This window comes from Amblyraja radiata, chromosome 33 (genome assembly GCF_010909765.2).
Source record: "Amblyraja radiata isolate CabotCenter1 chromosome 33, sAmbRad1.1.pri, whole genome shotgun sequence".
NCBI classification, from domain to species: Eukaryota; Metazoa; Chordata; class Chondrichthyes; order Rajiformes; family Rajidae; genus Amblyraja; species Amblyraja radiata.
This window is the reverse complement of record NC_045988.1, coordinates 5,563,001-5,693,758: the sequence shown is the minus strand read 5'-3', so window position 1 is coordinate 5,693,758 and position 130,758 is coordinate 5,563,001. Positions and strand designations below refer to the sequence as shown.

The 130,758-nt window shown below is 44.8% G+C and overlaps 1 protein-coding gene across 38 annotated transcripts; it reads left to right on the top strand.

The window, feature by feature from the left end:
- Positions 1–47,349: 47,349 nt before the first annotated feature.
- Positions 47,350–122,518, top strand: LOC116991281 (integumentary mucin A.1-like). 38 transcript variants are annotated; one of them, XM_033049763.1, is made up of 13 exons: positions 71,911–72,038; positions 78,118–78,142; positions 83,915–83,928; positions 84,339–84,378; positions 87,094–87,135; positions 88,860–88,901; positions 91,625–91,666; positions 92,944–92,985; positions 93,534–93,575; positions 96,388–96,429; positions 97,396–97,434; positions 98,862–98,903; positions 121,783–122,518. In XM_033049763.1, the coding sequence occupies exons 1-13, from the start codon at positions 71,970–71,972 to the stop codon at positions 121,953–121,955; spliced, it is 654 nt and encodes a 217-aa protein (XP_032905654.1). In that variant the 5' UTR covers positions 71,911–71,969; the 3' UTR covers positions 121,956–122,518. The 38 variants fall into 38 exon arrangements, with proteins under 38 accessions (XP_032905666.1, XP_032905667.1, XP_032905668.1 ...); XM_033049774.1 differs by lacking the exon at positions 93,534–93,575 and adding an exon at positions 113,112–113,117 and having other exon boundaries at positions 71,912–72,038; positions 121,792–122,518; XM_033049771.1 differs by lacking the exon at positions 97,396–97,434 and adding an exon at positions 113,112–113,117 and having other exon boundaries at positions 71,912–72,038; positions 121,792–122,518.
- The last annotated feature ends 8,240 nt before the right edge of the window (positions 122,519–130,758 follow it).

Genomic DNA, 130,758 nt, shown 5'->3' with positions numbered 1-130,758 from the left:
TTGTTCCAAAAACCCACCACCCTTTGTGTGAAAATTTTATCCCTCAGATTCTTAGTATAATGGCAGTTTTAGTAATGTTCTGAAGGTCCAACCTTGACAGCCATAACTTCTCGTATATGAAACAGCCACAACTAAATATTTTCCCCTTCACCTTAAATCAATGTTGTCTGGATGCTGCCTGACCTGCTGAGTTTCTCCTGAAGAAGAAGTCTGAAGAAGGGTTTCGGCCCGAAACGTCGCCTATTTCCTTCGCTCCATAGATGCTGCTGCACCCGCTGAGTTTCTCCAGCATTTTTGTGTACCTTCGATCTTCCAGCATCTGCAGTTCCTTCTTGAACACCGAGTTTCTCCTGCAGTTTGTGTCTCTTTTTGTCAGAAGTGAGGAGTTGGGTATGAGAGGAATCTCGAGACTTTCAGACCCTGGTGGGTCAAGTGCGGAGGCCAGACCGTGCAAAGCGTCAAGTGAGTGCATAACAGAAGTTGGAACGCATCCCATCAAGTTATAACTGTGAGCGGAAGGTGGATGTGAGAGATTGAGGCGTCAGCTACTGGGAGTAGCACTGACTGAAACCACTGCGCTGTTTGGTGGAATAATACTTGAAAGGTTCAGGATTGCAGGAATCGGAACCATCTCACGGGATTAATAGCACACCACACTAGGACAAGACGGTGACGGGGTGATGCTCAGCGCAGTGACCCGCTATCTTCCCATCGAATGAAGGTGGCATTTGAAGGGAGTGATTTACTCTTGGTTCTCTGGCCCACGGGAGGAGATGTGGCCGTCAGCTCTTGGTGGTCCATCGAGGAGATACAATCACTGACACTCCAGTCAAACTGAGGGCATCGGGAGGATAGCAGTGGACCTGACCTTATCTAACTCGAATAAATAAATTGTCAAGAAACTGCATCTTTATTCCTCGATGTGTTCAAAGATTGAGTCGAACAGCTTCCTAAAATTATTCTGCACAGTTGGGGCTTTCATTAACTGCTGGCATGGGCTGGTTTCAACAAAGAGTTCTCCAGTTAATGATGATGAAGCTACCTACTCCAATTGATCCGTAACTCTGAACTGAACACTCAGGCAATCCCAGTTCTCTTTGTTCTAAGTTGTGTTCTTTGATATCCTACAAAGAGGAGCCTGTGGTAATTAGTTTCATCTTTGCAGATGCTGCAGAGCTGTGCAGTTGTTGACTGGTAGATAAAAATCCACCTAACTAGGTTTAGGTAAATGCTTTGTTTTACATTGAACCTGGGCAGTCCACAAGTGTCGCCATGTGTTGGCACTGACAACCTTACAAAAGTACCGGACATTCCTATCTACTGCCTGTCCCACATGTGGCAGCAAGCTACTCCCCCCCCCCCCTTCTCTTTGATGTCCTCATTTAGCTAAAAGATACGAGGAATAAATATATTACCTTCATTCTCGGCGGCTCCCCTACACCAGTCCCCGCTTTGTTCTCGGTGAATTCTGTGCCGATTGAGCACAAGGGAGCAGTGGACCAGACAGGAAGAGCGGACGGAATTACCACTAGACAGCCAAACCAGTAGGTAATTTACGGCTGGGGTGAGTACTTTCCCATTTATAGGAGGTAGGATTATATAAATAAGGGGTGTATCAATACAGTAGGGGATTCTTAAATAGGACCAGTTAATTATTTATATAAGATGGGCGGTCAGGAGATGTGCCAATACTGCGAGATGTGGGAATTTGTCAACACCATTGATGTAGAAGATCCCTACAGCTGCAGTAAGTGTTTGAGGCTAGAGGAACTCCAGCTCCGCATTGATGAGCTGGAGACCCAACTTCATACGCTGCGGTACATCAGGGAGGGGGAGTATTACCTGGATGTTTTGTGCCAGGGGATGGTCACACCGACCAGTTTAACTAATTCAGTAGGCAGTGAGCAAGGAAAGGAAGGTGTGGCCATAAGCGAGGCAGGTAGGGGGAACCAGGAGGAGATGCGGCAGGAGCCACAGCCCTTGTCCCTGACGAGCATGACCGAGGCTCTTACTCAATGTAAGGACGGGATCAGGGGCTGTGGGAGGGATGAGCAACCTGGCTGCAGCACCGTGGATCAGGGGGCCATTCAAGAGGGGGGAGTTAGAAGAAATGCCGTAGTGATAGGGGATAGTATTATTCGGGGGGTAGATAAGGTTCTCTGCGGCCAGCAGAACATGTCCCGAAGGCTGTGTTGCCTACCCGGTGCTAGGGTTACGGATATCTCTGCGATGCTGGAGAGAAATTTGCAGTGGGAGGGGGAGGATCCAGTGGTCGTGGTCCATGTGGGGACCAATGACATAGGAAGGACGAGGAAGGAGGATCTGCTGAAGGAGTTTGAGCAGTTAGGGAATAAATTAAAAAGCAGAACCTCGAGGGTACTGATCTCCGGATTGCTACCTGAGCCACGGGCCAAATCGGCGAGGGTACGTAAAATTAAAAAGCTGAATGCGTGGCTCAAAGACTGGTGTGGGAATAATGGGTTTGGTTTCTTGGGCCACTGGCACCAGTACTGGGACAGGGGGGATCTGTTCTGTAAGGACGGACTTCACCTGAACGGTGCTGGGACTGGGGTCCTGGCAAATCATATAACTAGGGCAGTAGAGAGGTCTTTAAACTAAGTAGCGGGGGGGAGGTATCAAGGGGGGTAATAACGGCAGGGGTAGAGGATATAGAGCAGGGTATCAGTGGGGAAGCGGAAAGTCAAAATGTGACAGGAGACATAATGGGTGAAGATAAAGCTCTAGATGTAAAAGGGGCAAAAACGGAAAGGAAGGGTAGTAAAAATCATCTGAAAGTGCTTTATCTAAATGCACGGAGTATTCGTAATAAGATAAATGAATTAACGGTGCAATTAAGTATATATAGTTATGATATCGTGGCCATTACGGAGACATGGCTGCAAGGGGATCAGGACTGGGAGTTAAATATAGAGGGGTACTCGACAATTAGGAAAGATAGACAGGAAAGAAAGGGAGGAGGGGTGGCCCTTTTAATAAGGGAGGGAATAACGGCAATAGAGAGGAAGGATATTGCGTTGAAGGATCAGGATAGTGAAACAGCTTGGGTACAGATAGAGAATAACAAGGGGAAAAAAACACTAGTGGGTGTAATTTATAGACCTCCAAATAGCTGTGACGCTGTTAGTCAGAACATAAATCTGCAAATAGTTGACGCATGTAAAAAGGGAACTGCTGTAATCATGGGGGACTTCAATTTTCATATTAATTGGGCAAACCAAACTGGGCAGGGTAGACTAGAGGAAGAGTTTATAGAATGTATTAGAGACGGGTTCCTAGAACAGTATGTCACAGAACCGACAAGGGGGGAGGCAATCTTGGATCTGGTCCTGTGTAATGAAGCAGGATTAATTAAAAATGTCATAGTTAGGGACTCGTTGGGAACAAGTGACCACAATATGGTCGAATTCCATATTCAAATAGAAGGGGAGCAGGTTGAAACTCAGGCTAGGGTGCTTAGTCTAAATAAGGGGGATTATGAAGGTATGAGGACTGAGCTGATCAAAGTTGACTGGGATAGCAGACTCAAGAATAAGACGGTACATGAGCAGTGGTGTACGTTTAAGGGTCTACTGTATAACCTTCAAGAAAAATTTATTCCTATGAAGAAAAAAAGGGGTAAGGGTAAGAACAGTCAGCCATGGCTCAGTAAAACTATAAAGGATAGTATTCGGCTGAAGGCAAGGGCATATAAGGTAGCCAGAGATAGTGGGAGGGTAGAGGATTGGGAAGCATTTAAAGGTCAGCAAAAAATAACTAAGAGATTAATTAAGACGGGGAAAATAGACTATGAAAGGAATTTAGCAAACAACATAAAAACTAATAGTAAGAGTTTTTATAGCTATATAAAAAGAAAAAGGGTGGCTAAGGTGAACGTTGGTCCATTGGAGGGTGAGACTGGAGAGTTGTTGGTGGGGAACATGGAAATGGCAAAGGCATTAAACGAGTATTTTGTATCAGTCTTCACCATAGAAGACACAAAAAATATTCCAACGTTGGATAAACAGGGGGCGGTAGGAATGGAGGAGCTAAATACTATTAAGATCACCAAGGAGGTGGTATTAGGGAAATTAATGAGACTGAAGGAGGATAAATCCCCTGGGCCTGATGGATTACATCCAAGGGTCTTGAGGGAGATAGCGGTGGGGATTGTGGATGCATTGGTGATAATTTTCCAAAACTCCCTGGAGGCAGGAACGGTCCCAGTGGATTGGAAAATGGCCAATGTAACACCTATATTTAAAAAAGGAAGTAAACAGAAAGCGGGTAACTATAGACCGGTTAGTCTAACATCGGTGGTGGGTAAAATGTTAGAGACAATTATTAAAGAAACACTAACGGGGCACTTGGATAAACATGACTTCATCGGACAGAACCAGCATGGTTTTGTGAAGGGGAAGTCCTGTTTAACGAATTTGCTCGAATTCTTTGAGGAAGTAACAACCCGGGTGGATAAAGGGGAACCGGTGGATGTGGTATACTTGGACTTCCAAAAGGCTTTTGACAAGGTGCCACATAAGAGACTATTGCTAAAAATAAAAAATTATGGAATTGGGGGTAATATATTAGCATGGGTAGAGGATTGGCTAACAAATAGGAAGCAGAGAGTGGGGATAAATGGTTCATACTCGGGATGGCAACCGGTAACTAGCGGGGTTCCGCAAGGGTCGGTGCTGGGACCCCAGTTGTTCACAATTTATATAAATGATTTGGAGGAGGGAACCAAGTGTAATATATCAAAATTTGCGGACGATACAAAAATGGGAGGAAAAGTAGGGGATGAGGAGGATAGGAAGAGTCTGCAAAAGGATATAGATAAGCTAGGTGAGTGGGCAACAACTTGGCAGATGAAATTTAATACTAATAAATGTGAAGTCATTCACTTTGGGAAAAAAAATGATAGGGCAAGTTATTTTCTAAATGAGGAGGAGCTGCGTTGTAATGCAACGCAAAGGGATCTAGGGGTATTAGTACATGAATCACTAAAAGTTAGTATGCAGGTGCAGCAAGCAATCAGGAAGGCCAATGGAGTTTTGGCCTTTATTGCTAGGGGGATTGAGTATAAAAACACGGAGGTCTTGCTGCAGCTGTACACAGTATTAGTGAGACCACATTTGGAATACTGTGTACAGTTCTGGGGTCCATACTTAAGAAAGGATGTACTAGCCCTGGAGGCAGTGCAGCGAAGGTTTACAAGATTAATTCCTGCAATGAGGGGATTGACATATGAGGAAAGGTTAAGTAGGCTGGAACTCTACTCTTTGGAGTTTAGAAGAATGAGAGGCGATCTCATTGAAACATATAAGATCGTGAGGGGCCTTGATCGGGTGGATGCACCGAGGATGTTCCCAATGATCGGGGAAACTAGAACTAGGGGACATAGTTGCAGAATAAGGGGGGGCTCTTTTAAAACTGAGATGAGGAAGAACTTCTTCACCCAGAGGGTGGTTAATTTATGGAATTCACTGCCCCAGGGAGCAGTGGAAGCAGAAACTTTAAATATATTTAAGACTAAAATAGATGGATTTTTAGCTGCCAAGGGGATAAGGGGCTACGGGGAGAGGGCAGGGATATGGACCTAGGTATGGTTAGTATAGTAAGACCTGAGTGATCTCCTGGACAAGTGTCGATCGCCTAGATTGGGGTCGGAGAGGAATTTCCCGGATTTTTTTCCCGAATTGGACCTGGGTTTTTATCCGGTTTTTTGCCTCCCCCAGGAGATCACGAGGTTTTTGGGGTGGAGAGGGGTGATAGCGGTATAAAGGGGAGGGTAGTGTCTTGTGTTCTGTGTCTTGTGTCTACTGTTTGTGGGTAAGTGTGTCTGTTTAGTGTTCAGCCATGAGCGAATGGCGGTGCGGGCTCGACGGACCTGGTGGTCTACTCTCGCACCTACTTTCTATGTTTCTATGTTTCTATTAAAGGCATGGTGTGAACATCGAGAGATCAAAGGGGAGTGAAAGCAAGCAGTCAAGGGTGATCTCTCATTTTCACACCTCACCCTTCCATATCTCTATGCCTCCCTCTCCCCTGACTCTCGCTGTGAAGAAGGGTCCTGACACGAAACGTCACCCATCTTTTTTTCTCCATAGATGCTGCCTGTCCCACTGAGTTACTCCAGCATCTTGTGTCTTGTGTAAGAATTTCATTGTTCTGTCCGGGACATATGACAATAAATATCTTGACTCATGAAATGGTGCTAATTTTCGGTATGGGAGTCCGTGGGCTTGTTAGTATGTCTGGCCTATTTTTGATTGAATGATTGAAACATACAGCATGGAAATGGGCCACTCAGCCCATCGAGTCCGCACCGACCATTGATCACCTGCTCACATTAGTTCTATGTTATCCCACTTTCCCTTCACACCAGGGGGCAACTTACAGAGGCCAACTAACCTACAAACCCACACGTCTTTGGGATGTATAAAATATATATAAAAATATATATAAAATAAATATAAAAATATATATAATGATATATATACATATAAAATATGCAAATATATAAATTAAAAGTTATACGTTTAGCCTTTTTTTTACTTCAAAGATTGTAAACATTAAAGATACAGTGGAGAAACAGGCTTTTTGGTCCACCGAATCTGTGCTGACCAGCGATCACTCTGTACATAACACTGTCCAATGCACTAGGGACAATTTTACAACTTACTGTAGCCAATTAAACTACAAACCTACAATCTTTGGAGTGTGGGAGGATACCAGAGCACCCAGTGAAAACCCACGCAGTCACAGGGAGAACGTGCAAACTCCGCACAGACAGCACCCGCGGTCCGGATCTAACCCTGTGATAATAAAGTATCTATCGATCAATCAATCATGAATTCAAGAGCGTATCAATTAATTCAGATGCTTAATTTCAGATGGTGCATTCTCAATTGTATTGTACCCATGCATCAGTGAAACATCACTCCCCCCCCCCCCCCCCCCCCCACTAACTAACTCTAACTCTTTGCTATTAACTAGTTTTGGTGATGAACATTGTTCTTTTTGTTACTGTTAATGAAAGCACATTTACTGACAATACCTTTCACACATCATTGCGGTTCCACCAGCCTGTTAATTTGCAAGGAAATCAGTATTTATCCAACAGGAAAATCCCAGAGGAACTCTTCCCTGTCCTAGCTCCTGCACAGCAGAACTGTGAATACGATAAACAAGTATCGGTTCACTACACTAAAGTGACTGCTAATTCTTTCCCTGATTGTTTCCAGAACCAGGGCAACATTGGGGTTTATAAGTGAAAGGAGCAGAATTAGGCCATTCGGCCCTTCAAGTCTACTCCGCCATTCAATCATGGCTGATGTATCTTTCCTTCTTAACCCCATTCTCCTGCCTTCTCCCCGTTACTCCTCACACTCTTCTTTTCATGTTTATCTTCTTACAAATGTTGACCCCGCTGTCATCGTCTGTCCTGAAAAGGACGCAAGCTTCAGATTCAGATTCAGATTCAAACTTTATTGTCATTGTGCAGTGTACAGTACAGAGACAACAAAATGCAGTTAGCATCAAAGATTATAGAGGAGCTAGATAGACCACTCCTCGAAAAACGCGTAGTATGACGTGTGTGATTGTCGACGCCATTTTATTGAGCATTTTATTGGGCTGTCATGGCGTCCTTATCTAAATCTTCACCTCACTGCTCCGCTATCAATTGTTCTAATCGTAAATCTAAACGACCAGACCTGTCATTCTTTAGGTTCCCCGATAAAAAAGAAAGGAAAGAAAATATTATTATTATTTTTTGTCGATATTCTGTCGTGAAAATGTTATTTACTGTTCTCCCATCAACGGCCATTGTGAAACTAGGTTTGTCGGTACATTAGAAAGTTAGTAGACTTATTTTTAATAGATCTTTACTTACCACCAAAGATCTTATAGCAGAGCAAGATAGACCACTCCTCCGAAATCCAATGGACTGACGTGTAGTACGTGACGGAACGTCACGGCCGCCATTTCTTTAAGCGTAAGGGAGGGTGAGAGAGAGATCGAGAGAAGAGAGGGAGAGAGAGATCGAGAGAAGGGAGAGGGATCGAGAGGGGAGAGGGAGAAGGGGGAAGAGGGAGAAGGGGGAAGAGGGAGAAGGGGGAGAGGGAGGGTGGAACGATAGCTTGTTATAATGTTCAGCCGTCCCATTCCGACGAAAGATTATAGAGCAGAGCTCCTCTAGTATCTTTGATTGCAACCGCCGCCGCCGCCGCCGCCGAACGCCACGGCCCACCATTGCACCCAAAGATGATAGAGCAGAGTTGTATAATCTTTGATTGCACCCTTCTTCACGGCGGGCTTGTGATCTTTGCTTGTGATGTCTCGACAAATCGAGGGCTATAACGGGTAACAGCCGCCGTGTTCTCGGACTTGAATCTGAGCTCGAAAAATCCCGTGGTGACTGGGCCCAATGTGTCCCGCGGGCCATATTTTGGAGACCAATCCCTTACAAAACCAAAAATGTACAGAAGTGTTAAAATTGTCTTTATTATAGTGGTAAGCAAAGATTATAGAGGAGCAATAAGATCTTTGGTTAGCATCTCCCTAGAAGAGCGACATAGAATATGAGCAATAATAAATATATTTACGTGCATACAGTCATAGTAGTGCAATTATTATTTTTTTTTCTGGTGGAAGGAATGTCCGGGGGGGTGATTGGCAGTCACCGGGGTACAGTGTTGAGTAATGTAACAGCCGCAGGGAAGAAGCTGTTCCTGGACCTGCTGGTCCGGCAACGGAGAGACCTGTAGCGCCTCCCGGATGGTAGGAGGGTAAACAGTCTGTGGTTGGGGTGAGAGCAGTCCTTGATGATGCTGAGCGCCCTTCGCAGACATCGCTTGCTTTGGACAGACTCAATGTAGGGGAGTGAGGAACCGGTGATCTGGCGACAATCAGTGGAAGCCAACACTTGCCGCAATAGATGATGGTGGTAGCAGAATTAGCTCAGGATACTTCCAGTTTCCAGCCCTGCGATGTGGACACTTCTGCTATGGGGCCACACCCGTATTAATCCAGTATCTACCTATCTCTGCCTTAAAAATATCCATTGACAGCCTCCACAGCCTTCTGTGGCAATGAATATCTTCAGCTTCCTCCCACACTCCAATTACATAAAAGTTTGCAGGTTAATTAGCTTTGGTAAAATTATAAATTCTCCCTGGTGTGTAGGATAGTGCTGGTGTACGGGGATCGCTGGTCGGCGCGGACTCGAGTCAAAGGGCATGATTCCGCACTGTTTCTCTAAAGCAGTGGTTCCCAACTTTTTTTGGCCATGCCCCACTTAATCACCTCTAAAATCCTGATGCCCCCCCCCCCATATTTTAGCATGAGCAGACAAAGAAATAATTCTCAGAAAATGGAATTTACTCAAAATAACATCTGAAACATAAACTACATATGTTTACCTGATGCCCCCCTTAAAAATCAAATTGCCCCCCTGTGGGGCGTACGCCCCACGTTGGGAACCACTGCTCTAAAGTCTAAAGTGATTTGTGCTTTTTGCTGTTACAATTCAAAACACATCAGCTTAGTTTTAGTCAGGAGAATTGGAAGCACATTGTTTATCTATTTGTTTATTCTGCAGACGAGTTGTTATCAGATATTCAAAGTCACAATTTGCCTCTGGTGGGGATTAGGAGACAATGAACAGATTGTACAAGGGCGTTTCTCTTTATTTCATCAGAATGAAGAATTTTACTGATAAGTAAGAGGGGTGGGGGGGGGGACTACTTTCAATCTGAAGAAGGGTCCCGACCCGAAACGTCACCCATTCCTTTTTCTTCAGAGATGCTGTCTGACCCGCTGAGTTACTCCAGCATTTATCTTACTATCTGAAGGCTGTTTAAAACAGCAAGTGAAAGATAGAATATTTATTTAAATGGAAAATCTAGTGCACTAAATGTGGTAGAGGGAAAGAGAGATGAATTTAAGAGAGAAAAGACACAGAAACTGAAAGTAAGCATGAAAAATAATGATTTTTTTTAACCAGCCAATATTGAGAAGTTAAGGCACTTTACAAAAAAAATTTGCAATCAAACTTTGAACTGAATTAGCGCCGACATTCTCAGGCAGGTTTAATGCTTATCTTACAAGTAGAATAGACACAAAATGCTGGAGTACCTCAGTGGGACAGGCAGCATCTCTGGAGAGAAGGAATTCCTTCTATGTGCCTATCGAAAGGTCTCATAAATGTCACTATCGTATCTGCCTCCACCACCACCCCTGGCAGCTCGTTCCAGGCACCCACCGCACTCTTTGTGAAAAAATTGTCCCGCACATCTCCTTTAAATTTTGCCCCTCACCTTAATTTACCCATAAACTTATGCCGATATCAATCAATAAGGTGCATTATATTATCCATAAACTCATTTGTGTTCCTACCTCAAAATATGGTGGATAACTGGAAATAACAAAACAAAACTGGTGGCAAAGAAAGGAGGTGAAACTGACTGACCTTCATGTCAAGGCAGTATTTGATTTAAGTGGAGAAACAAGAAACTGCAGATGCTGGTTAACACACGAAAGGACACAAAGTGCTGGAGTAACCCAGCAGGCCAAGCAGCATCTCTGGAGATCCGTGCCTGACCTGCTGAGTTACTCCAGCACTCTATGTCCTTTTCAGCATTCGATGAAGGCGGCACGGTGGCGCAGCGGTAGAGTTGCTGCCTTACAGAGCCAGAGACCTGGGTTTGATCCTGACTACGGTGCCTGTCTGTACAGAGTTTGTACGTTCTCCCCGTGGCCTGTGTGGGTTTTCTCCGGGTGCTCTGGTTTCCTCCCACACTCAAACGACGTACAGGTTTGTAGGTTAATTAGCTTTGGTAAAAATTATAACTTGTTCCTATTGTGCAGGATAGTTTTGGTGTGCGGGGTGATCGCTGGTCAGCACGGACTCAGTGGGCTGAGTGGTCTGTTTCCGTTCTGTATCTCCAAAGTAAACTAAACTATTGTAACCTGATTGTGGATGATCAGCCATGATCACATTGAATGGAGGTGCTGGCTCGAAGGGCCGAATGGCCTACTCCTGCACCTACTGTCTATTGTCTGTCCCTAGTGTGTACAGGATAGTGCTAGTGTGCGGGGATTGCCAGTCGACGTGGACTCGGAGGGCCAAGGGGCCTGTTTCAGTGCTGTATCTCTAGACTAAACTAAATTAAGTGAGGCATCGACGACATTGGTAAAGTGAGACACAATGGAGATGGAGAACCAGCTGGGAACAGACTTCACAACCTCCGCAATTCACTGTTGTACCAAACACAGCCCCAACCGGCTCGGACCTGCCCCGCAACGAGCGGGTCGCCCTGAACCGGCTCCATACAGGAGTCGGCCGGTTCAACGCCGACATGCACCGCTGGGGGCTGCGTTCATCGGCAGCCTGCGTGTGTGGAGCAGACCAGCAAACAGCGCAGCAGCACGGCATTTTCAACTGCGCTGCCCTCCGCCCCCCTGGTGGAAGGGTAGACCTCACGGCCTTTGACAACAGGACAATGAACTGGCTACAGCACCTGGAGGGCGTCACATAACCTCTGCTGCCTCAAACACAAGAAGAAGAAGCAGAGTATGGAGATTAAGGGAAATACTCTCCACTAGGTGGAGCCAAGACTCACACTATGCACAATAAATGTGAACCAGGGGATTAGTCATACCAGCCCCCAGGGCATCATTCCAGAACTTTCTCACTGCAGGGTCTTTAAGGCAAGACTCCTTAAAGACTCTGGGGCTGTGATTCATGATTCAAGACTATGATTCATCTCCAGGTTCACATTTATTGTGTCAAATATGGCAAGGTTAGAAGTTGGGATTTTCATAGATTGCACAATGTTTAACGTCAGAGTCATTGAGTCATACATTGTGAGAACAGGCCTTCACTCCAACTTGTCCACGCTGACCAAGATGCTTCATCCACACTAACTGCACGGCCAACATCCCTCTAAACCAGTGGTTCCCAACATTTTTTTGGCCATGCCCCACCTAATCACCTCTAAAATCCTGATGCCCCCCCCCCCCCATGTGGTGATATATAATTCTTATCATTTAAAAAGTGAACTCCGTTTCAGCTGAAGAAGCTTAAAACGCCAATACCTTGGTTTAAACAAGCTTGAAAAGAACATGGCATCCATGAAAAAGAAAAATGAAATAAACAAAAGACAGTTAAAGTTCTGAGCAAGAAATTACTAAAAAAGTGTTAAAAAAAAGAAAAATCAAATTGCCCCCCTGTGGGAACCACTGCTCTAAACCTTTCCTATCAATGTATCCAAACGTGAGGAGCAACTTTTTCACAAACTGCCAGAGGATGTAGTTGAGGCAGCTGTTGTAACAACAGAGTCATAGAGCCATACAGAGTGGAAATGGGCCCTTCGGCCAAACTCGCCCCCGCGACCAACATTTAAAAGACATTTGGCCAGGAACATGGATCAGAAAGGTATATGTGCCGATAACTGGTAAAGGGGATTAGCTAAGATGTGGACAAAATGCTGGAGTAACTCAGCGGATCTGGAAGCATCTCTGGAGAGAAGGAATGGGTGACGTTTCCGGTCGAGACCCTTCTTCAGACATCTTAAGATATGGATCTCGGTTGGTATCTTGGCCTAAGGGCTTGAGCTGTACAACTCTCTGACTTAATTTCATGAATAGCTGAGGTAGACAGTGTGAAATTAAAATGTTGTCGGGTTGTTAAGTAGCTGATATTCTAAGGTCACATCTCCTATTCTCTGTCAAATTATTGTAATGGTGTTTTAATACAGCCAAGCAAAATCACCATGTTATTCACACTCATGCATGTGATCTCACATTTGACCTTTTCACAAAGGAATTAAAAATGCACAGCTGTCACAGGGACCATCAAATAATTTACAGCCGGCTTGTTAAGCCTTGCTTTACATCTCCTCTGAAGGAAAATATAATGTGCTTTGCACAAACAGAACCATCCCTACTTTAGTGAACCAGTAACCATGGGAACCAGTAACCATAGCAAACCTGTGTTTAGTTTAGTTATAGTTTAGTTTAGAGACACAGGCCCTTTGGTCCACCGTGTCCGCGTCGACCAGCGATCCCCGCACACTAGCACTATCCTACGCACACTAGGGACAATTTACATTTACACCAAGCCAATTAATCTACAATTAATCTACAAACCTCTATGTCTTTGGAGTGAGGGAGGAAATCGGAGCACCCGGAGAAAAACCCACGCGGTCACGGGGAGAACGTACCAAATCCATACAGACAGCACCCGTAGTCAGGATGGAACCCGGGTCTCTGGCGCTGTGGGGCAGTAACTTTACCGCAGGTAGGCGTTCGTGGGTAGTCCCGCTTGTGCAGGAGAGACACGGTGGAATGAACGAGAGATGGACTTCCTCGGCCTCTCCGAAGCCTCCGAAGCACAGAGGAATCAGTGAAGCCGACAGATGGCACAATGGGCTAAGTGCTCGGCTGGCAACCGGAAGGTAGCCGGTTCGAATCCCGCTTGGAGTGCATACTGTCGTTGTGTCCTTGGGCAAGACACTTCACCCACCTTTGCCTGTGTGTGAATGTGTGTGAATGTGTGTGAGTGATTGGTGGTGGTCGGAGGGGCCGTAGGCGCAGATTGGCAGCCACGCTTCCGTCAGTCTGCCCCAGGGCAGCTGTGGCTACAGAAGTAGCTTACCACCACCGAGTGTGACTGAGGAGTGAATGAATAATGCGATGTAAAGCGCCTTGAGTATTAGAAAGGCGCTATATAAATCCCATCCATTATTATTATTATTAAGTCATTTGATGCATAATTTCTTCATGATAATATTATTATAATATATAATATTAAATTGTTCGGCGCGGACTTGTAGGGCCGAGATGGCCTGTTTCCGTGCTGTAATTGTTATATGGTTATATGGTTATATAATGCATAATAAAAAATCAGTTACTATCGCAACATTTAAGTCGGCACTATCGCAACGTTTAAGAAACATTAGGATAGTGTTGATAGAAGTTGGGAGGTCATGTTGCAGTTATATAAGACATTGGTGCGGGCTGCATTTAGTGCATTGTGTTCAGTTCTGGGCAGGGTGTTATAGGACATATGTTGTCAAGCTGAAAAGGGTGCAGAGAAGATTTACAAGGATGTTGCCAGTACTCGAGGGTGTGAGCTATAGGGAGAGGTTGGGTAGGCTGGGACTCTATTCCCTGGAGCGCAGAAGAGTGAGGGGTGATCTTATAGAGGTGTACAAAATCATGAGAGAAATAGACCAGATAGACTCACAGAGTTTCTTGCCCAGGGTGGAGGTGAACCAGAGGGCATAGGCTTAAGGTGAAGGGTGAAAAATGTTACAGCAATCTGAGGGGTAACTTTTTTCACACAAAGCGTGGTGGGTGTATGGAACGAGCTGCTGGAGGAGGTAGTAGAGGCAGGGACTATCGCAATGGTTAAGAAGTAATTAGATAGGTCCATGCTGTATGACTCTATGACTAATAATTTCTTTGCAAAGTAGAAAAACTACTATTTGCTGAGTCAGAGTTTACAAAGAGCAACTTGCCAATGGTTGAAAAAACCCAATTCTTGTGTTGTTTCACAATGTCCAGGATTGCGGGGTTCCAAAATTGTTACTTCATGCATTAACAATAATGTTATAATAATTTAATTTTCTTTACATATAATTTTGTGAATAATAAGTTACAAAGCCATAGTAAAGTGAATTGAAAACTTGAATCATTTTGACACAATTATCTATTCAGTTATCATGCTATCTTAAAATATGATAATTAGGTCCAATGTTGTTATATAGTTATAGAGTCTTAGACTGGAAATTGGAGCTTCGGCTCAACATGCCAAGCTGACTAACATTCCCCTTCTATACGGGTCCCACTTGCCTGTGTTTGGCTCATATTCCTGGGTGAGTGGTGGATTATTGCGTCAGGGGGAACGGGGCCCAACGGGTCCCACTTGGTCTAGTATCCCTCTAGTAGCCCCCCCCCCCCCCCCCTCGGTCATGACAGACCATGGGTGATGCATCCTGGTCGGATGCAAGCCTGGGCGATCGATGTCATATGGAGGACAGGCTGTTGCCCATGCAGCACATCCCCCCTCTCCACGTCGCTGATCGATCCAAAGGAACAGCAGGGCCGTTACAGTTTGGCACCAGCGCCGTCGCAGGAGCTGCCAGAGCGAGGTTGTAGACAACGACAAACTGCCTTAGGGGCTCCGACTCCAGATTTTCTTGAGGTTTACTCCTGGAGCCTTTCCCATGACTGGATATGGCCACAAGGCAGTGGAGGTTTTAAATCAGAGTTTTCCCTCTCCTAGCTGGACTGCCTTCCCAGGCTGACGAGCCCCATCTGCCCGAGACTCGTGGTGGTGGGAGCGTCTACCTTCCCGTGCAGGTCTATAGCACCTGCCCACTGCCCAGAGTCCCTCTAAACCTATCCTATCCATGTACCTGACTAAATGCTTCTTAAATGTTGCAACAATACCTGCCTCAACTACCTCCCCCAGCAGCTCGTTCTATTCTCCCACCACCGTTTGTGTAAAATTGTTACCCCTCATATTCCAATTACATTTCCCTCCAACTCCCCCCCCCCCCACCCCCCTTACCTTAAACACACAAGACTGTGCGTTTACCCGATCTATTCCTCTCATGATTTTGTACACCGCAATAAGATCACCCCTGATTCTCCTGCGCTCCAAGGAATAAGGCCCTAGCTGGTTCAACCTCTCCCTATAGCGCAGGCCCTCTGGTCTTGGCAACGTCCTTGTAAATCTTCTCTGCACCCTTTCCAGCTAGACAACATTTTCCCCCTAACATGGTGCCAAAAACAATATTCTAAATAGACAAAACCAAAAGCTGGAGTAATTCAGCAAGATAGGCAGCATTTCTGAAGAAGGGCCTCGACCCAAAACGTCACCCATTCCTTCTCTCCAGAGATGCTTACTCCAGCTATAAATTCTTCTGCCCAGCACCTCCAAAGTCCTCAACATGTTGTAGAATCATTAGGTTTATGGCATGCGAGGAAATCCAATATTTCACAATGAGGCCTTCACAAGTTCACGTTATAGGAGTAGTATTAGGCCATTGGGCCCATCGAGTCTACGCCGCCATTCAATCATGGCTGATCTCTGCCTCCTAATCCAATTTTCCTGCCTTTTCCTCATAACCCTTGACACCCATTCTAATCAAGAATTTGTCTATCTCTGCCTTAGACCCAATTAAAAATTCACATTTAATATATCAGTTCTGTCTGTGGGAAATTAAACCTGATTGCAAATCAATCTAAGGATGATATCATAATGTATAGTGACAAGTAGTTGATGCACTTAACTATTGAAGAGATATCATTAAACTTGAACACGTTATAAGCATTGCATTTTCGTGGTGACAGGGGACCTTAATGTTGAATAGTTTATGAGGTCATTCTGCTGCACTATCTTTTTATTCAGATTAAACTAACATAAGAATTAATAGCTAATTTAACAAAACTGAAGATAAATTTGTCAGAGAAGATTAGGAGATGATGTTTCCATGGGATAATATTGATCTAGAGATTCAAAGCTACCACAAAGCAACTCCCTATAGTGGTTCCATCAAAACCTATCTTGCCATGTTCCGCAGAAGTTCTTCCTTTGATTTTGATTCAATTTATTGTCATTGCACTTTTCAGTGCAACGAAATGGTTTAGCCTGCAGTCATAACATACAATAAATAACAAACACTCAACACAGTTTAAAGTCCCAAAGTCATTGTCTCTTCCCTCCTTGCTCTCCCTCTGTGCTGAGGCAATCCAAGCCTCCGATGTTGTGACCCCGCGGGGTGATAGTAAGTCAGTCCTGCGGCTGAATCCGTGCTCCGCAAACGGGCCGGTTCAAACTCCGCGGCCCGGGGCGGTCGAAGCTGCCGAAGCTGCCGTCCTCCAGTCCAGCGGTCGCAGCTGTAGTTGCGGGAGCTCCGGAAAACAGAACTCGAGCTCCCGATGATGTCGTCCACTGGCCCGCGGCCGAGCCTCCGAGGCTCCAATGTCGGGTCGGAAGTTGGGTCGCCCCGCAACCACAGCCCCGGTCGGCCAGCCTCGCGTTGGTAAGTCCTGGCTCTGCCTCCGGAGCCTCAAGGTCGGTCGCAGTTGGAGGCCGCCAGCTCCGCGATAGGCCTCAGTGCAGACGGACACGGAGACGGGGGATACGGCAAGAAAGGTCGCATCCCCCCCGAAGGAAGAGTCATAAAACATGTTACACCCCCCCCTCCACACATACACAACTAAATAAACCAAAATAAACTGTAAAAACGGGACAAGAGAAAACAAAAAACAGAAAAGACAAACGGACTGCAGGCGAGCCGCAGCTGCAAGGCAGCGCCGCCACTTCCGGAACTTTGTAGTCTAGTTTAGTTTATTTTCGAGATACAGCGTGGAAACAGGTACTTTGGCCCACCGAGTCCACACGGACCAGCGATCCCCGCACACTAACGCCACCCGACACACACTGGGGACAATTTACAATTTTACCAAGCCAATTGATCTGCAAACCTATACGTCTTTGGAGTGTGGGAGGAAACCGGAGCACCCGGAGAAAAATTCACCACGGGGCCACGGGGAGAACGTACAAACTCCGTACAGACAGCGCCCACAGTCAGGATCGAACCCGTGCCTCTAACGCTGTGAGGCAGCGACTCTACTGATGCGCCACCGTGTCGCCCAGTGTAAGACTTTTCATCAGAAAAAAAAATGTGATTTGTGATTTTCAATGAAACTTGAGACCTTTTACTGCATTATACAGAGGTCCCTTGGAGTGTGAAGAGCTAAGATTTTTTTCATATTGCTGGGGGTGGGGGCAATTTAATAAATGGAAGCACGATTATCATAATTAATTATCGCTGTTCTTTAGCTTGGGTGACAGCCCGTTTTGAATTCAATTCCTCTCTAGCTGTAGGGAAGGTTTGTGCAGACATCTTCAATGACCTTCGACACTCACGCCTTAATTAAATGCACTGCTCCGTCAGATTTATTGCCGATGTCAAATTGCTTCTTCCCATATCGGGAGTCATTTGTCCCCATAAATTACCGAATATGTGATTGGAACTTTACTCAGCACTACACATGGTATACTATTAATGGGTGAATCTTCCAACATCATTGAGGTAAAAACATTGTAGCACCACCTTGTATCTGCGGGAAATATTCATTCCTAAATGACAAATTGGTCAATTTCCTGATTGCCCTAAGTGTTCCCAGTTCAACCAGTACTTTCATTCAGTCTCAGATTCTGACCTCTGTGGAACTATGGAGGAGCGCTACACAGATATCATCGCTAGACCAGGCCCTCTGCAGCAACTCTGACACAGTGCAGCCGCCAGGACAACAGCTCTTTAAGACCAAGAGAACACTCTACGTTTTTAAGAACTTTCAACTTGAAGTATACAAAATGGAGGCAGAAACATGGCCACTCATGTGCAGTGCCTCAGTGTAATCTATTATTCGTACACTTCTGTATTTAGGTATGATTGTGCTTATGTATAGTAGAATTGTTACTGAATTTCATGAGAAAGAATCTAATAAGGCTGCGGAAAGGCCTAATGAACCACCGTGGCTTAAAAATTCATCAGGCGAGAATGAAATGCTCGGAGAAGGAGAAGGAGGAGCAGTGGGCGGGCCTTGAACCTGGTGAGATGCAGGAGGAGCCCGGCCAGGACTCACCCCACAGAGCCCAGTCCCTCCACGCACTAGAGTCTCCCAACCCCTGCAGAGTAGTTATTACGATGGCTGATCCGTGGGTGGTTGCTGCTGGGACGCAAGTCGGGGCCTGATCAACCCCGGCTGGGTCGCCTGGGAGAGGGTGTCTGATGTGGTGAGACCCGAAACACCCGATGACCCATGTCACATCACTGAGGATGCGTCCCGGCGCATCTAGAAGATGTATCTTTTTCGCACTAGTTTAGTTTATTATGTTTAAGAAGGAACTGCAGATGCGGGAAAATCGAAGGTAGACAAAAATGCTGGAGAAACTCAGCGGGTGCAGCAGCACCTATGGAGCGAAGGAATAGGCAACGTTTCAGGCTGAAAGCCTTATTATTATCTTGTGCTCCGAGGTGCAGTGAAAAGCCTTTATGTTGCGTGCTAATGGGTGGCACAGTGGTGCTGCAGTAGAGTTCCTCACTTACAACGCCAGAGACCCGGGTTCTGACTACGGTCGATCCTGACTTCAGGTGCTGTCTGTATGGAGTTTGTACGTTCTCCCCATGACCATGTGGGTTTTCTCCGGGTGCTCCGGTTTCCTCCCACACTCAAAAACGTACTGGTTTGTACGTTGATTGGCTTCAGTAAAATAATATAAAAGTCCTGGTGAGTTTCATTCTCTGTAACTCGTTTTCATCTATCTCACGGCTAACAATTTCCCTTTATCATCATAATTTTTTTTGTTGCATATCTTCCATTCATTTGTTCAATATCTCCCTACATCACCGTCTATATCTCACGTTTCCCTTTCCCCTGACTCTCAGTCTGAAGAAGGTTCTCGACGGGAAACGTCACCTATCCCTTTTCTCCAGAGATGCTGCCTGACCCGCCTAGTTACTCTGGCGTTTTGTGTCTATCTTGGGTTTAAACCAGCATCTGCAGTTCCTTCCTGCACATTTCGTCTGCATTTACAACTCTTTGTTTCTACCTTCTGAAGAAGTGTCGCTCTCCGGGACAGAGAGTTCTCAGATGATCACCAATTTAGCCTTCCACATGGGTCCCTATCAAAGACTCTCAACAATGCCTATGGGGTCAAGGAAAGAGCGTTCACGTCGCGGCCCTGTTTCAACCAATCTTTCCACCACCACGCACAAGAAGCACAAGAAGCACAAGACAGACACCATTGTGCAGATGCCGAGAAGTGTGTTCAGCTCTGGCTGAACAACTTCTAATCTTGTGTGTGGACTCGATAAGAAGAATAAACAATGCCTATCAATTATGGAGAGTATAATTGTGCTGGATTGTACGTTAAACAAAGCATTTCACCTTCTAGCTACACGTGACAGTAAGTAACTTTCTATGTTATATAATCCTGTGTAGGAAGGAACTGCAGATGCTGGTTTAAATAGAAGATAGACACAATGTGCTGGAGGAACTCAGCGGGACAGGCAGCATCTCTATCCTCCTCACTATCAACAATACCACCGGAACCAGAGCACCCGGAGAAAACCCAGGTGGCCATAGGGAGAAGGCACAAGCCCCTTACAGACATCCTTCCCTCAGCTCGGGCAAATATATCTATAATATAGAAACATAGAAAATAGGTGCACGAGCCTGCACCGCCATTCAATATGATCATGGCTGATCATCCAACTCAGTATCCTGTACCTGCCTTCTCTCCATACCCCCTGATCCCTTTAGCCACAAGGGCCACATCTAACTCCCTCTTAAATATAGCCAATGAACTGTGGCCTCAACTACCTTCTGCGGCAGAGAATTCTACAGATTCACCACTCTCTGTGTAAAAAATGATTTCCTCATTTCGGTCCTAAAAGATTTCCCTATCTACAATAACAACAACTATCTTCCCCCAACAACAAGCGATGACCACTGACCTATTTCCAAATCAGGAAGTAAGTAAGTAAATTTTATTTATATAACACGTTTAAATCAACTCGTGTTGAAACCAAAGTGCTTTACATAAAATAAATAATTAAGTTTCCGTACATCCATAGAAAAAAAATTAAAATAAAATAAGGGCCTGTTGGGGAGGAAGCCGTGTCTACTGCCTTTTGTGCTTCTCGCCAATAAAGGTTGTGGATTTGGGAGCGGTTGTCAGGGGAGAGGGGGAGGGGTGAGAAACTGTGCTGCATTTGGTTGGAAAATGTACACTGCGGTTACGGTGCATCTGTGAAGGAAGGGGTTAACCCTGAGGGTGGTGCGTGGGGTGAGGTGGGTAGAGTGGATGTGGAGAAGATGTCTCCACTGGTGGGGGAGTCGAGGACCAGAGGCCACAGCCTCAGAATTAAAGGACTTACCTTTAGGAAGGAGATGAGGAGGAATTTCTTTAGTCAGAGGGTGGTGAGTCTGTGGAATTCATTGCCACAGAAGTCTGTGGAGGCCAAGTCAATGGATAATTTTAGGCAAAGATTACTTGATTAGTCTGGGTATCAGGGGTTATGGGGAGAAGGCAGGTAAATGGGGTTAGGAGGGAGAAATAGATTAGCCATGATTGGCGGAGTAGACTTGGCAGGCCAAATGGCCGATTTCATCTCCTATCACATTATGAACTTGTTAGGAATTTATTATTTGCCTGGATGGTGTTTGGTTTCTTAAAACTTGCTGCTGAAGTCCTCCCTCCAAGTAGAGAGGGTAAGGAGCGAGATGGTGAAATTGATCAAGAAGGAACTGCAGATGCTGGAAAATCGAAGGTACACAAAATTGTTTAGTCTTTAGACTTTAGAGGTACAGCGCGGAAACAGGCCCTATGGCTCACCGAGTCCGCGCCGACCAACGATCACCCCGTACACTAACACTATCCTACACACTAGGGACAATTTACAATTTCCAGAAGCCAATTAACCTATAGACCCGCATGTCTTTGGAGTGCGGGAGGGAACCGGAACACCCGGAGAAAACCCACGCGGTCACAGGGAGAATACAAACACTGTACAGACAGCATCCGTAGTCAGGATCGAACCCGGGTCTCTGGCGCTGTAAGGCAGTAACTCTACCACTGCGCCACTGTTCTAAAACATGTTATCGTTAAAAAGGAGATAATAGATGTCTTCACGGACATAAAGGTGGATAAATCCCCAGGGCCTGATGAGACGTGTCACAGGACGCACTAATCAAGGACCAGTCTCACCCCAGTCATTCCCTCTTCTCCCCCTCTCCCGTCAGGCAAGAGGTACAGAAGTGTAAATACGCACACCTCCAGATTCAGGGACAGTTTCTTCCCAGCTGTTATTAGGCAACTGAACCATCCTATCAACAACTAGAGAGCGGTCCTGAACTACTAGCTACCTCATTGGAGATCCTCGGACTATCTTTCATCCGACTTTACCTTGCACTTAACGTTATTCAAAGGTAGGCCCGGCGGGGCGGGGCGGGGGGAGAATAGAGGAGGTCCTGGTGCGGGATAATTTGTAACTTTGACCGTGCCCTTTATGTGGCGACTATTTGCACACCTTGGATAGAGACAAAGCGCAGAGACAAAGGGACAGCACCGTGCGGAGAGAGAGAAGGGAGCTCGATGACTACCAACCACCGCCAGTCTCCACTGCCCACGTTGCACCAAGGTGTGTGGCTCACGGATCAGCCTTTACAGACATCCACAGACCCACAAGTAGACGACCCTATGGAGAGGAGAGGATGGTCATACTAATTTCGAGTGACTGCCGATGATGATGACCTTTGGTATGCAAGCAAGGAATGTCACTGTGACTTGTCACTTGTGACTTGTGGCAATAAGGTACATTCAATTCAATTCAATTCAATTCCCTTTATGATGTATCCAGGGGCGGAAAACCCGGGGGGGGGGGGGGGGCAGAGGGGACACGTCCCCCCCCCCATGTTTTGAGAGGTGGGCGACATCCCCGCCAGGTTAACCTGCCTGGGCTTGCGGGAAATATGGGCAGCGCGGAGAAGCAGCGCTGGTGTCCCGTCAGTCCAGACAGGGCTGTTAGTTAACCCGGTGAGACAGGCAGAGTTGAGCTGCATTTAGTGCTGGATTGAGCCTCCGAAGCCTCGCGCGCGTGTGTGAGTGTGTGCATGCGCGCGCGGCCACCAGAAAATTGTGTCCCCTGTCCCCTCCATGTTTTGATAGTGAGTTCCGTTCTTGGATGTATCTGTACACTCTGGATGTCTTGTTTGTAATCATTTCCGCTTTCCGCTGACTGGTTAGCATGCAAGGAAACCTTTTCACTGTACCTCGGTACACATGGCAATAAATAAAACTGAACTAGACAGAAATATCGCACGCTCTTAGGAAAGCAGTAGCTAACTAAAGGAAATAAGAAATGATTCTGTGAGGTTTTCCATTCCTTTCTACTACTGGGTGTGTTAATTCGTATTATGCTAAGACTCAGCCTTAATTAAACAGGTTTCCAGTTTGGCAACATTGTCAGAAGACTATGTTATTATCAGCTTTGCATTCTTTCCGATGGAGCAATTGTCGTAAGCATTCTTGCAAATGTATGTGTGCTTCTAAAGGCCAGACGTCACTTTAGAAACATTGGTAACACAGCACCCAAGTAACAGACAACACATAACCAAATGCTGTGACTACAATCTTTGGCCAACAAAGTCAGTATTATCAAGGTAGACAAAAGTGCTGGAGAAACTCAGCGGGTGAGGCAGCATCTATGGAGCGAAGGAAATAGGCAACGTTTCGGGCCGAAAGGTAGCCTATTTCCTTCGCTCCATAGATGCTGCCTCACCCGCTGAGTTTCTCCAGCATTTTTGTCGACCTTCAACTTTCCAGCATCTGCAGTTCCTTCTTCAGCATAATCAAGGATCAGTCTCACCCCGGTCACTCCCTCTTCTCCCCTCTCCCATCAGGTACAGAAGTAATTTAGTTTAGTTTAGAGATACAGCGTAGAAACAGGCCATTCTGCCCACCGAGTCCGCACCGACCAGCGATCCTTGCACACCAGCACCATCCTACACACTAGGGACAATTTACAGGAGCCAATTGGCCTACAAACCTGCGCGTCTTTGGAATGTGCGGGGAAAGCGGACTTCCCAGAGAAATCCCACAAGGGCCGCATGGTGGCGCAGCGGTAGAGTTGCTGCCTTACAGCGCCTGAGACCTAGGTTTGATCCCGACTACGGGAGCTGCCTGTACAGAGTTTGTATGTCTCCCCCTGACCTGCATGGGTTTTCTCCGAGATCTTCAGTTTCCTCCCACACTCCAAAGACGTATAGGTTTGTAGGTTAATTGACAAGAGTCATTGAAACATAGAAAATAGGTGCAGGAGGAGGCCATTCGGCCCTTTGAGCCAGCACCGCCATTCATTGTGATCATGGCTGATCGTCCCCAATCAATAACCCATGCCTGCCTTCTCCCCATATCCCTTGATTCCACTAGCCCCTAGAGCTCTATCTAACTATCTTATAAATCCATCCAGTGATTTGGCCTCCACTGCCCTCTGTGGCAGGGAATTCCACAATTTCACAACTCTCTGGGTGAAAAAATATTTTCTTATCTCAGTCTTAAATGGCCTCCCCTTTATTCTAAGAATAAATAAGAATAAGTCATAAGGTGATACTGTGTGGAAACAGGCCCTTCGGTCCAACTTGCCCACACCAGCCAACATGTCCCAGTGACACTGGTTCCACCTGCCAATCATTTGGTCCATATCCCTCCAAACCTGTCCTATCCATGACTTGGTATGAATGTAAATTGCCCCTAGTGTGTGTGGGATAGTGTTAGTGTGCGGGGATCGCTGGTCGGTGCAGACTCGGTGGGACGAAGGGCCTTTTTCCAGACCGTATCTTTAAACTAAACTAAACTAAATCTACACCAGCCGCATCGCTCTCTGCACTCCCTCGATGTTCTTTCCCGAGGAATCCCTGAAATCCGTGGCGCATTCAGACGGTTTCTTTGGTGAGATGGTGATGGGCTGGTTCCCTGGAGAAAAGACGGCATTAGGCCACCCCTATGTTTGTGAGTCTGGGCTTAGAGTCTTACAACATGGAAACAGGAAAATTGTCCAAGCTGACCAACATGCCCCATCTACACTAGTCCCACCTGCCTGCTTTTGGCCCATAATCTTCTCAACCTACCCTACCAACATACCTGTCTAAATGTTTCATAAACGTTGCAATAGTCCCTGCCTCAACCACCTCCTCCGGCAGCTCATTCCATACACCCACTATCCTTTGTGTAAAAAAAATTGCTCCTCAGGTTCCCATTAAGTTTTTCCCCCCACCCCGCCTCACTGTAAACCTATGTCATCTGGTTCTCAATTCCCCTACTCTGATCAAAAGTGCGTTAATCCTCTCATGATTTTGTACACCTCTATAAAATCACCCCTCATCCTCTTGCGCTCCAAAGAGTACAGTCCCAGCCTGCTCACCCTCTCCCTGAAGTTTAGGCCCTCGAGTCCAGGCAACATCCTGGCAAATCTTTTCTGAGCCCTTTGAAGCTTGACAACATCTTTCAGAAACTTGACACCATACTCTAAATGGGGCCTCACAAACGTCTTATATATCTGTAACATGACCTCCCAACATCTATACTAGACTTACCCAGACAGAACACACTGGGGGGCAGACAATAGCAGGCACACAAACCAACCTCCCTTCCATTCACTCCATCTACACTTCACGCTGCCTCGGCAAGGTCAGCAGCACCATCAAGGACCAGTCGTGCCCTTCCCACTCCCTCTTCTCCCCTCTCCCACCGGTCAAAATTCTACAAAAGTGTGAAAATGCACACTTCCAGATTCAGGGACAGTTTCTTCCCAGCTGTTATCAGGCAACTGAATCATCCTGCCACAAGCAGAGAGCGGTGTGGAGCTATCATCTACCTCATTGGTGACCCTCGGACTATCTTTAAGAAAGAACTGCAGATGCTGGAAAAATCAAATGTAGACAAAAATGCTGGAGAAACTCAGTGGGCGAGGCAGCATCTATGGAGCGAAGGAATAGGTGACGTTTCGGGTCGTGACCCTTCTTCAGACTGATGTGGGGGTGGAGGGTGGGGGGGTGGGGGGGAAGAAGAATGGAAGAGGTGGAGATTTAAACCAGCATCTGCAGTTCTTTTCTACACACTAAGACAAGAGAAGTTCTATTTGGGAATACGGAAATGACAGTAAAATTGTACAAATATGCCTTGACTGCATTTATGGACACAGAAAGCCTACAGGAGGAATGCAGGTCTGCAGTTAATGAGGAAGTGAAAGGAATTAGTCAGTAAAAACTGGTATTTGATGGAGAAAGCCAAGCCCAGGATAGATCACGCCCTTTACAAAGTATATTCCAGTGTACTCAATGCCATTAATTCGTCTACCTTCCTAGCCTTAGTCTGTGTAATTAGCCTTGTGTTTCTCTTGCGTGCCTTACCGCACCCACATTTGTTCTGCCAACTGGAATGACTTGGGCTTTCTTCTATCTATGACTGCACCTCCCTTTCTCTAACCGTACATCCCCTGTGTCTCCCTTACCGCTGCCCAAGTGGTTTCAACTCTCCACACCGATGGCGCAGCTAGTAGAGCTGCTGCCTCACAGCGCCAGAGACCCGGGTGTACAATCCTGACCACCAACGCTGTCCGTGTGGAGTTTGCACGTTCCCCCTGTGAGCGCGTGGGTTTCCTCCGGCTGCTCAGGTTTGCAGGTTAATTTTGCTTCTGTAAATTGACCCCAAAACATAGGGAATTACCGGTAATGCGAAAGAGGGGTAACGAAGAAATCGTGTGAATAGATGATCGGTGGCCGGCGTGGACCCGGGTTTCCATTCTGCATCTCCAAACAAAACTAAGTTAAGCTAAATAACATCAGCATGGACGGTTAACGCACAATATGCCGGGGTAGCTGACTCAGCGGGTCAGGCAGCATCTCTGGAGGGAAAGCATGCTGACCGGTTGCATCGTGGCTTGGTTCGGCAACTTGAGCGCCCTGGAGAGGAAGAGACTACAAAAAGTAGTAAACACTGCCCAGTCCATCATCGGCTCTGACCTTCCTTCCGTCGAGGGGATTTATCGAAGTCGCTGCCTCAAAAAGGCTGGCAGTATCATCAAAGACCCACACCATCCTGGCCACACACTCATCTCCCTGATACCTTCAGGTAGAAGGTACAGGAGCCTGAAGACTGCAACGACCAGGTTCAGGAATAGCTACTTCCCCTCAGCCATTAGGCTATTAAACCTGGCTCGGACAAAACTCTGAACATTAATAACCCATTATTTGTTATTTGCACTTTATCAGTTTATTTATTCATGTGTTTTATAGTCAATGCCTACTATGTTCTGTGTGCTGAAGCAAAGCAAGAATTTAATTGTCCTATCAGGGACACATGACAATAAACTTGAACTTGAGCTTGAACTTGAACTTCACGAGGATGAGCCATGGAGGGAGGTTGGGCAGGTTAGGACATTATTCCTTGGAGCACAGAAGGCTGAGGGGTGATCTTATAGGGGTGTACAAATGAAGGGTAACGTCAAGAGGGGAATAGATAGGGTGCACGCAAACAGTCGGCCCGAAACGTTGCCTATTTCCTTCGCTCCATAGATGCTGCTGCACCCGCTGAGTTTCTCCAGCATTTATGTGTACCTTCGATTTTCCAGCATCTGCAGTTCCTTCTTAAACAAAGATATAATAGGAACCTGAGAGGCAACTACCATACAGACGATGGTAGGTGTATGGAACAAACTGCTGGAGGTAGTTGAGGCAGGTACTATAACAACATTTGGACAGGTACATGGATAGGAAAGGTTTAGAAGGATATAGGCCAAACGTGGGCAAATGGGGCTAGGTTAGATAGGGCACCTTGGTCAGCATGGACAAGTTGGGCCGAAGGGCCTGTATCCATGCTGTGTGCCTCTATGGCTCTACATTCAGAATGGTATCACACCAGTTGCCCAGAACAAGTCATATCTATAATAGATGTGAAATCATCACGGAATGAACAAAGTGGTCTCAGTCAAATCCAACTCATCATTTTGTTTCTCACCTATGAGTCTGTGGAATTCTCTGCCTCAGAGGGTGGTGGAGGCGGGTTCTCTGGATGCTTTCAAGAGAGAGCTAGATAGGACTTAAAAATAGCGGAGTCAGGGGATATGGAAAGAAGGCAGGAACGGGGTACTGATTGGGGATGATCAGCCATGATCACATTGAATGGCGGTGCTGGCTCGAAGGGCCAAATGACCTACTCCTGCACCTATTGTCTATTGTCTATTGTCTATAACATGAGAGGGTCGGCGAAGTAAATAAGCCAGATAGCAGGGAAACTAATTTTAACAAAGTTACCCGAGTCATGCACTCCAAGAGGATGCGGTCATACAGGAGGAATACCAGCTGCAGTATACAGCAGTAACACAGGGCAATTTGCTAGGAGTGTGGGGGGGTGAGTGGGAGGGGCAGGTGCACCTGACTGTACTGTCCCCTCCCCTCCACCATTTCCCTCACTACCATGCCGGCCTTTTCTGTCGCTGTACAATGTCCGTGATGGGGAGAGGTCTTGGGACTTTGGACATTTCGGAGATACAGCGTGCACTTGTTTGGCGTGTGGGAGGAAACCGGAGCACCTGGAGAAAACCCACGCGGTCACGTGGAGAATGTACAAACTCCGTAAAGACAGCACCCGAGGTCGAAGATCGAACCTGGGTCATTAAGCTCCGACTCACTTTGTACATTGGCCCGCAGTCAGATGAATGCAAGCTTCATTTTCCACAGATTCAGTTATCTATAATTTCTCCATATCCCTCATCCCCCTATCAAGAACTTCCTCCCACAGCAACCATCCTTGTTATTCCCAGTCCAACCAGCACTTGTCATACATGGAGTCGTACAGCATGGAAACAGGCCCTTTGACCCAACTTGCCCAAGATGCCCCATTTACACTAGTCCCACCTGCCTGCTTTAATAATAATAATAATAATACATTTTATTTATGGGCGCCTTTCAAGAGTCTCAAGGACACCTTACAAAAATTGAGCATGTAGAGGAAAAACATGTAAGGGGAATGAAATAAATAGTAGAGACATGACTAGTACACAAAGTAAAGTCATGTGAAGTTTTTTGAGGACTGGAGTGATGTGATGCCAGGATTTGGTGTGGGTGATGAGTCGGGCATTCTGGACCAGTTGGAGTCGTTTGATGTAGGTGGAGCTGATGCCAAGGAGAAGTGAGTTGCAATAGTCCAGTCGGGAGGAGATGAAGGCATGGATGAGTCTTTCAGCAGCGGGCGGTGTGAGAGAGGGTCTGAGTTTGGCGATGTTGCGGAGATGAAAGAAGGAGGTTTTAATGACATGGCGGATGTGAGGCTCAAGGGAGAGGGTGGAATCAAAGATCACGCCAAGGTTGCGGGCCTGGGGAGATGGGGAGGCAGTGGTGCCGTCAATGGTGAGAGTGGGGTTATTGATTTTGCTGAGTGTGGCTTTGGAGCCTATGAGGAGGAATTCTGTCTTATCGCTGTTGAGTTTGAGACCCATTCTTTAGACCCATAGCCAACCAACCCTTTCCTATCCATGTACCTGTCTAAATATCTTTTAAATTATGCGATAGTACCTGTCTCAAGTAACTCCTCCGTCTGCTCGTTGCACAAACGCATCCATGGTATCACATCCATTGCTTTGATTTATAACAATGTACTTTCCACGCAAGAATTAAACACCTCTGTGAATTGTGCCCGATTAACATAAGCAATTACGAACATCGCTTTCGCACAAGGATTATTCTCTGAAAAATGGGAATTTGGGCTGAGAACAAACGTTCAAATGAACCAATCTGCAAGTTATCCGCAGCCACTGGGATTTGGAAAGTCAGAACGTGATTATTCCTGACATGAATGAAAATGATTCTGCAAATACTTTGCTTCCCTCTTCATTCTTTGTGTTGCATGGAAGTACATTGTGTGCAGGAAGGAACTGCAGATGCTGGTTTAAACCGAAGATAGACAGAAAAAGCCCGGAGTAACTCAGCGGGTCTGGAGAAAAGGAATAGGTGACGTTTCGGGTTGTGACTCTTCTTTAGACCAGTACAGCACAGGAAGAGGCCATTCAGCCCATAATGTCCGTGCCGAACATGTTGTAAAGTTAAGCTCGTCACCTCTTGCCTGCACATGGCCCACATCCCTTCACTTCCCGTACGGCAGACAGTGTGGTTTGGTTCCACCGAGTTCAGGGAGTGTTCAGGAACCTGTTGCAAGAGTTGAAGAATATTAGATTACTCCTAGATACAAGAGTCGCCACGTTTCCACCGCCATCTTGAGCCCTTCATTGTCCAGAGTGGTTACACACTGTCTATTGAAGCCAGTCGTCGGGGGTTAGGGCTTTCCAATTGGGATCATTGAGGTCAATGGAAGACTGTGAATGTGAATTGGCCCTCGTTGAAACCTCTAAGATGAGATCAAGAAAGGCATTAAGAGGTCTATCTCTGTGTGAATGTGTAGTTCAAAGCATATCGCTGCTACTCAAAGCAGGGTTTATCTACGCCAGCCACGGTGGCGCAGCAGTAGAGTTGCTGCCTTACAGCGAATGCAGCACCGGAGACCCGGGTTCGATCCCGACTGCGGGCGCTGTCTGTACGGAGTTTGTGCGTTCTCCCCGTGACCTGCGTGGGTTTTCTCCGAGATCTTCGGTTTCCTCCCACACTCCAAAGACGTACAAGTTTGTTGGTAAATAGGCTTGGTAAATGTAAAGATTGATCCTAGTGGGCTTAGGATAGTGTTAATATCCATGATCGCTGGTCGGCGCGGACCCGGTGGACCGTAGGGCCTGTTTCCGTGCTGTATCTCTAAACTAAAAATAATATTCTGCTGTTTGTGTATCCAGGGAGACTTCCCTCAACACAGTAACAAAGGAGGCATAGTTTGGATGAGTTTGAAGCATCTCGACTGTCCCGGTGAACTAGTTTGTCCTAGCAATCATTCGGCAGTGTCCTGGCAACTACTGTGTACTCCCATTGTAAATGTGTAATTCTGAAGTTATCTGTCAACTTAAAGCTTAGTAGAAAATTATAGCAATCAAAACTTGTTGAATATTTTTATTGTTGACTTTACGTTTAAAAACGTAGGTAAAAACTGGGCGGACAGTGACGCAGCTGATAGAGTTGCAGAGATCCAGGTTTAATTGTGACCTTGAATACTGGCTGTGTGGAGTTTGCACGTACTCCCGATGACCGCATGGATTTCTTCCGTTTGCTCCGAATTTCCTCCCACATCCCAAAGACGTGCGGGTTTGTAAAGTCATAGTCATACAGCGTGGAAACAGGCCCTTCGGCCCAACGCCCACACCGACCAACATGTCCCATCTACACTAGTCCCACCTGGCTCATATCCCTAGAAACCTGTCCTATCCATGTACCCGTCCAAATGTTTCTTAAACATTGCGATAGTACCTGCCTCAACTACCTCCTCCGGCAGCTCATTCCATGCACCCACCACCCTCTGTGTGAAAAGTTACCCCTCATGTTCCTATTAAATCTTTCCCCCCTCACCTTAAACGTATGTCCTCTGGTTCTTGATTCCCCTAATCGGAGTAAGAGACTCTGTGGGTCTACCCGATCCATTGCAGATTAATTGGCCTCTGAAAATTGCCCCTAGTGTGCCTGGAGTGGATGGGAAGTTGAGATAACATAGAACCAGCGTGAATGAGCGATCAATGGTCAGCGTGGAATCAGTGGGCTGAAGGGCCTGTTTCTATGCTGTATCACTAAACATGTTGTATCTCGGTTTGTACTCGCTAGAATTTAGAAGATTGAGGGGGGATCTTATAGAAACTTACAAAATTCTTAAGGGGTTGGACAGGCTAGATGCACAAAGATTGTTCCCGATGTTGGGGAAGTCCAGAACAAGGGGTCACAGTTTAAGGATGAAGGGGTAAGCTTTTAGGACTGAGATGAGAAAAACATTTTTTACACAGAGAGTGGTGAATCTCTGGAATTCTCTGCCACAGAATGTAGTTGAGGCCAGTTCATTGGCTATATTTAAGAGGGAGTTAGATGTGGCCCTTGTGGCTAAAGGGATCAGGGGGTATGGAGAGAAAGCAGGTACAGGATACTGAGTTGGATGATCAGCCATGATCATATTGAATGGCGGTGCAGGCTCGAAGGGCCGATGGCCTACTCCTGCACCTATTTTTCTATGTTTCTATGAGTGGCAAGATTCAAGTGGGGTCAAATTCCGATTTGGGAAAACTGTATACGTATGTGATATACGTATACGTAAGGGCCAAATGGCCTATTCCTGCACCTATTTTCTAAGTTTCTATGTTTCTAAAACTAAATTTGATGTACTTTGAGTTTGGAGATTCTACTGTGAGATCTCCAAGAGTGTATTTTTTTTCTTGTTTTATTACAAGAAGCCCTGAAGAATGGTTTCGGCCCGAAACGTTGCCTATTTCCTTCGCTCCATAGATGCTGCTGCACCCGCTGAGTTTCTCCAGCATTTTTTGTGTACCTTCGATTTTCCAGCATCTGCAGTTCCTTCTTAAACAATTAACCTACAAACCTGCATGTATTTGTAGTGTGGGAAGATCTCAGAAAGCCCACGCTGGTCTTCGTACAGACAGCACTCGTGGTCAGCATCGGCCCCGGGTCTCTGGCGCTGTAAGGCAGCAACTCTACCGCTGCGCCACCGTGCCCTTTCATCAGATTCCCTCTCACCTTTGGTACTGGAATGGACTTCGGTTTATTATCGTCAGGTGTACAATACGGAGTAACAAAGTGCATTTGTCTGCTATCTAGTCATGTCATACTATACATGAGTACAACCAAGACTGTGCACAGTGGTGCAAGTGTGACACAGTGGCTGCTGCCTCACAGCACCAGAGACCCAGGTTCGAGCCTGACTACGGTTGCTGTCTGTGTGCAGAGTTCCCACATTCTCCACGTGACATAGAACGAGTGTATTAGTGATCGATGGTCAGCATGGACTCAGTGGGCCAAATGGCCTGTTGCCATGCTGTATCTCTAAAACTAAAATAGACCAGGTGGGCAAAAGAGATGGGTACCAGCGAGCAGAATATAATGTTTACAGCATTATAGTGTTAAAGATACAAAGAAAGGCCAGATTTAAAAAAAAGTGCAAGATCCACAATGATCAGGATTGCACCTTACTTCATGGGAGCACCGTTCAGTAGTTTGATAACCGTGGGGAAGAAGCTCTGTTGAACCCTAGCCAATCACCCCCACCCCCCGGACACTCCACCCACCAGGAAAAAATAAATAAATAAATACTATGACTGTATGCATGTAAATAGGTTTATTTATTGCTCATATTTATGTCGCTCTTCTAGGGAGATACTAACTGCATTTCGTTGTCTCTGTACTGTATACTGCACAATGACAATAACATTGAATCGGAATCGGAATCGGAATCGGATACAGACCTAAATGATTCATCTCCGGGGTCAGTCTGGTGAATATTCCCTCCACTGAGTCCTTGGACAATTGTAATAAGACATCCAATCGCTGAAAGATAAAGGGACAAAGTGTTGCGATTTGTGTCGATTTTTTGACCAGAATGATGTCTGGATTAACGAGTATTAGCTACAAGGAGAGGTTAGACAGACTTGCATTGTTTTCTCTGGAATGCTGAAGGTTGGGGGAGAATCCATCTCTCCAGAGATGCTGCCTGTCCCGTTGAGTTACTCCAGCTCTTTGTGTCTTTCTTAAACCAGCATTTGCAGTTCTTTCTTATACAGAGTGTAGGCTAGGCTTGTTTCCCCTGGAGGCTGAGGGTGAACTCTTATAGATAAATAAATATGTAAGGCATAGATAATAGATGGTCAGGGGATAAATAATTGTAGGGGTCAGGTTTAACGTGAGAGCAAGGAGCTTTAAAATACATTTTATTTTACACACAGGTGTGTAAGGTTAAGGTGAAGGGGAAGAGATTTAATAGGAATCTGAGGGGTAACTTTTTCACGCAAAGGGTGGTGGGTGTATGGAACGAGCTGCCAGAGGAGGTAGTTGAGGCAGGGACTATCCCAACATTTAAGAAACAGTTAGACTGGCTCTTAGATAGGACAGGTTTGGAGGGCGGGCCGGTGGGACTAGTGTAGCTGGGATATGATGGCCATTGTGGGCAAGTTGGGCAGAAGGACCTGTTTCCACACTGTATCACTCTATCTATGACTCCATAACAGGATGTAGCTAACTTCTGGAGCGTGCTGCCAGAGATGATGGTGGAACAGAGATAACCCGCTCGTGACTGATGTGGAATTGATTGTTAGTTGATAATTTATAACAACAAATTCGGCTTTGGAAAAACAAATGTTGCAACCAAGTGGAAAGTATGAAAAACTATGCTCCAACCTGCTTAGTCATTGTGGTGGTGTAACTAGTGTGGAGAATGTCATTTCCTCCAATGCCCTAACAGCTTTGTTTATTAATCCTCCGCACAACATCCGCAAATGTGGTAAAAATATCAGACAAAGGTTCAACCAGGAGGAAGCTCAAGTTGTCTTAGCTAAATGTGAATACGTAGAGATACAACGTAAAACAGGCACTTCAGCCCACTGAGTCCGCACCGACCAGCGATCATCCCGTATACTTGTTCTATCCTACACACTAGCGATAATTTACAGAAGCCAATTACCCTATGAACCTGTTCAAGAAGGAACTGCAGATGCTGGAGAATTGAAGGTAGACAAAAGTGCTGGAGAAACTCAGCAGGTGCGGCAGCATCTATGGAGCGAAGGAAACAGGCAACGTTTCGGGCCGAAACCCTTCTTGATCAGTCTGAAGAAGGGTTTTGGCCCGAAACGTTGCCTATTTCCTTCGCTCCATAGATGCTGCCGCACCCGCTGAGTTTCTCCAGCAATTTTGTCTAACCTGCACGTCTTTGGAGGTGGGAAGGAGGAAACTGGAGCAGCTGGTTTCAAAGGTCCGGTTAATGTCGCGTGTATCAATTGAGGAACAGTGAAATATAGGGAGAACTGTGTACAGACAGCACTCGTATTCTGGCATGAACCCGGGTCACTGGTGCTTCAAGGCAGCAACTCTACCTCTGCATCATAGTACTGCCCCTGTGCCACTGTAATGACCATTTAGATGAAGGGATTCAAAGTAACATTAGCACATTTGCAGATGACACAAAGCTGGGTGGCAGTGTGAACTGTGAGGAGGATGTTATGAGAATGCAGGGTGACTTAGACAGGTTGACTGAGTGGGCAGATGCATGGCAGGTGCAGTTGAATGTGGATAAATGTGAGGTTATCATCTTTGGTGGCAAAAACAGGAAGGCAGATGACTATCTAAATGGTGTCAAGTTGGGGAAGGGGAAGAGGAAGTATAACGGGATCTGGGGGTCCTTGTTCATCAGTGAATGGAAAGTTTCGGGCCGAAACCCTTATTCAGACAGAATGAAAGTAAGCATGCAGGTACAGCAGGCAGTGAAGAAAGCGAATGGCATGTTGGCCTTTATAACAAGAGGAGTTGAGTATAGGAGCAAAGAGGACCTTCTGTAGTTGTACAGAGCCCTAGTGAGACCACACAAAAACGCTGGAGAAACTCAGCGAGTGCAGCAGCATCTATGGAGCGAAGGAAATAGGCAACGTTTTGGGCCGAAACCCTGAAGGGTTTCGGCCCGAAACGTTGCCTATTTCCTTCGCTCCATAGATGCTGCTGCACTCGCTGAGTTTCTCCAGCGTTTTTGTGTACCTTCGATTTTCCAGCATCTGCAGTTCCTTCTTAAACACCTAGTGAGACTACACCTGGAGTATTGTGTGCAGTTTTGGTCCCCTAATTGGAGGAAGGACATTCTTGCTATTGAGGGAGTACAGCATAGGTTTACAAGGTTAATTCCCGGGATGGCGGGACTGTCATATGCTGAGGGAATGGAGCGGCTGGGCTTGTATACTCTGGAATTTAGAAGGATGAGAGGGCATCTCATTGAAACATATAAGATTATTAAGGGTTTGGACACGCTGGAGGCAGGAAACATGTTCCCGATGTTGGGGGAGTCCAGAACCAGGGGCCACAGTTTAAGAATAAGGGGTAAGCCATTTAGAACGGAGACGAGGAAACACATTTTCTCACAGAGAGTTGTGAATCTGTGGAATTCTCTGCCTCAGAGGGCGGTGGAGGCCGGTTCTCTGGATACTTTCATGAGAGAGCTAGCTAGGGCTCTGAAAGATAGTGGTCAAGAGATATGGGTAGAAGGCAGGAACGGGGTACTGTTTGGGGATGATCAGCCATGATCACATGCTGGCTCGAATGGCCGAATGGCCTACTCCCGCACCTATTGTCTATTGTCAAAGTAAAATAGTCCTGTGAAAACAAAAAAAGCAAAAAGCAAATAAAGGAGCAGTCCTCAGACATCTGCATATATCTCCGAAGATAGACACAAAAAGCTTGTGTAACCCAGCGGGTCAGACAGTATCTCTGGAGAACATGGATACGTGCCGTTTTGGGGGAAGACACGAAGTTAGACAGTGCAAGTTTGCGGGCAGTGGGAAACAAAGACTGGGTACAAGGTGCCATTTTATGTTCCCTAAAGGACACAAGTAACAAACTTAAAGAACCAGAGCTTTCTTGAAATGAAACTAAGGTTAGTGACTGACATCATCATCACACTAACTGGGCGGCATGTTGGCGCAGTGGAAGAGCTGCTGCCTTACAGCGCCAGAGACCCGGGTTTGATGCTGATTACGGGTGTTGTCTGTATGGAGTTTCTACGTTCTCCCCGTGACCCGTGTGGGTTTCCTCCCGCACTCCAAAGACATAGAGGGTTTTTAGGTTAATTGGCTTGGTGTAAATGTAAAATTGTCCCTAATGTGTGTCGTGTAGTGGTATCGTGCGGGGATCGCTGGTCGGTGCGGACTCGCTGGGCCGATGGACCTGTCTCCACTCCGTATCTCTAAAAAAAACTAAATAATGGTCTATACGGAACCCACCTTAACCTTGAAGAAAAGCACACTGTGGCATAAGTGCCTGATGTACTTATTGTAATGAAATCCAAAGATTGTCCTGACTTTCCTGGATCAGATCAACTGAATCCTCCCTTCATTAGAAGCCTTTCATGGGCCAGATCAACAGTGAGCAGTGCACTGGGTGTGAGTCTCACTTAAGATGGCATTGCCCTGAGGGTTATAAACATAGAACACATTTTCATGTTGCTAACTGCCTTAGTTACCAGCTGAACCTCCTTTTTAATATTACTATTGCTCTGCACTGGGTTACCCATTCCTGACACTCTGCTGCATGTGGCATGTTTCCTTGACTGGTTCCCATCTCACCTGCCATATGTCTGAATTTGGGATCTATAACCTCAGTTTCCCCCGTCCCCTGCGACATGGAGGAGCAGCGGTAGAGTTGCTGCCTCACAGCACCAGAGTCCCAGGTTCGATCCTGACCACCTACGAACTCCCAACTAGTCTGTACGGAGTTTGTACGTTCTCCCTGTGACCGCGTGGGTTTACTCCGGGTGCTCCGGTTTCCTCCCACACTCCAAAATCCACAAGTTTGTAGGTTAATTGGCTTCAGTAAAGATTGTAAATTGTCCCTAGTGTGTAGGATAGTGTGCGGGATGATCGCTGAATCAGTCGACGGACAGTCTGAAGAAGGGTTCCAATCCAAAACGCTACCCAGAGATGCTACCTAACCCGATGAGTTATTCCAGCACTTTGTATCTTTTCTTTTGTAAACCAGCATCTGCAGTTCCTTGTTCCATTTACTGAAATAGTTTGGTTTTAGGGTTCATGCCTGTTTTTCTGACCAGACTGAAACACATGCGGGTTGGTAGGTTAGGTGGCCACTGAAAATGACTCCTGTTGGTAAAATTAGTTGAGAATGTGGAGGGGATGGGCTGGAAGGAAAATTAGTGGGCTGTAGGATTGTCACAAAAATCTGGAGTAACTCAGCGGGACAGGAGGCATCTCTGGAGAGAAGGAATGGGTGACGTTTCGGGTCGAGACCCTTCTTCAGGCTGAGAGTCAGGGGAGGGGGAGATATAGTGTGAGGTGTGAGAACGAGACATCAAATGAGGTGGAGATGAAGGAAAATGTAGAATAGATCGTTGTTAACTAGGAGAGGTAACAACAAGGCAGAGATAACAGAGGTCAGGGACAGAGTGACTGGTGGGAGAACTGGGGAAGAGGGAGAGATGGAGAGAGAGGGAAAGCAAGGGTTTCTTCAAGTTGGAGAAGTCAATGTTCATACCACTGGGTTGTAAGCTGCCCAAAGGAAATATGAGATACTGTTCCTCCAATTTGCGCTGGGCCTCAACTCTGACAATGGAGGAGTCCCAGGTCAGTGTGTGAATGGGAAGTGTTTGGCATAGAAACAGCCCTTTCAGCCCATCAAGTCCATGCTAACCCAGCCTGGACTTACATTGTTCACCTTAGTTCTGTGTTATCCCACTTTATCGTCCATTCCCCACACACAAGGAGCAAGATACAGAGGGCAAACTAACCTGCAAACCCACACGTCCTTGGGATGTGGGAGGAAACCGGAGCACTCGGGGAAAATCCGGATGGTCACAAGGGATATAGAAACCAAGTGCAGGAGTAACTCTGTGGATTGGGCAGCAACTCTGGAGAGAAAAAAGGATAGGATGATGTTTCGGGTCGGGACCCTTCTTCAGACGAGTTTTGAGGCTCTCAGGGAGAACGTGCAAACTCCACACAGACAGCACCCGAGGACAGGATTCGAACCTGGGTCACTAACGTGGTGAGGCAGCGGCTCTACCCGCTGTGCCACTGTGCCAATCAGCCCAGAATCTCAGTTGACCTTCATAAGTGGTAGGAGAATAATTAGGCCGTTCGGCCCATCGAGTCTACTCCGCCATTCAATCATGGCTGATCTATCACCCCCCTCCTAACCCTATTCCCCAGCCTTCTCCCTATAACCCCTGACACCCGTACTAATCAAGACCTCCTCCGCTGGGCACTCTTCCGAAATGGAATTAATTGCCTACTTCTAAGAACGCATTTTAATCAACGACGGATGGTGATAATGAATGCTTCATCTGTTTACTCCCTGACCATTTTTGCAGGATTGGGAAGTCCTGAGCATGAAGACTAGAGTCGTTGGGTTCAACCTTTCAGCAGCCGTTGACCTTGTTATTCAAGCACTGAAGACGGTTCTGTGCTGAACAGCGCAAACTGTGGACACGTGATACCCGCATGATCAACACATGACGTGACAGGACGTTTGGTTTCTGGAAACAGGACACCCGGACAACATCCCATTGATGCTCTTACCAAAGAGCTGATGGGTTAAAATGGGAGGCAAAAGCCAGTGAGTTGATGATAGTGGTTACTAATTATACCCATAACCAGACTAACTGCTCTGTCCAGTCTGACAGAGGAAAGAATGAGTTCCATGATCCTTTGAATCCTTGTGATGGCGAGGGATGGGGGCGGGGCGGGTGGGGGGGGGGGGGGGGGGGGGGGGGAGATAACAAACAGGAATGTTAAACATTCACTTTTGTTCAGTCTGTTAAGCTCCACACCAGAGATTCCAGTTTTTTCAGATTCTAGTTTCAGTCACGGAAGGTTTGATTCTGAAACCAATTATAGAAAGGTTAAGGAAATTGGCACAGGTGGGGCATAACATCACAGGTACGAGTCTTCCATCAATGTGTTACGTGACAATTCTGTGAAGATGTTCTCAGTGGTGGATAATGCTGTAGGAGACAGTAAATCTAGTTCTTTGGGGGAGATTTTCTATTCCCATAAACGCACATGCACACGAGTCCATTTACTGAATTAGTGTTGGACCCTCATGCTATATACCCTCAAGGTATATCTCCATCTTTTCTTATTACTCTTTCTCTCTGTTGCACTGCTTTACATAGAAACATAGAAAATAGGTGCAGGAGTAGGCCATTCAGCCCTTCGAGCCTGCACCGCCATTCGATATGATCATGGCTGATCATCCAACTCAGTATCCCATCCCTGCCTTCTCTCCATACCCCCTGATCCCTTTAGCCACAAGGGCCACATCTAACTCCCTCTTAAATATAGCCAATGAACTGGCCTCAACTACCTTCTGTGGCAGAGAGTTCCACAGATTCACCACTCTCTGTGTAAAAAATGATTTTCTCATCTCGGTCCTAAAAGACTTCCCTCTTATCCTTAAACTGTGACCCCTAGTTCTGGACTTCCCCAACATCGGGAATAATCTTCCTGCATCTAGCCTGTCGAACCCTTTAAGAATTTTGTAAGTTTCTATAAGATCCCCCCATCAATCTTCTAAATTCTAGCGTGTACAAGCCGAGTCTATCCAGTCTTTCTTCATATGAAAGTCCTGACATCCCAGGAATCAGTCTGGTGAACCTTCTCTGTACTCCCTCTATGGTAAGAATGTCTTTCCTCAGATTAGGAGACCAAAACTGTACGCAATACTCCAGGTGTGGTCTCACCAAGACCCTGTACAACTGCAGTAGAACCTCCCTGCTCTTGTACTCAAATCCTTTTGCTATGAATGCTAACATACCATTTGCTTTCTTCACTGCCTGCTGCACCTGCATTCCTACTTTCAATGACTGGTGTACCATGACACCCAGGTCTCGTTGCATCTCCCCTTTTCCTAATCAGCCAGCTTGGGTAGCTTGGGGGACTTATCCTTTACCATTATATCCTATCATTTTTTTTCCTTTCTTCTTTCCCTGCTTACCCTTTGTTTCCTTATTTCCATTTTGTCAATTTAGGTTATAAGGTTAAAAATGAAGCTGTACAATAATTGTATAAATCTAGATGCCGAACGTTTTATCCTTGTACAATTGCTTCTAATAAAAACATTTTCAAGCCAGCACCGCCATTCAATATGATCATGGCTGATCATCCAAAAATCAGTCCTCCGTTCCTGCTTTCTCCCCATATCCCCTGATTCCGTTAGCCCAAAGAGCTCTATCTAACTCTCTCTTGAACACATGCTTCAAGAACCATTGAACCATTGAGGTTTTCAGTGAGGTCTCACGTTGGAGAATGGTGAACATTGTGAGAGGATGTGGAAATAAAGATAATACAGGTAGTTCCGCTCTAAGGTGATAGTCATTGTTCAGAAGAAACCAGGCATGATGGAAAATGTAAAACTATCGTGTAAATGCGAAAAGGGAAGTAGAGATAAGAGGGTTTCAGACTATCAATAAAAACAAAACATTTCCTGAACCATTTTCAAAACTAACATATTTTATTAACAGCCATAAGTTTATTTTTTTATTTACAGTGCCCTCCATAATGTTTGGGACAAAGACCCATCATTTATTTATTTGCTTCTGTACTCCACAATTTGAGATTTGTAAAATAAAAAAATCACATGTCAGATTGTGGCCATTTTTATACATTTTGGTTTCACCATGCAGAAATTACAGCGGTGTTTATACATCGTCCCCCCTTTTCAGGGCACCATAATGTTTGGGACACAGCAATGTCATGCAATGACTGCTTGAAGTCTGCGATTCATGGACATCACCAGTTGCTGAGTGTCTTATAGAAACATAGAAAATAGGTGCAGGAGTAGGCCATTCGGCCCTTCGAGCCTGCACCGCCATTCAATATGATCATGGCTGATCATCCAACTCAGTATCCTGTACCTGCCTTCTCTCCATACCCCCTGATCCCTTTAGCCACAAGGGCCACATCTAACTCCCTCTTAAATATAGCCAATGAACTGGCCTCAACTACCTTCTGCAGGAGAGAATTCTACAGATTCACCACTCTCTGTGTGAAAAAAGTTTTCCTCATCTCGGTCCTAATTTTCCTCATCTCGGTCTTCTCTAGTAATGCTCTGCCAGGCCTGTATTGCAGCTATCTTTAGCTTATGCTTGTTTTGGGGGCTAGTCCCCTTCAATTTTCTCTTCAACATATAAAAGGCATGCTCAATTGGATTCAGATCGAGCGATTGACTTGGCCACTCAAGAATTTACCATTTTTTTAGCTTTGAAAAACTCCTTTGTTGCTTTAGCAGTATGTTTGGGATCATTGTCTTGCTGCAGAACTGCATTTGTTTGAACCTGAGCAGATAGGATGTGTCTATACACTTCAGAATTCATTATGTTACTACCATCAGCAGTTGTATCATCAATGAAGATAAGTGAGCCAGTATCTTCAGCAGCCATACATGCCCAGGCCATAACACCCCCACCACTGTGTTTCACAGATGAGGTGGTATGCTTTGTATCTTGGGCAGTTCCTTCTCTCCTCCATACTTTGCTCTTGCCATCACTCTGATATGTTACTCTTCGTCTGAAGAAGGGTTTCGGCCCGAAACGTCGCCTATTTCCTTCGCTCCATAGATGCTGCTGCACCCGCTGAGATTCTCCAGCAATTTTGTGTACCTTCGTCTCATCTGTCCACAAGTTCTTTTTCCAGATCTGTGGTCGCTCTTTTAAGTACTTCTTGGCAAACTGTAACCCGGCCATCCTATTGTTGCGGCTGACCAGTGGTTTGCATCTTGCAGTGTAGCCTCTGTATTTCTGTTCATGAAGTCTTCTGCGGACAGTGGTCATTGACAAATCCACACCTGACTCCTGAACAGTGTTTCTGATCTGTCAGACAGGTGTTTGGGGATTTTTCTTTATTATAGAGAGAATTCTTCTGTCATCAGCTGTGGAGGTCTTCCTTGGCCTGCCAGTCCCTTTGCTGTGGTTTATGTCTAGTTCTCGAGCAACCTGTAGACGGCAAGCAAGAGTACGAGATTTAGTTGTTGGGCAAAGTTTGATTCTGGATCGGAGTGTAGTTGCTGGACTTGTATTAATCCCAGCTCCCGTTGTTGCACCGATGGCCAATCCACATTATCAAGATTATACTGGCCGTTTGGAGATTTGTGAAATGGCGAGTTGGTATTCTGTGTTAAGTCTAATGCGAGCTTTAAGACAGATTCTGGCGCAACACAAATTTAAATCCAACTATGGGTTGGGTGAGGTGGGTGGGGGGGGGACAAGGGGCAGGTATATCTCCACTAGTTCCTTTTTTCTCTTATATCTTTACACACTCTTTGGCCACACTACTTTGGTTGGCTCGGGGTCCTATCTTTTCACTTTTTCCTTCTTGTGTTCTTTCATTTTCAGGTTAAAAGGTCAAAATTGAAGCTGTACAATAATTGTAAAATTTTACATGCCGAATGTTTTATTCTTGTACGATTGCTTCTAATAAATATATATATATAATTTAAAAAAAGACAGATTTCGACAGATTAATTGGACAATAAAGGACATTAGACAACAGGCTTTGGAATTTATAAAGTTATAAAGTTATAAATGGTTGGAAGATAAGGTGTCCTGATCGGGAAGATCAAAGATTTCCGGAGCATGGATATTTTGTTTGTGAAGTTTTGGGTGACTGGCTTTATCTTTTGCTGATCATAGCAAGGATGGAAAACTGCGGGATTTGTCCGCAGGCGTGTTTGCGGATACAAACAATGCGCAGAATAGTTTTAACAACATAACTACGGAGATGTTGGATCTGCTCATTCGTATGAATGAGGTGGACAACCGTAGAATTTTTGAAGCTGTGTTTCGCTTGCGTTGGCAGTAGAATCTGTCGACTCTGTGATTTAGCTTGAGAGTTTCAGATTTATGGAAATATTTTATAAGGTTTTCTAATTTGAATTTCATATTAATGTTAATTAGATGTGGTTTAAGTTGGGTTTGTTTAGTTTAGAAGATTTTATTAAAATCTTGTGTGAAATTTTTCACATAAGGTTATTGTTTTGTGTGGTATTATTCCATAAATATATTATGGGGTGATATAGAAGGGTTATAAGGTTTTCCCTTTACAAGGTATGTGAGATACTTTGGGGTATTTGTGTTTTTATAAAGGTTTTTCTCCAAAAAAAATTTAAATTTAATTAAAAAAATAAAAAATATAACAAAAGTATTAAATAAATAAATAAATAAATAGATAGATTTTTAAAAAGCTTTCAAGAGAGAGCTAGATAGGGCGCTTAAAAATAGCAAAGTCATGGGATATGGGGAGAAGGCAGGAACGGGGTACTGATTGGGGATGATCAGCCATGATCACATTGAATGGCGGTGCTAACTCGAAGGGCTAAATGGCCTACTGCACCTATTGTCTATTGTCTATTGTCTATTAGTAAGCTCACTGGTGCTCTCTTTCTTATTAATGATGTTGTGTAAATGAAAGTAGTCATGCTTAGTATTTTGTTGCATATCCTTTGCATGTAATGACTGCTTGAAGTCTGCGATTCATGGACATCACCAGTTGCTGGGTGTCTTCTCTGGTGATGCCCAGTTGATTTTGGTAAGCCTAAGGTTTGACTGATGTCTCTAACAGTTTTATTCTCGTTTCTCAGTCTCATAATGGCTTCTTTGACATTCATTGGCACAACTTTGGTCCTCATGTTGATAAACAGCAATAAAAGTTTCCAAAGGTGATGGAAAGACTGGAGGAAAGACTAGGTGCGGAGAGCTCTCTTATACCTGCATTAAGGAGGCAATTAAACACACCTGAGCAATTGCAAACACCTGTGAAGCCATGTGTCCCAAACATTATGGTGCCCTGAAATGGGGGGACTATGTATAAACACAGTTGCAATTTCTACATGGTGAAACCAAAATGTATAAAAATGGCCTCTAATAAAATCTGACAATGTGCACTTTAACTATGTGTGATTTTTTCTATTACAAATCTCAAATTGTGAAGTACAGAGGCAAATAAATAAATGATGGGTCTTTGTCCCAAACATTACGGAGGGCGCTGTAGTTTAGTTTACTTTGGAGATACAGAACGGAAACAGACCACTCAGCCCACTGAGTCCGTGCTGACCAGCGATCCCCCCGTACACCAAAACTATCCTGCACACCAGGAACAAGTTATAATTTTTACCAAAGCCAATTAACCTACAAACCTGCAGGTCTTTGGAGCGCGGGAGGAAACTAAAGCACCCGGAGAAAACCCACGCAGGTCACGGGGAGAATGCGCAAACTCCAAACAGTCAGGATCAAACCTGGGTCTATGGGGCTGTGAGGTAACAACTCTACCGCTGCGCCACCGTGCCCCCCGATGACATGGGAACATGAGCCCTAAGGGGGTGTTACGTGGCTTCAAACTGACATCGACAGTCAGAGTGACTTTGCAATAAGACTGACAGGCGTAGATGAGTGGAAAATGTGAGGATTGCTATGTTCAGTGGCGATAACAAATGCCTTGAATACCTTTTAAAGAAAAAGACTTATTGAGAAATGCTGACATTCAAAGAAGGTCCTTGTATACTGTCCATTGCTGCAAGCTAACACGCACCTTTGAACAATGGAGGGTGGGCAGTGAAATACTTTACTAATGGTCGCATTATGCTCAGAGATTCAGTGATAACATAATCACTTTGCTTTGCATCATCAGAATCGTTTGCTACAGTTGAAAAAGGGTCCCAACCTGAAATGCCTCTCTCCATACCCCTGACAGATGCTGCCTGACCTGTAGAGTTCCTCCAGGATTTTGGGTCATGCTGGGCAAAGATCCTATAGCAGCTATAAGATCTTTGATGCTGGGAACTGTTGTCCATTTTAATCAATGCAACCCAATTTTGATATGTGTAGGAAGGAACTGCAGATACAGGTTTAAACCGAAGATAGACACAAAAAGTTGGAGTAACTCAGCGGGACAGGCAGCATCTCTGGAGACAAGGAATGCATGACGTTTCGGGTCGAGACTGAGTCTGAAGAAGGGTCTTGACCCAAAATGTTCCATTCCTTTTCTCCAGAGATGCTGCCTGTCCTGCTGAGTAATGCCCCTGTCCCACTTAGGAAACCTGAATGGAAACCTCTGGAGACTTTGCGCCCCACCCAAGGTTTCCGTGCGGTTCCTGGAGGTTTTTTGTCAGGCTCCCTACCTGCTTCCATTACCTGCAACCTCCGGCAACCACCTGCAACCTCCGGGAACCGCACGGAAACCTTGGGTGGGGCGCAAAGTCTCCAGAGGTTTCCGATCAGGTTTCCTAAGTGGGACAGGGGCATTACTCCAGCTTTTTGTGTTCAATCTCCAATTTTGATATTGTCATCGACCATCAGTTTATCGGATATATGCAGTTTCTCCAATTTCTCTGTCACCACTGCATCTGCTCCCAAACATCACTGATCCTTTGCCTCCATAGTTGCTGCCTGACCTGTTGAGTTCCTCCAGCACTTTGCATGTTGCTCAAGATTCCTGCATCTGCAGTTCCTTGTGAATCCATTTGGATCCTTCCCCACCCTGTTATACAATATTATATTCCTTTTATTCTCATCGTCCCTCCTCCACCTTCTCTGCCACTGAAAACAAACTTGTTTAATCCAATTGTTTACTATTTATTTTAATGGCCTAAAGAAGGGGACAAAATGTAAGGTTTCCAAGTTTGCTAACGATACCAAAGTAAATGGAAACACTGGTTGTGATGAGGACATTGAGATTCTGCAAGAGATTAGGTGTCTGAATGAAAACCAGGCAAATGGAGTTTAATGCGGGGAAATATGATAAAACTTCAATAAGAGGAATGAAAGGGTGGCTGATTATCGAAATGCAGGGAGCCTGCAAATGAGGCGTCTAGGAGTTCTAGTCTATGAGTCCCAAACGGAATTAGCAGTCCTGGAGGAACCTAATGGGTCGGGCAGCATCTGTGGAGGGAAATGGACCTTCGACCTCCTGGCAACCCACTAGGACCTCCTGGCGACCCACCTACGGCACGAGAATTCTCGCTACTCTCCATGGCAGCTCATTCAAGTCGCCGCTAATTTTTCAACATGTTGAAAAATTCATGGCAACCATAATGAGACTAGTTCCCAGAATGCGGGAACTCCTCGCGACCATTAAGGCGTCTGCATAGTCTCCTGCAGTCACCTAAACAGTCGCCTAAGTGGGACAGGCCCATTAGGGCAAAGGGATATGGGGAAAAAGTTGGAACGAGGTACTGATTGTGGATGATCAGCCATGATCATGTTGAATGGCTCGAAGGGCCGAATGGCCTACTCCTCCACCTATTTTCTATGTTTCTATGAACTCGATGGGTCAGGCAGTGTTTGTGGAGGGATATTTACAGAAAATAGCTTGTTCGGAATACTCACCACCCTCTGTGTGAAAGAGTTGCCCCTCAGGTTCCTATTAAATCTTTCCCCCTCACCTAAACCCTATGCCCTTGAGTTCGTGATTCCCAGCCTTTGGAAAAGTCTGTGCATTCATCGTATCAATGCCATTCGCGATTTTACACCTCTTTAAGGTCACAAGAAATTACAGATGCTGGGTCCTGAGCAAAGAACAAAATGCTGGAGGAACTCAGCGGGTCAGGCAGAATCAATGGTGGATAATGGTACGCATGTGTGCACGCGTGTGTTAAATATATATGATCCGTATATATGTGTAATGTGAGTATATACACCCACACTGAACTTTTTTCTCTCCTTCATTATATTTTTTAGTGTACTATGTTTACATATTCTGGTGCTGCTGCAAGTAAGAGTTTCATTGTTCTATCTGGGACATATGACAATAAAACACTCACATTTCCAATGAGTCCAAACTGGAGAACCCACTGACTTTTATTGACTTCAGCTCATGGTCACCTGGAACACAGGGGAATTGACCAGGAGTCTGAAGAAGGGTTTCGTGCCGAAACGTTGCCTATTTCCTTCGCTCCATAGATGCTGCTGCACCCGCTGAGCTTCTCCAGCATTTCTGTGTACCTTCGATCTTCCAGCATCTGCAGTTCCTTCTTGAACACGAATTGACCAGGAAACAGGGGGAGGGGAAACAAGCAGGTGTCATATTCAAATTTTCTCAAATTGTTCTTGGGGGTGGTACCTGGAATCCCTTTAAATTGCACAGGACTCTCAGAACTAAAGCTACTACCAATAGGTCGTGTCTTCTTGCTACCTGAGAGCTTCCCAGCACAGAGAAATGGCTTCAGTTCTACCTGCGCTCCTCCTGGGCTTATTTATTCAATATGCACCAACCTACTCCCAGATGTCACCCTGCAAGATTGCTAATGCAACAATGGGAGGTGACTTCAATTTGACTATCTATCCAATGTACTACAAGATATACACGCATTACAATGGTGAGTCAATGTTTAATCTTATCATGGGCGCAGCCTGATCTTTTATACAGTCTTTAGCTTTAAGTTTGCAGAATTGCTTTAAAATGATTTTAGTCAGCAGAGTTTCCATTTAAAATCGCAAAATGTTGTTGGCAGTGTTTTGGGTTTAGTTGCAAATCCACGTTGCTTTTGCATGAAGCTTTATTAATGTTTGGGGACTGAGGCGCAGCAGGTTTGGCAACACAGCGTGTACATATGGGGATGGATAAATGGAGATCCCTCTCGGTTCTCCCTCCCCTGACTCTCAGTCTGAAGAAGGTGCCTCGAGGCGAACCATCACCTCTTCCTTTTCTCCAGAGTTGCTGCCTGACCCGCTGGGTTACTCCAGCTTTTTGTGTCTGTCTTCTGGAGGTGGATACATCTCTGCGAACTCCAAAATTTGGTTCAGCCACAAACCTGTTACGTTAAATAGGGAATCTTCCCGATATTTCAAAAGTTGTGAGAATCGGAATTCAAACGATGCTTGGTCACTGACCTCTTAGCGAGATCCAACGGCGTACCTGTCCTGGAGTGTAATTACACCAGTTAATTGCCACCCCCTTCCTTTGTACAGAGAGAGAGCACACGAGGCTTTAGATATTTCATAGATATTCAAATGTCCTGCAGTTTTTGGTCACCTTTCCCTTTGTTCCTTCTGATCTGTGCATTTAACAGCACATGAATTGGGAGCAGTTCAGTCTCCAGTAGAGGGAAGGAAGTATAACTATTTATACTGTTCCGTCAGGGACTGGATTGTTTTTAGTGTTATTATGTGTGTAATGTTTTAAATTTCATGTGCGATGCTCCGCTATTCCCTGGGAAACGTCTTTTCATTTTGCACTGTACAACTGTTGCTTGCAAGATGACAATAAAGGTTGATTGATTGATTGATTGATTGATTGAAGGGGCTTTACTGATAAACATATCTGTACATGAAAGGACACAGGCAGCATCTCTGGAGAAAATACTTAGGCGACAGAGCCCTTCTTCAGGCCCGAAACATCGCCTATCCTTGTTCTCCAGAGGTGCTGCCTGACCCGCTGAGTTACTCCAGCACTTTGTATCCTTTTATTTTTGCAAACCAGCACCTGGCAGTTCCTTGAATTCTTCCAGGGGTAGAAATGTCGCAAACTAATGATTTTGTGATAAATGTAGAAGCAAAAAAAAGTCTTAAAAGGCTGCGTGTTTGGTGTGACATTCCCACACCTCAGGGACCTGGTTCGATCCTGACCAGGCAGGGTGTGTCCATGTGGAATTTGAACAATTCCCCTGTGAATGCTCAGGTTTCACACAGGTGGTTTATTCCCACGTCCCAAAGGTGGCCTTGCAGGTTAACTGTCCACGGTGAAACACCCCTTAATGGCGGAAAGATTCGACGGGGAAGGAGGATAAACATGTGGCAGAGGTGCAGAAAGGAAAGGAGGCGGGGTCTCGGACTGATAGTATTGCTCTTCCGTGAGGCGACATGAACATAATGAACCGAATGGCCTCGTTCCACGTCATTATAAGCAGAGGATGAAAGTGAATCCATTTAAATCCTGTGCCCAGCGAACAGTGACCACATCACTAGCTCAGCAATGTCTTAGCCCCTTCCCCAAACTCCAAACCGGCTTCTAGGAAAGGAGTGAGAGAACAATTTTGGTCTCCTCCTTTTGTTCCTTCTGATCTGTACATTTAACAGCGCAGGAATTGGGAGCGGTTTTGTCCCTAGTAGGGGGAGGGGGCTTTGCTGATAAACATATCTGTACAAGGAAGGACACAAAGTGCTGGAGTAACTCAGCAGGTCAGGCAGCATCTCTGGACAATATGGATACGTGACATTTCGGGTTAGAACACTTCTTCAAACCCGGAACGTCACCTATCCATGTTCTCCAGAGATGCTGCCTGACGTGCTGAGTTACTCCAGCACTTTGTGTCTTTCTTTTGCAAACTAGCACCTGACAGTTCCTTGTTGGGGATGTTCCTGATTGGGGATGATCAGCTATGATCACATTGAATGGCGGTGCTGGCTCGAAGGGCCGAATGGCCTACTCCTGCTCCAAATGTCTATTGTCTATTGTGTGTACATAAATGGGAGCTCCCTCGATCGGGCAGATTGGACTTTGCCGGCTTCATCTTGCACTAAACGTTATTCCCTTATCATATATCTACACTCTGTAAATGGCACGATTGTAATCATGCCATTTACAGAGTGTAGATAGCACGCAATAAAAGCTTGTGGGTTATGCAAAAACACAAAGAACTTTAGCACAGGGGACGTGTCCAAAACACAATGCTTTCAGAGTGTGGACTTTGCTATGTAAAGGAATGATTCTGGTTTCAATATTTATTTCGCTATTTTAGTATTACAATAGACAATAGGTGCAGGAATAGGCCATTCGGCCCTTTGAGCCAGCACCGCCATTCAATGTGATCATGGCTGATCATCCCCAATCAGTACCCCGTTCCTGCCTTCTCCCCATATCCCCTGACTCCGCTATCTTTAAGAGCCCTATCTAGCTCTCTCTTGAAAGCATCCAGAGAACCTGCCTCCACCGCCCTCTGAGGCAGAGAATTACTTTCCAATTTTCTTCCTCCTCTAGTTTCCACCCACAGCTAATCCCCCGATTTATGACACAGATTGGTCGCGGGAACATGTTTTGTTCAGCGCAAATTCATGAGACAAATATCCATCGCCATGGCATTGTGGTATTAAAAGGTAGTAAGCAAGCAGCAGCTGGGTTGTTGGATAACCAGGTGGGATGGATCATTGCTAGCTAGGGGAAGGTGACAACGAGGCACACAATGTAACATTTAATCAGGAGGACAGTAAGACTGGTCGGAGAACTAGGATGGGGGAGGGATGGAGAGAGAGGGAAAGCAAGGGTTACTGGACTGCACTGGTCTGGAGAGTAAAAGCCTGTGTATTGTACTGCGTGCACATACACAGTGTGTAGGTTTGGAAGATACGTTGGATGGGGCAAGTGCCACGACACACAGTTTAACGGATTACATAATCAAATTAAATTGGAGGACGTGCAGCAGGCCAGGTGATGCATCTGACGTTTGCAGGAGCTGCTGGAATCTAATGGGTCACAGCAGCCACATCAGTGGCACAAACACCATTGGCTCAGATGAGCTGAAGTCCATGTTTGGGACACTATGATACAGCAAGGATAGGGGGAGTTACCAGGAAGAGGCAGTAACGCCCATTAGATTAAGTACTGTAGAACTGGTTTTAGTTTAGTTTAGAGACACAGCACAGAAACTGGCCCTTCGGCCCACCGAGTCCGTGCCGACCAACAATCCCCACACACCGAGCACTATCGTACACACTGGGGACAATTTACAATACATGATTACAATCGATCCATTTACAGTGTAGAGATTTAAATGTGTGCAGTGAATGTAACATGTGATTGTCGATATGCTTCTGTGGGTAGCACGCGAATAGTCGCCTGGGTTGGAGGTCCAGTAATCTGAGTCCATGTGAAAACAAATGACTTTGGACAAAGAAGGTTCTGGCAAAGGATTTGATCCAAATTGAAAGGCAGAACTACTAAAGCTATGAATTATTACCTGAGCTAGGTACAAATTTCTATACAGTAAATAAGATCCGAGAGTTGATTTTGCGGTGAGGAAGGGAAAGGTTTCATTTTGTGAGCTGTACTGGAGAATGTGGAGCTGTTCTCATGGGATGCCTTGACTTGAATCAGGCTGGGATGAATGGCCGGTGAAGCAACTGAACAGGACTACAAAGATATACGCCAAAAGGCATACGGTTGCAGCTTCTAATGAGGGGGGTGGGGAGGATTTAGAAAGGTTAAAAGTAAGGACACATTAAGAAGAGTAGTGAATTGAGCAGTTTGTTTTTTGCTTACAGAATAATGAAAGGCATAGATAGAGTGGATGTGGAAAGGATGTTTCCACTGGTGGGAGAGTCTAGGACCAGAGGTCACAGCCTCAGAATTAAAGGGCGCTCTTTTAGAAAGGAGGTGAGGAGGAACTTCTTTAGTCAGAGGGCAGTTAGTCTGTGGAACTCATTGCCACAGAGGGCTGTGGAGGCCAAGTCAGTGGATATTTTTAAGGCAGAGATGGACAAATACTTGATTAGAACGGGTGTCAAGGGTTCTGGGGAGAAGGCAGGAGAACAGGATTAGGAGGCAGAGGTCAGCCATGATTGAATGGCGGAGCAGGTTCGATGGGCCGAATGGCCCTAATCCTACTCCTGTATCTTGTGAACCTGTGGGTGATGGTCACCAAAGTCCATCAGGAAAGGACAGAACACGCAAACACAGAGATTAACAATTTTACCCCAAAACATCAAAAGAGTCAAGAGTGTTTTATTGTCAAATATCCCAGAAAGCACAACAGAATATGTAAACATAGTACACTGTAAACAAAATAATAAACGAGAATAAAATTCAGTGTGTGTATGTATAAACATAAATATATGTACATATACACAACTTCATCTGCCCATTTCCCTCCACAGATTTTAGTTTAGTTTAGTTTAGGCTAGCGGAATCAAGGGGATATGGGGAGAAGGCAGGAACGGGGTACTGATTGTGGATGATCAGACATGATCACATTGAATGGCGGTGCTGGCTCGAAGGGCCGAATGGCCTACTCCTGCGTCTATCGTCTATGTATCTATGTACCTCCGAGAAAACCCACGGGGGTCACGTGAAGAACGCACAAACTCCGTACAGGCAGCACCCGTAGTCGGGATCGAACCCGGGTCTCTGGCGCTGCAAGCGCTGTTGGGCAGCAACTCTACCGCTGTGCCACCGTGCCGCCCAAAGCATTTGGAGCAAGATGAGAGAACTAATGGCAAAGAAAATAAATGACTGAAGTGATTCTTCTTACCGAGTCCACACACAAGATTAGAAGTTGTTCAGCCAGAGCATCTGCATACAATGGTGTCTGTCTTGTCGCTTCTTGTGCGTGGTGGTGGAAAGATTGGTGGAAACAGGGCCGCAAGGTGAACGCTCGTTCCTTGACCCCCACTACATTATTACATCTTATTTGTCTTTCTTGACTCAGATTTACCCAGAGAGGTCTCCCCATGTTCAACTCTGTTTTTGGCAAAGTTTTAAATATTTTCCTTTGATTATTTTTCTTTTCAAGGTTTCTTTAAACTTTTATGAGCATTGGGGAACTACCTTTAAACATATGACAGGAGACAAGAAATGGCTGATGTTTAAAGAATTCATTTATCAGTTTATAACAAATATAGATCCAGATAGGGAGCAAAAATGGTGCAGCCATTGTCAACGAGAGTTCATTGCTGGAAGTTGAGGTAAATAAGGGACACGGGGTTAGTGCAGGAAAGTGGTGTTGGGAAGGGAAGGACAGTGGGTTCAAGGGAAAAGCACAAAGTGCTGGAGTAGCTCAACGGGGCTGGCAGCATCCATGGAGGGAATGGCCAGCCAATGTTTCATTGAAACATAGACAATAGGTGCAGGAGTAGGCCATTCGGCCCTTCGAGCCAGCGCCACCATTCAATATGATCATAGATGAACATCCAAAATCAGTTTCCCCCGTTCCTGCTCTCTCCCCTTATCCCTTGATTCTGTTAGCCCTAAGAGCTAAATCTAACTCTCTCTTGAATACATCAAGAGGTCAAGTCGGGACCCTTCTTTAAATCTGATTGGAGGAGGTGGGAGAAGGCTTGGAAAAGATAGGTGAGGGTGGGACAAAGCCTGGTAAACGATAGGGGAATGCAGGTGTGTGTGTGTGTGTGTGTGGGGGGGGGGGGGGGGGGGGAGTTGATTAGCAGGTGGGTGGAATCCATGACCAAGGCTGGAGGTGAAAACTGAGACAAAAGAGTGATCAAGTGTTGGCTGTGTTGGGGATTACATGGGCAATAAAGACCTGCATCGCTATAGTAACCTTTGTGAAGCGACGATAATGTCAAAGCACCCTATACTCAAAAACGTGTGTAAATAGACGTGGCTTGTAAAGTCTAAGTGTGGATGTGAAAAGCCAGGATAATCAGTAGAAATAATTAAATTAAATGAGAGGTTTCACACTGAAGGGTTTGCCACACTGCTTGGGTGGCATTTGGATTTGAGAGAACCAACCCATTACCAACTAGTGGTCCGGACCTATCATTTACCTCATTGGAGACCCTCAAATTATCTTTAACTGGACTTTATCTTGCGCTGAGTGTCATTCCCTTGATCCTGCATCTGTACATTGTGGACAGCTTGATTGTAATCGTGTACAGTCTTTCCACTGACTGGATAGCACACAATTAAAAAGCTTTTCACTCTACCTCGGTACACGTGGCAACAATAAACTAAACTAAAATCAGAAGAAGGGTCTCGACCCGAAATGTCATCCAATCCTTCTCGCCAGAGATGCAGCCTGACCCGCTGAGTTACTCCAGCATTGTCCCAGCGCCGGGGGGTTCTTGCGGAGACGGGGTGCCCGTGACCTGCAGTGTAGCCGCCATTGGTCTCTCCCCATCTCTTCCCATCGCCTCTCCCTCTATCCTCCCCCACCCTCCCTCCTCACCTCCCCCATTTCCCCCACTCTCCCTACCCCCTCCTCTCCTTCAATCCCCCCACTCTCCCTCCTCACCTCCCCAGGACCTCGATGTAAACCACCGCCGGCCACGTTTTATCCACCATGTCGGCGATGAAGCTGTACTTGAGGCGGGGGGGATGGGACGGGCCGAGCGGCCTGGTGCCGGGGGAGGGAGAGGCCGAGGCTGCGGCATAGTCCTTGCCCCGGGTCCCGCTCCTCTACCTCCCCGCGGCCCCCCCCCCCCCCCTCCAGACCCAGCCCCAGCCTCGCCTTTACCTGCAGACAGGCATCGCTCTGTAGGAAGGAACTGCAGATGCTGGTTTACACAACGTTGGACACAACGTGCTGGAGTAACTCAGCGGGACAGGCAGCATCTTTGGAGAAAAGGAATAGGTGACGTTTCGGGTCGAGACCCTTCTCCAGAGATGTTGCCTGGCCCGCTGAGTTACTGCAGCATTTTGTGGGTATCCCCGTGGACGGCTGGTGCTCGGCTTCCGACGGCCACTGGATAAGGCGAGAGGCGCAGCTAACGGTCCCCGGCTCGTCGGGGAACAGGTTCCTCGGGAGTTGGAGCAGAGTTGAGCTGGAGTTAGCGCTGGCTGAAAGCCTGGGGCACACCCGGACAGGAGGGGACAGGAGGGTGGGGACGGGGACGGTAGTGAGATCACCCATTCGCACTTGGTCTACATTATCTACCTCCAGTAGCAATTCAACAGAGTTTGCAGCGCCGGATACCCGGGTTCGTTCCTGACTACGGATGAAACGCAGGTGCACGGGCTGAGCTGCCGAGAATGTTTATCGCGAATGACCTATGACCTGGGCATGCGCAGTCGGAATACCGAACTCGCTTATTGACATTCAATGTGCTTCTACTCCACAGCCTTGCACCCATGTGGGAAATATTAACTTTTCTTTTCACTTTCCCAGTCACGGTTATGGGATTTGGCGAGAACGCAACGATTGTACTGTCCAGTCACTTCAACGGATCGGCCGTGGGGAAGTGGATAAACAATGCAACAGATTGTGATGGATTCAAGGGGATAAGGAGCACATATGCAATGGAACAATGGGTTTCACCTTTCAACATCAGCGATTATGTTAACATCAGGTATTGTCTAATCTTCCCATGTGACGGTGGTAGTCAAATATAATAGAGGCATTTAGTTTAGCTTAGTTTTAGAGATACGGCACGGAAACAGGCCCTTCGGCCCGCCGAGTCCATGCCGACCAGTGATCCCCACCCACTAACGCTACCCTAGGCACACCAGGGACAATTTACACTTATACCAAGCCAATTAACCTACAGACCTGTACGTCTTTGGAGTGTGGGAGGAAACCAGAGATCTCGGAGAAAACCCAGGTGGTCACGGGGAGTGTGGACAAACTGTGAGAAAGGACTTTTAACATTAATGTGTTTCTATCTTTGTCCAGGGCATTCGTGTACATGATGAATGGAACTTATGTCAAGAACATAGCCCTCAAGCAAAGTAGGATTTATTTTCATTTTCAATCAAGTAATTGAGCGTTATAGCATGATCAACAATGTTTTATGGTTATTTGAACCGCACTTGCTTATGTTTATTTAAGGGATGATAATATTATAGAATTTACCAGCTTTCTCCCTCTCTCCTGCCCTGGCAGAAAAATTCAGGCAGTAAATGCATTTCCTTTCCTGTCCCACGTCACGCAGTGCAGAGGAACAACGCTTTCTCTTTAAACCTGATGAAGGGCCCCGACACCAACATTCACCTGTCCATTTCCTCCACAGATGCTACCTGACCCACCGAGTCCCTCTGCCATGTTGTGTTTTGCTGAAGGTTCCTTTATATGCAGCACGCGATGATTGATTGATTTATTGATTGATCGAAAGATACAGCATGGAAACAGGCCCTTCGGCCCAATGAGTCCATGCGACCATCGATCACCCGTTCACACTAGCTCTATGTTATCCCACTTCCACGTCCGCTCCCTGCACACTAAGGGCAATTTAAAGGGGCCAATCAACGTACAAAACCTCGCGTCTTTGGGATGTGAGGGGAGATTGGAGCACCCAAAGGAAACCCATGTGGTCACAAGGAGAACATGCAAACTCCAAACACGTTGAGAGATACAGCGCGGAAACAGGCCCCCCAAGTCCGCGCCGACCAGCGATCACCCCGTACACTCGCACTATCCTACACACTAGGGGAAATTTACAATTTTTTTTAACCAAATCCATTAACCAACAAACCTGTATAATGTCTTTGGAGTGTGGGAGGAAACCGGAGCTCCCAAAGAGAACCCATGTGGTCACAGGGAGAACGTACAAACTCCGTACAGACAGCACCAGAAGTCAGGATCGAACCCGGTCCTCTGGCGCTGTAAGGCGCCACCGTGCCGCCCGCGATAGAAATTGAGATGCCGAAAGCATGTCAGTGCTACTGCTGACAATAAAAATTGGAACCTGGTCTATTATTCCCCAACAAAGACATTGAGGATCAGTGTAACAAAGTGAGATCATTGTTTCACCTGGAAGGCGATGATGGTTCATGGATTTCTGGTTCAACAAGCAGCACAAATGTTCATTCACAAACTGAATTAAAACCTAGCGAAAAGAAAATGAACACTTTTGTCGATGGGGAATTGGGAGACACTAATGTTGGGCTGAGTATTGTGTTTATATTGTTGTGCTCCATAAAAACAAAAAGTTATGTTTCAAACGTATTCAAAGTAAAATGATTATGTAACAATTTGATGTCTTTCCACACAGTGCCTACGACCACCACTCCACCCACCACTACAGGTAAGGTCACAGATAATGCAAGCAGCTACAAGCCATGGCATGGATTTTCTTGTGTAAGAAGGAACTGCAGATGCTGGTTTACACCGAAGATAGATACAACTTAGCGGGGCAGGACAGAAGGAATGGGAGACGTTTCGGGTCATGACCCCTTCGTCAGTAGATTCTGCTCCTTGTTACTCTCCAAGAAATGCTGTTATAAACAGTACAAAACATTTTTGTTACCAAACTAGCAAACTACCACTTCCAAAAGGTTCACGTCTAAGCATAAGATATTCGTAAGTAAAACACAAAATGCTGGAGTAACTCAGTGGGTCAAGCAGCATCTCTTGAAGGTATGGAGAGGTGACGTTTCAGAATGATGGTAGTTGTGGGGGGTAGGGGAGATAGGGGGGAGAAAGCTGGAAGAGAGGTGGAGGTGGGACAAAGGCAAGCGAGTGATAGGTGGATACAAGTGGACAAAGACCAGAGATGAAATGAAGACACAGGTTGTGAGATTAGGAGAAAAGAGGAGTGAGATGTGAGGCCAGACAAAGGGATGTAGGTGGAAAGGGATGGAGGGGAAGGGGAAAGTGGGGTGGGATGGTGGGAGAGATGCGTGCACGCCTACCCATTCCCTCCACTCATACGGCTTTTCTCCAGCACTATGTGGCTATCCTCGGTGTAAACAGTTCCTTCCTACACATTGTAGTGTAGTACAAGTTCCCAAATATTCCTAAATATTCATTCAGCGATTATGGTGCATATTCGGCCAATAGTGTAATAATATAAATTCCACTAAATAGATTCACAAATGCCAGTGAATTCCAGCAATATATTATTACTGGAGTTTCTCAACAGATGAGTGGAATTTAGTAATAGCCAAGCCCTAATCAAATCAAGTTTCTAGTATAGAAGGGTCTCGACCCGAAATGTCACCCATTCCTTCTCTCCAGAGATGCCGCCTGTCCCGCTGAGTTACTCCAGCTTTTTGTGTTCCTCTTCGGTGTAAACCAGCATCTGCAGTTCCTTCCTACACAGCTTACTACCAACACCCCAGCTCCAAAAGCTCAGAGACTAACCATAAGACTAACTGCTGAACACCTCAGTTCAGTCCGCCTAGGCCTACGCAATCTCCCAGTTTCCAAACACTACAACCCCCACCCCTCCCCCCCTCCCATTCCCACACTGACTTTTCTGTCCTAAGCCTCCTCCACTGTCAGAGTGAGGCCCAATGCAAATTGGAAGAGCAGCATCTCATATTTCACTTTGGTATGAATATTGATTTCTCCAACTTCAAATAACCCTTGCCTTCTGCCCCTCTGCAATTCCTTGTGTCTCAATGCATAGTTTCCTACTATGACATTGAAGGAGACCTTTCAGCCCATCAGGACCATTCCAACTCCCAACAGAACCATCCCATCCTTGCAGAATTCAAATCTGGCTGATAACTCATTGGATGTAATCGCTTTATCAAATGGGGAACTTTAGTCTATAGACATACAGTGCGGAAACAGCCCCCCTGAGTTCTCACTGACCAGCGATCACTCATTACACAAACACTACCCTCCACACTAGGGACAATTAAATTTTTTTTTTACCAAAGCCAATTAACCTACAAACATGTAAGTCTTTGGAGTGTGAGAGGAAACTGGGGCACCCAATGAAGCTCAGCATGGTTACAGGGAGGACGTACAAACTCCGCACAGACAGCACCCAGAGTCAGGATCGAACCCGGGTCTCTGGCGCTGTGAGGCAGCAACTCTACCGCTGCGCCACCGTGCCGCCTGCTTACCATCATGCACAAATTGCGGTCAATCGGACAATGCTATATTTGAAATGTATTCAAACTCAAAAAACTCATCATGTAATGAATCATTTTGTCTTTCACAGTGTATGTCAAGATGACTCAACCCATGAACACCACCGTGTACATGAGTACGACACCAACAGTCACGGCTCGAAACTCTGCACCAGGCATTAGCTCCAAGCCACTGCTAGCGTTTGTCTGTATGCTCCTGCTCCTCGTCACTGTGCCAGGGTTATAAACGGAATAAGAAGCTGCCTCTCAACCAACCTATTCCAAAAACACTTTTCCAACAACCTCCGGGCTTTCCTCTCATGGTACAGCATCAAACTGTGTCTTATCTGAACTTGTATTTCCTCAATGATAGAAACTTCACTTTATCGTCCCACCCCCACTGTCTCGGGTCCCAAACTGAACCCAGCACAAATAAATACAGGGGACAGCATTCCTATCCTTGTTGCTCTTTGCAACTCTATTCCCATTCAGAAACCCCTTTAGAATACCAGATATATGTCATAAATGCAGCCACCTCCGGTCTTTCCTTAATATTCACTCATTCAGTGAGTTTGATCGAATTGGCGTGTTCATGCAATTCGATTGCCTCATCCATTATACTTTCTCTGTCGTTTCTATAGCAGGAGCCCCATGTTATCATAAACTGTATATTCAACCTCTTCAGCACGGAGGCAAAATCAGATAGCCTTCTGCATTGTTGATTATCTGTGGAAAATGTTGATCTTTTCCAGGTGCTGTACACGAGGTTGCATGACCAACAAACCATCCGTGGTAATAATTAATCCAAAATAATCCTCATCATCCTTATCCCTCCACTTTTAAACTAAAAACATCTCTATGGCTTATGTTACTTTGAAATATCTATTCCATTCTGAGAGGTAGAGCAAGTATCTACTGGAATAATAGGTCAATAACCTAAACTTCACTAAATAATCTGCACTTAGGTGGGAATTAATAACAGCTAACTCCGAACTATTGTTTTTCTCATATAATTAAGCTGCAAAACATATCAAAATCAAAAGTAAATGTTTTCTAAGGGAATCATATCAACCAACTGATCAACTGTCTTTTAGTTTATGGGTAAGTGTTGCTTCCCTTGATTTGGGGTGCAGCATAGTAGCAATCTGACTTAAATCAGCAGATGATATCCTGTTAATATTAATCTGTGTTCTAGTTAGTTTTATGCCTGATGTAACATAGTGTTGTAAGCATAGAAGTGATATTATCATATGAATTCCTCAGTTTGCAAATTCATATTGACAATATTAACACAGCTGAAGAAAGCTGAAGAAAGGAAAGAAATCAAGGATTTGATTCAGACTTTTGGAATAATCATTCGCTGAACCACTCTGTAATCATGTTAGTTGGTTTGCATCCAATCTAACCTCAGTGAAGTTATTCAGCACAAATATACCCTTCGCTTTGCCCTCTGTCTCGAAAGTGCACTGGTTCATATTCAGCATGGTTCATCCAAAATGGCAACTTTTATTGAATGCTATGGTTTCTTTGTTTTTCTTTTGTGTCATAATGAACTTTGTTGATGTTTGTTAATGCAGGACATTGCACAATTCTAGACAATCTTAGCATGATACCAAGGGCAAAACTCTTTTAAGACAAAGACCATGTAATGAAGATTTGCAGAAACAGATTTGCAGCCTGAAGAATATATAGGTTATATTGTCCTTTAAGATAAAGCCCTGGTGGATATCTACTATAATGCATATATTACACAGTTTACCAATGCAATGAAGTGATTTATAAATAATTGTTGAATTCTCCTTAATAATAAAAAATTGAACTTTTGAAAGTCTACAATTTTGTCAATGATATTGCTTATTGTCGGCACTTAAGTGAGTCTGAATTGGGACTATTTTCCATTTTCAGCACACAGTTTTAGCTTTGTTTGAAGAACGGTCCTGATCTGAATCATTACCTACTCATGTCCTCCAGAGATGCTGCCAGACCCCTTGAGTTACTCCAGCACTTTGTGTCTGCCTTTGTTTAGTTTAGTTTAGAGATACAGCATGGAAGCAGGTCCTTTGGCCCACCGAGTCCGCGCCGGATATCACTCACCCGTTCACAATAGATTTGTATTATTCCACTCTCTCATCCACTCCCTGCACAATAAGGGCAATTTTATAAAGGCCAATTATCCCACAAACCACCCGTTTGTAGGGATGTGGGATTAAACCAGAGCACCCGGAGGAAGCTCACCCTGTCACAGGGAGAATGTGCAAACTCCACACAGACAGCACCCAAGGTGAGAATCAAACTTAGTTCTCTGACGGCGTGAGGCAACGGTTCTACCAGCTGCGCCACGGTGCTGTCCTGTGCATTTGTTGAAGAGCAGCAGACAAATAATCGGTGAAGCAACTGAAAATGAAGAGATAGAAAATAGGAAGTAGGAGAGGCAAAGAATTCCTGTTGTTAAATATCTACCTCTTGTGAAAGAAACCGAAGAAGGGTCTCGACCCGAAACGTCACCCATTCCTTCTCTCCAGAGACGCTGCCTGTCCCGCTGAGTTACTCCAGCATTTTGTGTCTACCTTCGATTTAAACCAGCATCTGCAGTTCTTTCTGCAGTTGAGATCTTAGGAGAAACTGTCCCTGAATCTGGAAGTGTGCGTTTTCACACTTCTGTACCTTTTGCCCGATGGGAGAGGGGAGAAGAGGGAGTGGCCAGGGTCATGAAGCCCATTTTCCCAGGTCTGACTCATATCCCTCTATACCTCTCCTATCTAGCACTCTTATACTGCAGGTAGATGGTTCCTTGAAAGTGGCGTCACAGGTAGATGGGGTGGTCAAAAATACTTTTAGCACATCGGCCTTCATCATTCAGAGTACTGAGTGTAGAGATTGGGAGGTCATGTTGCAGTTGTATCAGATGTTGGTGAGGATCAAGGTCGGCATGGGCGAGTTGGGCCGAAAGGCCTTTATCTGTGCTGTATGACTCTATGAGATGATCAAAGGGTTGAGTGACCTACTTCTTCTCCTAGTTGATTGTTTATTTGCGAGAATGTGTTCCTAGATCCGGTATCGCTGCGGAACCTTTGATCATTCAACAGGAAAGTTAGCGATACATGCCGTTGTTGCAGGCGAAGCAAGTGGCTGCCACTCCTCCACCAGTGGATCTTTCAGGCCAACAAAACATACAAACTCAACAAACTGGAATCAGGTTACTTCCTTAGAAGACTGAAGTGCTTGAGTACAAGACTGAGGATATTTGGTATGTCGCCAGAATACTGTCTTGAAATTCTGTAGGCGGGGAGCGGTGCGGTGGCGCAGCGGTAGAGTTGCTGCCTTACAGCTCCAAAGACCCTGGTTCGATCCCGACTATAGGTGCTGTCTGTATTGAGTTTGCACGTTCTCCATGTGACCGTATGGGTTCTCTCCGGATTCATCCCACACTCCAAAGACATACAGGTTGGTAATTTTTGGTAAAGGTTGTAAGTTGCCCCGTGTGTGTGTGTGTGTAGGCTAGAGTTAGTGTAGGGGGATTGCAGGTCGGCATGGACTCAGTGGGCCGAACTGGATCTCTAAACTAAACTAAAAAAGGATTACACCACTGGCCGCTCAAAGCTCCCTCACCATTCAATATGATCACAGCTAATCAGCCAAAGGCCTCAACTCCACCTCTGCATCAATTCTCATAGCCCTCAATTCCCCATATCTGTCCTCCTCTTCATTAAATACCTCCAGTAACCTAGCCTCCAAAACCAGGGAGCAGAATCTGACTAATCATTTAAGCAACAGTTTCGAAATCTTCTTAAGAGAAACCTGTATCTCTGTGAATGTACAGAGTCATTTCTTAGTGTGCAGGAAGGAACTGCAGATGCTGGTTTACACCAAAGATAGACACAAAATGCTGGAGTAACTCAACGGGTCCGACAGCATCTCTGGAGATAAGGAATAGATGTCATTTTGGGTCGAGACCCTTCTTCAGACCGAGAGTCAGGGAGAGGGAAATGTTTGGTACACAAAAATGCTGGAGAAACTCAGCGGGTGCAGCAGCATCTATGGAGCGAAGGAAATAGGCAACGTTTCGGGACGAAACCCTTGGTTTGGTTTATAATTGTCACAAGCCTGATAAGGTCCAATGAAAGATTGATCAAAGGTATCTAGTGAGGTAGATGAGAGGATAGGGCCATTCTCCAGCTGATGAGAAGGTAACGGGGCAAGATTCAATGGAAAACCGAGGGACAACTTCTAAAAAAGTGCTGGTGTGAGTATATGGAACGAGCTGCCCACAGAAGTAGTTGAGACGGATACAATAACAACATTTAAAATACATTTGGACAGATACATGGATAGGGAAGGTTTAGAGGGAAATGGGCAAATGCAGGGAAATGGGATTAGTCTGGATGGGGAATGGACAAGTTGGGCCAAAGGGCTATTTCCATGCTGTGTTATTCTATGACTAACCTGATAATCAAATTTGAAAATCTGGCTATTTGAAGATGATTATTCTGCATTTTCCATTTGAGAATAAACTTGCAGTAGTTTAGATGCAAAATATCATTAAATTATGTTGAAGCAGAAAGAAAAGCAAAACTAATTCCATCTCCTCACTTTTAATACCTTCATTTTTTTCCTAAATCTCCCCTTGTGTTGTTGGTCTTATTAACAACTGTTATTCCTTGAACTATTAACAATGGTATTATTAACACCATTGGCAGCAATGGCTTCAGCTGCCTGAGCCATCAAACTCGGGAATATACTGCTCAAGAAGGAACAGCAGATGCTGGAAAATCGAAGGTAGACAAAAGTGCTGGTGAAACTCAGCGGGTGTGGCAGCATCTATGGAGCGAAGGAAATAGGCAACGTTTTGGGCCGAAACCCTTCTCCACCTCTCCATCTCTTTATCTGAGCCATTAATCAGCTACTGGTTTAGATGTTTACAGATACAGCATGAAAACAGGCCCTTCGGCCCACCAAGTCCACACTGACCACCGATGACCCATTCGCACAAGTTTTATGTTATCCCATTTCCACATTCTCACCCTGCACACTAGGGGAAATTTGCAGAGGGCCAATTAACCTACAAACCCGATAAAGCACGTATTTGAGATGTGGGCGGGAACTGAGGGACCTGGAGGAAACCTACACGGTCACAGGTAGAATGTGCAAACTCCTTACAGAGAGCCCCTAGGTCAAGATCGAACCCGAGTCTCTGGTGCTGTGAGGCAAAACAAGTCTTCAGACGTAATAAGTCTTTTTTGTGGCTTGGCGTTAAGTATTTTTCCATTGAAAGTATGTTTTGTTATATCTCTATACTTATAAAACTCTGATCTTGGGTGTGTGTGTGTGTGTGTGTGTGTGTGTGTGTGTGTGTGTGTGTGTGTGTGTGTGTGTGTGTGTGTGTGTGTGTGTGTGTGTGTTTATTTGTTTGCATGTTGTCACATCTTCGCAAAAAAATGACGCGGTAACACTAACATTTTTACATATTCCTGTAGAGATTTTTCCCTTGGAGTCCAAAATCGCCTTATCTGAAAATTTCAGGCTTTATTTCTCGAGTTATTGTTCAAATGTTCAAAACTCTGAAAAAACTTTGAATTTAAAAACCACTGCTTGGAGCCCTTCTTCCCCCCTCATACCCTCATACCCCCCTCACCCCATCCCCCCTCACCACCCCCCCTACCCCGCCCCCCTCTCCCCCGCCCCCCCCCCTCCCGCAACTGCGCACACTGGGGATGGGACCCAACGGGTCCCACTTGGTCTAGTGCACTATAGAAGTTGGTTATTCAAATAACCATTCACAAATATATTACATGATATTGCTCAACCCTGGGTCACAGTAATGTGAGAATGTCTAGTCTAATTAAACAACAATCTAATTGATATATTAATTTTCATACAAATAATCTCCTGTGTTACCTTTGGTTGCATTTAAATTTTGTTTACTGTTTTGCACGTCAGATGTGGAGTCCCAGTGCGATACAGCACAGAAACAGGCCCTTCGCCCCATTGAGTCCATGCAGGCTATCAAACACCCATTGACACCAACCCCATTTAGTTCTTCCCACATTGCCATCAACTCTCCACAGATTCTACCCCAAAACGTCACCTTTCCATGTTCTCCAGAGACGCCTCTGACCCGCTGAGATAGTGTAGCACCATGCGTGTGTGTGTGAAAAGGGGGGAGGGGGAGAGAGGGAGAGAGGGTGAGGGAGGGGGATGGAGGGGGGGGAGGGAGGGGGAAGAGGGGGGAAGAGGAGGGGGGAGGGGAGGGGGAGGGGAGGAGGAGGGGGGAGGGGGAGAGGGAGAGGGAGAGAGAGAGGGAGAGGAGGGGAAGGGGGAGGGGGAGAGGGAGAGATGTGTAGGAGGAACTGCAGGTGAGAGGTAGAGAATCAGCTAGGAGATCAGGTGATAAAATTCCTTCCTGCAATATTCAATGCATGTTCTGTTTATGCTGACATGTTTTACGTGACATGTTTTGCACAAAATATTATTTCCTGAGGATCTCACAATTACATTTTCTGGAGTTTTATTAGACAGCCTTTATTAAAACTGAGTGTAATATCTGAAGGACTGTGGGGAAACAGAGAGGTGATGGAACTAACTGGGGAGTCTACCCGATGGAACCCAGGCCATGTCTGTGTCACACAATTCCGTGACCACATCGTGACTGCCCTCAGAGATATGTGAAGGTGACAAGGAACTGGAAAGGATTGGTATTTTTACAGTGTTGACTGTGTTCACACAAAGCGTTGCATACATAACAGAGGCCAACCTGCCACAAGGTGCCTCAGAGAGACCCACCCATGAAAATTATGTGGCTGTGGAGACAATGCGGTCCTAAAGAAGAGGATGAACCGGTTCCACAGAAACCACAGCATCTCAGCAATGGCAGGAGAAGCATTTTACCCCGGGGGGGGGGGAGGAAATGTGTTCCTGGCAAAAACATAAATCGAACAGATCCCAAAAATAATTCAGTGAGTGCAAAACTCCCTGCTTGTTCGTGGGAACGTGATGTCGATTGTTTTGCTTGTTTATGTGTAATAAAAGTCCTGGAACTGTTTAAATAGAACATAGAACAGAGCAGTGGGACACACAAAATGCTGGAGTAACACAGCGGGTCAGGCAGCAACTCTGGGGAGAAGGAATGTGTTGTAGCGACTTCTGCTGGCGCACGCAGGTATCGAACCCGCGGTCACGTGACTCGGGAGGGGCTGCTATTTTCGCGCGGTTTCGCTTTCGCACCACAGTTGTGTTGCTGACCACCGTTGTGGTCAGGCGTGTTTGCGGAGACCTGTAAGCCAAGGAGCTATTGTCTGAATAAATAAGTTCGCAAACCTTGGTTGTCCTCTTTGCATCCGCCATAGGGTGACGTTTCGGGTCGAGACCCTTCTTCAGACTTAAGACTCTTGGAAAGTTTCCATACCTCTAGTTTCCCTCCCCCCTGACTCTCAAATCTGAAGAAGGGTCTCGATCCGAAATGTCACCTATTCCTTTTCTCCGGAGAAGCTGTCTGACACGATGCGTTACTCCAGTATTTTGTGTCTATCATTTTGTCTAAAGCCACGTCTGGAATTCCTTCCTACACATAGACCAGTACAGCACAGGAATGTAACATGATCCCAAGATAAACCATTGTCCACTGCCAGCTCGTGATCCTTATCCCTCCACTCCCTGCATATTCACGCGCCTATCTAAAAACCTCTTAAGTGGAGCTATTGCATCTGTCCCACCTCACCCCCCCTCCCTGTTTTTTTTTCAATTTTAAAATACATTTAATTCAAGTAATAAATATAAACAATCCATGTGCCGTGCAAAAAACTCCATCCGACATTCACATACGTATACAGTTTGCCCAAATCGGAATTTGACCCCACTTGAATCTTGCCACTCATAGAAACATAGAAAATAGGTGCAGGAGTAGGCCATCGGCCCTTCGAGCCTGCAACGCCATTCAATATGATCATGGCTGATCATCCAACTCAGTATCCTGTACCTGCTTTCTCTCCATACCCCCTGATCCCTTTAGCCACAAGGGCCACATCTAACTCCCTCTTAAATATAGCCAATGAACTGGCCTCAACTACCTTCTGTGGCAGAGAATTCCAGAGATTCACCACTCTCTGTGTAAAAAATGTTTTTCTCATCTCAGTCCTAAAAGCTTGCCCCTTCATCCTTAAACTGTGACCCCTTGTTCTGGACTTCCCCAACATCGGGAACAATCTTCCTGCATCTAGCCTGTCCAACCCCTTAAGAATTTTGTAAGTTTCTATAAGATCCCCCCTCAATCTTCTAAATTCTAGCGAGTACAAGCCGAGTCTATCCAGTTCCACTGGTCCCACCCCATGATACCTCTGTTGTGTGAGCAATGCTTGACTCATTTGACAAAAAAACAAAAATAGCCGAACGTGACGTAAGACTTCCTGTGCCACCGAAACCCAACCCACTTTCCAGTCAAAGGCAGATGCTTTGTAAGCATACTCACTACTGTGGAGAAAAATAGCAGTCAATTATTGATTAACAGCGCTCCAGCTACAACAGAAGATGCCTAAGACCCTGACTAGTAAATGCTGACCAATGTAAAAGGAAGATCAGACGTCCCGTTTCAAAGTTTTCGACCCGTTCACACCCACGGGTATTAGTTTAGTTTTGTTTAGAGATACAGCACAGTACCTGACCATTCGCCCCACTGTATTCACACCAACCATATAAAGTGCCCTCCATAATGTTAGTGACAAAGACCCATCATTTATTTATTTGCCTCTGTACTCCACAATGTGAGATTTGTAATAGAACAAAAAATCACATCAGATTTTATTAGAGGCCATTTTTATCCATTTTGGTTTCACCATGTAGAAATTACAGCTGTGTTTATACATAGTCCCCCCATTTCAGGGCACCATAATGTTTGGGACACATGGCTTCCTTATTGCAGGTATAAGAGAGCTCTCCGCACCTAGTCTTTCCTCCAGTCTTTCCATCACCTTTGGAAACTTTTATTGCTGTTTATCAACACGAGGACCAAAGTTGTGCAAATGAAAGTCAAAGAAGCCATTGTGAGACTGAGAAACAAGAATTAAAACTGTTAGAGACATCATCCAAACCTTAGGCTTACCAAAATCAACTGTTTGGAACATCATTAAGAAGAAAGAGAGCACTGGTGAGCTTCTTAATCGCAAAGGGCAGGCCAAGGAAGACCTCCACAGCTGATGACAGAAGAATTCTCTCCATAATAAAGAAAAACCCCCAAACATCTGTCTGACAGATCAGAAACACTCTTCGGGAGTCAGGTGTGGATTTGTCAATGACCACTGTCAGCAGAAGACTTCATGAACAGAAATACAGAGGCTACACTGCAAGATGCAAACCACTGGTTAGCCGCAAAAATAGGATGGCCAGGTTACGGTTTAACAAGAAGTACTTAAAAGAGCGACCACAGCTCTGGAAAAAGGTCTTGTGGACAGATGAGACGAAGATTAACTTATCAGAGTGATGGCAAGAACAAAGTATGGAGGAGAGAAGGAACTACCCAAGATCCAAAGCATACCACCTCATCTGCGAAACACAGTGGTGGGGGTATTATGGTCTGGGCATGTATGGCTGCTGAAGGTACTGGCTCACTTATCTTCATTGATGGTACAACTGTTGATGGTAGCAGCATAATGAATTCTGAAGTGTATAGACACATCCTATCTGCTCAGGTTCAAACAAATGCCTCAAAACTCATTGGCCGGCAGTTCATTCCCCCCTCTCCTGGCTACAGAACGCTCCCGGCCGGCCCCCGCCTGAAGCCATCACCCTCCCAGCTGCAGTCCCTTTCGCCCACAACACCCGTACTAGCCCAAAAACAGTCCGGAGACCAGTCCCCTCGGCACACAACACATGTACTAGCCCAATAACAGTCCACAATGTTCATACTAGCCCTCTGCGATCTAGTCCCATCAGCCCACAACACCCGTACTAGCCCCGCAGAAAGCCCCCCCCCCACCGGCCCCTGCCTGAAGCCCTCCTCCTCCCCTAGCTGCAGGATGCTTCCCCCCCCCCATCGGCCCCCACTTGAAGCCGTCCGCATCCTCTGACTGCAGGACGCTCCCCCCCCCACAACAGCCCCTCCTGATCCGGTGGGGAGCGACAGTGGCAGTCCACGGCAGCGCTCCCCCCCACAGCCCCCGCATGAAGCCGTCCCCCTCCCCCAGCTGTTACAGCACGGAAACAGGCCATCTCGGCCCTACAATTCCGTGCCGAACAACTTTTTACCCTTAGTCCCACCTGCCTGCACTCATACCATAACCCTCCATTCCCTTCTCATCCATATGCCTATCCAATTTATTTTTAAATGATACCAACGAACCTGCCTCCACCACTTCCACTGGAAGCTCATTCCACACCGCTACCACTCTCTGAGTAAAGAAGTTCCCCCTCATGTTACCTCTAAACTTCTGTCCCTTAATTCTGAAGTCATGTCCTCTTGTTTGAATTTATTCCAATCTATTCTGTATCCAGAGAAAGAACCAAATTGGTCTATAATGTTTGGAACATTTGGAATACTAACTTTTGGAGAATTCCTCAATTCACTCAAGATCTCTGGATTACCACCACACAAATTGAAGTTGAAAAAAGGATCTCCAATCATGATAATGAGAAACTTAGAATCCCCAAAGCTTTGTATTGGAACGAGGATGATTGTGAAAGAGCCACACAATAATCTGATCATTGCAAGAATCAACATGGGAGCCTTCAAAGATGACATTGTTCTCATTCCTAGGATAACGCTCAATTTGACAGAAGGCAAAGGCATTCCCCTTCAGCAGAGCCAATTCCCGATTCATAAAATGTAAGGACAAACCATGGAGAAAGTGTTGGTCTACCTCAAGAAACCAGTATTTCAGCATGGACAATTATATGTGGCTCTTTGCCGAGGAAAGGTGAAGGAAAAGGTGAATGACCACCAGGGGGCGGCAGGGAGATGGCTGCCCTGCCGGCAGTCTGTTCGTATTTTCTTTCCTTTTGTTATTTTTTAGTGCGTTAAAAGTTTGTTTTAATGTTCTTCGGTTTGTTTTATGTGGGGGGAGGGGGGAGGGGATCGGGGGAAACTTTTTTTCAAGCTCTTACCTTCCCGGAAATGTGATCAATGTTCAGATCATATTCTCCGGGCTCTGCGGCCTACCATCGATGGAGCAGGAAGCCTCCTCGGACTGTCGTGAGCCCCACTGCGGGGCACGGACTTAACATCGTAGCTGATCCCTTGCCTGGGCTTGCAGTCTCGGGTGAGGCTGAGTCGGGAGCTCCAACGTGGCGGAAGGCTCGACCAGCCCCGACGCGAGGTTCGATCGCCCAGCGCGGGGGTTGCTGACATCCCCCCCGATGCGGGAGCTTGATAGCCTCGACGCGGAGGGCCCGAACGCCGCCGGCTACGGGAGTCAAGATCATCCCGTTAACGGGGGCTCGAGGCCCATGACCGAGGAAGAACAAAGGAAGAGACTTGAACTTTATTTCGCCTTCCACCACAGTGAGGAATGTGTAGGAGTCACTGTGGTGCATGTTCATGTTAAAATGTGTTTTTGAGTGATCTGATGCTTTTATTTATATGACTGACCTGGCCAATGAAATTCCTCGTTTGTTGCAAAACATACTTGGAGAATAAAGTGTGATTCTGATTTTGATTCTGATTCTGAAAATGTCAAAGTTTTCCTGAAGGATAGAACATCGGCCAAGAATGTTGTCATTAAACACGTGATTCGTTGAACGATGACTTCTGAGGTAAATTCTCAGATTTTCTTCAAGTTAAAGTTTGACCACTCAACAATGTCTCAATATTAAAATTGTGTCTTTTTTTTTTCCGTCAACAGCAAAGAGACATCGAGACGCAGTGAGCAGCAGAACGCAACAAGAGACGCAACAAGAAAGAACTGAACTGAATAAATCTCATCTTTAACGTTTAAATTGTTGTTGTATTTTAAGTTATTCACATTTTAAGCTTTAATAAATCCCTTTTCCACTTGCCATACCCGTCAGCTGCGCCTGCGCAGTAATTCGTGCGTTTTCTACGTCACAACGGGAACCCAATGGGCAGGAATGGCTGCGCTGCCGGAGAGCAGCTAAGAGTGAATGAGGGGAGGAGGGGGGATCAGGGACGTAACAACAGGAACCCGTCAGCCCCACCTACGCAGATGGGGGCTATGGGTGAGTGGTGGAATATTGCATTGGGGGACCAGGCCTCCCGTGTGACAATGGGACCCAACGGGTCCCACTTAGTCTAGTATCCTTGTAAATCTCTGCATTCTTTCAGGCATTTTTTTTTCAATAAAAGTTCTTTGGTAATGAGGAACAGTGTGGAAAGATTGGAACCGTCCCCAGTCTATGCCTGACTGACTATCAAATGGGACTTTACTGCAAGTTTCAAGGGAATTTGATCAATTTTCATTCCACCTGCAACCACCAGTCTGCCACTAGGCTTCTGAATCAGCAATGAGAGCAGAGATATGTTGCCTCTCCACCCTCACGGTTTGCTGCAGACTGCACAAAAAACATTTTGCACATTTTGAGAGCAGTGTGCACATTCCAGCTCCTTAGATTTCAGAATTGTTATTAATCTATTATTGTTATTATTGCACTATTATAGTTTGTTTGTTTTTTATGTGTACGCATGTGTGCACGCATGTGTATAAATATATATGATCTGTATATATGCGAGTATGTGTATATACACACACACTGAACTTTTTTCTCTCCTTAATTATATTGTTAATATGTTTACATATTCTGTTGTGCTGCCGCAAGTAAGAGTTTCATTGTTCTATCTGGGACATATGACAATAAAACATTCTTGACTCCCGAATTTCCAATGAGTGGAGTGGACAGTCCAAACTGGAGAACCCACTGACTTTTACTGACATCAGCTCATCGCCACAAATTGTCCACATCACCTGGTTCACAAGGAAGTTGGCAACCTGGAAAGGGATGTGAGATTGCAACCTTCATGTGGTCCATCCTGTTTCGAAGAATGGCAACAACCGAGCTTGCACAAACAAATATCAAAAACAACAAGTTGATTTACAACTTCAGGGTGTGCATGCCATAGGCAAGACAAAGTTGGCAACCAGGACCAAAGGGAGAGGGGAAAAAAGCAGAACCATCAAGAAAGTGCCTTCAGCAAAACAAGAATTACCATCAGCAATTGACATTGATATTCAGATTTTGTCAAATTTGTGGGAGGTACATCCTAGATTCCATTTAAATAAAACAGGATCCTCAGAACTAACACCATTACCAATACCTCAGGTCTTCTTGCTACCAGAGAGCTCCCAGTGCAGAGAAATGGCTCCAATTCTATCGGCACTCCTCCTGGGCTTATTTATTCAATATGCACCAACCTATTCCCAGTCAAGTAAGTCAATGTTTAATCTCATCACGGGCGCAACCTGTTCTTTTATACAGCCTTTAGTTTTAAGTTTACAGAATTGCTTTAAAATTATTTTAGTCAGCAGGGCTTCCATTTAAGATCGTGAAATGTTATTGGGAGTGTTTTGGGTTTGGTTGCAAATCCACTTTGCTTTTGCATGAAGCTTTATTAATGTTTGGAAGCTGAGGCGCAGCAGGTTTGGCAACACAGCTTGTACATATGGGAATGGATATATGGAGATCCCTCTCGGTTCTCTCTCCCCTGACTCTCTCTCTCTGAAGAAGGGTCTCGAGCCGAACCGTCACTTGGCCATGTTCTCCAGGGATGCTGCCTGACCTTCTGAGATACTCCAGCATTTCGTGTCCTTGTGTGAAAACCAGCACCTGCAGTTCCTTGTTTCGACATCCTTTCTCTTTCTAATGAGTGTTGTTGAAAGACTTGGCATGATGGAGCACCACAGTCTTGGTGATCATGAATGATCCAGTCCCATCTTGTGAGTTACTCCAGCATTTTGTGTCTATCTTTGGGCAGAGACCCTTCTGCCATGAGCTAGAATCCAGGTGCTTTCATTGTCTACCTAATGCCCCTGTCCCACTTAGGAAACCTGAATGGAAACCTCTGGAGACTTTGCACCCCACCCAAGGTTTCCGTGCGGTTCCCAGAGGTTGCAGGTGGTTGCCGGAGGTTGCAGGTAGGGAGACTGACAAAAACCTCCGGGGACCTCCGGGAACCGCAAGGAAACCTTGGGTGGGGCGCAAAGTCTCCAGAGGTTTCCGTTCAGGTTTCCTAAGTGGGACAGGGGCATAAGTGCCATCCTTCAGGTTGGAGAGGAACTCGGAATGGGAACGGAATTTAGTTTAGTTTAGTTTATGGTCACGCGTTTATAACCATTGCATATTCTTTGTCTTCCTTGACTCAGATTTACCCGGGGAAATTTCCCAATGCTCGATATCTGTTTTTGGCAAAGTTTTAAATGTTTCCCTGATTATTTTCCCTTTAAAGATTCTTTTAAACTGTTGGGGAACTACTGTTGAAGATTGGGAAACTACTTTCAAACATGTGACAGGAGACGAGAAATGGCTGATGTTTAAAGAATTCATAGAAAAATATATCTCCCGATAGGGGGCCATTATCAACAAGAGCTCATTGCTGGGTGTTGAGGGAATTAGAGGACATAGGGCTAGTGCAGGAAAGTAGTATTGGGAAAGGAATTACAGTGAGTTCAAGGGAAAAGCACAAAGTGCGGGAGTAATTCAATGAGTCTGAAAGCATTCGAAGAGGGAATGGCCAGCCAACGTTTCATAGAAACATAGAAAATAGGTGCAGGTGTAGGCCATTTGGCCCGTCGAGCCAGCACTGCCATTCAACATGATCATGGCTGATCATCCAAATTCAGTTCCTCCGTTCCTGCTTTCTCCCCGTATCCCTTGATTCCTTTAGCCACAAGAGCTACTGTAAATCTAACACTCTCTTGAATACAGGTCAGGTCGAGACCCTTCTTCCAGACTGATTGCAGGAGGTGGGAGAAGGCTTGGGAAAGATAGGTGGGGGCGGGAGAAAGCTTGGGAAAGATAGGGGATTACAGGTGTGGGTGGGGTCGATTAGCAGGTGGGCGGAATTCATGACAAAGGCTGGTGGTGAAAACGGAGACAAAAGAGTGATCAAGTGTTGGCTGTGTTGGGGATTACATGGGCAATAAAGATAGGATAGTGATAGTGTATGGGGTGTTTACTGGTCGGCGCAGACTCGGGGGGCCGAGGGGCCTGTTTCGGCACTGTATCTCGAAAGTCTAACGTTTATAGGCCGGTGAAGTCAGACAGTATTTGGTGAATGTTTAGATTATAATAGAATCACAGAGTCCTCTGAATAAACTAATCCCTATGGCCCACCCTGGTACGGTCCCATCCCACCCCACCTTCCCCATCCACCTACATCCTTCCTCTGGCTTCACATTTCCCTCTTCTCTCCTAATCTCACTACCGTTTGCCACATTTTCATCTCCGGTGTAGAGACAAAGGTATAAAAGCTTGAAAACTGTAACATCCAGGTTCTGCAGCAGTTTTATCCCAACAACCATCAGACTAACTATCTATCTTCTATCTTCTATCTATATCTACATCTATATATTACTAAAAGTCTCGTCTTGTTTGGACGTTATCTGTCTGTGTGCGTGCGTGCGTGCGAGTGAGCTCAAGTGATAAGCATGAGATTAGTGTGTGTGTGTGTGGGGGGTTAGTGTGTGTGTGGGGGGGGTAGTGTGTGGGGGGGTTAGTGTGTGGGGGGGTTAGTGTGTGGGGGGGTTAGTGTGTGTGGGTGGGGGGGGTTAGTGTGTGTGGGGGGTTAGTGTGTGGGGGGGTTAGTGTGTGGGGGGGTTAGTGTGTGTGTGTGGGGGGGTTAGTGTGTGGGGGGGTTAGTGTGTGGGGGGTTAGTGTGTGGGGGGGTTAGTGTGTGGGGGGGTTAGTGTGTGTGGGGGGGGTAGTGTGTGGGGGGGGGGGGGTTAGTGTCCAGATACGACCTTGGTAAGGCCATCAAAAAGGCCAAAAGGCACTTCTGCTCCAAGCTGGAGGATGAGACGGATGTTCGGCAACTGTGGCGGGGCTTGAATGCATTCACGTCCTACAAGACTAAATCAGGAGGCAGCTCAAACGACAGCGAAACATCACTCCATGACGAGCTCAATGCGTTTACGCATGCTGTGATAGGGAGAACACTGATGTGCCTTCCCAAGCCCCCATTCGCCATGATGGTATTTCGGTCAGTCACAGAGGTCGACATCAGAAAATCCTTCAGGGGGGTGAACCCTCAGAAAGCGCCTGGACCTGGTATACCTGGTCGTGTCCTGAAAACCTGTGCGGACCAACTGGCTGGATTTTTTAATGGGCATTTTCAACCTCTCACTTCTGAGGTCTGAGGTTCCCACATGTTTTAAAAGGGCATCAATAATACCGGTGCCCAAGAAGAGTAAGGTGACGTGCCTCAATGGCTATCGACCAGTGGCACTAACGTCTGTGGTGATGAAGTGCTTTGAGAGGTTGATTATGGCGCATATCAACTCCAACCTCAACAAGAACCTGGACCCACTGCAGTTCGCTTACCGCCACAACAGATCAACGGTGGATGTGATCTCGCTGGCTCTCCACTCCGCTCTGGACCACTTGGACAACAGAAACTCATATGTCAGGTTGTTATTCATTGACTACAGCTTGGCATTTAATACCATCATCCCCTCCAAGCTGGTTACCAAACTCTCAGATCTGGGTCTCTGCGCATCCCTCTGCAATTGGATCCTCGACTTCCTCATTCACAGGCAAGAGGCTGTTCGAATTGGTGGAAATGTGTTATCCTCGATAACAATCAGCACGGGAGCACCTCAAGGATGCGTGCTCAGCCCCCTGCTGTACTCACTCTATACTCATGACTGCGTAGCCGGACATACTGCGAACTCCATCATCAAGTTCGCTGACGACACCACTGTTGTGGGACGTATCACTGATGGGGACGAGTCAGAGTATAGAAGTGAGATCGACCGATTGACCAAATGGTGCCAGCACAATAACCTGGCCATCAACACCAGCAAAACCAAGGAACTGATTGTGGACTTTGGAAGGGGTAGGATGGGGACACACAATCCCGTTTACATCAACGGGTCGATGATGGAAAGGGTCAAGAGCTTCAAATTCCTGGGCGTGCATATTTCCGAAGATCTCTCCTGGTCCCAGCACACTGATGCAATTATAAAAAAGCATATCAGCGCCTCTACTTCCTGAGAAGTTTATGGAGATTCGATATGTCAGGGAGGATTCTCTCGAACTTCTACAGGTGCACAGTAGAGAGCATGCTGACCGGTTGCATCGTGGCTTGGTTCGGCAACATGAGCGTCCAGGAGCGGAAAAGGCTGCAAAAAGTTGTAAACACTGCCCAGTCCATCATCGGCTCTGACCTCCCCGCCATCGAGGGGATCTATCGCAGTCACTACCTCAAAAAGGCTGCCAACATCATCAAGGACCCACACCATCCTGGCCACACACTCATCTCCCCGCTGCCTTCAGGTAGAAGGTACAGGAGCCTGAAATCTGGAGCATCCAGGTTCAGGAATAGCTACTTCCCCACAGCCATCAGACTATTAAACACAACTTCAAACAAACTCTGAACAATAACAGCCTATTGCACTTTATCTGCTTATTTATGTGTGTATTGTGGCGGGGACTGGCAGGAGTCCAGCCAAAAACTAGTCGGACACAAGTTGTGTGCTCTAGACGTGTTTATTCTTCTGCATACAGCTCGCTACTCCCCAGCTGACACGGGCGTTGCCCGGCTCAAATAACAACTCAGATACCGACCCCGTGACTGGCGCCTCCTCCACCAAGACTCCGCCCTCTAGAGCCGATGGTTCGTGGTGACCTTGGGTTGCTATCAGGTGTCGCCACAGTATATACTGTATATATATATTCTAATGTATATGGACACACTGAACTGTTCTGTATTTATGCCTACAATATCCTGTTGTGCTGCAGCAAGCAAGAATTTCATTGTCGTATCTGGGACACATGACAATAAACTCTCCTGACTTGACTAGACTTGGGGGGGGTTAGTGTGTGGGGGGGGGGGGGGTTAGTGTGTGTGGGGGGATTTAGTGTGTGGGGTGGGTGGTGTGTGTGGGGGGGTTAGTGTGTATGGGGGGTTAGTGTGTGGGGGGGGGGTTAGTGTGTGTGTGTGGGGGATTAGTGTGTGTGTGTGTGTGTGTGTGTGTGGGGGGGGGGGTTAGTGTGTGTGTGTGCGTGTGTGTGTGGGGCGGGGGGGGGTTAGTGTGTGGGGGAGTTAAGGGCCAGTCCCACTTTCCCGAGTTACTCACGAATTCTCCCGAGTTTTCCCCTTGATTCAAACTCGGAGAATCACGGGCTATTTTTACTCGTGATGTGAAGGTGGCCTAGCGGCCATTATTCCCTCTGGGAAACCTGCAATTCCTCCGTTGATCGCAGGGAATCGTCGCGTGAGAGCTGCTGAGGTTCTCCGCGCCGACTGAGGTCGGCACCCCCCTCCCCTCCCTCTCCCCCCCTCCCTCTCCCCCCCCCACTCCTCCCCCCTCTCCCCCTCCCTCTCCACCCCCCTCCCCTCCCTCTCCCCCCCTCCCTCTCCCCCCCCACTCCTCCCCCTCCCTCTCCCCCCTCTCTCCACCCCCCTCCCCTCCCTCTCCCCCCCCTCCCTCTCCCCCCCACTCCTCACCCCTCTCCCCTCCCTCTCCACCCCCCTCCCCTCCCTCTCCCCCCCTCCCTCTCCCCCCCCTCCCTCTCCCCCTCCCTCTCCACCCCCTCCCCTCCCTCTCCCCTCCCTCTCCCCCCCCTCCCTCTCCCCCCCCTCCCTCTCTCCCCCTCCCTCTCCCTCTCCCCCCCCCCTCCTCCCCCCTCTCCCCCTCCCTCTCCCTCCCCTCCCCCCCCCTCCCCCCCTCCCCCCCATCCCCCCCGCCCTCCCTCCCCCCCCTCCCTCTCCCCCCCCCTCCCTCCTCCCCTCTCCCCCCTCCCTCTCCCCCGCCCCCCCCCCTCCCCTCCCCCCCCCCCCCCCCCCCCCTCCCCCCCTCCTCCCCCCCCCCCCTCCTCCCCCCCCCTCCCTCTCCCCCCCTCCCTCTCCCCCCTCCCCCCCTCTCCCCCCCCCTCCCTCTCTCCCCCCTCCCTCTCCCCCCTCCCCCCCCCCCCCCCCTCTCCCCCCCTCCCCCCCCCCCTCTCCCTCTCCCCCCTCTCCCTCCACCTCTCCCTCCCCCTCTCTCTCTCCCCTCCCCTCCCCCCCCCCTCCCCTCCCTCTCCCCCCCTCCCTCCCCCCCTCTCCCTCTCCCGCCCCCCCCCCCCTCCCTCTCCCCCCTCTCCCTCTCCCTCTCCCCCTCCCCCTCCCCCTCACCCTCACCCTCTCCCTCTCCCTCTCCCCCCTCCCCTTCTCTCTCTGTACCAACCGCACGTTGAGGTAACAGGGTCTAGTATATATATATAACAAGGTAAAAGCAATTCTATAATTAAAATACACTCAAAGTAAAATATTTATGTGACAATGTATTGTCTTTACACAGCTACCGCTACGACCATGACCACTATTCCTGACACGACTTTGGGTAAGATCACAGCAAGTGCTGGTACTATCATGCCAATATATGTGTTTTTTTGTAGCCTCTGCTCATTGCTACACTCCAAGAATTGCTGTTACAAACAGTAAGAAATGCTTGTCTTCAGTCTGAAGAATGGTCTCAACCCGAAACGTCACGCATTCCTTCTCCCCAGAGATGTTGCCTGTCCCATTGAATTACTCCAGCTTTTTGTGGCTATCTTCGGTATAAACAGTTCATCCCTACACATTGTAGTGTAAATCACATTAAAACGTTATAAGAGTAGAATTAGGCCATTCGGCCCATCGAGTCATTCAATAATGGCAGATATATGCTTGCTAAGCCCATTTCCTGCCTTCTCCCCATAACCCTCTACACCCGTTCTAATCAAGAATTTGTCTATCTCTGCCTTAAAAACATCCTCTGACTTGGCCTCCACAGCCCTCTGTGGCAATGAGTTCCACAGACTAACTACCCTCTGACTAAAGAAGTTCCTCCTCACGTCCTTTCTCTAAGAGCGCCCATTAATTCTGAGGTTACAACCTCTGGTCCTAGACTCTCCCATCAGTGGAAACACCCTTTCCACATCCACTCTATCTATGCCTTTCATTATTCTGTAAGTTTCAATGTCCCCCTTCAACCTTCGAAACTCCAGCTACTAGAGGCCCAGTGCTGTCAAACGCTCATCATATGCGAACCCACTCATTCCTGGAATCATTCATGCAGCAGCCTGTTAGGCTGTAAATACAATACACATTGATAATATGTAATGAACATAAACATCAATAAATTAATAACCCCAATACTAGTAGAAACTCAGACCATCCGTAGTTCATTATTGAGATTAGTTTTGAGTAGCATTCAAGAACTTGAATGGTTGAAGAATAGTTTCTTCCCAATATATAAAGAACATTTCCATGATATATCTTGGAATAATTTTTTTACTACATATCTCTGTTATTTTAGAGAGAAAAATGTGACAATAAGGTCCCTGGATCCCTCCTGTTTATCCCCGGAACAGAGGCCCCAGGCAGTAATTCCTGATTAGTACAGGTGCCATGAGTTATGGTGAGAAGGCAGGAGAAAGGGGTTAGTGGGTAGAGATAGATCAGCCATGATTAAATGGCAGAGTAGACTTGATGAGCCAAATTCTGCTCCTATCATCTCACATGGGTCAGAGGAACGTTACAGCTGACTTAGACAACAAATCTCTTAAAAAGTGACACAATTGGCCTGGCCACTTGATCCTGGACAAAGGGGCCCACACAGTCACTACAATGGAGGTCAGTTTGGGCAAGATCTTCAGACTTTACTTTAGAGATACAGCACGGAATCAGACCCTTCGGCCTGCCGAGTCCTTGCCGACCAGCGATCACTCCATATACTAACACTATCCTACACACTATGGGCAATTAAGAATTTACAATTTTTACCAAAGCCAGTTATCCTACAATCCATTCATGGATCTGTGGTTCAATGAGCAGCATGTTTGCTTGTTCAATTCACACCTACACAATTCCAACCTAGCGGACAAATCACTGGATGTATGCTCATTAATAAATCCGCAAACGTGGGACTCTTCAGGTTGAATTTCTTGTCATGTGTTATATATATTTAAGGTAAAAGCAATTCTATATTTAAAATGCATTCAAAATAAAATGTTTATGTGACAATGTGTTGTCTTTACACAGAGACCACTATGACCACGGATACTACTGCCACCACTACATTGAGTAAGATCACAGCAAGTGCTAATACTTTCATTCCATTGTATATGTTTTTCTGTAGCCTCTGCTCATTGTTGCACTCCAAGAATTGCTGTTACAAACAGTAAGAAATGCTTGTCTTCAGTCTGAAGAAATGTCACGCATTCCTTCTCTCCAGAGATGCTGCCTGCCCCATTGAATTACTCCAGCTTTTTGTGGCTAAATTCTTAAGGGGTTGGACAGGCCAGATGCAGGAAGATTATTCCCGATGTTGGCAAGTCCAGAACTAGGGGGTCACAGTTTAAGGATAAGAGGGAAGTCTTTTAGGACCGAGATGAGAAAATCATTTTTTACACAGAGAGTGGTGAATCTCTGGAATTCTCTGCCGCAGAAGGTAGTTGAGGCCAGTTCATTGGCTATATTTAAGAGGGAGTTAGATGTGGCCCTTGTGGCTAAAGGGATCAGGGGGTATGGAGAGAAGGCAGGTACAGGATACTGAGTTGGATGATCAGCCATGATCATATCGAATGGCGGTGCAGGCTCGAAGGGCCGAATGGCCTACTCCTGCACCTATTTTCTATGTTTCTATCTTCGGTATAAACAGTTCCTTCCTACACATTATATTTGTTATACAGTATATACATTTATAAATTTGCAGATTTATAAATGTATATATTACAAATATAATATATATATTGTGCAAGGTAAAAGCAATTTTACATTTAAAAAGAAGAAAGGCCCGATTTTTAAAATACTCACCGGGGATGCCTGACGTCACGTAAGTGATGTCATCAGAAATCGACGCAAAATAACGGGGAATAACGGCACTTTTAAATGAGAAAAAGGAACTTACCCAAAGGACCCACTTCAAGACCTGTGACTAGACTGCTTGCTAGAGAGCTGGGAAAAACACCTCAAACAACTCCAGAAGGGTCTGAAGAAGAAACTGAAGGTCGAAGATTTATTGCTGAAATGGAAGCTAAGGTAAAAGAACAGGAACAGTCTTTAAGAGCAGCTGTGTCAAAAGACTTTGCTGATATGTTACATAAGGAGATTTCTGCACTGGCTACAAGTATGCAGCTCGGGTATAAGGAAGTTATTGAGACAGTTGGTACTCTAAAGCAACGTATTGAGGACATAGAGACCGAGCTAAAAGCAGAAATTGAACGGGTCGAAGATGATTACAATGAAAGGTTGGAGCCTGTTCTCACTACTTCTGCAGAACACAGCGCTGCTATTAAAGATCTGGAAACTGCGATGAAGGAAATGTCTGAAGAGATGAAGAGAATGAAAGAAGATCAAGACCGAGTTTCTGGGCAACTGGCTAGAATGACCGACAAATGTCTCGACCTTGAAGCCCGGTCAAGACGGCAGAATTTAAGGATAGTTGGAGTGAGAGAAGGAAAGGTGACTGGAATGGACCCTCGGGATTTCACTGCCAACTTACTTAAACAAGTACTCATGCTGTCTGAAAAACCGAAACATAGAAACATAGAAATTAGGTGCAGGAGGAGACCATTCGGCCCTTCGAGCCAGCATCGCCATTCATAGTGATCATGGCTGATCGTCCCCTATCAATAACCCGTGGCTGCCTTCTCCCCATATACCTTGACTCCACTAGCCCCTAGAGCTCTATCTACCTATCTCTTAAATTCATCCAGTGATTTGGCCTCCACTGCCCTCTGTGGCAGGGAATTCCATAAATTCACAACTCTCTGGGAGAAAAAGTTTTTTCTCACCTAGTCTTAAATGACCTCCCCTTTATTGTAAGACTGTGGCCCCTTAGGATAAAGGGGAGGTCATTTAAGACTGAGGTGAGAAAAAAACGTTTTCTCCCAGAGAGTAGTGAATTTATGGAATTATGAAAGTAGATGTTGCCCAACGAGTTCAGAGAGCCCATTCAAGGCCAGGAGCCTCACCAAGACAGATTATAGTGAAACTTCACGACACAGCGGCTCTTGAAGATATTATGAAAACAATTCCATTCGCAAAAAATCTGATGCTTGATGGTGAAACCGTTCGATTCTTTAGAGACTACCCAGCAGAAGTGGCTAAGAAATGTGCCCTTTTTACAAAGACAAAATTGATCCTTAAAGGAATCCCAAACTTAAGATATGGCATAATTTACCCTGCAAAAATGAGGATCACATATAATGATTTGGAGTGTTTCTTTATTGATCCAGAAGAAGCATTCAAATACGCACAAGAGATAACACAGGACATTAAAGGATAAGTAAAATATCACGGTATCCAGTGGTTTAACTTTTATATATATCCGGAGAGGGGAAACTGAGAAAATATGACTTTTTAAATAAATATAAGCACAATTCTTCTCGATAAGATGGCCGACGATGGCCGACATGTGCTGTCAAGTCTAGACACCATATCGACTATGGAATGTAAACTCAAGGACAAACTCTTTTTTTGAACGAAAGATTTAATAAAATGGAACCACGCAGCACAGAAAAATTAAATTAAATTGAGCTGAACGTAATAATTTACTAATAAAAAGATAATAATAATTATATACTAACACATAAATAACTGGACAAACTCATGTATACTAATCTAAAACGTACTAGCATAACCGAATAATGATTCAATTCTCTGGTTGTTTTTTTAAATATATATATATATATATTGTGCAAGGTAAAAGCAATTTTACATTTAAAATGCATTCAAAGTAAAATATTTATGTGACAATGTATTGTCTTTACACAGAGCCCACTACGACCATGACCACTGTTCCTGACACGACTTTGGGTAAGATCACAGCAAGTGCTGGTACTATCATGCCAATATATGTGTTTTTCTGTAGCCTCTGCTCATTGCTACACTCCAAGAATTGCTGTTACAAACAGTAAGAAATGCTTGTCTTCAGTCTGAAGAATGGTCTCGACCCGAAACGTCACGCATTCCTTCTCTCCAGAGATGCTGCCTGTCCCATTGAATTACTCCAGCTTTTTGTGGCTATCTTCGGTATAAACAGGTCATTCCTACACATTGTAGTGTAAATCACATTCAAAAGTTATAAGAATAGAATTAGGCCATTCTGCCCATCGAGTCATTCAATAATGGCAGATATATACTTGCTAATCCCATTTCCTGCCTTCTCCCCATAACCCTCTACACCCGTTCTAATCAAGAATTTGTCTATCTCTGCCTTAAAAACATCCTCTGACGGCCTCCACAGCCCCCTGTGGCAATGAGTTCCACAGACTAACTACCCTCTGACTAAAGAAGTTCCTCCTCACGTCCTTTCTCTAAGAGCACCCATTAATTCTGAGGTTACAACCTCTGGTCCTAGACTCTCCCATCAGTGGAAACACCCTTTCCACATCCACTCTATCTATGCCTTTCATTATTCTGTAAGTTTCAATGTCCCCCTTCAACCTTCGAAACTCCAGCTACTAGAGGCCCAGTGCTGTCAAACGCTCGTCATATGCGAACCCACTCATTCCTGGAATCATTCATGCAGCAGCCTGTTAGGCTGTAAATACAATACACATTGATAATATGTAATGAACATAAACATCAATAAATTAATAACCTCAATACTAGTAGAAACTCAGCCCATCCGTAGTTCATTATTGAGATTAGTTTTGAGTAGCATTCAAGAACTTGAATGGTTGAAGAATAGTTTCTTCCCAATATATAAAGAACATTTCCATGATATATCTTGGAATATTTTTTTTACTACATATCTCTGTTATTTTAGAGAGAAAAATGTGACAATAAGGTCCCTGGATCCCTCCTGTTTATCCCCTGAACAGAGGCCCCAGGCAGTAATTCCTGATTAGTACAGGTGCCATGAGTTATGGGGAGAAGGCAGGAGAAAGGGGTTAGTGGGGAGAGATAGATCAGCCATGATTAAATGGCAGAGTAGACTTGATGGGCCAAATTCTGCTCCTATCACTTATGAACTTATGAACGTATAATTGTCCTTCCTTTTCCATCCCATCTCACATGGGTCAGAGGAACGTTACAGCTGACTTAGACAACAAATCTCTTAAAAAGTGACACAATTGTCCTGGCCACTTGATCCTGGACAAAGGGGCCCACACAGTCACTACAATGGAGGTCAGTTTGGGCAAGATCTTCAGACTTTACTTTAGAGATACAGCACGGAATCAGACCCTTCGGCCTGCCGAGTCCTTGCCGACCAGCGATCACTCCATATACTAACACTATCCTACACACTATGGGCAATTAAGAATTTACAATTTTTACCAAAGCCAGTTATCCTACAATCCATTCATGGATCTGTGGTTCAATGAGCAGCATGTTTGCTTGTTCAATTCACACCTACACAATTCCAACCTAGCGGACAAATCACTGGATGTATGCTCATTAATAAATCTGCAAATGTGGGAATCATCAGGTTGAATTTCTTGTCATGTGTTATATATATTTAAGGTAAAAGCAATTCTATATTTAAAATGCATTCAAAGTAAAATATTTATGTGACAATGTATTGTCTTTACACAGAGGCCACTACGACCATGACCACTATTCCTGACACGACTTTGGGTAAGATCACAGCGAGTGCTGGTACTATCATGCCAATATATGTGTTTTTCTATAGCCTCTGCTCATTGCTACACTCCAAGAATTGCTGTTACAAACAGTAAGAAATGCTTGTCTTCAGTCTGAAGAATGGACTCGACCCGAAACGTCACGCATTCCTTCTCTCCAGAGATGCTGCCTGTCCCATTGATTTACTCCAGCTTTTTGTGGCTAAATTCTTAAGGGGTTGGACAGGCTAGACGCAGGTAGATTATTCCCGATGTTGGGCAAGTCCAGAACTAGGGGGGTCACAGTTTAAGGATAAGAGGGAAGTCTTTTAGGACCGAGATGAGAAAATCATTTTTTACACAGAGAGTGGTGAATCTGTGGAATTTCCTGCCACAGAAGGTAGTTGAGGCCAGTTCATTGGCTATATTTAAGAGGGAGTTAGATGTGGCCCTTGTGGCTAAAGGGATCAGGGGGTATGGAGAGAAGGCAGGTACAGGATACTGAGTTGGATGATCAGCCATGATCATATCGAATGGCGGTGCAGGCTCGAAGGGCCGAATGGCCTACTCCTGCACCTATTTTCTATGTTTCTATGTTTCTATCTTCGGTATAAACAGTTCCTTCCTACACATTATATTTGTTATATATACATTTATAAATTTGCAGATTTATAAATGTATATATTACAAATATAATATATATATTGTGCAAGGTAAAAGCAATTTTACATTTAAAAAGAAGAAAGGCCCGATTTTTAAAATACTCACCGGGGATGCCTGACGTCACGTAAGTGATGTCATCAGAAATCGCCGCAAAATAACGGGGAATAACGGCACTTTTAAATGAGAAAAAGGAACTTACCCAAAGGACCCACTTCAAGACCTGTGACTAGACTGCTTGCTAGAGAGCTGGGAAAAACACCTCAAACAACTCCAGAAGGGTCTGAAGAAGAAACTGAAGGTCGAAGATTTATTGCTGAAATGGAAGCTAAGGTAAAAGAACAGGAACAGTCTTTAAGAGCAGCTGTGTCAACAGACTTTGCTGATATGTTACATAAGGAGATTTCTGCACTGGCTACAAGTATGCAGCTCGGGTATAAGGAAGTTATTGAGACAGTTGGTACTCTAAAGCAACGTATTGAGGACATAGAGACCAAGCTAAAAGCAGAAATTGAACGGGTCGAAGATGATTACAATGAAAGGTTGGAGCCTGTTCTCACTACTTCTGCAGAACACAGCGCTGCTATTAAAGATTTGGAAACTGCGATGAAGGAAATGTCTGAAGAGATGAAGAGAATGAAAGAAGATCAAGACCGAGTTTCTGGGCAACTGGCTAGAATGACCGACAAATGTCTCGACCTTGAAGCCCGGTCAAGACGGCAGAATTTAAGGATAGTTGGAGTGAGAGAAGGAAAGGTGACTGGAATGGACCCTCGGGATTTCACTGCCAACTTACTTAAACAAGTACTCATGCTGTCTGAAAAACCGAAACATAGAAACATAGAAATTAGTTGCAGGAGGAGACCATTCGGCCCTTCGAGCCAGCATCGCCATTCATAGTGATCATGGCTGATCGTCCCCTATCAATAACCCGTGGCTGCCTTCTCCCCATATACCTTGACTCCACTAGCCCCTAGAGCTCTATCTAACTATCTCTTAAATCCATCCAGTGATTTGGCCTCCACTGCCCTCTGTGGCAGGGAATTCCATAAATTCACAACTCTCTGGGAGAAAAAGTTTTTTCTCACCTCAGTCTTAAATGACCTCCCCTTTATTGTAAGACTGTGGCCCCTTAGGATAAAGGGGAGGTCATTTAAGACTGAGGTGAGAAAAAAACGTTTTCTCCCAGAGAGTTGTGAATTGATGGAATTATGAAAGTAGATGTTGCACAACGAGTTCAGAGAGCCCATTCAAGGCCAGGAGCCTCACCAAGACAGATTATAGTGAAACTTCACGACACAGCGGCTCTTGAAGATATTATAAAAACAATTCCATTCGCAAAAAATCTGATGCTTGATGGTGAAACCGTTCGATTCTTTAGAGACTACCCAGCAGAAGTGGCTAAGAAATGTGCCCTTTTTACAAAGACAAAATTGATCCTTAAAGGAATCCCAAACTTAAGATATGGCATAATTTACCCTGCAAAAATGAGGATCACATATAATGATTTGGAGTGTTTTTTTATTGATCCAGAAGAAGCATTCAAATACGCACAAGAGATAACACAGGACATTAAAGGATAAGTAAAATATCACGGTATCCAGTGGTTTAACTTTTATATATATCCGGAGAGGGGAAACTGAGAAAATATGACTTTTTAAATAAATATAAGCACAATTCTTCTCGATAAGATGGCCGACGATGGCCGACATGTGCTGTCAAGTCTAGACACCTTATCGACTATGGAATGTAAACTCAAGGACAAACTCTTTTTTTGAACGAAAGATTTAATAAAATGGAACCACGCAGCACAGAAAAATTAAATTAAATTGAGCTGAACGTAATAATTTACTAATAAAAAGATAATAATAATTATATACTAACACATAAATAACTGGACAAACTCATGTATACTAATCTAAAACGTACTAGCATAACCGAATAATGATTCAATTCTCTGGTTGTTTTTTTTAATATATATATATATATATTGTGCAAGGTAAAAGCAATTTTACATTTAAAATGCATTCAAAGTAAAATATTTATGTGACAATGTATTGTCTTTACACAGAGCCCACTACGACCATGACCACTGTTCCTGACACGACTTTGGGTAAGATCACAGCAAGTGCTGGTACTATCATGCCAATATATGTGTTTTCTGTAGCATCTGCTCATTGCTACACTCCAAGAATTGCTGTTACAAACAGTAAGAAATGCTTGTCTTCAGTCTGAAGAATGGTCTCGACCCGAAACGTCACGCATTCCTTCTCTCCAGAGATGCTGCCTGTCCCATTGAATTACTCCAGCTTTTTGTGGCTATCTTCGGTATAAACAGGTCATCCCTACACATTGTAGTGTAAATCACATTCAAAAGTTATAAGAATAGAATTAGGCCATTCGGCCCATCGAGTCATTCAATAATGGCAGATATATACTTGCTAATCCCATTTCCTGCCTTCTCCCCATAACCCTCTACACCCGTTCTAATCAAGAATTTGTCTATATCTGCCTTAAAAACATCCTCTGACGGCCTCCACAGCCCTCTGTGGCAATGAGTTCCACAGACTAACTACCCTCTGACTAAAGAAGTTCCTCCTCACGTCCTTTCTCTAAGAGCACCCATTAATTCTGAGGTTACAACCTCTGGTCCTAGACTCTCCCATCAGTGGAAACACCCTTTCCACATCCACTCTATCTATGCCTTTCATTATTCTGTAAGTTTCAATGTCCCCCTTCAACCTTCGAAACTCCAGCTACTAGAGGCCCAGTGCTGTCAAACGCTCATCATATGCGAACCCACTCATTCCTGGAATCATTCATGCAGCAGCCTGTTAGGCTGTAAATACAATACACATTGATAATATGTAATGAACATAAACATCAATAAATTAATAACCCCAATACTAGTAGAAACTCAGTCCATCCGTAGTTCATTATTGAGATTAGTTTTGAGTAGCATTCAAGAACTTGAATGGTTGAAGAATAGTTTCTTCCCAATATATAAAGAACATTTCCATGATATATCTTGGAATAATTTTTTTACTACATATCTCTGTTATTTTAGAGAGAGAAATGTGACAATAAGGTCCCTGGATCCCTCCTGTTTATCCCCTGAACAGAGGCCCCAGGCAGTAATTCCTGATTAGTACAGGTGCCATGAGTTATGGGGAGAAGGCAGGAGAAAGGGGTTAGTGGGGAGAGATAGATCAGCCATGATTAAATGGCAGAGTAGACTTGATGGGCCAAATTCTGCTCCTATCACTTATGAACTTATGAACGTATAATTGTCCTTCCTTTTCCATCCCATCTCACATGGGTCAGAGGAACGTTACAGCTGACTTAGACAACAAATCTCTTAAAAAGTGACACAATTGGCCTGGCCACTTGATCCTGGACAAAGGGGCCCACATAGTCACTACAATGGAGGTCAGTTTGGGCAAGATCTTCAGACTTTACTTTAGAGATACAGCACGGAATCAGACCCTTCGGCCTGCCGAGTCCTTGCCGACCAGCGATCACTCCATATACTAACACTATCCTACACACTATGGGCAATTAAGAATTTACAATTTTTACCAAAGCCAGTTATCCTACAATCCATTCATGGATCTGTGGTTCAATGAGCAGCATGTTTGCTTGTTCAATTCACACCTACACAATTCCAACCTAGCGGACAAATCACTGGATGTATGCTCATTAATAAATCTGCAAACGTGGGAATCATCAGGTTGAATTTCTTGTCATGTGTTATATATATTTAAGGTAAAAGCAATTCTATATTTAAAATGCATTCAAAGTAAAATATTTATGTGACAATGTATTGTCTTTACACAGAGGCCACTACGACCATGACCACTATTCCTGACACGACTTTGGGTAAGATCACAGCGAGTGCTGGTACTATCATGTCAATATATGTGTTTTTCTGTAGCCTCTGCTCATTGCTACACTCCAAGAATTGCTGTTACAAACAGTAAGAAATGCTTGTCTTCAGTCTGAAGAATGGACTCGACCCGAAACGTCACGCATTCCTTCTCTCCAGAGATGCTGCCTGTCCCATTGAATTACTCCAGCTTTTTGTGGCTAAATTCTTAAGGGGTTGGACAGGCTAGACGCAGGTAGATTATTCCCGATGTTGGGCAAGTCCAGAACTAGGGGGTCACAGTTTAAGGATAAGAGGGAAGTCTTTTAGGACCGAGATGAGAAAATCATTTTTTACACAGAGAGTGGTGAATCTGTGGAATTTCCTGCCACAGAAGGTAGTTGAGGCCAGTTCATTGGCTATATTTAAGAGGGAGTTAGATGTGGCCCTTGTGGCTAAAGGGATCAGGGGGTATGGAGAGAAGGCAGGTACAGGATACTGAGTTGGATGATCAGCCATGATCATATCGAATGGCGGTGCAGGCTCGAAGGGCCGAATGGCCTACTCCTGCACCTATTTTCTATGTTTCTATGTTTCTATCTTCGGTATAAACAGTTCCTTCCAACACATTATATTTGTTATACAGTATATACATTTATAAATTTGCAGATTTATAAATGTATATATTACAAATATAATATATATATTGTGCAAGGTAAAAGCAATTTTACATTTAAAAAGAAGAAAGGCCCGATTTTTAAAATACTCACCGGGGATGCCTGACGTCACGTAAGTGATGTCATCAGAAATCGCCGCAAAATAACGGGGAATAACGGCACTTTTAAATGAGAAAAAGGAACTTACCCAAAGGACCCACTTCAAGACCTGTGACTAGACTGCTTGCTAGAGAGCTGGGAAAAACACCTCAAACAACTCCAGAAGGGTCTGAAGAAGAAACTGAAGGTCGAAGATTTATTGCTGAAATGGAAGCTAAGGTAAAAGAACAGGAACAGTCTGTAAGAGCAGCTGTGTCAAAAGACTTTGCTGATATGTTACATAAGGAGATTTCTGCACTGGCTACAAGTATGCAGCTCGGGTATAAGGAAGTTATTGAGACAGTTGGTACTCTAAAGCAACGTATTGAGGACATAGAGACCGAGCTAAAAGCAGAAATTGAACGGGTCGAAGATGATTACAATGAAAGGTTGGAGCCTGTTCTCACTACTTCTGCAGAACACAGCGCTGCTATTAAAGATCTGGAAACTGCGATGAAGGAAATGTCTGAAGAGATGAAGAGAATGAAAGAAGATCAAGACCGAGTTTCTGGGCAACTGGCTAGAATGACCGACAAATGTCTCGACCTTGAAGCCCGGTCAAGACGGCAGAATTTAAGGATAGTTGGAGTGAGAGAAGGAAAGGTGACTGGAATGGACCCTCGGGATTTCACTGCCAACTTACTTAAACAAGTACTCATGCTGTCTGAAAAACCGAAACATAGAAACATAGAAATTAGGTGCAGGAGGAGACCATTCGGCCCTTCGAGCCAGCATCGCCATTCATAGTGATCATGGCTGATCGTCCCCTATCAATAACCCGTGGCTGCCTTCTCCCCATATACCTTGACTCCACTAGCCCCTAGAGCTCTATCTACCTATCTCTTAAATCCATCCAGTGATTTGGCCTCCACTGCCCTCTGTGGCAGGGAATTCCATAAATTCACAACTCTCTGGGAGAAAAAGTTTTTTCTCACCTAGTGTTAAATGACCTCCCCTTTATTGTAAGACTGTGGCCCCTTAGGATAAAGGGGAGTTCATTTAAGACTGAGGTGAGAAAAAAACGTTTTCTCCCAGAGAGTTGTGAATTTATGGAATTATGAAAGTAGATGTTGCACAACGAGTTCAGAGAGCCCATTCAAGGCCAGGAGCCTCACCAAGACAGATTATAGTGAAACTTCACGACACAGCAGCTCTTGAAGATATTATGAAAACAATTCCATTCGCAAAAAATCTGATGCTTGATGGTGAAACCGTTCGATTCTTTAGAGATTACCCAGCAGAAGTGGCTAAGAAATGTGCCCTTTTTACAAAGACAAAATTGATCCTTAAAGGAATCCCAAACTTAAGATATGGCATAATTTACCCTGCAAAAATGAGGATCACATATAATGATTTGGAGTGTTTCTTTATTGATCCAGAAGAAGCATTCATATACGCACAAAAGATAACAAAGGACATTAAAGGATAAGTAAAATATCACGGTATCCGGTGGTTTAACTTTTATATATATCCGGAGAGGGGAAACTGAGAAAATATTACTTTTTAAATAAATATAAGCACAATTCTTCTTGATAAGATGGCCGATGATGGCCGACATGTGCTGTCTAGTCTAGACACCTTATCGACTATGGAATGTAAACTCAAGGACAAACTCTTTTTTTGAACGAAAGATTTAATAAAATGGAACCACGCAGCACAGAAAAATTAAATTAAATTGAGCTGAACGTAATAATTTACTAATAAAAAGATAATTATAATTATATACTAACACATAAATAACTGGACAAACTCATGTATACTAATCTAAAACATACTAGCATAACCGAATAATGATTCAATTCTCTGGTTGTTTTTTTTATATATATATATATATATATATATTGTGCAAGGTAAAAGCAATTTTACATTTAAAATGCATTCAAAGTAAAATATTTATGTGACAATGTATTGTCTTTACACAGAGCCCACTACGACCATGACCACTATTCCTGACACGACTTTGGGTAAGATCACAGCAAGTGCTGGTACTATCATGCCAATATATGTGTTTTTCTGTAGCCTCTGCTCATTGCTACACTCCAAGAATTGCTGTTACAAACAGTAAGAAATGCTTGTCTTCAGTCTGAAGAATGGTCTCGACCCGAAACGTCACGCATTCCTTCTCTCCAGAGATGTTGCCTGTCCCATTGAATTACTCCAGCTTTTTGTGGCTATCTTCGGTATAAACAGTTCATCCCTACACATTGTAGTGTAAATCACATTCAAAAGTTATAAGAGTAGAATTAGGCCATTCGGCCCATCGAGTCATTCAATAATGGCAGATATATGCTTGCTATTCCCATTTCCTGCCTTCTCCCCATAACCCTCTACACCCGTTCTAATCAAGAATTTGTCTATATCTTAAAAACATCCTTTCCAAAAACATCCTTTCTTCCCAATATATAAAGAACATTTCCATGATATATCTTGGAATAATTTTTTTACTACATATCTCTGTTATTTTAGAGAGAAAAATGTGACAATAAGGTCCCTGGATCCCTCCTGTTTATCCCCTGAACAGAGGCCCCAGGCAGTAATTCCTGATTAGTACAGGTGCCATGAGTTATGGGGAGAAGGCAGGAGAAAGGGGTTAGTGGGGAGAGATAGATCAGCCATGATTAAATGGCAGAGTAGACTTGATGGGCCAAATTCTGCTCCTATCACTTATGAACTTATGAACGTATAATTCTCCTTCCTTTTCCATCCCATGTCACATGGGTCAGAGGAACGTTACAGCTGACTTAGACAACAAATCTCTTAAAAAGTGACACAATTGGCCTGGCCACTTGATTCTGGACAAAGGGGCCCACACAGTCACTACAATGGAGGTCAGTTTGGGCAAGATCTTCAGACTTTACTTTACTTTAGAGATACAGCACGAAAACAGACCCTTCGGCCTGCCGAGTCCATGCCGACCAGCGATCACTCCATATACTAACACTATCCTACACACTATGGACAATTTACAATTTACAATTTTTACCAAAGCCAGTTATCCTACAATCCATTCATGGATCTGTGGTTCAATGAGCAGCATGTTTGCTTGTTCAATTCACACCTACACAATTCCAACCTAGCGGACAAATCACTGGATGTATGCTCATTAATAAATCTGCAAATGTGGGACTCTTCAGGTTGAATTTCTTGTCATGTGTTATATATATTTAAGGTAAAAGCAATTCTATATTTAAAATGCATTCAAAGTTAAATGTTTATGTGACAATGTGTTGTCTTTACACAGAGACCACTATGTCCATGGACACTACTGCCAACACTCCAATGGGTAAGATCACAGCAAGTGCTAGTACATTCATGTGACAAAAAACGTGACAATAAGGTCCCAGGGTATTCCGTCCAGGGTATATCCAGACCAGAGGCCACAGGCAGTAATTCCAGATTAGTACAGGTGCCATGAGTTATGGGGAGAAGGCAGGAGAAAGAGGTTAGTGGGGAGAGATAGATCAGCCATGATTAAATGGCAGAGTAGACTTGATGGGCCAAATTCTGCTCCTATTACTTATGAACTTGTGAATGTATAATTGTCCTTCCTTTTCCATCCCATCTCACGTGGGTCAGAAGAACATTGCAGCTGACTTAGACAACAAATCTCTTAAAAAGTGATAAAATTGGCCTGGCCACTTGATCCTGGACAAAGGGGCCCACATAGTCACTACAATGTAGGTCAGTTTGGGCAAGATCTTCACTTTACTTTCAAGATACAGCACAGAAGCAGACCCTTCGGCCTGCCGAGTCCATGCGGACCAGCGAACACTCCATACACTAACACTATCCTACACACTATGTACAATTTACAATTTACAATTTTTACAGAGACCACTATGACCACGGATACTACTGCCTCCACTACATTGGGTAAGATCACAGCAAGTGCTAATACTTTCATTCCATTGTATATGTTTTTCTGTAGCCTCTGCTCATTGTTACACTCCAAGAATTACTGTTACAAACAGTAAGAAATGCTTGTCTTCAGTCTGAAGAAACGTCACGCATTCCTTCTCTCCAGAGATGCTGCCTGTCCCATTGAATTACTCCAGCTTTTTGTGGCTAAATTCTTAAGGGGTTGGACAGGCTAGATGCAGGAAGATTATTCCCGATGTTGGGCAAGTCCAGAACTAGGGGTCACAGTTTAAGGATAAGAGGGAAGTCTTTTAGGACCGAGATGAGAAAATCATTTTTTACACAGAGTGGTGAATCTGTGGAATTTTCTGCCACAGAAGATAGTTGAGGCCAGTTCATTGGCTATATTTAAGAGGGAGTTAGATGTGGCCCTTGTGGCTAAAGGGATCAGGGGGTATGGAGAGAAGGCAGGGATGGGATACTGAGTTGGATGATCAGCCATGATCATATCGAATGGCGGTGCAGGCTCGAAGGGCTGAATGGCCTACTCCTGCACCTATTTTCTATGTTTCTATGTTTCTATCTTCGGTATAAACAGTTCCTTCCTACACATTATATTTGTTATATATACATTTATAAATTTGCAGATTTATAAATGTATATATTACAAATATAATATATATATTGTGCAAGGTAAAAGCAATTTTACATTTAAAAAGAAGAAAGGACCGATTTTTAAAATACTCACCGGGGATGCCTGACGTCACGTAAGTGATGTCATCAGAAATCACCGCAAAATAACGGGGAATAACGGCACTTTTAAATGAGAAAAAGGAACTTACCCAAAGGACCCACTTCAAGACCTCTGACTAGACTGCTTGCTAGAGAGCTGGGAAAAACACCTCAAACAACTCCAGAAGGGTCTGAAGAAGAAACTGAAGGTCGAAGATTTATTGCTGAAATGGAAGCTAAGGTAAAAGAACAGGAACAGTCTTTAAGAGCAGCTGTGTCAAACGACTTTGCTGATATGTTACATAGGAGATTTCTGCACTGGCTACAAGTATGAAGCTCGGGTATAAGGAAGTTATTGAGACAGTTGGTACTCTAAAGCAACGTATTGAGGACATAGAGACCGAGCTAAAAGCAGAAATTGAACGGGTCGAAGATGATTACAATGAAAGGTTGGAGCCTGTTCTCACTACTTCTGCAGAACACAGCGCTGCTATTAAAGATCTGGAAACTGCGATGAAGGAAATGTCTGAAGAGATGAAGAGAATGAAAGAAGATCAAGACCGAGTTTCTGGGCAACTGGCTAGAATGACCGACAAATGTCTCGACCTTGAAGCCCGGTCAAGACGGCAGAATTTAAGGATAGTTGGAGTGAGAGAAGAAAGGTGACTGGAATGGACCCTCGGGATTTCACTGCCAACTTCCTTTAACAAGTACTAATGCTGTCTGAAAAATCGAAACATAGAAATTAGGTGCAGGAGGAGACCATTCGGCCCTTCGAGCCAGCATCGCCATTCATAGTGATCATGGCTGATCGTCCCCTATCAATAACCCGTGCCTGCCTTCTCCCCATATACTTCACTCTCTCTTAATTCCATCCAGTGATTTGGCCTCCACTGCCCTCTGTGGCAGGGAATTCCATAAATTCACAACTCTCTGGGAGAAAAAGTTTTTTTTCGCCTAGTCTTAAATGACCTCCCCTTTATTGCAAGGCTGTGGCCCCTTAGGATAAAAGGGAGGTCATTTAAGACTGAGGTGAGAAAAAAACGTTTTTCCCAGAGAGTTGTGAATTTATGGAATTATGAAAGTAGATGTTGCACAACGAGTTCAGAGAGCCCATTCAAGGCCAGGAGCCTCACCAAGACAGATTATAGTGAAACTTCACGACACAGCAGCTCTTGAAGATATTATGAAAACAATTCCATTCGCAAAAAATCTGATGCTTGATGGTGAAACCGTTCGATTCTTTAGAGACTACCCAGCAGAAGTGGCTAAGAAATGTGCCCTTTTTACAAAGATAAAATTGATCCTTAAAGGAATCCCAAATTTAAGATATGGCATAATATACCCTGCAAAAATGAGGATCACATATAATGATTTGGAGTGTTTCTTTATTGATCCAGAAGAAGCATTCAAATACGCACAAGAGATAACAAAGGACATTAAAGGATAAGTAAAATATCACGGTATCCGTTGGTTTAACTTTTATATATATCCGGAGAGGGGAAACTGAGAAAATATGACTTTTTAAATAAATATAAGCACAATTCTTCTCGATAAGATGGCCGACGATGGCCGACATGTGCTGTCAAGTCTAGACACCTTATCGACTATGGAATGTAAACTCAAGGACAAACTCTTTTTTTGAACGAAAGATTTAATAAAATGGAACCACGCAGCACAGAAAAATTAAATTAAATTGAGCTGAACGTAATAATTTACTAATAAAAAGATAATAATTATATACTAACACATAAATAACTGGACAAACTCATGTATACTAATCTAAAACGTACTAGCATAACCAAATAATGATTCAATTCTCTGGTTGTTTAAAAAAAAATAATATATATATTTAAAAAAAACAACCAGAGTATTGAATAATTATTTGGTCATTATTTGGTTATGCTAGTATGTTTTAGATTAGTATACATGAGTTGTCCAGTTACTTATGTGTTAGTATATAATTATTATTATTATCTTTTTATTAGTAAATTATTACGTTACAATATATATATTGTGCAAGGTAAAAGCAATTTTACATTTAAAATGCATTCAAAGTAAAATGTTTATGTGACAATGTATTGTCTTTACACAGACACCACTACGACCATGACCACTATTCCTGACACGACTTTGGGTAAGATCACAGCAAGTGCTGGTACTATCATGCCAATATATGTGTTTTTCTGTAGCCTCTGCTCATTGCTACACTCCAAGAATTGCTGTTACAAACAGTAAGAAATGCTTGTCTTCAGTCTGAAGAATGGACTCGACCCGAAACGTCACGCATTCCTTCTCTCCAGAGATGCTGCCTGTCCCATTGAATTACTCCTGCTTTTTGAGGCTATCTTTGGTATAAACAGATCCTTCCTACTCATTGTAGTGTAGAACAAGTTCTCAAATATTCCTAAAAATTCATTCAGTGATTATGGTCAATTTGATGTTGTTTTTGGTTATTCAATTATTTCATCTATAATAATGTGTTTAGCATTTCTGTATGGACAGATGGACATTCTATCCACAGATGCTGCTTGTCCCCCTTAGTTTCTCTAGCACTTTGTTTTTTCAGAATCCTATTCCATTCCGAAATTAAAGCAGGTGCATATTCGACCAATAGAGTAATAATATAAATTCCACTAAATAGATTCAGAAATGCCAGTGAATTCCAGCAATATATTATTACTGGAGTTTCTCAACTATTGAGTGGAATTTAGTCATCACCAAGCCCTAATCAAATCAAGTTTCTAATATTATTATTCTAGTATTATTGAACAGCAAAACTTACCCAAACAGGTCAGATTTAAGTTAACATTCAACAGTGGATGGACAGTGTTTAATTGTCGTATATATTGACAATCGAAACAGTGAAATTCTTACTTGCAAGTTCACGTTGAAAAGTTATAAGAGTAGAATTAGGCCATTCGGCCCGTCGAGTCAGTCAATAATGGCCGATCTATGCTTCCTAATCCATAGATCCATAGATTCAATTCTCTGGTTGTTTTTTTTTTAATATATATATATATTGGGCAAGGTAAAAGCAATTCTACATTTAAAATGCATTCAAAATAAAATGTTTATGTGACAATGTGTTGTCTTTACACAGAGACCACCATGACCACTATTCTCACCAACACTCCAATGGGTAAGATCACAGCAAGTGCTAGTACCTTCATGCCATTGTATGTGTTTTTCTGTAGCCTCTGCTCATTGCTACACTCCAAGAATTGGTTACAAACAGTAAGAAATGCTTGTCTTCAGTCTGAAGAATGGTCTCGACCCGAAACGTCACGCATTCCTTCTCTCCAGAGATGCTGCCTGTCCCATTGAATTACTCCAGCTAGTGTTGTGTACTTGAAGAACTTGAATGATGTTGAAGAATAGCTTCTTCCCAATGAATAAAGAACATTTCCATGATATACATTGGAATATTTTTTATTACAAAACTCCGTTATTTATGAGAGAAAAACGTGACAGTAAGGTCCCTGGATTCCTCCTGTTTATCCTCTGACCAGTGGCCCCAAGCAGTAATTCTTGGTTAATAGGGGTGTCATTAGTTTTGGGGAGAAGGCAGGAGAATAGGGTTAGTGGGGAGAAATAGATCAGCCATGATTGAATGGCAGAGTAGACTTGATGAGCTGAAAGGCCTAATTCTGCTCCGAACACTAATGAACGTATAATTGTCCTTCCTTTTCCATCCCATCTCACATGGGTCAGAGGAACGTTACAGCTGACTTAGACAACAAATCTCTTATAAAGTGACACAAGTGCCCTGGCCACTTGATCCTGGACAAAGGGGCCCACACAGTCACTACAATGTTCAGTTTGGGCAAGATCTTCAGACTTTAGAGATACAGCAACGAAACAGACCCTTCGGCCTGCCAAGTCCATGCCGTCCAGCGATCACTCCATACACGAACACTATCCTACACAACAGGGACCATTACAATTTTTACCAAAGCCAGATATCCTACAATACTTTCATGGATATGTGGTTCAATAAACAGAATGTTTGCTTGTTCAATTCACACCTACACAATTCCAACCTAGATAGATATTGGGCAAGGTAAAAGCAATTCTATATTTAAAATGCATTCAAAGTAAAATGTTTATGTGACAATGTGTTGTCTTTGCACAGTTTTTTCAACAGTGTAAAACATTTCCAAGAGTACAAAAATACTCGTGATGAAGCACCATGTGTTTGATTTTTTTTTTTAACTCAGGAGAGCTCTTGGGTAAACTGGCATCGTGGGACAGGCCCTAAACACTATCCTACACACTATGGACATTTTACAATTTACACTTTTTACCAAAGCCAGTTATCCGATAATCCTTTCATGGATCTGTGGTTCAATAAGCAGCATGTTTGCTTGTTCAATTCACACCTACACAATTCCAATCTAGTGGACAAATCACTGGATGTATACACATGAATAAATCTGCAACTGAGGGATTCTTAAGGTTGAATTTCTTGTTATGTTTATATATATATTAGGCAAGGTAAAAGCAATTCTATATTTCAAATGCATTCAAAGTAAAATGTTTATGTGACAATATGTTGTCTTTACACAATGACCACTACGACCATGACCACTAAACCCACCACTCGAAGGGGTAAGATCACAGCAAGTGCATGTACTTTCATGCTATTGTATGTGTTTTTCTGTAGCCTCCGCTCTTTGTTACACTCCAAGAATTGCCGTGACAAACAGTACGAAATGCTGGTCTTCAGTCTGAAGAAGGGTCTCAACCCAAAACATGTCACCCATTCCTTCTCTCCAGAGATGCTGCCTGTCCTGCTGAGTTACTCCAGCATTTTGTGTCCCCCTTCGGTGCAAAGAAAGACAGCGGGGAAACAGGCCCCCCTCACTGACCAGCCATCACCCTGTACACAAACACTACCCTGCACACTAGGGACAATTTTACAATTTTTTACCGAAGCCAATTAACCTACAAACATGTATGTCTTTTCAGTGTGAGAGGGAACTGGGGCACCCAGAGAAGACCCACACGGTCACAGGGAGTTCGATACAAAATGCTGGAATAACTCAGCGGGACAGGCAGCATTTCTGGAGAGAAGGAATGGGCGACGTTTCAGGTCGAGACCCATCTTCAGACTGATATCTTCAGATAGCCCTTGCCTTCTTGCTCCATCCACTTCCCCTTGCGAGTTCTCCCACTAGTCTTAGTGTCTCCGACTACATTCTATCTTTGTCCCTCCCCCTCTCTATTTAACAGTCTGAAGAAGGGTCTCGACCCGAAACGTCGCCCATTCATTCTCTCCAGAGATGCTGCCTGTCCCGCTGAGTTGCTCCAGCATTTTGTATCTACCTTCGATTTAAACCAGCATCGGCATCAGCATCTTTCTTGCACGCACAGGGAAAACGTGCAAACTCCGCACAGACAGCACCCAGAGTCAGGATCGAACCCGCGTCTCTGGCACTGTGAGGCAGCAACTCTACCACTGTGCCACCGTGCCGCATCTACCCAAGGGACTCCAAGTTTGAATTTACCATCATGCTTGCATATATTGCGGTCAGTAGGACAATGCTATATTTGAAATGTATTCAAACTAAAAAAACTCATCATGTAATGAATCATTTTGTCTTTCACAGTGTATGCCAACACGACTCAACCCATGAACACCACCGTGTACATGAATACGACAACTGGCACCACCAGACCAACAACAGTCACGACTCTAAACTCTGCACCAGGCATTAGCTCCAAGCCACTGCTAGCGTTTGTCTGTATGCTCCTGCTCCTCGTCACTGTGCCAGGGTTATAAACGGAATAAGAAGCTGCCTCTCAACCAACCTATTCCAAAAACACTTTTCCAACAACCTCCGGGCTTTCCTCTCATGGTACAACATGAAACTGTGTCTTATCTGAACTTGTATTTCCTCAATGATAGAAACTTCACTTTATCGTCCCACCCCCACTGTCTCGGGTCCCAAACTGAACCCAGCACAAATAAATACAGGGGACAGCATTCCTATCCTTGTTGCTCTTTGCAACTCTATTCCCATTCAGAATACCAGATATATGTCATAAATGCAGCCACCTCCCGTCTTTCCTTAATATTCACTCATTCAGTGTTTCAACCTCTTCAGCACGGAGGCAAATTCAGATAGCCTTCTGCATTGTGTCGATCTTTTCCAGGTGCTGTACACGAGGTTGCGTGACCAACAAACCACCCGTGGTAATAATAAATCCAAAATAATCCTCATCATCCTTATCACTCCACTTTTAAAATAAAAACATCTCTATGGCTCATGTTACTTTAAAATATCTATTCCATTCTGAGAGGTAGAGCAAGTATCCACTGGAATAATAGGTCAATAACCTAAACTTCACTAAATAATTTCATAAATGTAAAGAAATTCTAAAATATATTTTTAATGGAGTTTACCATATGAATTCCTCTGTTTGCTAATTCATAATGACGATATTAACACAGCTGAAGAAAGGATTTGATTCAGACTTTTGGAATAATCATTTGCTGAACCACTCTGTAATCATGTTAGTTGGTTTGCATCCAATCTAACCTCAGTGAATTTATTCAGCACAAATATACCCTTCGCTTTGCCCCCTGTCTCGAAAGTGCACTGGTTCATACTCACAAACAGCATGGTTCATCCAAAATGGCAACTTTTATTGAAAGCTATGGTTTCTTTGTTTTTCTTTTGTGTCATAATGAACTTTGTTGATGTTTGTTAATGCAGGACATTGCACAATTCTAGACAATCTTAGCATGATACCAAAGGCAAAAATCTTTTAAGACAACGACCATGTAATGAATTTGCTGAAACAGGTTTGCAGCATGAAGAACATATAGGTTATATTGTCTGTTAAGATAAAGCCACGGTGGATATCTACTATAATGCATATATTACACAGTTTACCGATGCAATGAAGTAATTTATAAATAATTGTTGAATTCTTTAATAATAAAAAATTGAACTTTTGAAAGTCTACAACTTTGTCAATGATATTGCTTATTGTCGGCACGTGGCCTCTTAAGTGAGTCTGAATTGGGAATATTTTCCATTTTCAGCACACAGTTTTAGTTTTGTTTGAAGAACTGTCCTGATCTGAAACATTACCTACTCATGTCCTCCAGAGATGCTGCCAGACCCCTTGAGTTACTCCAGCACTTTGTGTCTGCTTTAGTTTAGTTTAATAATAATAATAATAATAATAATAATAATAATACATTTTATTTATGGGCACCTTTCAAGAGTCTCAAGGACACCTTACAAAAATTGAGCATGTAGAGGAAAAACATGTAAGGGGAATGAAATAAATAGTAGAGATATGACTAGTACACAAAGTAAAGACAGAATTCAATACAAAACACAGTATGAGGCAATTAATGCACAGATGAAAAGGGACGGGGACGTGGGGCTAAGGATAGGCAGAGGTGAAGAGATGGGTCTTGAGGCGGGACTGGAAGATGGTGAGGGACACGGAATTGCGGATCAGTTGGGGGAGGGAGTTCCAGAGCCTGGGAGCTGCCCTGGAGAAGGCTCTGTCCCCAAAACTGCGGAGGTTGGACTTGTGGATGGAGAGGAGACCGGCTGATGTGGATCTGAGGGACCGTGAGGGTTGGTAGGGGGAGAGGAGGTCAGTGAGATATGGGGGGGCCAGATGGTGGAGGGCTTTGTAGGTGAGGACCAGGATTTTGTAGGTGATCCGGTGGGAGATGGGAAGCCAGTGAAGTTTTTTGAGGACTGGAGTGATGTGATGCCAGGATTTGGTGTGGGTGATGAGTCGGGTGGCTGCGTTCTGGACCAGTTGGAGTCTCGGTTGATGTAGGTGGAGCTGATGCCAAGGAGAAGTGAGTTGCAATAGTCCAGTCGGGAGGAGATGAAGGCATGGATGAGTCTTTCAGCAGCAGGCGGTGTGAGAGAGGGTCTGAGTTTGGCGATGTTGCGGAGATGAAAGAAGGAGGTTTTAATGACATGGCAGATGTGAGGCTCAAGGGAGAGGATGGAATCAAAGATCACGCCAAGGTTGCGGGCCTGGGGAGATGGGGAGGCAGTGGTGCCGTCGATGGTGAGAGTGGGGTTATTGATTTTGCTGAGTGTGGCTTTGGAGCCTATGAGGAGGAATTCTGTCTTATCGCTGTTGAGTTTAGTTTAGAGATACAGCATGGAAGCAGGTCCTTTGGCCCACCGAGTCCGCGCCGGATATCACTGACCCGTTCACAATAGATTTGTATTATTCCACTCTCTCATCCACTCCCTGCACAATAAGGGCAATTTTATAAAGGCCAATTATCCTACAAACCACCCATTTTTAGGGATGTAGGAGTAAACCAGAGCACCCGGAGGAAGCTCACCCTGTCACAGGGAGAATGTGCAAACTCCACACAGACAGCACCCAAGGTGAGAATCAAACTTAGTTCTCTGACGCCGTGAGGCAACGGTTCTACCAGCTGCGCCACGGTGCTGTCCTGTGCATTTGTTGAACAGCAGCTTTTCAAATTGCAGACAAATAATCAGTGAAGCGACTAAAAATGAAGAGATAGAAATTTGGAAGTAGGAGAGACAAAGAATTCCTGTTGTTAAATATCTACCTCTTGTGAAAGAAACGGAGATTTCTTGCACTGTGAAATTTGCTGCTTTTTTCCCTGAGGACCAATTGTTCAGGTCAGTTTAGTTTATTGTCATGCGTACTGAGGTACGATGAAAAGCTTTCGTTGCGTGCTAACCAGCCTGCGGAGAAACAATACGTGATTACAATCGAGCCATTCACAGTGTACAGATACATGATAAGGGAATGACATGTAGTGCAAGGTAAAGGCAGCAAAGTCTGATCAAAGACAATCCGAATTCTTCTGCTTTCTATCTCTTCTTCTTTTCTCTCTATTTTCTTTCTCTTCTCCTTTCCTGTTTCTCACTTTTCGGTATCACACACCTCTCTATTTCTTTTCTATTCTCTTTCTGTCTCCTTTTTACTGTTAAAAATAAATAAATAAATAACTAAGAAGCTGTACATGAAATGTAACATGTCAATATATACTAGGTACCATACTAGTGTACCTAATAAAATTAAAATAAAAAATAAAAAATAATTTAAAAAAAGACAATCCGAGGGTCCCCGATGCAGTTCTGCACTGCTCTCTGGTTGTGGTAGGATGATTCAGTTGCCTGATAACAACTGGGAAGATACGGTCAACAAACTGTACAAGGTTCCGTGTTTCCTAAATTACATCCGGTTGAGGCGACATGGGACCTCCTCCTGAGAGATGCTACGTTACAAACCGTCTACCCTATCGGGGGAGATGCAAAGGATCTTACAACAAAATTACAGGGAAGAGTTGGAGAATTCTCCCCAGAATAGTGCTATCACAACATTTAGAAGATACTGTATTTGGACAAATACATGGGTAGGAAAGATCTAGAGGGATATGAGCTGGGATTAATGTGGAGGAGTCATCTTGATCAGTGTGGGCAAGTCGGGCCGAATATCCTGTTTCCGTGCTTTATGCTTCTATGACACCATGACCCTAACAAATAATTTGGTTATTATCACTTTGTTATTATATATATAAACCGGTCCTGCAAATCTCGCATGCTAAGTTGCCCTAGTCATGACAAATGTTTTTTTATTCTTTAAATAACAGCCTGGAAATTTGCCTTTGCCATTCTTCTCACTTTATGATGAAACTAGTTATCTCCCTAACTAAGGTACACAAAATTGCTGGAGAAACTCAGCGGGTGCAGCAGCATCTATGGAGCGAAGGAAATAGGCGACGTTTCGGGCCGAAACCCTTCTTCAGACTGATGGGGGGTGGGGGGGGAGAAGGAAGGAAAAGGGGAGGAGGAGGAGCCCGAGGGCGGGCGGATGGGAGGGTGGGAGGAGACAGCTAGAGGGTTGAGGAAGGGGAGGAGACAGCAAGGTCTATCTCCCTAACTACTTTGAAAGGCTAAAAGATTGCAAGGTTTATTCTCACCCATTAAAAAGGTGTTAGGCTTCAACATAATGTTACTCCATTTCAGAAACAGCCAGAATTACCAGTTGAATTTAGAGTCATAGAGGCAGCATGGTAACTGGCCCGTCGGCCCGACACCTCCATGTCAACCAAGATGCCCCATCTAAGCTTCGTTTAGTTTATTGTCACGGGTACCGAGATACAGTGAAAAGGTTTTGCTTTTGTTGCGAGCTAACCAGTCAGTGGAAAGACAATACATGATTACAACCGAGCCATTCACAGTGTACAGACACATGATAAGGGAATAACGTTTAGTGCAAGATAAAGTCATTAAAGATAGCCCAAGGGTCTCCAAATGAAGTGGATAGTAGTTCAGGACTGCTCTCTAGCTGCGGTAGGATGGTTCAGTTGTCTGATAACAGCTGGGAAGAAACTGCCCTGAATCTGGAGGTATACCTTTTGCCCAATGGGAGATGGGAGAAGAAGGAGTCTCCAGGTTTACCCAGGTTTGGCCCATATTCCTCTACACCTCTCCTATCTAGCACTCTTTGCATGATCTCAGGAAGCAGCTCTTGATGGACCACACTGTAACTCAAGCTGTAGTTATCTAGCTACTGGGAGCTATTAACAAGGGAAGAGTGCGCACCACAAACAGGGTGATGGTCTGATCCTCCCCCCCCCCCCCCCCCCCCCCCCCCCCCCCCCCCCCCCCCCCCCCACCCAAATCTTTGCACATCCACAATCCTGGACATTTCACTCATCACTTTAAGTTGTTTCATGTATCTTGATGTGTTTTATGACTGATGACAGACCAATTTCCCTCCTGGGACAAAGAACATTCTATCGAGACCAACGACACCCCGGATATTTCACCCGCTTTATTATGGGAATCTTTCAAAGCATTTATCAGAGGATCTATAATTTCATATCAAGCTTTTCAAAACAAAAAGAATAAGAATGAACAAAGGCAGTTAGAAGAACGTATTAGACAATTGGATCTAGATAACGCTAAAGAGCCAACTATAGATAAACATAATAAAATAATAATTTTGTAATTTATAGTAAATAAAATATTATCAGCAAAAGTTATATGATTATTTCAAATTACAAAACAGGAACATTTTGAATTCGGTGATAAACGCATAAACATTTGGCAAGTCAATTGAAAAAACGGGAAAAAGATCATACGAATTTAAAGATTAAATCAGATAAAGGTGAATTGGATTGGATTGGATTCAATTTTATTGTCATTACACTTTTCAGTGCAACAAAATGGTTTAGCCTGCAGTCATAACATAGAATAAATAACAAAACTCAACACAGTTTAAAGTCCCAAAGTCATTGTCTCTTCCCTCCTTGCTCACCCTCTGCGCTGAGGCAATCCAAGCCTCCGATGTTATGACCCCGCCGGGTGATGGTAGGTAAGTCCCGCAGGCTGAATCCGAGCTCCGCAAACGGGCTGGTTCAAACTCCGCGGCCCGGGGCGGTCGAAGCTGCCGAAGCCACCGCCCTCCAGTCCAGCGGACGCAGCTGTAGTTGCGGGAACTCCGGAAAAACAGGTCACCAACCTGGGAGCTCCCGACGATGTCGTCCACTGGCCCGCGGCCGAGCCTCCGAGGCTCCAAAGTCGGGTCGGAAGTTGAGTCGCACCGCAACCACAGCCCCGAAATCGGCCAGCCTCGCATTGGTAAGTCCTGGCTCTGCCTCCGGAGCCTCGAGGTCGGTCGCATTTGGAGGCCCCCAGCTCCGCGATAGGCCTCAGCGCAGACGGACACGGAGACGGGAGATACAGCAAGAAAGGTCGCATCCCCCCCCCCCGAAGGAAGCGTCAAAAAACATGTTACACCCACCCCTCCACACATACACAACTAAATAAACTGAAATAAACTGTAAAAACGGGACAAAAGAAAACAAAAAACGAAAAGACAAATGGACTGCAGGCGAGCCGCAGCTGCAAGGCAGCGCCGCCACTTCCGGTTCGTTAACACTTGTTAACACTACCTATCTCCCAGATGCGATAAATGTTTGTTTCAAAACGCTAATTTAACACATTCATTTGTAGGATGTACAAAGTTGAATACATTTTGGAGTGATATATTTGATATATTTACAAAGCTCTTCAAGTCAAGAATAGAACCCAAAATGGAATGGATTATATTTGGAATAATAGGAGAAGATACCAATTTAAATAAAGACCAAAATGTTTTTTTTAATTATGGGTTAATAATTGGAAAGAAATTGATACTTAAATTTTGGAAAAATACAACCATACCAACTGTTAAAATGTGGATTAGGAATATGATGGACATAGCACGCCTTGAAGAAATGAGACTCCGACTAATAGATAAATATGACCAATTCTTAAGGAGTTGGTCTCCTTTCATCGACTTTTTGGAATCATGTGATGCAGCGGTACCATAAGGATTGCTGATTTCAGTTCATGACGTGGATAGATCTACATCTCCGAATATAGATTTGAAAATTTCTCTTTTAAGGGGCCTTTTCTTCTATTTCTACTTTCCACCTTTTCTTTTTTATTTTATTTTTTTATTTTTATTTTTTATATCCACACTTCACATTTTTCTACTCTCTACCATCTATTTTTCCACTCTTTCCCCTTTCTATTGTTTTCTTTTTCTTGTCCTGCCTACTCATAACATAAAACTAGAGGTTGTACATAGAATGGATTACGGTATGACATAGTTGGCACCTAAAATTAGGTGCCACTGTATTGTTTTGTATTGTATTAACTTCTAATAAAATAAACAACAAAAAAACAACAAAAAAACACTACCTAATGATATTAATAAAAGATTTGCTCAATTTTATCAACATTTATATACATCCAAAACATTAGCAGATAGCACTAAAGTTATAGAGTTCTTGGATAAATGTAATCTTCCAAAACTTAACCTGATTGAACAGGAAGAATTAGGAGCACAAATCTCAAGTAAGGAAATAGAATAAACTCATTAAAGAATGGAAAAACACCAGGACCAGACGGATTTAGTAATGAATTTGATCAAGTGGTATGGGACTATCTTGTTAAAGTATTGCAAAAATTTCAAATGGGAGAGAATTTTATCTCATGGATAAAATTATTATATGACAGGCCCACTCCAAAATTTAATCAGGACGTTTAATTTATTAAGTAGGGGCATATAATTTGCATTAATTAAAGATTTATATTTTCTAGTAATTTCAATTCCGAAATATTTAAATTTTTCTGTAGCAATTTTAAAAGGGAATTTTAACAGATGTGTTGTGTCTTGGGGTTTTATCGTCATAATTTCACTTTTATTCCAATTTATTCTATATCCTGAAAAGATCCAAATTCCTCTATTAGGTTTAATATATTTGGTATACTGATTTGTGATTTTGTGATGTATAGCAGTACATCATCTGCATATAATGATATTTTATTCTTTGAGTATTTTGTATTATAACCATAGATATTCGGATGTGTTCTAATGTTTTCAGCTCGAGGTTCTATTAGAAGAGCAAATAGCAGAGGTGATAATGAACATCCCTGTCTATTGCCCCTTGATAATTGAAATTTCGGGGACAATATGTTATTAGTTAATATTCTAGCAGTGTCTTATCGCACGAGGGCATGCAGCGAGAAGTTGCCAGTAAAATGGAAGAGTAGCCCGCACAGATGTTGTATCCGCACAGATGTTGTATCTGCACAGATGTTGTACCCGCAAAGATGTTGTATTAGGAGTTCACTAGTTTTAGATTTTGTGTTACCCCTCTTTTGTTGTGTAGATGTATCCAGGTACGGATCTAAAACGCAATTAAAGTCTCCCCCAATTATCACGTTTTGATAGTTAGACTCTGAGATTATATTCAGGATTTTCTTAAAAAATTGGGGATTATCAAAATTAGGTGCATAAATATTTACCACGGTTTTTGCATTGATTTTCGGCACTTCGTGATTTGGAGCGGATCGATCATTCGCGGGCTAGGGAAAGTGTCTAATCAATATCATTAGAACAGAGTCTAGCAAGGACGGTGGAGTGGTTAGCACACCTTTGGGTTGGAGGCCCTGGTGGGGTTGGGTTAAAGGTCCAGTCCTTGGTTAGCCTAAACAGGTGGTAGTTGGGGAGACTGCAGCTGCCTTTAACGGGAGCCCAGCGCGCTTCATCAGGTGAGGAGTGGCCCAGGGTTAGACCTGGTATCCGAATTAGGTGGGAATATTAAGAGACAGGTCTCATCTTCGACCGGATCGTTGCCGGGAGCGTGAACTGAAAGGTGCACGAAGCAGCAAGGCGCTGGACCCTCGGTACTTAGCAGAGGGTGTGTCTGTGTGTAAGTATCTGAGTCTATCCCTGAAGTTTGGGACGGGGAGCTTCGAGAAGGTACTGAGCCCTGGATAAACTGGGTATAGATTGGCCGGAATACTCTAGTTTGTTCAAGAATTTAATTGGGTAATTTTAGCTGATTCGAGAGCCCGCGTAGTAAGAAAATACGCGTTACTCTTTCAATTTTCATCGATGGGAACAATCCTCGGGGCCTGAACCTCGGAGGACTCTGAATAAGATGGCCATAAAAATCACAGCCATATATGGTAGCGTTTTTTCTAATATCAAACAACATTGCAAACAGGAAGTGGTCAAGATGAGACTTTCAATTATATGGATTATAGCATCAGGACAAATCATCAAAGAAGAGAATGTAGGAAGAAATCCCTGTTGACAATGTGATGGTAGGGAATTACCAACATCAGGTGTACATGTTCCCCAGACCACAGACAATCAGACATCAAGGCAGCCTACTTCAACGGAAACACGGATGTCCAAATAAAGGAGATAAGAATGAAAGGGGATAAAGAGGAAGAAGACCTTAAGGCCAGGATAGACCTCCCATTTACAGAACCAACCTTTCCTAGGTTTGGCTGGTGAGGTTTTAGAGCAATCCGGCCCGATCAATGTTTTAGTTGTGGAGGGATGGGCACTGGAGTCGGTTGTGTCCCATGAGAGTGTACCATCGAGAGGGAAGGGCACAGAGAAGGAGGCCACGGGGTCACGGAAACCGAGGCTCCTGTGACCCTGAAGGTAGAGGACGGGGACACTGGCAGGGAACCAGGGAGACCAGGGGGAAGAGACAGTCCAACAGTCTGACCCATTTCAATGGCTCTGACCTGCCAGTGAGCAACGATAGAATAGAATGCCAGAATGCCTTTTATTGTCATTCAAACAGACAAGGTTTGAACAAAATTTCATTTCTAGTCATGACATTACAAAAAAATCCAAGACACACACTTAACACAATTTACACAAACATCCATCCACCTTATCTCTTCCCTTTGTTCTTCTCCCGCGGTCCAGCAGTCCAACTGCAGCGTTGAGGCGATTGGGGCTCACGATATTAAAGCCCCCGGCAGGCGATGGTAACTCCCGCGGCCGTTTAAGCCGCGCTGGGCTATGTTAGGCCCCGCTCCGAGTTATTTAAACCCCGCGATTCCGGCGGGAGAAGCTGCTGTTGCGGGAGCTCCGAAAAGCGGTCTCGCACCAGGGACCTGCGAGGTCCCGATGTTCCTGTCCACCGGGCCTGCGGCCGCAGTCTCCGAAGCTTCGAAGTCGGGTTGCAGCCGCGCGCCACCACAGCTCTCCCCGCTCCAAAGTCGGCCAGCTCCGCGATGGCAAGCAATTATCACCAGTCTGTTACTATGCTTCTCAATCAGCAATGAGAGCAGGGACCTGTTGCCTCTCCTCCCTCAGAGTTTGTTGCAGACTGCACCAACAACATTTTGCACATTTTGAGAGCAGTGTTCACATTCCAGCTCCTTAGATTTCAGAATTGTTATTCCTTTATTATGGTTATTATTGCACTATTATAGTTTGTTATTTATGTGTACGCATGTGTGCGTGCGTGTGTATAAATATATATGATCTGTATATATGTGTATATGCGAGCCATCATATATGTAGAGGACAGTCACTCAAAACGAGTATGACTGTCCTCTCCAAAGGGTCATCTACTTGTGGGTCTGCGGATGTCTTTAGAGGCCGATCCGTGATCCACACACCTTGGTGCAACGTGGGCCGTGGAGACTGGCGGTGGTTGGTAGTCGTCGAGCTCCCTTCTCTCTCTCCTTACGGTGCTGATCCGTGACGTGCAGCTCCTTCCTGCACGGATTTCCTCCAGGAGCACCTGTCCAGTGCCACGCGTTTCCAGATGCTTGATGTGATGTGCAATTTCCTCAGACTGTTCTTGATGTTGTCCTTGAAGCATTTCTGTGGCCTGCTGGGGGCTCATATGTGAGTATGTGTATATACACACACACTGAACTTTTTTCTCTCCTTGATTATATTGTTTACAGTGTACCATGTTTACATATTCTGTTGTGTTGCCGCAAGTAAGAGTTTCATTGTTCTATCTGGGACATATGACAATAAAACACTCTTGAATTTCCAATGAGTGCAGTGGACAATCCAAACTGGAGAACCTACTGACCTCTTCTGACCTCAGCTCATCGTCACAAATTGTCCTCATAACCAGGTTCACAATGAAATCAGCAACCTGGAAAGGGGTGGAAGATTGCAACTTTCATGTGATCCACCCTGTTTCGACGAATGAAAACAATTGAGCGTGCACAAACAAAATATCAAACACAACAAGTTGATTTGCAACTTAAGGCTGTGCATGCCATAGGCAAGATGAAGTAGGCAACCAGGAACCAAAGGGGGAGGGAAAGAAGCAGAAGAACCAAGAAATGCACTCAGCAAGTGGCGTTAATATTCAAATGTCCTCAAATTTGAATATTCTTGGGAGGGGTACAACCTGGACTCCCTTTAAATTGCACAGGACTCTCAGAACTAAAACTACTATCGCGTCGTCTCGCTACGTGGGTGCTCCCAGCGCAAAGAAATGGCTTCAATTCTACTTGTGCTTCTTCTGGGCTTATTTCTTCAATATGCACCAACCTATTCCCAGCCTTGGCAATTTCCCTTTTCCCATTCCCATCAGCCATGCGTGATAGCTAATGCAACGATAGGAGGTGGCTTCAATCTTAATATCAGTACAACGTACTACATGGCAAAAACAAACTACACTGGGAAGTCAATGTTCAATCTCATCACGGGCGCAACCTGTTCTTTTATACAGCCTTTAGCTTTAAGTTTACAGAATTGGTTTTAAATTATATTAGTCAGTAGAGTTTCCGTTAAAGATCGTGAAAGGTTGTTGGGAGTGTTTTGGGTTTGGTTGCAAACCCACGTTGTTTTTCCATGAAGCTTTATTAATGTTTGGAAGCTGAGGCGCAGCAGGTTTGAAAAAACAGCTTGAACATATGGGGATGGATAAATGGAGATCCCTCTCGGTTCTCTCTCCCCTGACTCTCACTCTGAAGAAGGGTCTCGAGCCGAACCGTTACTTGGCCATGTTCTCCAGGGATGCTGCCTGACCTTCTTTTTTTTATTTTATTTTTTTTTATATTTTATTTATTAGAAGTAATGTACATTACAGCGATATGCCAAGAATAACATAATACGTTTCCTGTACCACTTCTTATTTTAAACCTTAAAAATAAGGAACGTAGAGAGAGTTAGATAGGATAGTAAGTGCGTGAAAGAGTGATCGAGAGAGACCCGTAGAAACGTAAAACCTGAAGAAGAGATAAATTTAAAAAAAAATAATAAGCATCAAAGAAAAAAAAAAAAAAGAATAGAGAAAAATAGAGAACGAAAGATATAAGAAAGTAAAATAAGATAAAAGGGATATACCTACTTCGTATCTTTGCACACCCCTCACCAGATCCTGAAACCGTTTATTTTCAAAGCTAGGTTGCACCCTATACTTGTAATAAGTCGACAAATGGAGAGCAAATCTTTTGGAAATGGTCTGCTTTGCCTGCTAGGAGGAATCTCATGTCTTCCAGGTGTAACATTTCGGACATATTTGAAATCCACATTTTTATCGTTGGTGTGGGAGCGTTTATCCAAAATTTAAGTATAAGTTTTTTTGCCGTTATTAAGCCGTAATTAAGAAAGCTCTTATGGAACGAAGTCAGCTCAAAGCTGGCTTCCATTGTTCCAAAAATAATTAATTCTGCGTTCGGTTTCAGTTTTATTTTAAATAATTTTGTAAAGATGTCAGATTTCATTCCAAAATTTCTGGATTTTTATACAAAAAACAAAGGAGTGTGCTATAGTTGCTTCTTGAGATAGACTTTTATCACAGATGGGTGAGACATTTGGAAAAAGTTTACTTATTTTAGTTTTTGAGTAATATAATCTTTGTAAAGTTTTAAATTGGATTAGAATATGTCTTACATTGATCGAGCATTTGTGCACATATAGCAAGTGTTTATCCCACCTCTCTTTCGAAATTTTTATAGCTAGTTCTTGTTCCCAATCTCTTCTAATTCTATCGGATGATGGTATTTCTATATTTAGGATGGTATTATAAAAGTACGATATTAAATTAGTTGATTCCGCCTCTATATTCATTGCTTCGTCTAATAAGTCTGGAGACAAATTATGATATTCTTGTGTATATTTTTTCAAATAGTCACAGATTTGAAAATATTTAAAATATTGATTATTTCTCAAACTGTATTTAAGTTGTAGTTGTTGGAATGATAAAACATTTCCATTTTCGTACATGTCTCCAAACGTTTTATTTCCAATTCTTTCCCAGTATGTAAATGATTTATCTATAATAGATGGTTTAAACGACGGATTATTAACTATTGGAGAAAGAAGCGATAGGTTTCTTAATTTTAAGGTTAATTTTATTTGTTTCCAAATTCTAATTTTACTATGAATAATTGGATTTTTATTGTATTTTGTATTATTGGTGAGAGAAGAATCGCTCCTATATTAAAAGGGGAGCAATCCTCTCTCTCCATTACTATCCAATCCACCTGCTGGGCAGAGTTGTCCAACAGGTGAATCACATTTTTTGACATTTACTGCCCAATAATAATACAAAATATTAGGGAGTGTTAATCCACCAAATTCTTTAGGTTTACACAGATGTCTTCTTTGAATTCTATGGGATTTATAGTCCCATATAAAGTTTGTGATATCTGAATCCAGTTTTTTTTTAAACTGTTTTGGTAGGTATATTGGTAATGATTGAAATAGATATAAAATTTGTGGTAGAAAGATCATTTTTATAGCATTTATTCAGCCTATTAAAGACATCGGAAGAGTTTTCCAAAATTTAATCAGGGTGTTTAATTTATTAAGTAGGGGCATGTAGTTTGCGTTAATAAAGCTTTATATTTTCTAGTAATTTCAATTCCCAAATATTTAAAGTTTTCTGTAGCAATTTTAAAAGGGAATTTTAAAAGGTGTGTTGAGTCTCGGGGTTTTATCGTCATAATTTCGCTTTTATTCCAATTTATTCTATATCCTGAAAAGGATCCGAATTCCTCTATTAGGTTTAATATATTTTGTATACTGACTTGAGATTTTGTGATGTATAGTAGTACATCATCTGCGTATAATGATATTTTATTATTTGAGTATTTTGTATTATAACCATGGATATTCGGATGTGTTCTAAAGCTTTCAGCTAAAGGTTCTATTACAAGAGCAAATAGCAGCGGTGATAGTGAACATCCCTGTCTATTTCCCCTTGATAATTAAAAGTTCGGGGACAATATGTTGTTAGTTAATATTCTAGCAGTGGGCCTGTCATATAATAGTTTTATCCGTGAGATAAAATTCTCTCCCATTTGAAATTTGCCTGACCTTCTGAGATACTCCAGCACTTTGTGTCCTTTTGTGTAAACCAGCACCTGCAGTTCCTTGTTTCTACATCCTTTCTCTTTCTAAAGAGTGTTGTTGAAACACTTGGCATGATGGAGCACCACAGTCCTGGTGATCACGAATGATCCAGTTCCATCTTGTGAGTTACTCCAGCATTTTGTGTCTATCTTTGGGCAGAGACCCTTCTGCCATGAGCTAGAATCCAGGTGCTTTCATTGTCTACCTAAGGGCATTCCTTCAGGTTGGAGAGGAACTCGGAATAGGAACAGAATTTAGTTTAGTTTAGTTTATGGTCATGTGTTTATAACCATTACATATTCTTTGTCTTCCTTGACTCAGATTTACTCAGGGAAGTTTCCCAATGCTCGGTCTCTGTTTTGGCTAAGTTGGCAACGAGAATTCATTGCTGGATGTTGAGGGAATTGGAGGACATAGGGCTAGTGCAGGAAAATGGTGTTGGGAAAGGAATGACAGTGGGTTCAAAGTGCTGGAGTAACGATAATAAACTAAACTAAAATGTGCAGAGGGGGCTCGACCCCAAACGTCACTCATTCCTTCCCGCCAGAGATGCTGTCTGACCCGCTGAGCTACTCCAGCATTTTGTGTCTATCTTAAACTAACCTAAACTTGACTGAGGCTTTCCTGGGTCGATGTTCAATGTGGAAACTAAACAGGTTATTTATACAGAAAACAGAGAAGGAATGTTTATAGCACAGCTGATAGATTGGAGAGGAATATCGGAAGCGGAGAGGGTACAAATATTCAAGAAAAAGTGTTCAAAGCCAAGGCGGGGAGCTGGAAGTTTAAAAGAGGTTCAGGGATATCCCTAATTCACACTTTACCTCGGATAGACACAAAATGCTGGAGTAACTCAGCAGGACAGGCAGCATCTCGGGAGAGAAGGAATGAGTGACGTTTCGGGCCGACATCCTACTTCAGACTTTTTACCTTGTTACCTGTTGGAAAGTATAAGTGGCAGTCTTCAAAATGCTGTTCGCTCTTCATGCAATACTGTATCTGAACTAATATTAAAATTTTAAAAATATATAATTTATGATGCTTTTATAAGTGATATACTAAGATTTTATATGTACTTTATGATATTTTTTTAATATGCAATGCTTTTTTTTAATGTAATGTTGCCCCTTGTCTGGACCTCGAGTCCGTAATAAAGTTTATTATAATTATTATTATTATAAATCAACTATCTATTTTAATTTAGAGTCATAGTCATACAGCGTGGAAATAGGTCCTTTGGCCCAACATGTCCCACCTGCCTGCATTTGGTCCAGATCCCTCCAAACCTGTCCTATCCATGTACCTGTCTAAATGTTTCCAAATGTACTAAATTAGCACGATCTCCCCATGACCTGCGTGGGTTTTCTCCAGGATCTCCAGTTTCCACCCACACTCCAAAGATGTGCATGTTTGCAGCTTAATCAACTTCGATTAAAAACATTGTAAATTGTCCATAGTGTATGGGATAGTGACAGGTTGAACAAGGCTGGTGAAGATAGACAGTATTTTCATCTTCGATATAGAGACGAAGGTATTGGAGCTTGAAACCTGTAACATTAGACAATAGACAATAGGTGCAGGAGCAGGCCATTCGTGCCTTCGATGTGATCATGGCTGATCATCCCCAATCACTACCCCGTTCCTGCCTTCCCACCGTATCCCCTGACTCCGCTATTTTTAAGAGCCCTATCTAGCTCTCTCTTGAAAGCATCCAGAGAACCTGCCTCCACCGCCCTCTGAGGCAGAGAATTCCACAGACTCACCACTCTCTGTGAGAAAATGTGTTTCCTCATCTCCGTTCTAAATGGCTTGCTCCTTATTCTTAATCTGTGGCCCCTGGTTCTGGACTCCCCCAACATCGGGAATATGTTTCCTGCCTCTAGCGTGTCCAAGCCCTTAACAATCTTATATGTTTCAATGAGATACCCTCTCATCCTTCTAAACTCCAGAGTGTACAAGCCCAGCTGCTCCATTCTCTTAGCATATGACAGTCGCGCCATCCCAGGAATTAACCTTGTAAACCTACGCTGCACTGCCTCAATAGCAAGAATGTCCTTCCTCAAATTAGGGGACCAAAACTGCACACAATACTCCAGGTGTGGTCTCACTAGGGCTCTGTACAACTGCAGAAGGCCCTCTTTGCTCCTATACTCGATTCCTCTTGTTATAAAGCCAATTATGAATTCGATTCCTCTTGTAACATCCAGGTTCTGGAGCAGTTTCATCCCTACAACCATCAGGCTATTGAACTACAACTAAAAACGAGCTCCTCTGTGCATTGCACAATTGTTGTTTATTTGTTTAGTGTGTGTGTGTGTACTGTATGTAATATATTCATTGAACTTGTGTTGTTTTGTTTGGTTATTACAGAGTATCATGTTTACATATCCGCTGTGCTGCTGGAAGACAAAATGTCATCGTTTCATTGTTCCATTTCAGGGCCCAAGACAATAAAGCTCCCTTGACCCTCGATTCTGCCTCTACTCCACAGCCTTGCACCCATGTGGGAAATATTAACTTTTCTTTTCACTTTCCCAGTCGTGGCTTTGGGATTTGGAGAGAACGCAACGATTGCACTGTCCGCTTACTTCAACGGATCGGCCGTGGGGATGTGGCAAAACAATGCAGTACCTTGTGATGGAGTCAAGGGGGTGAGGAACATGATTGCAACTGAACAATGGACTTCACCTGCACACATCGGCGCTTCCGATACAGTTGAGATCAGGTATTGTCTAATGTCATCTTCCCATGAAATGTTCTCAGATCCCAGAACGTAACGTCCAGGGGCGGTGGTAGAGTCAAATACAATAGAGGCATTGAGTTTAGTTGAGTTTAGTTTTAGAGATACAGCGCGGAAACAGGCCCAACCAGCGATCCCCGCACTACCCAATGCTGACTAGGGACAATTTACACTTATACCAAACCAATTAACCTACAAACCTGTACATCTTTGGAGTGCGGGAGAAAACCAGAGATCTCGGAGAAAACCCACGAGGTCACGGGGAGAATGGACAAACTCCGTACAGACAGCACCCATTGTCAGTATCAAACCCAGGTCTCTGGTGCTGTAAGGCAGCAATTGTACCGTTGCGAAGAGAAGTGAAAATATTTCAGTGCATGCTAACCAGTCAGCGGAAAGACAATACTAGATTAAAATCAAGCCATTTGCGGTGTATAAGATAAGGGAATAATGTTTAGTGCTAGGGAATGCCAGTAAAGTCTGATCAAAGATAGTCCGAGGGTCACCAATGAGGTAGATAGTATTTCAGGACTGCTCTCTAGTTGTGACAGACTGATTCAGTTGCCTGTTAACAGCTGGGAAGAAACTGTCCCTGAATCTGGAAGTGTGCATTTTCACACTTCTATACTTTTTGCCCAATGGGAGAGGGGAGAAGAGGGAGTGGACAGAGTTTGACTTGTTTGTGATAATGCTGCTGGCATATAAATGGAGTCCATGGAAGGGATATGGATCGCATGCAGGCAGTGGAGATAAGCTTCATGTGGCATATTCAGTAGGGACATAGTGGGCCGAAGGGCCTCTTCGTGTGCTATACTGTTCTATGCATTGTGTTCTATATTCTAGTAAGTAGTTTCCCCTTGACATGCATTGAATCACTGAATGTCCCTGATCAGTAACTAGCCTTTGTTAGTAACTAGCCATGTGTACATAAATATGAAATATGTAGAGCAAGTTGGGATATTCAGCCCACAGCAGCTGTAACGTTCGTACAAGCTTTTCTGCAATCTACCTCCAATGATAGGCACGAAACCTCATCAATATATCTGCAAAAGTGTAGAAGTTAGACATTGAATACGAGAACAAACTACCAGACAGAATAGAGACATATTGTGTCAAGAGTCATACAGTGTGGAAACAGACTCTTTGCCAAATTTGGGCCGAATGGAGGAGGTAGTTGAGGCAGGTACAATCGCGACATTTAAGAAGCTTTTAGACAGGTACATAGGTCCTGGCAATCCTCATAAATCTTCTGTGCACTCTTTCCAGCTTCATAAATTCATAAATGATAGGAGCAGAATTAGGCCATTCCGCCCATCAAGTCAAATCCACCATTCAATCATGGCTGATCTATTTTCCCCTCCTAACCCCATTCTCCTGCCTTCTCCCCATAAACCCTGACACCCGTACTAATCAAGAATCTATCAATCTCTGCCTTAAAAATATCCATTAGCTTTGGCCTCCACGGACATCTGTGGCAATGAATTCCACAGATTCACCACCCTCTGACGAAAGAAATTCCTCCTCATCTTTCTAAAAGCATGTCCAATCATTCTAAGGCTATAACCTCTGGTCCTGGACTCTCCCACTAGTGGAAACATCCTCTTCACATCTACACTATCCAGTTTAAGGGCATCTTTTCTGTAGCAGTGAGGCCTAAACTAATGCAACTGTGAGAAAGGACTTTTAACATTAATGTGTTTCTATCTTTGTCCAGGGTATTTCTTGAAATGATGAATGGAACTTATGTCAAGAACATAACCCTCATGCAAAGTAGGATTTATTTTCATTTTCACTCAAGTAATTAAGCATTATCGTATGATAAACAATGTGTTATTGTTATTTTAACCGCACTTGCTTATGTTTATTTAAGGGATTATAAGATTATAGAGATTACCAGCTTTCTCCCTCTCTCCTGCCCTAGCAGAAAAATTCAGGCAGTAAATGCATTTCCTTTCCTGTCCCACGTCACGCAGTTCAGAGATACAACGCTTTTTCTTTCAACCTGATGAAGGGCCCCAACATCAACATTCACCTGTCCATTTCCTCCACAGATGTTACCTGACCCACCGAGTCCCTCTGCCATGTTGTGTTTTGCTGAAGGTTCCTTTATATGGAGCACACGATGATTGATTTATTCATTGATCGAAAGATACAGCATGGAAACAGGCCCTTCGGCCCAGCGATCATCCCAGCTTACACTATCCTACACACTAGGGGCAATTTACCCTTTTTAAAACAAAAACAAATCCAATTAACCTACAAACCTGTATGTGTCTGGAGTGTGGGAGGAAACCGGAGCTCCCAAAGAAAACCCATGTGGTCACAGGGAGAACGTACAAACTCCGTACAGACAGCACCCGTAGTCAGGATCGAACCCGGTCCTCTGGCGCTGTAAGGCGGCAAATCTACCGCTGCGCCACCTTCTGTCACTCACCAAGACCTTTTGACAATCAAGATACCAGGTGCATGATTAGCGTTATTGCTGATAATAATTGGAATATATTATTATTAAGCTTTTATTTCAGACTCAAGGTCCAGACAAGAGATGACATTACATAAAATACATTGCATATAAAAACACCATAAAATACATTAGTAAATTACTTAAGAGCATCATTAATTATATACAAAAAACACAATACATGATTTAAAATCCAGAATAAAAAGAAATATCAGCGTCCTACAACGAGACAACGATACCAATGTCTCCACAGCTGGATTTCATAGCATGTAGTGCTTAACCTTATGTTTGACAAGGCCACAATAATTACATTTTCAGAGTCATTTATCCTGCAGATGAATTTATACATATGATTTCTTAGGATAGCTTCTAAAGTACTGACTCCTGCTGCCACAAACATGTTACGGGCACTACACCATCTAGGTTTCCTTAGCAGTGTTCTCAGAAGCCACCTTTAGTCTCTGTGAACAAAGACATCGAGGATCAGTGTAACAAAGTGAAATCATTGTTTCACCTGGAAGGGATTTCAAGTTCAACAAGCAGCACAAATGTTCATTCACAAACTGAATTAAAACCTAGCGAAAAGAAAATGAACACTTTTGTCGATGGGGAATTGAGAGACACTAATGTTGGGCTGAGTATTGTGTTTATATTGTTGTGCTCCATAAAGACAAAGTTAAGGGCCTGTCCCAAACAGAAGCGGAGTTCGCGCTAAGTTCGCGGTAAGTAAGCGCTAAGTACGTGCAAAGTACGCACTAAGTTCGCGCGTGACGTAATTTGCGTCATACTTACCAATCAGCTGGGCAGGAGGCGAGCCGACTGAATTTGGACGTCGCACGGCGTCGGGCGGTGATATCATCACGCAACACCACGCCGGGCGGTGACGTCATCGCACAACGCCACGCGCTAGGCGTACGCCGTCAAGACGCTGCAAACGGCGTCAAGATGCTGCGTACACCCTCAATGTGCCTGCGGGCCGACAGGCCGTTGGCGCGCGAAATGTTCGGTCAGTACGGGATTTTCGGAGCCCCGCGCGATGTCGGCACCAGCCCCGCACAACTCCATAGGTCTCCGCGCTTGGAAGTGGGACCGGCCCCGCGCGACCCGTACGCCTCAAGCGACCACGTTCGGTCGCGCCAGACGCATGCAATCGCATGCAAGAGTGACAGGCCCTTTATGTTTCAAACGTATTCAAAGTAAAATGATTATGTAACAATGTGATGTCTTTCCACACAGTGATGCCTATGACCACCACTCCGCCTACCACAACAGGTAAATTCACAGGTAATGCAAGCAGCTTCAAGCCAAAGCATGACTTTTCTTGTGTAGGAAGGAACTGCAGATGCTGGTTTACACTGAAACTAGACACAATATGCTAGGGGAGTGGGCGGGACAGAGAGAATGTAGTAAGACTGGTGGGATAACTTTGAAGGGAAAGCAAGGGCGATTTGAAGTTAGAGAAGTCAATGTTCATACCTAGTGTAAGCTACCCAAGCAAAATATGAGGTGCTGTTCCTCCAATATATGCTGATCCTCACTCTGACAATAAAGACCCAGGATCGAAAGGTCAGATTGGGAATGGGAGGGGGAGTTAAAGTGCTGAGCAACTGGGAGATTAGGTAGGTTAAGGCGGACTGAGCGGAGGTGTTCAGCGAAATGATGGTCTCGCCACTGTACATGAGTTGACACCTGGAGCAGCGGATACTCAATTTTTCATTCTTTCAATTATTCATGGCAAATAAAGACAGCATATAATCCTCCAACACTTTCGCCACCTCCAACGGGATCTGGACCCGAAACATCACCCATTCCTTCTCTCCAGAGATGCTGCCTGTCCCGCTGAGTTTCTCCAGTGCCCACCTTTAATTTAAACCAGCATCTGCCCTTCCTTCGCAAGTTTCTAATATTATTGAACTGCAAAACTTACCCAAACAGGTAAGAATTATGTAAACATTACATAATGGATGGAGAGTGTTTAATTGTCATATATATTGACAAACGAAAAAATGAAATTCTTACCTGCAAGTTCACAAGTTGTAGGGGTAGAATTAGGCCATTCGGCCCATCGAGTCTACTCCGCCATTCAATCATGGCTGATCTCTGCCTCCTAATCCCATTTCCTGCATTCTCCCCATAACCCTTGACCCCGTTCTAATCAAGAATTTGTCTATCTCTGCCTTCAAAATATCCAATGACTTGGCCTCCACAACCCTATGTGGCAATGAGTTCCACAAATTAACTACCCTCTGACTAAAGAAGTTCCTCACGTCCTTTCTAAAAGAGTACCCTTTAATTCTGAGGTTACAACTTCTGGTCCTAGACTCTCCCACCAGTAGAAACATCCTTTCCACATCCACTCTATCTATGCCTTTCATTATTCTGTAAGTTTCAATGTCCCACTTCGCCCTTCGAAACTCCAGCTAGTAGAGGCCCAGTGCTGTCAAACGCTCATCATATGCGAACCCACTCATTCCTGGAATCATTCATGCAGCAGCCTGTTAGGCTGTAAATTCAATACACATTGATAATATATAATATAGGACAATGCTATATTTGAAATGTATTCAAACTAAAAAAACTCATCATGTAATGAATCGCTTTGTCTTTCACAGTGTATGCCAACACGACTAAACCCATGAGCACCACCATGTACATGAGTACGACAACCATCACCACCAGGACAACAACAGTCACGACTCCAAACTCTGCACCAGGCATTAACTCCAAGCCACTGCTAGCGTTTGTCTGTATGCTCCTGCTCCTCGTCACTGTGCCAGGGTTATAAACGGAAGAAGAAGCTGCCTCTCAACCAACCTATTCCAAAAACACTTTTCCAACAACCTCCGGGCTTTCCTCTCACGGTACAGCATCAAACTGTGTCTTATCTGAACTTGTATTTCCTCAATGATAGAAACTTCACTTTATCGTCCCACTCCCACTGTCTCGGGTCCCAAACTGAACCCAGCACAAATAAATACAGGGGACAGCATTCCTATCCTTGTTGCTCTTTGCAACTCTATTCCCATTCAGAAACCCCTTTAGAATACCAGATATATGTCATAAATGCAGCCACCTCCGGTCTTTCCTTAATATTCACTCATTCAGTGAGTTTGATCGAATTGGCGTGTTCATGCAATTTGATTACCTCATCCATTATACTTTCTCTGTCGTTTCTATAGCAGGAGCCCCATGTTATCATAAACTGTATATTCAACCTCTTCAGCACGGAGGCAAAATCAGATAGCCTTCTGCATTGTTGATTATCTGTGGAAAATGTCGATCTTTTCCAGGTGCTGTACACGAGGTTGCGTGACCAACAAACCACCCGTGGTAATAATAAATCCAAAATAATCCTCATCATCCTTATCCCTCCACTTTTAAAATAAAAACATCTCTATGGCTCATGTTACTTTAAAATATCTATTCCATTCTGAGAGGTAGAGCAAGTATCTACTGGAATAATAGGTCAATAACCTAAACTTCACTAAATAATTTCATAAATGTTAAGAAATTCTAAAATATCTTTTTAATTGTATTGTATTGTATTGTATTGTATTGTATTCAAATTTATTGTCATTGTCTCAGTTAGAGACAACGAAATGAATTTCCCTTACAGGCAGTATCATAAAAATAAAAATAAAGAAATAATAATAAATAATAAAACATATTAAAAATAAAATAGAATTTAAAAAAAAGCACAAACACTGAAAGTCCACGACACAACATAACACAGTGGCACCAAGGTGAGGAAGGCACCATAGTCCAGCCAGCCTCCCCTCCGTTCTTCCCAGATGTACACTCGTGGTCGAGGCCTTCCTAGCACCCGCAGTCGCCGCCCCGGGTGGCCCGATGTTCAGGCCCTCACGCCGGGTTGGTGGAACGCCGACGCCGAACCCCGACGGTGAACATCCTCCTCCTCAGCGGCCCGGACCTCCTGGTCAGCCGCCTCCCGCCACTCCCCCCGAGTCCGCAGCTCCCGAGTCCGCAGCCCCCGAGTCCGCAGCCCCCGAGTCTGCAGCGGCCGAGCCGGGCGGAGTCGCAGGACCCCGCGTTGTCCATCAGCGCCGCCCGCGTTGGGAGCCCGCAAACCGCAGCTCCAGGATGTCGGTGCCGCAGGTCCAGCACTCCGGGCTCCAGACGGCGATCCCCGGTAAGGCATCGCCAGCCCCGCGATGTTACAGCGCTGTCCCGCCGCTGCTGGAGCTCTGGTCGATCCCGGCAGGAAAGGCCACGTCAATCCAGTAGGTAGGCCGCTTGGGGGGGGGGGGGCGAGGACGCGACTCGAATAATAGTCGCGTCTTCACCAGGAAGCGGCTGAAGGACGGTATCCCCCGCACCGTACACTCTTCCCCCACATCAAAACACACAACAACAAAAAAAACAACAACAAAAAAATGGAATTTACGGAATTAATGAAATTTACCATATGAATTCCTCTGTTTGCTAATTCATAATGACAATATTCACACTTTCTGACTTTTGGAATAATCATTTGCTGAACCACTCTGTAATCATGTTAGTTGGTTTGCATCCAATCTAACCTCAGTGAATTTATTCAGCACAAATATACCCTTCGCTTTGCCCCCTGTCTCGAAAGTGCACTGGTTCATATTCACAAGCAGCATGGTTCATCCGAAATGGCAACTTTTATTGAATGCTATGGTTTCTGGTTCTTTGTTTTTCTTTTTGTGTCATAATGAACTTTGTTGACTTTGTTAATGCAGGACATTGCACAATTCTAGACAATCTTAGCATGATACCAAAGGCAAAAATCTTTTAAGACAAAGACCATGTAATGAAGATTTGCAGAAACAGGTTTGCAGCCTGAAGAATATATAGGTTATATTGTCCTTTAAGATAAAGCCACGGTGGATATCTACTATAAGGCATATATTACACAGTTTATCAATGCAATGAAGTGATTTATAAATGATTGTTGAATTCTTTAATAATAAAAAAATTGAACTTTTGAAAGTCTACAACTTTGTCAATGATATTGCTTATTGTCGGCACGTGGCCTCTTAAGTGACTCTGAATCGGGAATATTTTCCAATTTCAGCACATAGTTTTCGCTTTGTTTTAAGAACGGTCCTGATCTGAATCATTACCTACTCATGTCCTCCAGAGATGCTGCCAGACCCCTTAAGTTACTCCAGCTCTTTGTGTCTGTCTTAGTTTAGTTGAGAGATACAGCATGGAAGCAGGTCCTTTGGCCCGACACCTCCATGCCAACCAAGATGCCCCATCTAAGCTTAGTTTAATTTAGTTTAGTTTATTGTCACGGGTACCGAGGTACAGTGAAAAGCTTTTGCTTTCGTTGCGTGCTAACCAGTCAGTGGAAAGACAATACATGATTACAACCGAGCCATTCAGTGTACAGACACATGAAAAGGGAATAACGTTTAGTGCAAGATAAAGTCATTAAAGATAGCCCAAGGGTCTCCAAATGTAGTAGATAGTAGTTCAGGACTGCTCTCTAGTTGCAGAAGGATGGTTCAGTTGTCTGATAGCAGCTGGGAAGAAACTGTCCCTGAATCTGGAGGTATACCTTTTACCCGATGGGAGATGGGAGAAGAGGGAGTCTCCAGGTTTACCCAGGTTTGGCCCATATTCCTCTACACCTCTCATGCCTAGCACTCTTTGCCAGGATCTCAGGAAGCAGCTCTTGATGGACCACACTGTGACTCAAGCTGTATTTGTCTAGCTACTGGGAGCTATTAACAAGGGAAGAGTGCGCACCACAAACAGGGTGATGGTCATTTGGAATATTCATATATGAAGCAGCAGAATATTCAAATAGTAAGCATCAGGGAATTGAGAGCTGTGGGGAGTTACTCCAGCTTTTTGTGTCTACGGACAACTAGCTTAGTTCAGCTTGGTTTAGATCAGTTTAGTTTATAATTGTCACAAGTCTGATAAAAAGTGCCGGATTTACGTATAAGCTAAACAAGCTATAGCTTAGGGCCCCCACTTTCTAGGGGGCCCCCCGAAAAAATTGAAAAAAACGGAGTGTACATTTCCAAAATATAAGCGCCTTGCACATGCGCACAACCACGGCCAGCGCATCATCGGCCGCCCTGCGCATGCGCACTGCAACGGCAACTGGTCGACGCTGGGCACTTTCTCTCTCGCTTTGAATTGTGGGAGATTTGGCCGCCATGGCTGTCCGGTCGCTGGGGGCCTCACAAGTGGAACAGCTTAGGGCCTCTCTTCATCTAAATCCGGCACTGCTGATAAAGTCCAATTAAAGACAGTTCAAAGGTCTCCAGTCAGGAAGATGAGCGGTCAGGACTACACTCTAGCTGATGAGAAGGTAAGGGGGCAAGATTTAACAGGAAACCGAGGGACAACTTCTTAAAAGTGCGGGTGTGAGTATGTGGAACGAGCTGCGCGCAGAAGTAGTTGAGATGGGTACAATAACAACATTTAAAAGACAATAGACAATAGGTGCAGGTGTAGGCTATTTGGCCCTTCGAGCCAGCACCACCATTCAATGTGATCATGGCAGATCATCCCCAATCAGTCCCCCGTTCCTGCCTTCTCCCCATATCCCCTGACTCCGCTATTTTTAAGAGCCCTATCTAGCTCTCTCTTGAAGACATTTAGACAGGTACATGGATAGGGAAGGTTTAGAGAGGAATGGACAAATGCAGGCAAATGGGATTAGCCTGGATGGGGAATGGACAAGTTGGGCCAAAGGGCAATGTTTGGTTGGGCAAAGCTGTGTTTTAGTGTAATTATGAATAATTAGTGTCAGGACATCTGAAATGTTCTGATGTAGAGCGATATGGGCATCTGATACTTTGTGAGCATTTTAGAGCAGGGCTTCCAATGACACCACAGTGTATTTGTAGGTGCAGAAGATCCATTGGCAATGGGCCATCGGGTAAATACACACCAGAGCACTGTTTTACCGAGGCAGCCCAAGACTGCAAATGTTTACAAAACTATAAATTACCTTTTTCCTGAAGGCAAGGTCACAGTGACAACAATCCTGCACTTGACACCACCTCGTTCTTGCAGTATGTGCCTGCAGTTTACTGTCCAAGCAAAGGATTACAGCACCTTAAACATTTTTTCTCCATTAAGCGCGGTTTGAATCCGAAATGAACACAACTCAGTCACAAGATACAAAACGCTGGAGTAACTCAGCGGGACAGGCAGCATCTCTAGAGTGAAGGAATGGGCGACTTTCTGATCGAGACCCTTCTTCAGACGTACAACGCTCAATACAGAAAGCACCGGTGACCAGGATCGAACCCGGGTCTCTGGTGCTGTGTGGCAGCAACTCTACCACTGCACCAGTGTTTTGATGACCAGCATTCCCAAGTGTCACACTGGATCTCCCAGTACAAACGCTACGCAGCAGGCTCAGGACGAGTATAATTGACTCTTACGCAAGGACTGCCGAATGTGGCTGACGCAACACTCCTTCCTTCATTTCATTGAAACCAAACACAATCTATCAGCTCGGCACAAAATGCTGGAGTAACTCAGCGGGTCAGGCAGCATCTCTGGAGAAAAGGACCCTTCTCCCTTCATCGAGACCTTACATCAGATTTATTCCTTTTCTTCAGAGAGGCTGCCTGACCCACTGAGTTACTCCAGCATTTTGTATCTACGGTGTAAACCATCATCTGCAGTTCCTTCTTACACAACCTATTAGCTAATGTTTTTGGGTATGTTCCCATTTTGCCTGCATTGGATGTACATTGAGATTCAACAGATCACCCCTCTCAATTCCACAGGCTTGACTCACGGGCCATTAACGTCACCCCAAATGACATCTGGCCGCTGTCCTGGTGTGGATCGGTCAGCACCAGGGTCAGCACAGGGTCAGCTGGGCAGCACAGGGTCAATTCCAACCTCCAATGCTGTCTGTGTGGAGTTTGCACGTGTTCTCTCCGGCACTCCGGCACTACAAATGCTCCAACTCCAACCAAGTGCCACCACAGGACAACCGGCCTTTATGGCCAAGTTTAACAATTCTGAACTTGAAGGGTAAAAGATGCCGCTGAAAACAAGGCGACTTTTGTACACTGCCTCAGTGTCATCTACTTTTTTTTACACACTTAAATATGATTGTGCCTAATGTTTAGTTAGATTGTTACTGAACTGTATGCAAAAAAGGAATTTCACCGTGGCTCGGTTGTAAAGCAGAAACTGTAACAACATTTAGTAAGAAATTTGGACAGGTACATGGAGAGGAAAGGTTTGGAGGGAAATGGGTCAAACGCAGGCAGGTAGGACTGGTGTAGATGGGGCACAATGGTCGGCATGGGCAAGCTGGGCCAAAGGGCCTGTTTCTGTGCTATATGATTCAATGGACTCGAAGATTCTATGACATTCTATGACAATAAAACACCAAGAGTGAAGAGTGATTTATTGTCATGTGTCCCAGATAGAACAATGAAATTCTTACTTGCAGCAGCACCACATTGCATGATAGGGCGTAATATTGCATGACAGGGCGTAGCTCATGGTTAGCTAAACAATCACATCTACCACAGAACAAAAGCACCAAATTCTTCCTCTCAAGTTCAAGTGAGTTTATTGTCATGTGTCCCTGTATAGGACAATGAAATTCTTGCTTTGCTTCAGCACGCAGAACATAGTAGGCATTTACTACAAAACAGATCAGTGTGTCCATATACCATAATATAAATATATACACACATGAATACCAACACTCCTTTCCCCCCCCAAAATACACTTTATTCAGAATAAAAGTGGAAACAAACTATGCAAAAACTCTTCAGACATTCTCAACCAATACACATTCATGTGGAGGCACAGAATGCTGGAGTAACTTAGCGGGACAGGCAGCTTCTTTGGAGAGAAGGAATGGGTGACGTTTCGTGTCGAGACCCTTCTTCAATCTTCGGTTTAATTCAACATCTGCAGTTCCTTCCTACACGTTCATTCCTGTTAGACTCAGTAGTGTTCACACCTATCTTCAAACAAAACACTCTTCGCCTACACTCCGCGACTCGACCGCCCGCAGGCTCCGGGCCCCAACTCTGGCCCGCATCGCATCGCCTGCCCGAGTCCCGCGACACCCGCCATCTTGGCCACTAGGAGCGACTTCCATACTCACCGGGACGCCGCCTTCACCGACCTCCACATCGATGCCGCCGCCGACCCTCACCTGCCGACCGATGACGCCCAGCCTCGCAGCTTCTACGGTAACTCGGACTTTCTCCCCCTCGCCGATTCCTCCGACATCGCCGCCGGACCCGACCCACCCAACATGGCCGCCGGACCCGACCCACCCAACATGGCCGCCGGACCCGACCCACCCGGCATCGCCGCCGGACCCGACCCACCCAACATGGCTGCCGGACCCGACCCACCCAACATGGCCGCCGGACCCGACCCACCCGGCATCGCCGCCGGACCCGACCCACCCAACATGGCCGCCGGACCCGACCCACCCAACATGGCCGCCGGAGCCGACCCACCCGGCATCGCCGCCGGACCCGACCCACCCAACATGGCCGCCGGACCCGACCCACCCGGCATCGCCGCCCCTGACCCCCCCAACATGGCCGCCGGACCCGACCCACCCGGCATGGCCGCCGGACCCGACCTACCCGGCATCGCCGCCGAACCGGGGCACCCGCAACATGGCCGCCGCAACGCACCCGATTCATCTCGCCGCCGACCCGCCGACCTTCCACCCACCGGGACCACCCACGCATCGCCCGCGGACCCCGACTCAACCACCGCTGGACTCCGACCATCGGGTCCGGTGACCCGCGCCACTCCACCCCCCTCCAGCAACCCACAGCCGTCGCCTTACCTGGAGCCTGGACTCTGCACTGGGCCTGCAGCCTCCACGCTGCTTACTCCCACTCTCCTGGACTTAACTCCAATGGGTCCTAGCGCCCGTCTGCCCAGCCTTGCTAACCTCAGTGGCTGCTCCACTGACCCTCCCCCATCCCCCCCCCCAACCATGTTACCCCCGCTCTTCCCCACCCACATTACAGCCCTCTCTCCCCCCCACCCCCTGACCACCCACCACTCCTCCAACACCCACAACCCCCCCCCCCACACATCGCCCCGTCCCCAGTCTACCCACCTGCCTTCCTCTGGCCCCAACTCCCACCCCTGCCGGGTGTTCACCATCCCCCCCGACCTCCCCCACCCAACGGTCTGTCCTCAGCAGAGGTCTTACCTTTGTCCCCCTCCGTCCCCATCTCAATGAGTTCCGCGCCCACCATGACTTGGAGCGCTTCTACCGTCGTCTCCGCCTCACAGCGCACTTCCATGGGAAGGAGTCCTCGCCCCCCCAATGATGACCCCTTTTCCCGTCTCCAACGCACCCCCTCCTCGTGGAACCCCCCTCATAAAGTCCCGGCTCTGGAACTCTTTATTCAGAACTGCCGCCGCGATGTCAACCGCCTCAACTTCTCCACTCCCCTGTCTCACTCTAATCTTTCCCCCTCTGAACGCACTGCCATTGAATCACTCCGCAAAAACCCAGATTGGGTCATCAAACCAGCCGACAAGGGAGGTGCCGTGGTAGTCTGGCGCGTCGATCTCTACAAAGCTGAGGCCACGCGCCAACTCTCGGACACCTCCTCCTACTTACCCTTGGACCATGACCCCACTGACGAGCACCAGGCCACCATTTCTAGCACCATCACCGACTTCATCAATTCCCACGCCCTGCCCGACCAAGCTTCCAACCTCATCGTTCCCCAGCCCCGCACGGCCCGTATTTACCTTCTCCCCAAAATCCACAAACCCGGCTCTCCCGGCAGACCCATTGTCTCTGCGTGTTCGTGCCCCACCGAACTCATCTCCACATACCTTGACTCCATCCTATCCCCCTTGGTCAAATCCCTCCCCACCTATGTTCTAGACACCTCAGACACTCTCCGCCGCCTCCACGCATTCCACTCTCTGGGCCCTCACCCCCTCATCTTCACCATGGATGTCCGGTCACTCTACACCTCCATCCCCCACCAGGATGGCCTCGGAGCCCTCCGGTTCTTCCTCGACCAGAGGAGCAACCTATACCCAGCCACTGACACTCTCCTCCGCTTAGCGGAGTTGGTCCTCACCCTCAACAACTTTACATTTGACTCCTCCCATTTCCTCCAAACACAAGGCGTAGCTATGGGCACACGCATGGGCCCCAGCTACGCCTGCCTCTTTGTCGGGTACGTTGAACAATCCTTGTTCGAGACGTACCAGGGCCCCATCCCCGACCTCTACCTCCGTTACATTGACGACTGCTTTGGGGCCACCTCCTGCACCTACACACAACTGACTGACTTCATCCACTTCACCACCAACTTCCATCCGGCACTCCAATACACCTGGACGATTTCCGACACTTCCCTACCATTCCTTGACCTCACCATCTCCATCGCAGGGGACAGACTCCTGACCGACATACATTACAAACCCACTGACTCACATGGCTATCTGGACTACACGTCTTCCCACCCTGCCCCCTGTAAAGACTCCATCCCCTACTCCCAATTCCTCCGCCTACGCCGCATCTGTTCCCAGGATGAGACATTCCATACCAGGGCATCGGAAATGTCCTCGTTATTCAGGGAACGGGGATTCCCCTC

Excerpts from the sequence above, each read along its gene's own strand:
- LOC116991281 (XM_033049763.1), top strand. The coding sequence starts at position 71,970 with ATGGCTCCAATTCTATCGGCACTCCTCCTGGGCTTATTTATTCAATAT. Across the intron at positions 88,902-91,624 it reads TATTCCTGACACGACTTTGG|AGCCCACTACGACCATGACC; the intron begins GTAAGATCACAG and ends GTCTTTACACAG. Across the intron at positions 97,435-98,861 it reads TCTCACCAACACTCCAATGG|TGACCACTACGACCATGACC; the intron begins GTAAGATCACAG and ends GTCTTTACACAA.